Here is a 103,164-nt window from a genome sequence, read left to right as displayed (position 1 = left end):
GTGTGGAAACCCAGGGGTATCCAGGGGTGGATGCTCTCCAGCAGGGGAGAAAGAAAAGTGGAGAGCTGTGAGTTTCGTGCGACTTGCTCAGGTGGGAGACATGCATGATAGGCCCTAAAATACAAATCACAAACTTGGGACCAGCGCCGCGTAGAGTGAAGGGGGCTCCAGCGACCTGAACATCATACTTGGCAGAGACTGTGAAGATTTTGGCTGGACTTACTGACGATTTTCATTCCCAGACTGGGGTTTGGCGGACCATACACACGTACAGATGTGTCTACATCTGTCTCTATGTGGAACTTGTAACACACAGGGACTTTATTTCCTCTTTTCTAGAGCCAAGCTCCAACCAGGTTCGGGTCCTGACTCTTGGCTCCTACCAGTCTGTGTTTGACCGTATGGGAACACTAGTATTCCCTCACCCACCCACCTCCCGTCCATCACCAAGTGACTCCCAAGCACTTCTTAGATCCGTTCACATGTCTCTGACTTCACTGCCAGTTGGTCACCGCAAGCCCTCAGCCTTCCCTGGACACATGGAGGGTCTCTTGGTTCCAGCTCCTCCCCCAGCGGCAGCCCAAGTGATCTCAAAATAGCAATCTTTTTTTCTTTTTTTAAGATTTTATTATTTATTTGACAGAGATCACAAGCAGGCAGAGAGGCAGGCATAGAGAGAGGAGGAAGCAGGCTCCCTGCTGAGCAGAAAGCCCAATGCGGCTCGACTCCAGGCTTGATCCCAGGACCCTGAGATCATGACCCGAGCTGAAGGCAGAGGCTTAACCCACTGAGCCACCCAATAGAAATCAGATTTCTTAACAGAAATCTGATTGTGTTGCCCGCCTGCTTTGCAGCCTTCCATCTTTGAGGACCATTGGGTCTGCGAACCCTGGCAAATCTGGCTTGACCTCCCTCTACCTGGTAGAAGGCACAGTTGTGGCATCCTCCCACCCACCGTCAGCTGTGACACCCGAAGCTTAAGCAATGCTAAATGGCTTGCTTATGACATCGAAGTGGGAGAACATGGACCCAAACCTAGGTTTTCTCACCCCAAAGTCTAAGCTGATAGATGCAAATACAGCCATGGATGTCCAGTGCTTTGCTGTGGGGCTCAGGCTTTTATTCTGCATATGATATTTTAAGTCAATACTTTGGAGTAAGTATAAAGATCATGCTTAAGACATAGGATGGAATCAGAACTCCAAGGAGCCCCATTGAGGGAGCAGGCAAAGTCTAAGGGGGGGCAGTTTTAAGAGAGCTACTTGTAAGATGCATGGAAACAGGGAAGAAATGTAGCAAAGAGACAAAGACCTCACAAGCTTTTCAGGATTTTGCGATTTTACCCTCAGAGTGGCAGGATAAGGCTCAGGACTCTGAGAGTTCTCAAACTGGAAACTTCCCCCAGGTCTGTCTGGACAACCCCCCATCCTAAACCCTACTGTGATCAGCAATAAAAACATTAAAATAAAATAAGGGGGGGATCCGGGAGACAGCATCCCCCTTCCAGTGGCCGGTGGAGTGTGGGGACGGCGAGCCGGGGAGTAGAGGGTGGCCGTCCACAGGTGGTGGAGAAAGAAGCGTGCTCGGTCGGCAGAGACAGAAGACAGCCTGAAGCATCCATCAAATTAATGACTGTTGTCTCTGGAAAGATGAGAGCCACGATGGAAATCCCCAGAGACAGAGTGGTGACAGCTAAGGGACCGCTTCTGCAGGCAGGGGTCCCGGATGTGCGTGTCTTGATTTGACGCAGAAGTTTTAGTATCTGTAGGAAAAAAAAGTCCTGAAGGAGCTTTCAAAAGAAATATTTTTCTTTACTCTCAGAAGGCAAGCACCATTTTACAGAAAGAAATTCGCTTTAAAAACAAAAAAGATCAACAAGCCTAGGGTGCATCTATTATCCGCTGAGCTGAGGACGGTAGGAACATAAATAAGACTAAGACAGCTGCTGCCCCCGAGAGATCTATAAATTGTTACTGTTAGTTTGGGACCTTTTAAGAAACGTTTGAAACACAGCACTTTCTCTCTGATGTATGTCAAACACCAGCACTTTCTTTCCTGATGTACCTCAAGCCATGCTAAGTTACAATTTCTAAATGGCAATTCTACGCAGATCTGCCCCCCCCCATGTGAGTGTAGAGAATTCAATACATCTCACTGTGGATCTGTGCATCCCGTTCTCTAAACCTGGATAACTCCAGAGTGCAGTCCTATTATGGGGTCCCTGACACCAAAGAGAAGCCACATGCCAGAAGGACGAATTGGTCACTTTGATTTCATTTTAAAAGGAAAGGAACACAAAGTCCACTAACTTGAAAATCACCTATTAAGAGGGCAATGCGACATCACACAATACCAGTTTGTGTAATAATTTTACTACATAAGAAATTAGAGAGATTGCATAAATCATTAGCTCAACAGCATATACAGAAGAATAAAATAAAGCAGACATGGTTATTCTGATCAAATAAGACAAGAGAAATTTCAATTTTGAAAAGTACCACAAATACCCCAAATGCGGCTCCTTTTAAGAGAAAATTTACCTCTTGCATTTTCTGGATATAGTAATGACTGCAGTTCCATTAAGCCAAATGGAAAACTGCTTTACAGCTAAAAACATAAAGAAGCAACTTACATAGATATGTAGCCCTCTTAGTACTGGAGACAACAAAAACAAAGACATCAGGCTGTCTGCTTTTGCCTAAAGCATGGCTTGGATTTCTAGTAATAGTAACAGCTTATATAGAATACGAACACTACATAATTTCCTATGTTATGAAGCTGAAATTGGGAGAATCCAAAAATTATTGCAGGAGTGAGTGTCTTCCGTTGGGGAAAAAAGCATATAAATATACTAGATGTTAAAACTTTCATTCTTCATTCAATTTTTTGCCCTGTTCAAAACATAAAAATACAAATAAATATATTTCCTTACAAGTGAAGTACACTGCTAAAAAAAAAAATTAAAAAACCCAAAATCTTAATTTACTCTTTCTTGTCATTAAATAAAAGTTCTAATATACAGACACATTCAATATTTATATAAATTGTTGGAGTCAGTTTGTCATTCCTTGCTCACGACTGACCTGTAATAGCGCTAGTCTCTATACAACATGGCTCACACCCCCAGTGCAGGTTTCATTCTACTGCAAGTCGCTCCAGGTAATTTTTTTTCCTTTTTTCTTTTTAATTAAAAAAGATTTCATTCTTGGAATTTGAGAATTTACATTTGAGTCGTCTGAAAAAATACAATTTCAATGCAAAAACCACATCGAGCTTTCGAGAGTATATTGCTGGTGCTGTAATCTTTTTGCATGTCTTTGTTTTCATAGAAAAAAAAACAGAATAAAATAAACAACAGGTAAGACTTTTAAATGGTTAAACGTAACCACGTAATATTAACGATAGGCTTCATGCACGCAAACTAACAAAAAATGCAGACGAGAGGCTCAGACGTCTTTCTTTTGCATTTGTTCCAGCTTTCTTCTTAACAGACCGTAATTCTCCTTGGTTCCTGATGCAGTGGGGTCAAGTTGCAGAGAGATTTCGTAGTGCTTTTTGGCCAGGTTGAGATGTCCCCAACGATGATAGAGCACAGCTGAAACAGCAAGAGATGGGTTTCATTGGAAATGCTTCTGAATACCTCGCAGTGTTCCCAACCGCTTGCAGAAAAAAAAAAAAAAAAATTACAGCACCTCTGCAAACAGTTCTCAAAAATCCTTGTTTAAAATAATATTGTTTGTACCGCAAGCTTTATTTATTATAACCACACTCCCTGGTGATTGTCCGTTTAACCACCTCTGGTCACTCCTGGAGTTCTGTGTATCACTAGACATGAGCCTTCTCCCTACAGCAACATTATTACATAAAGAAGTAAAAGGAAGGGGCGCTTGGGTGGCTCAGTGGGTTAAAACCTCTGCCTTCGGCTCGGGTCATGATCCCAGGGTCCTGGGATCGAGCCCCACATCGGGCTCTCTGCTCAGGAGGGAGCCTGCTTCCCTTCCTCTCTACCTACTTGTGATCTCTCTCTGTCAAATAAATAAATAAAATCTTAAAAAAAAAAAAAAAGAAGAAGAAGAAGAAAAGGGAAGAGTACGCTAAAGTTGCCAGGAAATTTCCAGGAAGTCAGGCTGCATCGAGCTGGGCTCCATCGCCGCTCAGAGCCCTGCAGCAGTCCAGCATCTGAATAATGACGCCCCGACCTCTTTTTGGCAAAGTAACAGCTTGTTTGTTCCTCGCTGGAAATAAGGGCGCTAACATTAAGATCTGACCAGAAAAAAAATGGCCTCTAAAATCTAATTATTAGAATGGTAAAGCGTCTGATTATTGTTGTGATTTTCTAAGTAAAAGTAACTTTTTACACGGGCAGGGGAGGAATGGTTGCTGCTTTGTGACTTTCCCAAGAAGAAGCTAGAGTCTGTAGGGAACAGGTTTGGTTAAAAACACATTCACACATGGAGCGTTCTCAACATCCACACTGTTATGCTCTAAAAATCTTAATTATTGAGATGTGAAAATGGGAGAAAGGAATTCTAAGGGATAAATCATTGTAGACGCACGATTAGCCAAGACACGAGAGAAAGTAAGAACACAGAGGAGACTGGGCTATAATGGGGAAGGACCTAAGTGAGACCAGACACTTCCAAAGTACTTCTCAGTTTAACATTCTAGGATCTTTCATACGAAAGAAGAAAATCAAAGCAGATCATAAGAAAGGGATAAACGGAGTGGGGTTATTGGGGTTGGTCTGGTCATATCATTATGATTTGTAAATATGATTATTACATAGCTACCTTTTTAATGTGATAATTCCTTAAAAAAAAAAAAACGTAACACATCTTAGAACCAGATTATAAAGGCCAATACGTGCTAGATTGGAAAAAAACACATTCTCCCAACTTTGATTTTACAGAAAGGCACCCATTTCTTTCAACTTACACAGAATTTCGATAGGATCCATACTAAAATATTTCCTTACCCAAATTGCCATGGTAACTTGCAGCATTTGGATGAGCTTTAATTGCTTTGAGGAATAAAGCTTCAGATTCCTAGAAAATGGTATAAAAAACAAGGTATTGCACGACACAAAAGCCACACACAGTTTTGCTGCTTATGGTTTTCACACTTTTAATGTCCTCGTTTTGTACCACTGGGTCCTTCCCACAGCAAAATCTGCGAAGGCCAGTGGGACCACACCCTGTTAAGAGGTTCTGAAGGGCAGTCAGGGAAGGGTGCCACGGGGCGAGGTGACAGGGCGGCAGTGAGGAAAGATGGGGGTTGGCTGCAGGGAGAGCACGGATACCCTAATGAGCTCTGCCTCCCACAAGGGGATGGAATTTTGCAACTTGAAGGAAGTAGCTCCATTCAGGTTTCAGTGGAGAATGAGCTTTCAAAGTCAAGTGGCCAGAAAGAGGCCGGGTGGTTGAGGATACCCACAAAAGCGTCATTTTCAGTCAGCCTCAATGAACTCACTTCTAATATTCTCAAGGTAGGAGCTGGGGCCAATTTAACCTCCCATAAGAACTCCCGACCCTCTCAGCAATCCATAAGCAGCCCATTGAGCTGGAAAAAATAAGCGGAGAGAATGAGGGAAGGACGGCCATCTGTCATCTAAGCGGTCACAGTACTGTACATGACCATGACCAAAGGCTCCTGAGGCGCATGGACGGATTCTTGTATAGACTTGCACTTCCTCCAGATAGGGCTCGCTTCCAATCGGTTTGCTGTGAGGCACGGCCAAGTGTCTTCTTACCCTGTCTTTATGGGACCATGGCTGCCTGGATGGTCCTGTTCGACCATAATACCAGGAAATAAAGATGCCTGACTGTTCTCTGCGGACACCTGCTGGGGTAGCTCTTCACACCGTCTACATCTGTGTTCCCAAAAGGGACACACAAGTGCTACTGAGTACCAAACACTAAGCTGAAACAACTCAAGTTGTTGGTTCGGGGACGGGTTTGCTCCTTCTAGCTGTATGATCTCAGAGTTTTCCAAGGGGGCTTCCTACATCTAGGATCACAGATTTTAGAAAGTAGAGGAAGGCAGATTTCTTTGTTCTGGGATGGCCTGTGGTACTCCTGAGAAGCAGGCAGGGCATTTGGGCAAACATCTCTGGAACCACAAGCTTTGAGAGAGAGCGGGCAGAGAAAAATTTGTATTTTGGAAATGTCATCCAAAAAGGACTGAATGAAGACATCAGGATAACATACAAGATGTCAGCAAACATCACTTCCAGAACTCAGCATCTACATTCCAAGGTAGAGCAGCTGAAACTCTTTCAAGGTAGTGTAAGGTTCTCCTGTCATGTTAGGTACATTGGAAAAAAAAAAAAAAATCAAATGGATTGTAGAGATTTGTAGCTATGCTCTAAGTAGTTATGCTTTCTGACCACTTTCAAACATTATAATTTAGCCTAAATTCTGAGAAACAGGAAGGCCAGAGACTCTAAATCGACTTGAAAACTTCTCCTCTTTCCTTATCTTAGGCTCAGCGCCCTGGCCTAGACAATTAGGATGCAAAATATCTAGAAAAATAGGAAACCCATTTCTCCGTTCTGCTCTATGGAGTATTTTCTACTCTATCTGGAACGATGTCAGCTGGAAGTCAAATGGACCGTGGGTTCTGTCCCCTTAATAGAATTCTAGTTTATAGGGGCGCCTGGATGGCTTAGTGGGTTAAGCCTCCGCCTTCGGCTCGGGTCATGATCTCAGGGTCCTGGGATCGAGCCCCGCATCGGGCTCTCTGCTCAGCAGGGAGCCTGCTTCCCCCACTCTCTGCCTGCCTCTCTGCCTACTTGTGATCTCTGTCAAATAAATAAATAAAATCTTAAAAAAAAGGAATTCTAGTTTATAGACTATGGGATGATGGAAAAATCAATACAGTGGTTACAGAGACTGCCTTTTGAAAATGAGTGGCCATTGCTGGTGGTCGCTGGATGTCCTGGCTGACGGAGAAGGCTGGAGAGGTCCTAGATGGGAAAACCACAAACCTTACCTTCCTCCCCCAGCTCTACATAGGTAAACCCACAAAACATAAAAATTCACCCCCTTAAAAAGCATGTCTGGAGCAAAATCTAGAAATGTTGAAATGTGTGCTGAAGCTATTAAACTCCCTGATATTTTAAAATGAGACATGCATGAAATAGCTTACTGTTATCATGGAAAACTATGCAGGTGATGATATCCTGGTGAACAGAAGAGAAGTAAAGAACGTGGAACAAACAGAAACTGATCACCTCCTTTGGCCTCGTGTGATCAAAATCAACATAGCTCTGGATCCCAAAAGAAAATCCTTCTATCATGAAGGATTAAGGCGCTGTTTCTGAAGTGTGTTTTCTGTAACATCTGTGTTAGAAACCCAGTGCCCCGTGCTACAAGTGCCCCGTGCCTGACTTTACAACGATGGAGACAGACCTCTTATGCGGAGGGATCTGGGCCGACTGCATCTCACACACTCCCCCCTTGGTTCTGATCCACCAATTTAAAGTTTGAGGTCACGGGTGTTAGGCACACTGAGTCCCCTCAGGGACATCGGGCGTCGTGCCGTGCCCCTTTTGATTCGTGGTCCACTCCTGGCCAGTCCTGGGAGCTGGGTCGGAGAGAGCGTGGATCTCGTATCTTGTGGTTCCGTTGGTCAGCGGCTGCCAGGGCCTTGCGGACAGCCTACGACAACCCTACATGTGGCTGGAGGCAGCAGGCGCCTCTCCTGTATTCCCCACGGGCTGTCACTCCTTTAGGGCGGAAGGCGGCCCCAGCAAACAACCCAGAGCTCCCGTCCGATGGCAGGGGACAGCACTGGACAGCTTTGTGCCACAGTGAGGGCTGGGGCATTGGCGAGGATGAGCTGTCACTGCCTCCTCCTTGGGCTTCTCCTCCCCTCCCCACCTTTGAACAAGGTAATGAACTCTGATGAGAAAGGACATGAAGTCTGACCCTGCAAACCCATCTTTCGGGCGACTTCTCCAGGATAAACTGACCGAGCCGGTCTGAGTTTAACTGGGCAGAAGTAACACTTATGGCTTCTGTCAGATGCTGGCATTAACCGCCAGAAATCACGGCCTGCGGTTTACACACCTTGTATTTCTGGGACTTGCCCAGCACGTTTGCCAACGAGAACATCAGAGAATGATCATTAGGTATTAATTCCAGGGCCTCTCTTCCAACTGCTTCGGCTTGGGCTAGATTACCTACGAGGAGAACACAGCAACATTTAGAAAAACATGTTAACATCGTACTGGTGTTTTATTCCGTTTAACAGTGCATTGTACACAATGGTGATGAATGAAGAATGAATGAAGAAAATGAAGAAAGCATAACACACACGCACACACACAATAGATACACAACAGACATGTGCACACACAACACACAACACACACACAGATGCACAATACACTTATACAAGCTCAACACACACAGATATACACACACACACACGATACAATCTGTTGCAAAACCAATGCAGTCCAGCACAATTCTGACATAATATATAAACAGCCTTTGATTAAATTCTGTAAAAGCACATAAAACCTGATTTTCATTTCTCCCCAGATACCAGTTACACCTAAACTGGAGAAAGGCAGTCTGGAGAATAACAGTATCCATAGTAACACTTTAATAACTGGATATTTATCAGATCGAAGTACAAATTTTATACCTTCATTAGAGGCAAGTGTGTATCTCTTCTCCACCCTGCTTAGGCAGCTTCACTGGCTTGAAATTCTGCCAAATTAAAACTATCATTTCTTACGGGACGCTTCGATTTTTCAAAAGTAGGGGAGTGGAGTAACTCCAGCTGCTGGAGCTAAGATCCCGGCTCAGAAACCACATCAAGTCTGTTAGCGTTACATCTAGACTAAGAATCCACGGCTCTGAGTGTAGATTTGAGGACATCTCTTCTAAGAAGAGTCCATGAACTTGAGAGCACAGACCTCGCATTTATTAACCCCAAAGCCATCATTGTTCACTTTTGGGTACCTCCAGCATCCGAGATGATGGGCAATGCTAGATCACAGTCTCCAGAAATGAGACTGTGCCCATCTTCCCCCATGGCTCAGCACTAATTCTAAGTGTCATTTTCCCCACACATACATATTTCAATATGTCAAAGGAAACCGTTTTCTAGAAGAATAATTTTTGGCATGTTAACTATTAGCCTCTGTTAATTTTTTTCAACTCATCTACACTAGAGAAAAAAAGCACATAGAATCTGTTCGGATGACTTCTCTGGGAAGCAAACTGACCAAGCCAATGGCGCGGCACTGGGGCGTAGTGTCCCCCGATCTACGCGAGGCGCCTTCCTGTACCTGTGTTGTCGAGCAGTATGATCATGTTGTTCCAAGCCAAACTGTGCTCCGGCTTCAGCACAGTCGCGTTCCTCCACGCGTTCAGGGCATCCACGTGGCGGTTGAGATCCGCATACTGAAAATAAAGCCCGGCCCCGAGAAATCAATATTGCAACGTCGCTGCTTCCTCTCTCTGAGATACACCCAAAACCAAACCCCAAACTCAGCAAAGCCTAGCTTGTGCTTACTGAGCTCCTAAGTTTTCACAGTAACTCAACTGACCCTCAAAAGAGCTCACTGAAGTAGATAACCATCCCCATTGTACAGATGCAACAACAGAGGCACAGAGAAACTGAAGTTAATTTCTCCAAGTTGCACGCTGCTCACAGTTACAGGTCTAGAAGTGGTAAAGCAGGAACAAGCACCGATAGTCGAGTTTCCGAGCCTACAACCGCTTGACTGTAATTCGTAATGTAGCAATTCCAGGTGTCAAATAATATTTGAGACTCCCGGAGAGACATAAATGAAAAACCTAATCATTAGTCTTCTAGAAACGCTTCACATAGTCTATCTTTGGTAAGGTATTATTTAAAGTGGTAAATAAAATAGTTAATGTGATTAACAGCTATGTATGTTAAATTCACTTTGTGGAGGACCCTCTAGCAGGGTCTTCCTGTCTACATACAAAATGATGAGTGCGTCAGACATACTTAGTAAACTCCTTGGAAAAGTCTCAAGCGGCAATGTGAAAACCCTTGGCGATTTTTTAAAAAGATTATATTTTTAAGTAATCTCTACACCTAACATGGGGCTCAAACTCACAATCCTGAGATCAAGGGTCACCTGCTCTACGGATCAAGCCAGCCAGGCACCCTGCTTTGGCAATATGAAGCCTGTTTGCCTCCTGTAGGAAGGACAGAATTTTCTGTGGCTTTCTCTTGAGAGGGCATGTTGTTTAACACTGATGACAACACACAATGGGTAGCTTTCAACGTGCACGGTTAGGAAGAGTATTCCCAGGGAGAAAGTGATGGATGTATTCTGGCCAGTGAACCTCTTGCCCTCTTCCGCTCAGTTCAAATGCCCATCTCATCTGAATGAACGTCGTTCCTTTACCTCTGCAAAAACTACGAATGATAACAATTTATCCAAGTTTAAGGCAATTTGCTTCCTCACTGGCAAGTCTGTCTTTTTATTAGACAACAGAAACATTCTCACTTTCTCTATGACCCACATAGCACACAGGTGGCATATTAAGTAAGGGAAAGAAAGGTTTAATTAGGGAGACCCTATGACTATCTATTTGCTGATGATGCTGTCAGATTTCCCATGAGACTCAGAAACTCAAGTCACAGTATCTCACCCTGTAAGCAAGGAAATGATGTGAAAAGTTCAAAAAGTAAAATAATTAAGGGTGTTAATTATGCCAGCATTTAATTGCTTGTATTGGAGTTTCCATTGGTTTCTTGGTCCATTCTCTCTAACAAGTGACACGCATTTGAGTCAGCTGGACAACCTCTGTGGTGATATTCTTAATACACAGGCAAACCAACAAAACTTCAATTACACAAAAACAAAATTCTTCATGTATTTTATTATTTCTTCTTATTATTACTATTTCCTCAATAATAACAACAGACGGAATTAGGTAAAATTAACTATCCTTTTAGTTTGTCTCAACTTTCCCTTTCTTTTAGCATCTTGCATGAAGTGAACAAACACTTGAAGGGAAGCAGAGAAAAATGGGGATTTGGCCAGAACTACCGACCCAAAAGGGAGACAGGTAATGCACACATTATTTACCTACGAGCCCTATGCCCATCCTTCTGTACTCCATAAAACACATTTCTCAGGGTCCTTTGTCACTTGGTTCCTTGCTAGGTTTCTGCCAGGAGTCACAGGTGACATCAGATGGCAGGGAGAGGGGCCCTTTCCCCCACTCTCACACTGTCCCTCCTTTTTCTTGGTCATGCATCTGAAGGGGTTTCTCTCTCCCTCCACCATGCCAGGCTAGAAGTAGCAGTTCCCCCTTCATGATTTCAGCTCTTGAGATTATGGTGGCCTCTGAGATGGTAGCCCCTTCTCTGAGCCCTTATATTCTGGTCATGCCATTTCCTCCTGCTGGTCCCCCCAACCCTACAGGCGGTTTCCTTATTCTCTCAAAGTTAACGTCATCTTTCCATCCTGTCATCCAGTCTTCCAATAGTTATCTCACCAAGTCTCAACACTGAATCTTCTCTATTTAAAATACAGGGGCATCTGGACGGCTCAGTCCAAAGAGCATGTGACCCCTGATCTTGGGGTTGTAAGTTTGAACCCCATGTTGGGTATAGAGATTACTAAAAAAAATAAACTAAATATGATACAATATAATAATTAGCATTGTTTCTGTTTTCCTGACTGGCTCCTGACTGATACGATCAGGCTTGCATAATGAATCGTCTCTAGTTAATATCTCCGGTCACTATTACTGAAATTCTCTAATAGTAACATGTTGCAAACAATCCAGCTTTTGCCAATTTTCTACTTCACAAGGAAACTGCATTATATTCCCTTCTTATGGGCACAGAAATCAAAGCACATTTCCGTCTCTCATTACTAAAGACTGGCTAAGGAGGATTTTTAAAAAGAAAAATTTTAAGTTATTAGCTTCGTCTTATTCACCAATATATAAAAGTGTTGGTTGAGCTGCTAAAGATTAAGGTCTTAATGCTTTTAAGCTGTCAAGCAGGCAAAAGCTGGATAATTAAACAACAATGGAGAGCAAAATCTTTAAATAAGCAAGAACAGTTGGCAGAAGGGAACACAGGAAGATCATTTCACGGTAGCATAATTAGTAAACAATATACATAGAGAGTACTACAAAGTCTAATATACTTAATACTACAGATGAGCCTCTACACGGAAGTGGGAATGAATTCCAAGGACTGGAGCACATGGATAAAATCCTGACTTTCATAATCTGTTTTCTTTTCTTTGGACCTCTTACAGAGGGCTTATTAGCGTAAATTCTCTATTTCTCAAACCCCAAGGAACTGCAGCGACAGGCGGTTACTAGGGGAAGGAAAAAGCCTGCTAAGTGGTATAGCCTTAAGTGTAACCTGGAAGGCTGTAGGCAGATACACTCTGAAATAGGAACTTAAAAAGCTACCTCCGGAACAGAAGAAAAAAATTGGGAGAATTCATATGGACGTCATATATAATGTGCAAGTCCTAGTGCAGTAGACATGGTAAACAAAAACAGTCATCCCTGCAAGTGTTCAGCTAACACCCAATTTACTCCCATCCTCCATTCTTACTTCACTGACCTTGCAAGGATCCACATGCCTTATGTGATTGAAGTTTTTAGTCTCTACTTGTATCATTATGGCGAGGTTTTCCTGTCTTCCCACCCTCCTCCCCAGAGAGGACAATATAGAGGATAAAAATACACTATCCCAAATATATCACCTGGATGTAAGGATTACTGTACTCAAGACACTTGAGATTCAACAGATGCATAAAGAAGCATTCTTGGAGCTTCCCTTATGTAACTAAAAGCAGAAACAAGAGACATAAGGACTGCCGTAAATCCCCTCTCCTGGGGATGTCGTATGACCTTGAAGAAGGACCTACACAAACCTTCATTAGTTTCCACCTATATTTACCTTCTGACAGTTTGCCACCCTCAGAAGCCTAAAACCCCTTTCTTTCCCTTGTCACTTCTCTATAAATTTACTGTTCTTTGTTCAGGTGCTATATGAGCCCAAGTTCTAACCACCCCTTTGAGTTTTTCCCCAGGTGTATCCACAATGCATATGTGGATAAATTGTTTTTCTTTCTTGTTAATCTGTCTGTAGTCAGTCTAATTGCAGGGCCCCAAAGGCAGAACCTAAGAGGGCAGAGGAAAGTTTTTTTTTTTTTTTTTTAATCTGCCTTCAACAGCTTCTCACTAGAATAATTTCAGCTCTCCTTAAACCTTCAGGTTTCATAGAGAAAGCTATATCTACATCTGTGTTTGTAACTAGATCTAGTTTATAACTAGCACAGAATTTTAAAATGTAAAAGGAAACAAAAATGTGGGAAAAGGCCAAGTGGCTCTAGAGAAAGTTATGTGGGATGACAGGAATTGCCTGCTATCAATTTTCCTTATTTAAACATCTTGCTGTTACACGGACTCAGTCATACTACTGCCAACTTCTTCCAAGCCCAGGAAGAAACAACTCCTCTTTTCCACACTAGAGTACGTAAAAAAAGATGGTATCTTCCCCAGATACATCATAACTGAAACATGTTTTCTATTCTTTGAATAATAAATACGCAAGCCACTTCACTTGAAAATTTATAATACATGCAGTACCTGCTCATTTAAATGGGTGTATGCATAGTGGAAGAAGTGAAACTTTACCATCATTAGCCACACGTTCTTGTCACTTAGTTTCCTCCATTCATAAAATTCTATCTCCACAACATGCAAAATCATTGCTAACCAATCCAGAAACAAAGCAGTTTAGACCAAGACACATTCCCATCAGGCTAAGAATGGAAGCCAGGATTTGTGATAATCCTTAAAGCGACTCATGTTTCCTAGGCTGCGCTCCCCAAACAGTCTCTTCTGCTCTGAGCTGGTCAGTCTGTCTTCTCAGTCCTCGGATAGATGTGCTTCCTAAATGCAGGGTATTGGGATGACCGGAGAATTTCGTTGGTTTGTTTTGTAAATACAAACCTATGTTTGTATCATCTGTGGAGCCTCTGATCCCATAAATCTGGGATGCGGTGGGAGGACGTGGATATACAACCAGTTTTGGGAACCACTGGTTTTGGTAACGTAAGGATCCCATAAAACCAAGAAGTTTCTAGACCCTTCAAGTGAGGACAAACAGGCATCTCTTTAAAAACCAACTTTGATGTCCTCCTACCTGTGAGGCTAGGCTGGATGGAATCTGGGAGATTATATCTAAACTTAAAAAAAAAAATCACATCACTATTCGTGTATTCCAGTTTGGCTAAAATGAATAAAACCCCTTTCTCTTAACAATCTCATTTAACCAAACTGAATATATTAGGAACATATGCATGAGTTTCTTGAAGCCCAATTGAAGGGAGAATATAATCATTCTTATTTAAAGACTTACACTGTCTGTGGGTATGTCTTATTCCCCCCAGTCTTACAGAGGTATAATTGGCATAGTACCTATAGAAGTTTAAAGTGTACAACGTGACGATGTGACGCCCGTGTATATATGACCCCAAAAAGGTTAGTTACACCACCTCCATCATTTCACATCATTGTGTGTCCAGCTCTCTTCTTCATTAAGAAAATCCAGAGCTTTAAGGACTGAGCTGTGCATCCCAATGGAGGTTTCTCAGAAGCAATGACAGAATCCACGTCACCATCATTTTCGATACATGCTTTCAGATTTTAACATTACTGAACTTATTGTATTAGCTACTGTTGCAATATTTACTTGAATAAAGAAATAAAGTATGGGGGCGCCTGGGTGGCTCAGTCCTTAAGCGGCTGCCTTCGGCTCAGGTCATGATCCCAGGGTCCTGGGATCGAGCCTCACATCAGGCTCCCTGCTCAGCAGGAAGCCTGCTTCTCTCCCACTCCCCTTGCTTGTGTTCCCTTTCTCACTTTGTCTCTCTCTATTAAATAAATAAATAAATAAATAAAATATTAAAAAAAAAAAAAAGAAATAAAGTATGGGGAAAGAAAATCACGAGCAATCAGATCTTGAGTCAGTACCTAAGAAGAGAAAGTCACTCTGGAACACACTCTTTCCTATTTCTATTGGACAGTCTCGAAGCGGTTTCAAATAAATCCCCCCGGGCTTTATGTTACAGGAAAAACAGCTAGTGCGGGCGCCCAGGACCTCGGGGGCTGTCCCTGGAGGAAGAAGATGGAAACTCAGCAGCCGTGTTACGGGTTTGCTTTGTTAATCTCAGCTTTTATTCATGTTTTTGAAACAGAGAAACTGATGTTTATCAGGAAGTGACCTTTGGAGTACTGTTTTACAGGGCACGAGGGACTTAAAAAACTTCTAATTTATTCCTTGGTTTAACCTGTGGGCTTGGAGATAATTTAACACTTGCCTAATTCACGTTGAACTGCTCTTTACTCCAGCTCAAAGAGTCACAGACAAGGACCTCAAACAGCTACCTTCACGGGACGAGCACGCGAAAGAACTTTACAGGGTGTAGCGTTGCTGGCACGAGTGGCGCTTCTGCCATTTTATTATATAAAGGGAAAAACCAAGCTTTTCTTCTGCAGCCCTGGGACACCTTACACTTACCAGCCGCCCGAGGTTGTAGTAACAATCTGGGTACTTCCTTCTGTGTTTGATCGCCGTCCGGTAACTCTGCTCGGCGGCTTCGAAGCGTTTCAGGCTGTTCTGAACGATGCCTAAATTCATCCACGCGGCCGCGAAGTCCGGCCTGGAAGAGCATTTTTTCAAAAGAGAAACAAGGAAAAGAAAGGCCCCGACCTCGGAACGCAGGTGCGCCTCTCTCTGCCGCTGGGATCCCACAAGCCCACGCTTACTGTATCCGCACGGCCAAGGAGAGCAGCTCTTCTGCTTCCTGTAGCTCGTTCCTCTCTTTTAAGATGTTTCCAAGATTATTCATGGCATGAACGTACTTGGGATTTAGTCTAGAAGCGGAGAGAGAAACCGAGCTGTTAATGCTCAGTGGTCTTCACTGAACTGTCAGGAACTGGCAAGGATTATCTTAAAGTCGGGGTCTTTTCTGAATCCCCGACAGTTAAAACCAGACACGGATGTGAAAGAGACAAGAAGCTTGCTGTACCTCACGGCTTCCCGGTAGTATCTGATGGCGGCTGTCTGATTGCCTCTGTCGGCCAGGTTCTTGCCAACGTTGTAGTGAACCTGGAAATACAGATATAAACTTGGCCGTCAGTGGACAGGCTTCTTGGTTCAGAGCTGGGATACCTATAGCAGCTTCTCACCAAAAACCAAAGCCAAAGGGAAGACAGACAAACAAAACAAAAACCCCACACCACCAGAACTTTGGCTAAAACCCTACGGAGGGCAGGTCAGGGTCACACTTTAATCCCCATCCTGGAAGAAAAGGTGGGAAGGACAGGGTGCCACAAGCAGATGATGTCACGCAGGGATGACAGAGGGATATTTAAGTAAAGAAACCTCGAAAATTATAAAGCAGGGGTTTTTTATTTTTATTATTTTTTTAAGATTTGATTTATTTGGCAGACAGAGATCACAAGCAAGCAGAGAGAGAGAGGAGGAAGCAGGCTCCCCGCTGAGCAGAGAGTCAGATATAGAGCTCGATCCCAGGACCCTGAGATCATGACCCGAGCCGAAGGCAGAGGCTTAACCCACTGAGACACCCAGGTGCCCCACAAAGCAGGGTTATTGCTAAAACCTCAACCCACCCCCTCCACCAATACACCCATCATCCCCCTTTGGGGCTGAGGCATAAAATCCACCCACACGTGGTTGTGAGAGGGAGAAACAAGGATTCTGCATTTTAACAACTACAGCCCTTTCTTGTAGGACAGCTTTCTGCTGTAGCACTGCATTCTAGTTTACGCTGATGGCATTCTCCCTCTCTCATTCTTTCAGCCCAGGCAGCGCTGGCAGTTAGACGCTGGGCCAGCAAACCCGTCGGACCCCCGGCTCCTGGAGGCCCAGCTGTGAGTCCATCCTGTTGTAAAGTGTGTCACTAGAAGGCAACTGGGGCTGTGGAGGACGGTGGGTCCCCAGGGCGGCACCTGGTCTGGGCCGGGGGAGGGCCTCCCTGAGGAAGGGCCCTCCGTCCTCTGGAGATCTGCAGGGGGTCACTAGGTGAAGGGGCTGGAGTAAGCCTGCCGGCCAGAGCAGACAACAAGCAGGCTCCAGGATGCCCAGTGTTGCTGGAGTGCAGAGGGCGGGGGGGCCAGGCCAGAGGGCGTGGGGTGCAGGCTGCTCAGGGAGCCCCAAGCCGTGACAGGTCTGATTTAGTCTTCGTCCAGAAGCATTAAGGACCGCCACAAAGTCTGTAAGTGTGTGTGTTTCCCAGGGCCGCCATAACAAAATAGCACAGGGTGTTGGGGCGGGGGGAGGTAGGGGCTGGGTTGGGAAGTACGGGGGAGTTGAGAGGTGGCTAAAACAACAGAAATATATTCCCTCATAGTTCTGGAGGCAAAGATTAAGGGGCAGCAAGGCTGGTTTCTACCGGAGGTTCTGAGGGAGAAAGCGTCTCTCCTGTCCTCTGACGGTCGCTGTAAGCCTTGGCTTGAAGCTGTGTGGCTCCAGCTTCTCCCTGTCTCTACACGGCCTCCTCCCTGTGTGTCTGTGTCTCTCTTTACAAGGATACCAGTCGTATTGGATTAAGGGCCCACCCTGTACCACTGTGAACTCATTTTAACTTGTATCTTGATGACATCCGCAAGGCCTCCACTCGTAGGTACCAGAGTGAGGATTTGAACGTGTCCTTTTTGGGGGCACAAACCAACCTACAACAAAAGCCAGGCATAGGAGGGTGGCAGAAGGTCCTATCAGAGTTATACAAGTTAGTGACACTGCGGGAAATGTGAGCGGGGAGAAGCGGATGCCAGGGTCCGGGGACAGCCTGAGGCACAGGGGAAGGGAGGACACCAGATTGAACGAGGGTGGTGGGGAACGAGCAGAGGACCTGGAAGGACACCGTGGAAGCGACGAGCACAGAAACGGCTGGTGGACTGATAAGAGTGGGGAAGCACGTCAAGAATGAACTCAGGTTTCTAACTTTCAGATGATGGCTTTGCGGGGAGATACAACAGGTTGGCTGGGCTTGCATGGGGGGCTAGGCCATCAGGCTGATTTTGAAATCCTTGGAGAACCCAAGTAGAGAGACCAAGGTGGACCCCTGAGCTCTGGAGAGGAGCAGGCTGGGGACGCCAGCGTGTCGGGAGGCTGAGACGGTGCAGCCACGGGTCCTGGGACCACACAGAGCAAGCCAGCCGGGGGAGGAAAAGATCCCATAAGACCTTCCTGTTTCAACCTCTCTAATCCAACCACCAGCTGGGGAAACCGCCTGGGGATAATGTAGCCAAAGAAAGAGAAGCAGGTGATGAAATGTACCAGAACTGGAGAGAAGTGAGGGTCTGGCCACACTGTGAATGCTCTACATGTCACTGATTACTGTCCGCAAAATAGTTAATTTAAAAAGGTATTTAATAATGATCCTTTGATTCTGAAAATCATTCTTTAGTTGTGGTAAAACAAACTTAGAAGCTACCATCTTAACCATTAAAAACATTGTTTTTATCTGAGTACTGTTGGCACACGATGTCTCATTAGTTTTGGGTGATTAACCATTTTTAAGCATATGGTTCAGCAGGGTTGAGTGCACTCACACTGCTGTGCAACCTACCTCCAGAACTCTCCTCTTCTTGCACGTCTGAAAGTCTGTACCCGTGACACAGTAACTCTTCCTTTGCCCCTCTCCCCAGCACCTGGCAGCCGTCGTTCTACTTTGTTTCGATGAATTTGATGACGCTAGGTACCTTACAGGAGCGTGAGCATGCAGTATTTGTCTTTTTGTGACTGGCTTGTTTTACCTAGTGCAATGTCCTCCAGGTTCATCCCCATTGCAGCAGTTGTCAGAATCCCCTTCCTTTTCAAGGCTGAGTAATATTCCACGACAGGCATACACCACCTTTCCTTCATCCGTTCATCTGTCGAGGGACAGACGCTTGGGCTGCTTCCACAGTTTTGCTACTGTGACCATGAGTGTTCACACATCTCTTTGAAGTCCTGCTTTCAATTCTTGTGGGTATGTCTCCAGAAGTGGAGTTGCTACATCATACGGTAACTATATGTTTAATTTTTTGAAGACCTAAAATGGTTAACTTCCTGTTATGAGAATTTTGCCTCCATGTCAAGAGGGAAGAGAGAACGAGGAGAGAATTTTTAGCGATTGAAGAGGGTATGGTAAAGTTGGCCGGAAAAAATAGGACTCCCAGTTGCAAAGCCACCAAAAGTTCTCAGGTCAGCTTCACATGAGGGCACCTGGGCATTTTCTCAACTGTACATGGGCTTAAGAAGAAGTTACAAGGAAAGGGGCAGAGACCCAGAATGACCCCGGGACAGCAGAACTGTAGACTCACAAGGGCTATTATTAGAAGTATTTATGGACAGGGGCGCCTGGGTGGCTCAGTGGGTTAAAGCCTCTGCCTTCGGCTCAGGTCATGATCCCAGTGTCCTGGGATGGAGCCCCACATCAGGCTCTCTGCTCAGCGGGGAGCCTTCTTCCTCCTCTCTCTCTGCCTGCCTCTCTGCCTGCTTGTGATCTGTCAAATAAATAAATAAAATCTTAAAAAAAAAAAAGAAGTATTTATGGACATGCCTTTTAGAGGCTTTACACACAGGCTAATCGCAATCTCAGAGAAGATGATTCCCCGGAAATGTATTCAAATCAGGTGTGTTCAGCCTAGTACGGATCTTGGCAGCCTACGTGTGCTGAGGGTCGCCAGGAGCCCAGTGTGGGGCTGGCACATATGCCTATGTAGCTTCTCTACATGGCAGCCCCGTCACGTGGCCACTATCGTCACCCTCCCGAGTTCAGGGAATTGCGGCATTTGAAGCCCGGCTCCAAAACCTGTGTTTTTCTCACTGTATCACAGCCATCTCTGAGGCTGCTGAGTGAGAATGGGGCCAGCTGCTTGAGGTGATTTCTAGACACACTCACTCATGCCGTCTGCTATTTTTCTTTAAGTAAATAACGTTCCTTGTTGCATGTCAACGGTTGGAGTGTACCCACCACCCCCAAAATTCATTTGCTGATGTCCTGACCTCCAGCACCTCAGAACGTGACTGTATGTGGAGACAGGACCCTTGAAGAGGAGATCAAGTTGACCTGAGGCCATCGAGGTGGGTCCTAATCCAATCTGGCTGGTGTCCTCCTAAGAAGAGGAGGTTTGGACACTGAGAGAGACACCAAGGTTGCACGTGCCCAGAGGACAGACCAGGTGAGGAGGCCACCGCTGGCAGGCCTCAGGAGAAGCCAACCCTGCCGGCATCTTGATGGTGGACTTCCGGCCTCCAGAACTGTGAGAAAACAAACGTCTTCCTTTAAGCCCCCAGTTAATACATAATGAACTATGGTAATGGTTTGAGCACATTTCAAGCAGCGCTCCATCGAGTACTTCAAAAAACCTCCTGCCTTATCAAACTTAACTGACAGTTACAGCTTGTCTTCAAAACACTAGTATTTCTGGAAGGGTATGGAACAGGGCGACATTCTTTTAAGCACGTAGGTACCAGATGTTTGTTTTTTAACTGCCAATTTTAAAGTCTATACATTTATTTTTATCTAATTGGACAAAAGGAGTCACAGACAGGGAAATCACGGGTGATAGAAATGTATAGGACTGTGCAGCCCACCGTATAATTTAAACTCCCAGAACCATATTATTGTCCGTTTGTAGGTAGTTGCCTCTTCAAATGAGAGCTAATGCTATGGCTATAGGGCGTGCTTTGCAAAGTGTGCTCTAAATGGTTTCATTTCGTGCCTCCCCAGCCCCAGCCTGGGTGTGCTGCCTCACCTCCCGTCCCACGCACAAAAGAATCAAATCTGGGGCGCCTGGGTGGCTCAGTGGGTTAAGCTGCTGCCTTTGGCTCAGGTCATGATCTCAGGGTCCTGGGATCGAGTCCCACATCGGGCTCTCTGCTCAGCAGGGAGCCTGCTTCCCTCTTTCTCTCTGCCTGCCTCTCTGCCTACTTGTGATCTCTCTCTCTGTCAAATAAACTCTTTAAAAAAAAAAATACAAACTTCTAAAAAAAAAAAAAAAGAACCAAATCTGGAGAATCCAACTGGTGAGCAAGGCCCTTGTGGTCCCCAGCATACAAATTCAGCTTCTACTCAGACTTCCACACACGACTCCCACCTTTTTGCCCCTGAGCTCCTGCTGCTTTCCTTTGTTATGGGCAAACTCTGTTTTCTCAATAAAATGCTCAAAGAGTTCAAATGCCCTCTGCAGTAGACACAGTGTTCTGTTAGACACCCCGAATGCCAGCCACCAGATTAGGAGAAAAGGACAGTAAACTCCAGAAATTCAGACCGTACTTATTTCCATGGCACTCGTTACAAACCGGACACAGCCCCAGAAGGCAAGCCGTCCATAATTAAGAACTGACATAAACAGGCCTACCCAGAGGCCAGCCTCATCCTATGGGCTACAGTGAGGGAAGTATGTGAATGGAAAACAGCTGTCTGGGTAACCCACTATAAACAAACCAACCAATCCCCAAACCCTCATAAACAGTTTCCTTATAACAGCATTTAAAGAATGAGTGATTTTTGCTTCCATATTCTGGAAAAGACTGAAAAACCCTGTTTATTCTTGAACTTTCCCTCTAGCCTTTGTGATTCATATGCTAGACATCAAACCAGCACAGAAACTGCAGATTAAAAAAAAAACACCACTGCAGGCCCATGACATGGAAATCAACAATGGAAGGTGTGTTGACACCAGAGCTAAAGCCAGTTTGCTTCAAATTTTCTGTTCCCATTTGATGTTAAAATGTTTTAAGCAAAAAAAAAAAAACAAAAAACTTATAAACCATGCTGACTCATCCTTAAGGAACTACCTCCATCAGGGTATATGATCCTTTTCCTTGTTAAAAGAATTTAGAATTGTACCTCAGAGTTGATACAAAGTGGCACATACTTTTAAGCCTTAAAAACAAAAAGTGACTGTAGATATCATTCAATGCTTGGTGTCTCATCCATTGTAGGCTAAAGAACTTTAATTCCCATGCTGCTCAATTCCATAACTAATACTGAGTGCCCACCATCTGCAAGGCAGTGTGGGTAATCCGACTGCTGACCAGGCACTGGCACTATGATCTTCTGGAAAAGATGAGTCTCAGTGGTAAATCTGAGCCTAATCTACAGCCAGGTGCCAAGTACTTACTTAGTATTCAATGAATATAAAGTGGAAACCAATACAGAGAATGTATTTCCTACAACAGAGCTGAATGAAACCAGTGTTTCCTAAATGAGATTTCTTCCCTGAAATGAGTCTCGCATTTTTCCAAAAAGAAAAAAAAAAAAGAAAAAAAAAAAGAAAAAATAAAGGAGGTACAGATAATTATACCACAATTTATATTGGAAAGGAAAACAAACAAAAACCAAAAAAAACCCAAAACCCCAAGACTCTTATCTTGCTCATACTGAATGGTAACACTGAAAAACTTTCTTAGAAAGGAGTGTCTCCAATGGGTCCATTCGAAGATGAGGTCTTGTATGTATGTTTTATTTTATTCATTTATTTGAGAGAGAGAGTGAGTGGGAGGGAGAGGGAGAGAGAATCTGCAGCAGACTCCCCACCGCACACAGAGCCCGACGTGGGGCTCCATTCCAGGACCACGAGATCATGACCTGAATCAAAACCAAGAGTTGGACGCTTAACCAACGGAGCCACCCAGGAGTTCCACGTATGCCTTAAATTTACAAAAGAAAACTACACATGCAGACATATGATTGTGTGTGTGTCCATGTGTACACCCCTTGTGTTTTCTATCCTATAACATAAGAAATCACTTCCTAGGAAGACCCATGAGATCAAACATCACATATGTCACCCTCCATCCCACTTACTGGCATAACCCGGGTAGCACATGGGACCAGGTCTCTAACTACCATCTAAACTACTCATCTACATAATATCACTTTCATCCTTCTATGCCTCAGTTTCTCCTGTTTGGAAAAATAAAGAAAAGAAAACCCTCTCTCTCTCAAAATCTTAGAGGGAGGATAATGGAGATTAATTATAGAGCCTCTACAAAGAAATCGGAGTTCCTTGTGGAAAAGAATTATATAAATAGAAGGGATAATTACTGCTATTCAAACAGTAAAGCAAAAATAAAGCACATCTATTAGCATTTATGAAATTAAATCACAGGCGATTTATTTTTAGTAGCATAAAAATAAATGGATAGGCAGCAAATCAAATTAAGGATCAAAGCTTGAAGAAATTCACTCTTTTATCAGGGTCTCTTAACTATAAAACATGAGGAAGATCTTTTTTGTTCTGGAATCCGAGAAAAAGGCAAATAAGGAGTTAGCACCTTTTATACGATTCTTTATTTCAGGATCACAATAAGATGCCAACCATTCATTAGATTTATTCATATAATTTTGCCTGAAATCACTGCTTTCTCTTAAATATAGAATATGGAAATGAGAGAGAACTCCAGAGAGCTCTTTCTCTCCCACTAGAGGAATACATTGAAGCATCCTAGGAACTCCTATTCTGAAGAGCTGAGAGAGAACATACCATAATTTAATAACAATCTATACCAATAGATAACTCTTCTAACCAAACACCCTGGCCTCCTATCTTGAGCGAGTAGCATTCTCCTCTTGCCATTTAACAAGACAACCAAAACTAAAATGAGCCCCAGAAAGCGAACATTTCTTGAGCACCTACTATGTTCTAACTACCACGTTAGGGCTCTTTGGACGCCATCTTTCTTTAAGGCCTCACAAGAAACCCAAGAGACAGACATTACTTCCCCTCTTACAGATAAGGACATTGAAAGTTCTAAGCAGTTTAATTTTGCCCAAAAGGGCACAGCTGGTTAAATGAAAAGGCTGGATTCATCAAGAATACAAGTGAAACAAATTCCTACCAGACGGCTTCAATGAAAACACTGCCAATTCTGAAGTCTACACATTTATTTTTACCTAATCTGACGAAAGGAATCGCAAGCAGAGAGACCACAGGCGACAGAAATGTGTACTATGATACACCAGACAGCGTAATTTAAACTTCCTGAAACAAAGTGCTGCCCATTCACTGGGGCTTCACGTTCAAGTTACAGATTGGAGGAGGACTCAATGCTGTGGGCCGAGGCGTGCTCTGAAGGGACTGACTCTGCCCCTCCCCCAGGTGCCGTCTGGATGTGTGCGGTTACCTCCCTGCCATCATTTCAGGGGGCGGTTGTGCAGACCAACTGGAAGACAAGCAAAACTTCATCCAAGTAATCTGTGGTTTCACTGCCATTATCTGGTTGTAATGGTTTCTTTGGAATTATTTTGGCCCCGTGGGATTGTAGTAAGTTTTACCAAGATCATTAACAAAACCCAAGAAAAGAACCAAGTGTTTGGTCTTGGCCTTATGCTAGATTCTGTGCGAAGGTAAACGTTTCTCTTACTCAGCTGTTGCACTGAAGTCTTTCAAAAAGAAACATGGCGGCCAACGTACCTTGGCATTGAGCGGACACACGGACAGGGCACTTCTGAAGAGCTGTTCTTCATTCCGCCACTCGCCACTGCGAATCACGCACCTCAGCACATTTATGAATAAAATTCCCAAGACGACAGCAGCAATCAATTTCTTAGGAAGAGAGAGAGAACAGTAAATGTCGCGAGCAGGAGCCACCCAAATGTCTTGGTTACGAACGGCACCACTCTGGGCCAATACCTTTTTCTTAGTGTGTTTGCTGAGAGCTCCGAATCCGAAAGTCAGCAGCATGCAGTACCCGGCGCTGGGGAGGTAGAGGACTCGCTCTGCAACCACAAAGCCCACTCGGAAGAACAAGTTACTTGCAGGAAGAAATGGAATAATGAGAAATCCCAGGCCCAGTGTAAGGATCCTGGAAAATGAGAAGTCACTGAAATGGCTATTTTCAGACCTGCTAAAAAAAAATTCCTACTCAACATTAAAATAGTGATAAGGGCTCCCTTTTTTTCGTGTCATCAGCTGAGGAAACGTTATCAGCAGTAGCAAAGAAATGTCATTAGTAGGGCCTAGGGTTTAGCCTGGCAGTATTAGGATAAGTCATAAAATCTCACTAATGCGCTGCACCAAACGCAGGGATAAGACTTGTAAGTTGTCCAATCCATATGAGTAAAATTAGAATGATTACATTTTATAAGGCCTTATTAATTCACCTACTTTTATTTTATTTTATTATTTTACAGAGAGAGATAGCGAGGAGAGGGAACACAAGCAGGGGGAGTGGGAGAGGGAGAAGCAGGCTTCCCACTGAGCAGGGAGCCTGAAGCAGGCTCTATCCCAGGACCCCAGGATCACGACCTGAGCTGAAGGCAGATGCTTAATGACTGAGCCACCCAGGCGCCCCTGATTCACCTCCTCTTAACCCCACCTCAAACCATGTAGCGTTGAATATACCAGTAGGTATATTGGTCCCAATGAGTCCAATATAGTTTTCATGGGAAATAAGTCTGCCCCCGCAACAAATCTTACCAGGAATAATAATACTTGACTAGTTTCAAATTCATAAAACCTGAAATTAACAAAATCACTTTTGCGTATTACATCACCATAATTATCAGTCAAGCAAAAAGGAAGCTGAGCAACAAAGCACGTCTGAAAAGAGGCGACATGTCCAGTGTTCCACGTGACACAAGAACAATTAAGAAGCCAGGTCAAATTTGGTGGTTCCCTGTCGGCGAAGCGTCTGCCTTCGTCCCAGGTCATGATCCCGGGGTGCTGGGATTGAGCCCCGTGTCGGGCTCCCTGCTAGTACGCTCTCTCTCTCTCTTGCATGTGCTCTCTCTCTCTCAAACAAATAAATAAAATCTTTAAAAAAATACTATTGCATGTGTATAAGTGAACTGGGACTAAAGGTAGTTGCCCTTTAGAATTATGAACCAATTTAATAGATAAAACTTTATTTTGAGAATACTAAAAAGGGACTCAACCACCTTAAATAGTTTTCTTTCTCATGAAACACATTTTTCCCCCAATTATTTCCTTAAGAACCTTTCCTTCTCTCCCTCACCCACCTCCCCAGCAAAAAGGAATAGTGTCTTTGGGGCAGTAGTTTATTTTCTACGAAACCACACCAGAAGGCCTGGCTAGAACCCACCAGGGCTTTCTGAAGGAGAACTGTGAACTAACGGCTCGGCCCGCGTCAATTACACTGTCTGTTCTGACCATAAATTACTCTACCACTTGCAGTGGGAAGGATCTCAAGACGCTACTTCGAGGGCACCACGGGAGGTGGGGAGGGAGCCGTCATCCATCCCTCTCCTCCAAGGCCACGCCCCACCGGCTGAAGCTGGCAATGGACTCCAAAGGGACGGAGGTATGTCTGGGAAATAACTGTCCTTGGACATGACCTCCATAAAACTGTTAAAACGGACAGTGCTGGATGGAGCAAAAGGCTCTGACTCAACCCTGTGTGCAAGTTAAAATTCAGCCTCTTACCTTCTTCTGTGCCTGTCTGCAGAGCACAGGGCTCGGCATATGAGGCCAATTAGGCACAACCAGAGAGCTGCTGGCGCGGTTACCCGCCAGTCGCCGGCTGACTTAATGAGGGGGATGCAGCCCATCGACCAATCAAAACAGAGCCACCACGGGCACAGCAGCAGCCAGGCGTTCAGTGAATAGTAGTAGTTATAGTTTATGGCCTGTCAGTCAAAAGGAAAACAAACATTTACTTGATACAGAACTTCTAGATGTACACACACACACACACACACACACACACACACACATATGAAACTTTGTTTTTGAGGCATTCATAGGCTTCTATTCAAGGAGAGCAGTTGCAGAAAATAAAATATTGCCAATTTCTATATTGGACACGAGGCCATAGTTTGCAATTTATGAAATGCGTTCCGATTGTAATAGACAAAAATACAGCAAAGCCAGCAGACTCTGCTGTACATGTTATATTTCTGGTCAAAGTATGTCCCCTTTATTGAGGGATGCCCAAAGTCTGTGACCCAGGAAATCTGAGGCCCAGGGGTCACCTATGTGTCTGACAATATAAGAACAGGGTTTTTCCTTCTTTTGATTTCTATCTCTATGAAATGCACAGCTAAGAATTTGTGGCTTGACACGCTTGCCTTCAGAACAAGCAAACCTTTACAATAAAGAGAGTCCTCATACTGCTGGACATTTAAAGATACATAACCGATGTGGTCATATTTTGTCTTAATCCCGCTGTATCAATTTTCTTTACAACAAAAGCAATGGGGTCAGGGGACACTTTACTGAGGCTGGCAGGGAACCTGATATTTGAAAGAACCGTTGCTCTTTTAATTTTGTTTCGAATGGAAATACAAAGGGCTTATGCCCTCCCCATCCCCTAATAAAACTTGGGTTTCATCCTAGAATATCCTTCGTGAGAGCAAACCGATGTGGAGGTGTTGGACTGAGGAGCGATTCTGTGGGCGTGTTGGGGAGCGAGAAGAGGAGGACAAAGGTGCAGGGACCTGGTGGGCAGAGAAGACACCCAGCGGGGGAGAGGCCCAGCACTCACCCTGACCAACACGCTGTCCTCGAAGGAGGCGGGGTTGTCCACCTCGGTGAAGGCGGGCGGGCCAGTGCCCATGATTTTCCAGCGCACGTAGAGCACCCCTGCGCCCCCCGAGGCCAGAAGGGTCATTCTGAAGAGGAGGCCCCCGTTCCTGAGCACGCGAATGTTCTGAAAGGACAACGCCAGGCCCCTGATGGCACAGATTTTCAAAGAGAAGTGCAGCGAAGCTAGGTATGAACGTGCAACAATGCCTGAGCTACGCTGACACCGCAGCCCACGAAAGGGCCAGCTATTTTAAGATTCAAAACTGCAAGAAATATTTTGAAAATGGCATTTTAAATCAGCTGGTACTTGATATTTTCCACGTCTGGGCTGGAGACAAAAAGGACGTACTCACCTCTAATGATTTGTCTTTATGTAGTACCTTCTGGACCATTTCCAGAACATTTAATTTGCCTATCACCAAGAGGTCAAAGATGGCATTCAAACCCTGAGGAAGCAAGGCAAGGCAATCAGTGATGGGAGAGCCTCTCTCTGATTAGGCGGCAATTACACCACGATTTTATTACTGAGTCTCGACATGAATCGTAGTGGATAAGACCATCACGGAAGGAGTCTTCAGCTCTAAAGCAGACGCCCCACTATCGTTCCTATAAAATCAGCTCCTGGTAATAGATCAAATTTTTTATCTAGTAAGTTCCCCTTAGTCATAATTTCATAGTCTGCCCATAAGAGTATTTTAAGATTCAGGATAGCAGGACATTTGGGGTTCCCAGGAGAAGTTCTGCAGATGTCCCTCTTCCCTTGTTTTCCTTGACTATAAAACATGTCTCTTAGTTGATGCAACCGAGCGGTTACCTGCACAGTAATCATGCCTCAGAAGATAAGTAATCATGCCTCAGCCATCAACCTCGACAACCCAGCCACAGAAGCAATTAATCGCACCTCCAGAAGGCCAAGGGCTCTGTGATCTCAGCCAGTGCAGTAATAGCAGGGGCACAACACCCGAAATCATCTCGGGGGGCTTCGGAGGTGGCTTGGGTTCAGCCTCCTTGCCGTCTGCTGGTTGTCAGTCCTTGCGGGCACAGAGCCGCACCGCGCCTCCCAGCAGGCCCTGCGGTCACGCGCTCATGTGACTGAGCGCCCGCCTCCGGAAGGCGGAGCGAGCGATAATGCGCCATTTTGGAGGTCAGGTTCTAACTGGGCGCTGTCTGCCCCTTGATGTGGCCTTCCAGCTGGCTGGGGTGGACGTCATCGGGTCAGCTATGGAAACTACACTCCCAAGATGGCAGCACCTGTGCCAGCGTGGGTCCGCTGTGTGGACGACAGCCACCTCTGCCCACGGCCACCGGACGAATGATAAGTAACCTCTAGTGTGTGAAGCCACTGGATTTGGGGAGGTGATGTAGCAGCTCCGCCTCTGCTGACAGCTTCCAGGAGCACCAAAATAGCCTCTTTCTCCTGGGTGAGCTGCTTTTACAACTGCTGTCCCCAGACATGGACCGGACGCTAGATGATCCTGGAGTCCCGTCTCGCCGTGGGCACTGTCATCTCACGGAACTCCCTGCCCAGTCTGGATGAGGTGGTCACAGTACATATGGCCTATATGGTTAAAGATCCCTCCATGACTCTGGCCTTTTTAATATGAGGCTTTGTGGTGAAAAAGATGATAAATCATCAGAAGCCAGTGGTAATTTGTGGCTTCCAGAGCAAGGATGACATCCCTACTCAGCCCTTTCCCATAAATGCTGGAAGCCATTAATTATCCAATACACAGGCCAGTGCTGGGTTAATCATGGCAGAGAATTCTGATTTCATCCACTCATGCGATACAGGATTTTAGTGGGTCACAGCGGACCACTTCCGCCTGGCTGTAAAACCACTTTCTAGAAGGCAGAAGCTCCCTGTTGAGCAGCCGCTGTCTTACACCATTTGTTTTTCTCCCTAGGAGCTATAAGACAGTCACCAAGGGGCGAGGGAATCTTGTCATCCCTTGTGGTTGGCACTCTCCAACTTCCCATTTAAATGCATCATCAAAATGTCCACATTCTAATCACACTTCTGGAAATTGCTAAATTTTACCATATCTTTAGTTACATAAATTCAACCTAATTCTTTAGTGCTTTTCAAATATTAATGGGAGTCACCTTGGGCCTTGTTAAATGGAGATTTTGACCCAGCAGGACTTGGGGGGGGCAGTTGGAGATCCTAAATTTCTAGTAAGCTCCCAGATGGTGTTGATGCTGCTGGTCTTTGAGAGGCAAGGGTTTAGAGCAGTGGGTGGTTTTGCCACTGGGGGATGCCTGACGATATCTAGAGACATTTTAAGTGGTCACAACCAAGGGAGTCCTTCTGGCATTTAGGGGGTAGAGGCCATGGATGTTGCCTAACATGCTATGATGCACGGGAGAGCCCTCCCATGAGAAAGAATGATCCAGCCCAAAATGTCAATAATGTCAAGGTTGAAAAACAGGGGCTTTGAACAAACTTCAAGTATCTTTGCAGAGTAATTCTTTCTATGCCATTTTTAGCTATCTAACCTTAATCTTATAGGCTGAGCCTGATAAAACCATGGATCTTTGCTTTGACTTACATCAAATCTCATATAACTTCATCTGCTTTCTTTTCCAAGCTATTCCTACGTGGCCCATTCAAATCCCATATCTTTGGGGGCGCCTGGGTGGCTCAGTGGGTTAAAGCCTCTGCCTTTGGCTCAGGTCATGATCTCAGGGTCCTGGGATCGAACCCCGCATCGGGCTCTCTGCTCAGCGAGGAGCCTGCTTCCTCCTCTCTCTCTGCCTGCCTCTCTGCCTCCTTATGATCGCTGTCTGTCAAATAAATAAAATCTTTAAAAAAAAAAAAATCCCATATCTTTGTTTCTCCATTTCTCCACCCTGATCATATCCTTAATTTCTAAATTTTCCTAATGTCCAGCATAAAATTAGCTAGAATAGTGAAAAAGGAAAGTGGATTTCAATGCCTCTCCCTCCCTGGGGCTTCAGTTCCGATCAGACATAGGAGGAGAACATCTATATTCTTCAGAGACGACTCCTTTCCTCTTCGACATTTCCAGTCCAAGCTGAGCACAACACACACTCGGTGCTTCTCTATCCAGGACCAGAAGCACGGATGGGGTCGGCCCACTGGTGGATTTGGACCTGCCGAAACAGGAGAGCACTCCAGAAAACCTAAACTGTTCTTTCCTCTTTTCCTACGGCACCTTTCCATGAGAGCTAATTGCTCTTTTTTTTTTTTTTAATTTACTTATCCCAGAGAGAGAGAGAGAGCGTGCAAGAGAGCAGGAGGAGCAGAGGGAGAGGGGGAGAGAGAGAGAGAGAGAGAGAGAGCACGCGCTCAGAGCCTGACGTAAGGCTCACAAGCCTGGGAGCTTAACTGACTGTGCTACCCAGGTGCCCCAGGAGTTAATCACTATCTTTTTTTTTTCTTATTCAATTAGCCAACATATAATACATCATTAGTTTTAGATGTACTGTTTAATAATTATCAGTTGTGTACAACACCCAGTGCTCGTCATATCACGTGCCCTCCTTAATGCCCATCACCCAGTTGCCCCATCCCCCCACCCACCTCCCTTCCACAACCCTCAGTTTGTTTCTCAGAGTCAAGAATCTCTCATACTTTGTCTTCCTCTTTAATTTCTTCCCATTTGGTTCTCCCTTCCTTCCCCATGATCCTCTGCACAATTTCTTATATCCCACATAGGAATTTCCCAATTTGCATTTCCCATGGTTGCTAATGATCATCAACTGAGACAGCCTGTTTCCAGGCAATATCAGATGTACTGAAACCATGAGTAACTGGCAGAAAGGTCTATGACGGGCTGCTAGTGGGGCTGAGAAATAAGAGGCCAGGCCAGCCCAAGACGTCTCTGCTGCAGGGGAAGAAAGGGCAGGCATGACCGCATTTGGGGACTTACTAGCACGGTGATCCCTTGCTCTTTGCACAGCATGGCTACCGCTCCCAGAAGGATACTCAGCAGTACCCAGAATGTAGAATGTGTTCCCTCTTTGTTACCTGCTGATTCAGAGAAACGACAAACATAAGTCACACAAGCTCAGCCTTCCTAGCACCAGAGCTACGACTCTAAGCATGCACCTGAAAATAGTCACAGTTGAGAGTTGGGTCTCCTGATAGCACTTTTCCGTGGGCAAGTGTACTACGTTCCGCATTTCTGGTTAGACAGTACCCTCTAAATGATCTACACACCCGGTCTCAAGGTGGACCCTAGCAGGCACCCACCGCCTTTGGGAAGCATTTCAGTAAAGCCCTGGGTACAGAGATATCTCATCGCTGGATCCCAATGGGGCAAGTTCCTTTGTCCTAACCTGCCGGCACCTAACAGGCCGCTCTGACAAGTTGTGTTAAGAAATCCCCCTCGAGATTAAGCACTGCATCTGGTCACAGGCTGACCCCAACAGTGACCGCTGCTCCTAGCACAGGGGTGATGGCAGTATCTGAGTGGCCCCGAGAAGCCCTATAGCCACCCACAGAGGAGTCCAGAGAAAGGCACAGGCCAGGCTGGGCTGCCAACCTGCATGCGGACTCAAGCCAAAACATCCCTACGAATGTCAACTCTGTTGTATGAAGCCTGGGGTAAGACTAAGCTCGAGCCATCACTAAAAGTCCCTGAACTGCCTTCTGGAAAGAGAGGGTCTGGCTCCAAAGTGTTTGGTGGGAGATGTCTGCAATTTGGGGGCCAGAGCTGAACTGCTTGAAAGGAAAGGGAAGGCCACATGTGGTGCCCATCTCTGTTCTTCCTTTGTAAGGCTCTCACCTCCTTAAACATTTACAAAAGACATAGGTCTGAAGTAGGGCAAAGTGAACCTGCTTGGAGAGCCAAACTGTTCGCTTGCCTAGGCTGCCTCTGCATCTTGGGTCAGTTCTAATGAAAACTGAATTCCAAATTCCAGCTCTGCTGCTTACTATGTGACCTTGAGGAAATTACTTACATTCACAGTCTCAATAACCTCATCTATAAAATGCGAGCAACGTTACCTACCTACCGGTATATCTGAGATGGGAAAGTTACCTAGAACTATGTGGCCATTTGTGTTAAAAATTACATAAACATTCTTGCCAATGTAAATCATATCTGGAAAGCATACAAGAACCAATCACAGTAGTTTCTGAACAGTTCTAAGAAGAAAATTTGGGGCAGCAGAGGGGAAAAGTCTTACTTTGCACTGTAAATCCCTTTTGTAGTCTTTATATATTTTTTTTCAACTATGTGCATGTGTGGTAGCATCTCTAGCTTCTAGCCCTGATACTAGCAGCACTCCCGTGCTAGTGGTGACAACCAAAAATGTCACAGGCTTTGCAACATTCCTGGGAGGAGGGGAAATCGCTTGTAGTGGGGACCACTGCCCTGAACCGCTGGTACTGATGGGTGGGTCTGTGCACCTGCCCTTGGATCCTGGTTGTCATGCAGGGTCTCAGGCCCCACCCACACCTGCGCCGTCAGAAACACGAGGGTGGGGCCCAGCGTCTGGCCTTTTAACCAGGTTTCCAGGGGCTCCTGATGCCCGTGAAAGGTTGGAGAGCATCACCATAGAGAGGAAGCTTGCTCATAGCCACATCCCTGATGCCATGCGTGGCTCATGGGAGCAACTCAGACTTCTGCTCTCGGAATCCACGGCACCTGACTGACTCTGGAAAGGCAACACGCATTTGGTGGATGAAATTGCTGTCCGCAGTCCACCAGAAACAAATGCTAGAGCCACCACGGGGGGACAGGAGCAGTTCCTCTACAGGCTGTGCAGATCAGCTCCCCTGCACAAGCGGCGGGACTGTTGAAGTGCCGGGACCCTTTCCAAGACGCTTCCAGCAGGGGCCACGCGGTCTTGACTTCAGGACCTTCTAGGATGTGGATTAACTTTCTGCAAGTGCCTATTTCGATTGTAAACTGTGGGTCACTGGAATATTCTTTGTTAGGGTGAGCCCACACCTGTCTCCCTTGACATCAGGTCTTGGCTCTGCTCTGCTCTATCGCCTTTCCAATTGTTCAGGAGGCACAATTGTTCACAAGTTTCCAGTTGTTTATAAGTTGCCTGGAAGCCAACTTCTCCTTACCAACAACCATTCTAGATCAGCGTAGAGAGACCCTTCAAGCCAGCTGAGGGTCACCTCACCTGTAGAAATCAATGACGGATGTGAAACATCCACGGATGTGAAACCGAACGACCACAGTTATGAGTCAGAAGAACAAACCCCATTAAATAAATGACTATATTTGAGTGTTTACATTTTTATGGAACTTACTATTTTGGGGAGGGATTTGCTAGTGATCATCAGCAGACAACATCAAAGCACCTGCCATCCTAGACACCAAAGCCTTTACATAAAATCAAGGTCAAAATAACCGTAAAGCTAACCCTGGCTGGTTCCTTTTGAATGATGATTTTAGGAAAGGCCTCACAAGTTCCGGCAACACAGCCCCGGGGTCCCGCTGGCACAATGGAGGTGATCACAGCTCACTACGCTCCACGCCTTCCGATATGACGGAGAAGGATGGCAGATGCCAACCTTAAGGCTTGTCCTCTCCAAGCCAATGGACACATGGTCCACTGAGCGTTTCTCCCATCGCACATCTCCCTGAGTCTATATCAAACCACACTCGGGATTTTCTCATTTTAGCAGCTGGTAGGTAAATAGGCACCTTTAATTATAAATGAACTCATGTATTACTGGGAGGGGGGGTCTCTTCCACAGATAACAGGAGTAAATGACTCCCCAGTCCAGCTCCCATGCCCCTCAGGAAAGCCCCTCACAACAGGACCTGCTCTAGGCCAGCGTGGAGATGACCCGTGGGCCCCCAGCCTCTGCCTGCTGCTTCCACATCCACGAAGCTTTAGGAACCAAATGAACCTCTCCCCCACTGCCTGGATTAGGGTTTTCTAAGCTTTCTCATTCTCACAATCTGTGTTTGGAACTCTTCATGAAACATAACAGGACTTCCCAATATAAGGCTCCCTGTTTTTAACATTTAAAGACGGTCCATTGGGGGCACGTGGCTGGCTTAGTCGGAGAGCATGAAACTCTTGCTCTTGAGGTTGTGAGTTCAAGCTCCATGTTGAGTGTAGAGATTACTTAAAAAAAAAAAAATTAAGAAAGAAGATCCCTTGACCATTTTACCTTCCATCCTAGAAAAACTGAATTGGCTTGTATTTTACATGACTGTAACCTGGATGAATTCCTCCCCTCTCCCGACCATGGACCAGTGGCTTTGAATAGGAAAAAAATTCCCAGTTCTTCCATTAAAACACCCAAAGGACAGCTCTTGAAGCACTCCATTAACACAAGTTAAATTAGTATAGAGATGTGGAAGTAATGGGCTCTTGTTCCACTTGTCTGGAATTTAAAATGGTTTTCTCCTTAGATGGCTAAATCAGATTTCACCAAATACAGAAAAAAAAACCTTCTACAGAAAACAGATAACCTTCTCCCGAATCTCATCCCATAATTTCACCATGCTTCTCAAACCCCAAGTTTCTGAAAGGGATGTGGACACCCCACACCACTTGAATCCTCTATGGTAATTCTTTTGGAAGAGTCCTACCCTGTAATTCCCTCTTATACTTTTGGTTTGGTTCAGACATGTCCAGTAAAAGACGTGTGAGGGACAATGTTTCTTTGCTAAAGAAATTTCTTTAGTTACAGTGATGATTAAATATATTGCCACTTCTCAACAGTGGTAATTTCTCATCAAAGGCAAAATTTCAGTAGTTAGTTACAAACCCAGTGAGGGATTCAAATTCGGAAAACCGAACTCGAGACCTCCGTTGTCCAGAGAAGGCATCATAGCCAATGAGCACCTGAAACTTACCAGTCCCTAGCAAGATGTGTCGCAAGTATAAATCACACACCTGATTTGGAAGACTCGGTATGAAAAAAAAAAGGACTATAAAATATTTCATAATTTTTATATTGATTATTATATAGTGAAATTGTCATATTTTTATATATTTGGCTAAAAGTGTAGTTAAAATTCATCTAATGGGGGTCTTTTTATAATGTGGTTACTAGCCATTTGGAAATTACATGCATGGCTCACCCTGTATTTCTTGCTGTCTGTCCCATGTGCTCAGAGACCCGGTTTACAGATGAAACGATCTGCACGTGGCCTTGTTTGCATTCCAAGTCTGCCTTTGAAAACTCGGAGAACATGAAGTGAGTCTGCCTCTTTAAATCTCTTTCTCCTGAAACTCTTACGGGATTGGCCACTTGACATTTTCAGGAGTCATAAGGCTAACCATGCATCAACACTTCAGTTTTTCCAGAATTCAAATAGGAAAGCTTAATTTAACTAATGTTTCTCCATGATTTCCTATAAATCAAAGTCTTTACAAATGTGTGGTAGGCAAATGCATGATACGCCAAGGCCAAGTACAAAAGCACTGACAGTGTTTCCAGTATGGGGGTGGTTGAGAAAGAGCTTATAAAGATTAAGTACTCAACTGGGAAACTGGTTTTGAGCCCAGCCTAGTGGACTTCTGGTAACACGACCCATGTTAGCAAAGTTTTGACCCATGTAATTCCCAAGATTTAAAAAAAATTTTTTTAAAGATTTTATTTATTCATGAGAGAGAGAGAGGGACACAGAAGGAGAAGCAGGCAGGCTTCCCACTGAGCAGGGAGCCCAATGTGGGACTCGATCCCAGGACCTTGGAATCATGACCTGAGCCGAAGGCAGATGCTTAACCGACTGAGCCACCCAGGCGCCCTAAAATTTTTTTGAGTCTTGATTTGTCAAGGTGACCAATGCTAATAGTTGTCAAGATACAGCATATCTGGATGAATCTGGACTTTGCATTTATGTAAGCATGCTCTTGTTTAGTAACTAATGCAAGCCGTTCGTCCGTTTCTAAGTTTGAGCATTTTAACAGGACAGCTGAAACAGAGATGACACCTCCAATACAGCTGGCCCTCAACCAAGATTTGGGGAATCAACGGTTTCATTTCTATGTCTACCAGAAGTCTTATTATATTACCACATTTCTTTTGCAATTATGATACGTAATTTAATATCAAAAAGTTAATCATGTGCTCCCTGTAAGGAAGCAGAGCCAGAAGTCACATCTCTTCATTTGACATTAATTTAATGTCTTTAAATCGCCTCACAATGGAAAAATCTGCACCATGAGATGAGAAAAATCTATTTAAAAATTTTTTTTGAAAAAATTACATAACCCTAATATAACACTGTATGTCAACTATATTGGAATTAAATTTTTAAAAAATTACATAAGGAATAATAAAAAGGCAAAGCAAAAACTGATCGTATTAATTTTAAATTTAGAGCTGTTAAAAACAGTAACAATAAATCCTGAGAGCCAGATGTCACTGCCAGTGCAGTTGCATTTATGAATATTTTTATTCAAAAAAATCATCCCCGACTAGGGAATTGTAACTAGTACATAACTAGATGCCAGCATCTCAGGATGTTGCATGCACCCAGAGTTCTCTGTCTCATCTCCATCCAGTCCACTGACTTGTAATCACCAGTGACCCAGGGGAAGAAGAAAAGAACCATTCCTACACCACGTGACATCTCTCAGCACGTAAGAAGACCACCTGCTCCAGGATAATTATGCTGCGTTAGCAGACATCAACAGTTTGTGATCCAGAACTTAATAAACTGGCCTAGAAAATGTTTTCCTTGTTTCTGGATATGCCTGCCGTAGCTAAGAGAATACAACCACTTAGATAAATGGAGACAAAGCCTAATGGAGTGGAGGGAGCCGAGGGGGAATAAAAAACTCACCCCAAAATGAAGAACAGAAACACACTTGTCACTGCTAACACCCACAAGTGCCAACAGATGTGATCAATTTAATGAAGCATGTGCCTTGGATTTGGCACTACTTTCTGGGGGGAGATCCTCTTTCAGAAAAAGCACCGCATTGTATGAGCTACCCTCTTCACCGCTCAATGCCTGGCATCTCCACTGCCTTGAACCTGGCACGCCGTGCTGTGTGTGGGAACCACGCCACCCCGACAGGTGGCCCTGACTCCCTCTGCCAGAGCGACACAATGAGCATCACACTCCCATTCCAAAAGTCGGCGCCAACCAGGCAGTGCCTCCACCCGCCGAATGAAAGAAGTCAGCAGCGGCCGTTCTGAAGTACCAGCCCGTCTGGGGGGAAATCAGGCAACATAGGAACCAATGAAACATGAAGGCAGAGAACAGAAAATACACAGGAACACCACCGTCAGAGTTCAGTTGGCAATGACCCCAAATCTAGAAGCAAGAGTCTTGTGCTACATGATTACACAGTCACCTATTTTTTTTTTTTAGAGCTGCGTGATTCTAAGTCAAAAAAACAAAACAAAACAAACAAAAAACCCGAAGTCTTAAATCAGAATGAAAATGTGAGGACATGATACCCCAAGATTAAGAGTTCTCTTACTTCAGCTGCCTGAACTACGTAAAGACAGCAATACAGCAGACAGAGTTTAAGGGCTTGCAACAACCAATCTTTGGGATCTTGTCTTTCGTAATAGTTTAGAATTTAAAATGGTTGTTTTGGATATGTAACAAATCCATTCCTCTCTTAAAAAGGTTCTCTCCTGCCCAGCATAAATGAACAAATTAAATTTCTCTTGTTCATTTTAGCTTCCCTGAAACAAGTATTTTAAGTTATTTGTTTAAAAGAGAAATCGTGGGGCACCCGGGTGGCTCAGTCGGTCAAGTGTCTGCTTTTGGCTCAGGTCATGATCCCGGGGTCTTGGGATCCGGGTCCTGTGATGGAGCCTTGCATCAGGCTCCCTGCTCGGCGGGGAGCCTGATTCTCCCTCTCCTTCCTGCTCGTGCTCCCTGTTGCTCTGTCTCAATCTCTCAAATAAGTAAATAAATAAAATCTTGAAAAAAAAAATGGTTTTGACTGGTCTACCATGTTTTACTGTGCAGAGAAATGATCTGTTTCCAATCCAAAATACTAGGCTTTAAATGAGATGTCAGTGTTGACAAGATGTCTCATCATAGGAATAACACTTTTTGTTTGGGGCATTCAGAAATGATGACCAGTGCACCATCCACTTTATCTGACTTTGTGTTCTTCTTTTTTGAGGAAAATGTATGGTTTTCCGGGGTGCTTGGATGGCTCAGTCCGTTAAGGGCCTGCCTTCTGCTCAGGTCATGATCCCACATTGGACTCCCTGCTCAACACGGGAGCCTGCTTCTCCCTCTCCCTCTGCCACTGCACACGTGCTCTCTCTCTTTCTCTCTGACTCTCAAGTGGATAAATAAAATCTTAAAAAAAAAAAAAGTTATGGTTTCCCTTATAAGGACATTTACTTTTTAAAAAAAGGATTCTGTTGCAAAAGATCTTGCATGAAGATATTCTAAGCACCATATCACCAAAAACAAACAAACAAACAAACAAACAAAACAGACAGAAATGTTACGTGAGTAGGTTTTTTTTCCATTTTCTGAAAAGGCAGGGATTCTAGAGGTTAGCACAGAATTGCCTGTTAATAAACTAGCAGTTAAAATTGTCCTGAGCTTTATAATACAGACACTGAATCTATAAAGAAAGCTAATGTATCCCTTCAAAGAACTTTTTAACAAGTTAAAACCACAAATTTCAGAGTACTCAATGTTTTGTTCCCTTATAAAAAATATTAAAAACCTTTCTTGAACTATAAGTTTCTGTGTAGCTGATGCTAGACCTTTCTTTGAATTTATGTTCAGATCCAAAAAGAACAAAGACCAGGTCACTTCAAAGTTTAAACTTTAAGTTTAAACAACAAACAAACAAATAAAAATGTTTAAGTTAAACAATAAAGTTTAAACCTTAAGTTTAAACAATAAATAGCATTATTATTTGTGTCCAATAAATACTGGACTGAACTTCTACCACAGAGGAGCTCTGGTTCTCAGTGGAACACTTACAGACATGTGGATTACATGAGCTACTGGCACTAGGAACCATCATGGCCGTGACAATGTGTTTGGCACATGTTTACCAGTCGGCTTTTTGTAAAAATCACACTGACTAGACAGGGGAAAACAAAAAATGAGTGACTATTTCTTAATATAGCTCAAAGTCCAAATGAAAAAATATACACCTGAATGTCCATTAGTATCAAGCTCTCTTGATACTGAAGGAAATTTAACAGAGATGAAAGAAATTAGTAGCATAAACAAAACTACCATATGATCCAGCAATTCCAGTTCTGGGTATTTATCCAATGGAAATGTACTCCCTGTCTCGAAAAGATATGGCACCCTCATGTTCACTACATTATTTAAAATAGACAACATGTGAGATAAACTCTGTCCATTGGCGAATGAATGGAATAAAGAAAAATTGTTTTATATACATATATATATACACACAGGCACACATTCTCTCTCTATAAAATACTATATGCTATATATATATGCTATAAAATATGCAGCATATATACCATCTAATAGTGTGGCATATTACTATATACTATATATGTATATACACATGATATACTATATAACATGGTATATTACTATATACCATGTAATACCATCATATAGCATATTACACTACAGTATATAATACCACAGTATAGTATTATACTATAAGATGTAGAGTATAAATCACTGTACTATGAAATATATAGTACATATAAAATATATACTGTGTGTACATATAGGTATATATGCACAGTATAAACAGAATGGAATATTATTCAGATATAAAAAAGAAGGAAATCCTTCCATTTGCAACATGTTTGGACCCTGAGGGCATTGTGCTAAGTTAAGTCAGATAGAGAAAAACAAATACCGCGTGATCTCACTTAGACGTAGAATTAAAAACCAAACTCAGAGATAGAATAGACTGGTGTTTGCCAGAGGAGGGCGAAGGTGGGCAGCTAAAAGGTCAAAATTCCAAAAAGTTACAAATCCTGGGGATGAAATGCACAGCATGGTGCCCAGAGGTAACAACACTGTTGCATATTTGAAAGTTGCTAAGAGAGTTGATCTTAAAAGTTCTCATCACAAGAAATGTGTTAACTATATATGGTGATGGATGCCAACTACATTTATTGTGCTCGTTTCACAATATATGCAAACACTGAATCACTATTTTGTATACATAAAACCAATAAAATGTGCGATGTCAATTATATCTCAATTAAAGAAAAGAAAAAAATGCACATTCCAAGAGAAACAGAAAAAAAAAATTAACAGTATAAAGGCCACAGCCATGAATTCTGCATAAATGCGCTATGACAAAGAGGGAGTACTTACTGAGTGCCCACTGTGAGGTGTGTACAGGAAGGAAAAAGTTAACAAGGAAGTATGGAAAACCAGAACATTCTGCTTCTTGAGCATTGTGAATACTGACAGCTTTATTTTAATCAACATATACTAGACTGTAAGTAAGCTCTTTGAGGCCCAGATTGTTCTAGTTTTTATATCCCCAACTCAGGACACAGGAGCTGGTACAAAGGACACCCTCAATGTTTGGTTAATTACTGGTGAAAGAATGAATGACCAAAACTGATGTTAGCTTAAAACAGAATCAGAAAAAGTGTCATCATGGATGCCCTACCAGAAATACTTTTGCATCTAGGGCTCTGCCTGTTTCTTCTCTGCGATGTTATTATTAGCGTATGAAAATACACTCTTCTTTAAAAAGACTCTTAGCCACCGTAGGCATGAAGTTGAACCTTAACATGATGTGTAAGGATTATTCCAGAGAGTTGTTCTCCACAAACAAAGAAGTACTTTCTAGTCTATTATGTTTAATGATCAGTATGGAAAATCTGAAATGCAGAAAAGTGGCTGAAACCATAGTGTCTCGGTCAACAGAGACTAGGAAAGGCTCTAGCAGACCTCATGGGCACCAGTCCTGGAGTGGGGGGTGTGGATAATGAAGCAAATGGGCATTTGGGAGACAGGAGGGAAGGGGGGACTGGCAGAGCAAAGGGGACTGTCTGATATGAGCAGAACATGGGGTGGGGTGAGGGTGAAGGGGGGCGCCATCCAGTCACTGTGTCCCATCCTGCTCTGCCTGCTCCCCAGTCCAGCAGGTGGGCTCAGGGCGCAGAGCCACATGGGGAGAGGGACTCACAGAACTGCAGTCTGTTTCAGATGCGGGCTTCCCCCAAGCAAGCTAATACCTCAGTGTAAGCTTCTTTTTCAAATCTGTGCCTCCAGACCTGCAAGGAACTTGGGAGGCAGAATTTAATCCTGCCCTCCATACTCTGTGGTGTGAAAACAATACGTGGGAGCTGAAAAGAGTAATGCAAACCAACTCAGAATGATGGAGAGTGCTGATTGAGGGGTGCTTGTTTTCAACCACCTACTTTAAACTCACAAGGAATAAAAATGATCATGCTCTGTAACTCAAAGCCTACCTGGGCAGGTGATACAGAGAACAGAGCGGACACAATAGACCAATAATAACTTTCAGGGTGGAGACCCGAGGCTGGATGCGTGGAGGCGGGCAACCTCCTAGCTTTACATTTTCCAATGACTAAGGAAGCTGACAGGGACTATAAAACACCATTCCAGTCTGGAATCAGGGCCACAGGCTTCATTTTCATCGATTCCTTCCTTTTCCTGAAGGGGGGTTCAAGTGAAGAGGGAAACAGATCCCGGAAAGGTGTGTGTGTTGGGGGGTGCTGTAGGCAAGAGGTCAGCACTTCTTTGAAGACCTCCTAATTGGTCCATTTGTCTTCTGTTCTAAGTAACTTCAACCTAATGAAAATCTATTTATATTCTTAAAAGGCTCTCCGCGGAAGCTATGTCTGCTACTGCTAGCTGTGTGCAAACATTAAATATTTCCCGGTTAACTTTCTTGAAAACATTTACACACATCACATTAAAGGCCCAACAATCTCCTTCCGGTTTTAAAGCAAACATATAAATGTCAAAAGAATGCTACCAGACCGAAGAAGAAAGGTCACCTTGCTACTACAGTTAACATAGTTCCATTAGGACGGGAATATACCACACCAGTTTCTCAAGCATCAATGTATTCATTGAAAAGCCATCACATATTAGAGCACTTTTTTTTTTTTTAAAGATTTTATTTATTTATTTGTCAGAGAGAGAGAGGGAGAGAGAGCGAGCACAGGCAGGCCGAGTGGCAGCAGAGGCAGAGGGAGAAGCAGGCTCCCTGACGAGCAAGGAGCCCGAAGTGGGACTCGATCCCAGCACGCCGGGATCATGACCTGAGCCGAAGGCAGCTGCTTAACCAACTGAGCCACCCAGGTGTCCCTAGAGCACTTTTATCTTCGGTATTAGCTCCCAAAGGCTTTATTTTAAAAATGTATCTTCTGTGAAGATGGCTCTTGGAAATGATTTTGTAATTTACAAATGAATTCAAAAGCATATCAAAATATGCTCAGTTGGTTAAGCATCTGTCTTCAGCTCAGGTCAAGATCCTGGGGTTCTGGGTTTGAGACCGACATGGAGCTCTCTGCTCAGTGGGGAGCCTGCTTCTTCCTCTCCCTGTATCCCTCCCCAGGAGCGCTTGTGCTCATGCTCTCTCTCTCTCAAACATACAGCTTAAAAAAAAAAAGAAGGTCAATGCTAAAGGAACCAAGAAAAGACTATACGACGTCTTTCGTTTTACTCCATTCTGCAGGAATACTCCACATTAACCGAGGCTAATAAATGTATCCATTCATTGGACAGAAGAACTTTTAGTCTCCTGATAGTTTTTCATTATTTCACCAAATTAATCTTTAGAAGTAGTGAGAAGTTTTATTCTGTCTCCTAAATTATATGTCCCACATGTTAAATCTATCAACATTGAGGATTTTCTTCAGAAAACACTTCTGATGTCTTTGACATGCATTCAGAACAAGGAATAGATTCTTTAAGGGAGGGATGTGTTAAAATTAATAAAATGATTCTTCATGAAACTTCAGAGTTGTTTTGGGGAAAGGCCAACAGATCTGATTTCTAATTTTCTTTCAGAAAAATAGAACTGATAAATTACTGTCCTCTGTAATTGCAAATTCAGATCTGCCCATTGAAGAACATGAGGTAGCACCATCTGTAATGAGCAAAAGAGTGATTAGTAGGGGCGCCTGGGTGGCTCAGTGGGTTCATCACCTGCCTTTGGCTCAGGCCAGGATCCCAGGGTCCTGGGATTGTGTTCCACGTCGGCGGGGCTGGGGGTTGTCCCTGCTTAGCGGGGAACCTGATTTTCTCTCTCCCCCTCCCTGCTGCTCTTTCTCTTTCTCTCTCAAATAAATAAAATTTAAAACCCCCCCAAAACAACAGTGAGTAGTAATGGACCCCCAACCCCTACTCCCACTCCCACTCAGATCCAGTCTCATGGAAGAGCCACTTGATGGTGCCCAATGTGCTGAGGCTAGGGCAGGTGCACTCCTCCATCCCCCCTCCTCCCCCACCAGATCCCTAGGGCCATGTGTCCTCAGGAATTTAATGATCATGACAGGTAGGGAGGTCTCAACCCAGGAAGAGGTGGACATGCCTTCTTGCTAAGTTAGCTTTCAGTCTCCAGGAAGAAAAGTCACCACCAATATTCTCTATCCTGTTCTATTGCGCCGTCCCCAACCTCTCTGCTGTATCAGAAACACAGGGAGTCAGAAGGAAATTGATGGTTTCATCTCAGTATGAAAAAATAATGGTAACAAAAGGGGGTGCAGAGTGTGGCTGGGTGTAACCAACTTCTGAGGGGGTCTGGTACAGTCTGGGGCCACTGGGGTCACCCTTGGTATGTGTCTTAGCAGAGCCGTTGGTTTGAGAGCACAGGTGCTCCAAGAAAATCTGCCCCATGTCCAGCCTGTGCAGGATGGGAGGGAGGGGGCACCGTGAATGAAAAACCTCATAGGCCCTCCCCAGTCCACCCCCGGAAACTATGGACAGTTTCTAGATGGAAGTTCAAGGTAGATAACTATGAATACCTAGAACATCCAAACAACACAGCCTGTGCTAGAAGAGTTTACAACCCTGCCTGGATCTTTTCATAGGAAAAAACCAAGGGTTAAAAGGAAGCCTATTGGGTACACCAATGTTCAAAGCAGCATTAGTCACGGTAGCCAAAAGATGGAAATAACCCACAAGCCCACCGACAGATAAACAGAAAAATGAGATGCGACAGTGGAATTATTCAGCCTTGACAGAAATTCTGACACATGCTACAGCATAGAGAACCTCGAGGCTGTTATGCTGGGTGAAATAAACCAGACACGAAAGGACAACTACCGTATGATTCCACTTACATGAGGTACCTAGAACAGTTACATTCTGGACAGAAAGCAGACTGGTTGTCGCCAGGGGCTGGGGAGGGGAGATGGGGAGTCACTGTTTCATGGGTACAGAGTTTCAGTTTTTCAAGATGAACAAGTTTTGGGCGTGGACAGTGGCAACGGTGACAGAACAAGGGGACTGTATTTAGTGCGCTCAACTGGTACACTGAAAAACGGTTAAAATGGGCACTTTTATGTTCACTATATTTTACCACAATAAAAATAAGGGGGAAATGCTGCTATAGTGACTTTGATGTCCCCTAACTTAGCTTAAATAATTACTGACTTCTGGCAAGTCTGGCAACATGCTTCCTGCCTCCTCTCAGATTACTCGGAAGCAAATCCCAGACATTATTCCATTTCATCTATAAATACTTCAGCCTGTGTCTCTAAGAGAAAAGGACTGTTTTTAAAATACACCTGTGATGACATTATCATGCCTAATATTTTAACAATTTGTTAACAGAATTGAATGTGTCTCCTGGTTTGTTTATTTATTTATTTAAGAGAGAGAGAGAGAGAGAGAGAGAGGGAGGGAGAGTGCGCGAGCGCGTGCTGGGGGAGGTGGAGGGAGGAGAGGGAGAGACTCCCAAGCAGACTCCTGCTGAGCATGGAGCCCGACACGAGGCTCCATCTCACGACCTTGAGATCATGACCCGAGATGAAATCAAGAGTCGGATGCCCAACCGACGAGCCACACAGGTGCCCCCCTCCTGGTTATTTGTAACGGTGGTTTTGAAAAGCTTTGCCTCATCGGTCCAGTGAGTACAGACTGATGAACAGGAGAACAGCACAAGGCAGTTGGCCTTGGCTTTGAAATGAGTTAGAATCCAGTGAGTTAGACTCCAGTGTGAACCCAGTTCTGCTATAAACAACTACGTGAGCCCCCAAAAGTTACTGCAACTGTGAGTCCTACATCTGGAAAATGGGAAAGTAACTCCACCTACTTTAGAGATTGTTCCATAATTAAATGAGAAAAAAGAGAGACACCTGCATACCCATGTGCCAGTAGATGGTCAAGAAATGGCAGCTGTTACATTAACAGCAAAGTCTTCTACGTTCCTAAGTAAAAACTGCTGGAAACCCCTAATAGTCAATCCAGAAAAAAGTTCTGGAACCCCTCAGATGGTGACAACTACGCTGGGAATCACCTGTCTCAGAGCCTGGCAAACCCTGCCAAGGACATGGCAGGAAGCATCTCAGGCTTTGAAGCCAGCGGGCCCATGTGGACGCTGCGAAACTCCGCCGTGGCAGGGCGAAGCGGCCCAGACAACGTGGCAAGAAATGAGTGTGCCTGTTTCACAACACTTTATGGACAGACACTGGAATCTGAACTTCATGTAAGTTTTTGTATGTCACAAAATGTTATCATTGTTTTTTATTTCCCAACCATTTAAAAGTGTGGAAAATCAGAGAGCTGAGGACGAGTCAAGTGCAGGCCGGGGAAACAGTGGAATGTGCGGAATCCCCATGCCCGGTGGCCGGGGCCCAGTCCCGGGGGCTCCCATCCCGCCCACCCGTGCCTCTTTGCAACTCCCCCAGTGGCTCCCGTTCTGGTGCCACAACTAGGGTATCCAGGATGCCAACCCCGCGGTCCTCACCCCCCACCTGCTCCCGGACTGCCTCCTGTGAATCCCTTGGCACACGGCATAGGAGGACCAGGAATGGTGACAGACAAGAAGATGGGGAAGAAAATGAAGAAAGCTCACAAAAAGACACAGAAGTGCCATGAGAATGGCAAGCGTTCCCCCCCTGTCCTTCCAGCACCGACTCTGACCGAATCCAGAGCCCGGACCCTTCCCTCAAGGCTCTCCAGGTCCAGTCTCCCATCAGACTTCAGGTGTCATCTTGTGCTGGGGAAAAGAGACCCTGTGTCCCTCCTCTGTCCAGTCTGAGCCTTCCACTGGAGGCCGTTCAGCCCTAACTGGCTCGGAAAAGCGAGAAAAGAATGACCATGGGCTAGCGAAGACTGTCTTCTCACCCCTGGGATAGAACTTTTAGCGGATGAGTTTAGTAGGAGAACCATTTCCTGAGGATGGTGAAACCTTTGAGCTAAATGCTGAAGATGAATTTAAGATCTATAAAATGTGATTTTTTTTTCTTACTTTCTTTTGTAATACTCAGGGTTGTGAGGTATTGTGGAAATTGAATTATGGGAGAAAAAGAAACTGCCCCATTTTTATAATAGTAAAAAACATGTAAAAATCATTATTAAAATTTGCTGTAGTGGTCATTAAATTAGGTAGTAATGGCTCAATGCGTATTTGGAAAAAACAACTCATTCTTAGCTTGCAGGCCACATGCGAAGGGGTAGCGGGTCGGACTTGGCCCCTGGGTCCCTCTGTTTACTAACCCTGAGATTTCCGCTTCATCGACCCCAGCACAGAATTCGGAATGAGCGGTCTGCTCTTTAGTATCAATAAGAGATTATTTACGGAAAAAACCGAAGTACATATATGACAATATACATATATGACAATCCTACGAAAGGCCTGGCAGCTAGAGCACACCTGAGCTTTGAGAAACTCTGGAAAAGCCTCAAGCAGGCCAAGGTCCACGCACTCCTGTTTAAAAGGCTCCGCTCCAACATTCCAGAAGAAGTCACCCCCCCTGCCTCTCCCCCAAACAGAAATCACTGACTGCGAGGTACAAGGAGAGCTCTGCAGTCCATACGCTTCTGACTTCCTCAGATAACAGAAACTGAATGTAGAACTTCTGCTGGAGCTTGCAGGCATGACAGCTACATACGCTGAATTCCTCGCATCCAGTGTCTACGATAAGGCGACTGGGAAGGTCTGACTTGAGTTGGGGCTGACTGGAATCCACGCACTGAGCAGAGGCATACGGGGATCCTGCTGCCTCTCAGTCAATGCACCTGCTGGGCCGCTCCAGGCCACTCCTCCAAAGCCCCTGCCCCGACACACACACTCAATGAGCCGTTGCAATGCCAGCAACGAGGACTTTCTTTGTACGTATTAATACCGCGCCAATGACAAAACCAAGAATTTCATAATCCAGGTCCATACCCATCACTGTTCGTTCATTTTAGACTTTTTTCTATTTCCCTCACGGAGAGGTTTTAATAAGGAATAGTAAACAAAAGTGTTTGTCCCCCTGCAATTTTGCTGCAAATATAATGACAAAAATTGATCACAGCTGCTTTAGGAAACCGCAAAAACTCCTGGTCTCACCACCCTAAAAGGCTCCCGTGTGAATGCTAATGTACGAACTTTGTATTATCAAAAACGCAACGGAGTAAACACGTATCTGAAGAGAGACCTTTTGGCCAACATTCTCTTAAAATGATAAAATTATATACATAGATAATTTCTCATCTCAAAATTAAGAAGGTAAACATCATGCTTACTTTCTCTAAATGCTTTACAGTAGCCCAGGAAAGATAACAGAAAGAACAGGGCCCCCAGGAGGTCTGCACGGCCGACAACACCAGCAACCTTGAAAGAAAGAGAAGAAAAAAAGATTTACATGAAAAAAATTTTTTTTAAAAATCCTAAACTTAGGAAACATGATAAATTTCTTAGAAACAAAAGGCAAAAACCATACTAGATTCTGCCATCTATTAAAATAACTGCAACAGTCCTGTGGTCTTATCTTCCAATTGGTTTTTCTTTTCCCTCTTGGACTAAGACTTGGGTTAGCTGCTTCCAAGAGAGTGGGATGGACACGACTGTTCTGCTGCCTGTTCTGGGAGCAGGAGCCCCACCACAGCACCCTGCACCCTAGAGCCCAGACACTGATGCTGATGTCCCCCAAGTGGATTTTCAACAGAAAATGCTAGAAGCTCGAAGGGCAGAATATTGAGCAAAGAAAATTTGACCAAAAACATGCAGGAAAGGTGGGAAAGAGATGTGAAAAGTCACCAGGCAAAGAGAAAAAGGTACAGGGACAACCATGCAGAGCCACCCCTGCCACTGTTGCTCCTTTCAAGACCAAAACCGATTCGTGGGGGGCTTAACCTGGAAAGCAGAACGCTTCACACATGACTGAGAAGGAAGACGAACACAGAATAGGGTCTCCCATTTCTTTCTGCCACGACTGCCCTTTCCTTCTTTACCTTAGTAATAACAAAGCAATGTAAAATCTGTGTCTCACGTCACATCTGGTAACTGTTCTCTAAACATCTCCTGGCAGAGAAAGACTGAGAATCCCATTCAGGAGTGTGGGTCTGGCTTACGTGGCACACTTTGCTAACCAGCACTTGGATGCGACACGTGCCACGTCCCGTGTTCCTGGGATTCTGTAGGTATTACTCCAATGGCTGGTAAGTTTATTTATTTTTTTTTTTTAAGATTTTTTATTTATTTAACAGAGAGAGAAATCAAAGTAGGCAGAGAGGCAGGCAGAGGTGGGGTGGGAAGTCGGCTCCCTGCTGAGCAGAGAGCCCGATGCGGGGATCAATCCCAGGACCCTGAGATCATGACCTGAGCTGAAAGCAGAGGCTTAACCCTCTGAGCCACCAAGGCGCCCCAAGTTGATCTTTTCTTAAAGGACATGAAATGTGGGACAGAATAAAGACTAAGCTATAATGGAGGTAACAGAATAATACAGTTCACATGAAAATTACTATATTTATATTCGATTCCCAACTGTTGTGGACAAGCAGTGGCTAAAGAGAATGCCTTTGAGCGACGATTTCCCACTACCCTGGCTAGCTGTAAAATGCTGGAGGTGATTATCCATTCTGATCGCTCATTTCTGATAGCAGCGTGTGTGACCATGCAAGGTGTCCCACAATCGTTAAGATTGAAGGAGCTGATGAATCCAGCCTGTGAGTGCCACCCACGGGAAAAAACCTCTGAAGGAGGAAGCTAGGGACAGACAAAGGGTCCACAGATCCGGACTAAGCATGCCAATATGCCGGAGGGGTAAATGTACCATGACTCCGTGAGTGCAGTGAACACGTAACGAGAGTCCCTGAACACTGCGGCCTGCGGCTCACTCAGTCAGGCACTCGGGAGAACGGGGCTGCAGGTAAAGTGAGCAGCGCCTGGCACCCAGGAGGGGCACCTGGCACGCAGCAGGCACGGGCTCACTGTGAGTTCCCTGCGGGAATCCTGACCGCGCTTCCTCGAGCACCGGGAGCAGAAAGGAACAGACAAACAGCACAGGAGCTCAGGGCCAGACGCGGGTATGGGCTCCAGAGCACTGCAGTGAGTGACACAGGGAACGGCTGGTCCCCTGGGCTCCCCCGCTAGGACATCTTGCATCTGAGCCTAGCTACAGGGCCCAAGGATGACCTTGAATCTCAAACCCTCGCAGAACACAGAGTAATCCGAACCCAGGCAGAGAAGCTAATCCAAAGGGGTCCCTCAAGCCAGGGGCTCAGGAGAAGCAGAGGTGGGGTGGTGAGGGGTCAGAGAAGAAGGTTTACTGAGATGAGTGAAGGGAGGAAAGCGTTTGGGTAAATACCCGGGATGGGGCCAAAACCACCAGCCTAAACCACCTGTTACCTCGGCAGCTAGAATACACTTAAAGACCAGCACTAAAATGAATGTCAAACATGATAAACTTATTTCTTTTTAAAGATTTATATTTAGTTATTCTAGAGGGAGAGAGAGCATGCACCTGTGTGCATGTGTGTGGCGGGGGTGTGGATCAGAGGGGGAGGGAGAGAGAATCTCATGCAGACTCCTCGCTGAGCGCAGAGCCCGATGTGGGGCTCGATCGCAGGGACCCTGAGATCACAACCGGAGCCGAAACCAAGGGTCAGATACTCGGCTGAGTCACCCAGGTGCCGCCAGAATAAGCTTATTTCTAAACAAACGTTCTTTGGCTAATGGGTGAAAATACTTCCAAGTCCTTATGCGATGTATGCGACATTATCGGACATAAAGAGAAACAAATTTTTAGAAGTATGGCAAATGTTTTAAAGCAAAAAGAGTTTTTAGCCCTTACAAAGAATTTTCGACATCATGATTAAAAAGTGACTTCACAGAAAAAAAAAAAACCGAAAAACATTTTTAAGGGCTGTCCAAGGAAGTACTGAGTCCACTTGTTTGGGGAATGGGCAAGACTACACAGAGACTTTATTTTCTTTTCTAATATTTGCATAGTATGTATTTCCAGGCAGAGGTCTTTATAATAGCCTTTGTAGGCTATTTTTTTTTCTTACAAATGAAAGAGAGCAGACTCTGCCATCCTCAGATATGCCACTTTGCATATTGATTATTTTGAATTAAAGGGACTTGAGAAAACAGTCAGTTTCTCAGAAGGATGATCTGACCATCCTTTGTCTCCCTGAAAGCAGGAAACAAATCTCTCCCATGACAAGCACCCTCCCTCCCATCAGAAGGGTAGAAGGTGGCCTCATCCCCAGAAGCAGGGAGTTTAGGGCCTGAGAAAGCTGTATAAACAACCCTTGTTACTTCACTAATTCACTACTCCAAGCCCAAACCCTTGTCCTGACAATTCTTCGCACATTTAGAAAAGGTGCCTGCTTTGGACACTTCTTTGAATCTCAATTTTTATGAGGCTCCAGAAATTAATTTTTTCTCCCGTTAACCTGTCTTATGTCAATTTAATAACGAGGCCAGCCAAAGAACCTAGGAGGGAAGAAGGAAAAATGTTTCCACCCCTACAGAGGTAACCGTTAATGCTCATATTCAGGTATTCTAGAGAAATCGCTGCAATTCCCTCAAAGCCATAGAGCAGGTAGTGGTGTTCCTGCTAGGAACAAACTGCATCGGGGGTGTCAAGAAGGAATGAGAGGAAGGGAAAGGGGGATGCTTCCCCAGCTGATGCCTTCAGTATTGAACTCTGGGTTTGTGCACAGACGGAACCCCTAAGGAGGCCTGCATTTCTCTCTTTGATACCAAATCCAGGCAACCTGAAATCCCTACCAATACTCTGAGGAAAAGGAAAACGTACAGTGGCATTGGTGTCCTTGGGGGTCTCCATCCTGATGGCCGCAGACAAAGGGCCAGGCGACCCTCTCCCTTACCTCTCCTCCCTCCCCTAATGCCTAGGCTTATAGGCCTACCAATACCCCAGAGTGATTTGGGGTGGTATACTTGAAAATGAGAGACATTCATGTCAGTTGAAAAGCAAAAAAACACTAATTATAATTATTTCATCACCCACTGGGGACCGGGAGTTGGGAAGACTGACCAACGCACAGTGATTTGCCTGGGACTGTCCGTTTTAAAGTGGCAAGTCCCATATCCCGGGACCCCCTTAATAATGGGCAGAATGGGGGGCTAGACACCCTAGAAGACTGGGAAATTCAGGTTCTTATATGCAGTGGACAAAAACATTCTCAATGCTAATATCAAGAAGGTATAAAGACACAAGACACATGAATTTAATACAAAGAAATTTATATCACTAAAACCTGGACGGGCCCCTGCCGCCACTGCTCTCCCTTAATAAACGTAAAGAGAAGCACAATAACCATCCAACCCCAGTCCCCATCCTCCATCACCATTCAGTGTGGGGGCAGCATGGAGGGCCCTGGTCCAAAGTCCACAGCCCAGGGCTACTTCCCCAGCACGGGTCTGGGGCCTTCAAAGGGCTCTCCTTCCACCTAACTCTTTGGGTCCTGCTTTTTGCTTATTTCTAAAGCTGGGTTACATGTAGAATGGGGCCTTACAGGGGGGTGAGATAGGAGGAAACTGAACACTCCCTATTTGCCAGAACAATGAATGATGAACATGCAAATTATTTGTCTTAAGAATGCTAACTTGGGGGTACTTGGGTGGTTCAATCAGTTAAGCTCTGACCTTGCTCAGGTCATGATTTCAGGGTCCTAGGACTGAGCCCTGCGTTGGGCTCCCCACTCAGAGGGAAGTCTGCTTCTCCCTCTCCCCGTGCTCCTGCGCTCGCTCTCTCTCAAATAAATAATTAAAATCTCAAAAAAAAGAATGCTAATTTTTAATCACCCATAATTTTTTCTTACAATTTGAGTTTCAATGACTGATGGAATGGAAGGGTACATGAGATGAAGAGATTTTTCTCAAGTATTCCCTTCTCTCCTATAGCTAGAATTTCCTCGGCTGCTTTTTAAATATTTCAAATGTAGAATTTTAGGGTTCATATGTTCCCAGATTGCATTAACTGGGGCATGGGTGTGTGTGCACACACCTAGTTATACTTCCTGGCATTTCAAACTTTTCTAGAAACTAACTTCTCAACATTTTAATCCATCAGAAAGGATGAATACCCAATTTTTGTATCAACATGGACGGGGCTGGAGGAGATTATGCTGAGTGAAATAAGTCAAGCAGAGAGAGTCAATTATCATATGGTTTCGCTTACTTGTGGAGCATAAGGAATAACACAGAGGACATGGGGAGATGGAGAGGAGAAGTGAGTTGGGGGAAATTGGAGAGGGAGATGAACCATGAGAGACTGTGGACTCTGAGAAACAAGCTGAGCCGTTTGGAGGGGAGGAGGGATGGGGGGTTGGGTGACCCTGATGGTGGGTATTATGGAGGGTAGGTATTGCATGGAGCACTGGGTGTGGAGCATAAACAATGAATTTTGGAACACTAAAAAAAAAAAAAAAGAAAAAGAAAAGAAGAGAAAAGAAAAGAAAATTAAAAAAAATCCAAAACAACAAAACCGACTTAGAAAAATAAAATAAAATAAAATCAGAATTTTAGAGACATTTCTTTGGTTAATAATTCAACTATTTCATTTTGCTTTAAGATCACACTAAATTAGATGAGGACCAAAACTGTAAATCAGTGCTTTTGCCAGAAATTCCTTTATTTCTGATCGTGTGCACTATTTCTGGGTCCCAAAAAATACTTAAGCCATAAGGAGGACTCACGTGGAAACAAATTCTAATTTGGTCACAGTCATATATAAATAGTCTACAATCAATCTTTTACAGCAGTTTCCAGATTGTCAGTCCTCTGAATTTGCTAAAGTAAAACATGAGAATTTTTTTTTTAAAGGTTTTAAGTGAGAAGATGCTAGGAGAAGGCTGTGATAACAACTCTGTACAATCCCCTTAATACCGAAGAACAGCGCTTAATAAAAGCAGACGCTAAAGGCAGGAATTCTGTTCAATATTTTGAAATTCACATCAAGATGCTCAATACATTTGGTTAAATGGGGGGGATTTAAATACACATGAAATCCAGAAATCTGTTGCAGAGAAGTAATAAGAAATATGTAGTATTTTATACTGGGTACCTCATGCTCACAGAATGAATGGCTAAAATCGAATCTTTTACTTAGCAAACATGCAGACTTTCATTTTCAAAGGGTTCCATGGTAGCAGGCCTCGGGTGGTTCTTGAAATGCTCACAGATCTAGTGCAACCCCAGTACAATGTGCACCAAATACATTCAACGGCAGCTCCGTGGAATAAAGACGTGGCCCGCAGGACAGCAGGTTAGGACCCTATGCCCCATCACCTGGGCAACCTGGGCCTCCTGGGCCAAATCTTCCAAGGGGAAGAGAGGAATGCAGGCGGCAGAGAAGAGAGGAAGGAAGGTGGAAGAGCTCTTGACCCAGCACAGGGTGGGACCCACACCTTCCCAGCGCAACTCAAAGTGTGCGGGCCTCTCCTCGGTGTGAGATTGTCAGTTCTATCCCTAGACGGCTCATGCGAAGGTAGGGAAATTAAGTCCGACCCTTGGCCGAAGACCTTGCTTTGGCCTTTAGACCCCCAAACCGGGAAATAGTCACCATTTACGCTTTCCAGTGTGGTCATACAGGGGAGATGGGAAGCATCACCAGAGTTCACCGCATATGGTGATGACGAAGTCCTCAACGCCCCCCCACCCGCTAGGGACCCGGCATTTTTCATGAGAGAGACCTGTTAGGGCCGCAAATAATTGTTTCAAGTGTGGGGCAGGGTGTAGCCCTGTATCCTTTCTACTGCGATGAGACTCTTCAAAGGAAGCCTGTTTGAGGGAATAAGCCAACATATGACAGGCTCCTTGTCCTCACCCAAGGACAGATGCCCCAGGCGGATGGACGGACGGACACTACTTACACACTCCGTGTGCACCGGATGCGTGGCGAAGAGCAGAGCGGCCAGCAGGGACGACCTGGGGGCCAGGTTTAACCGCCGGCCTCTACTGGTGTACTGCAGGCCGCCGAGCAGCACGGAGAACACGTCCAGCATGAGGACGGAGATGCCTCCGTGCAGGAGGATGTTGGTCATGTGGAAACTCATGGGGTGGAAGCCTCCAGACAGATAGTAGTTGATCCTGTAAGTGAAGGGGGTTCACACCAGATGCGCGGAAGCGTGCCAGAGAAAACACAAACCACCCGAAGAAGAAAGCTGGTGAGTAGCAGTATTCCAGGGAGAAGAGGAAGTTTGTCAAAAGCAAGATAAAAAATGCCTATCAAGTGAGGAAGGTTGAAGAAAAGGTGAGAGCATAATTAACTGCAGGGGGAAAAGTGGAGGCCGAGAGCATCTTGGAGGAGCAGGAGATAACATGGAGAGGAAAAGGAAAAGGAAAGCTGAACGGATTTTTTAAGCGCTAAAAGGCAAGACTGCAGGCCAAGACGATGTAACATAGCACCCATTCGTCCTGGCTCCCCCCAGGGACCCAGGTTTAAGACAGTCCCCAAATCTGCTTATCCAAAGACACACAGGCACTCCTTGATCTTTCCTCCGTCAGCCTTCCACCCAACCAAACACATTCCCATGGTCTGGAATTCTTACTCCTGCCTGCTGCCCACCGGCCAGCAGCTCCATTCATCATTTCTCTGCTTCTGAGAGGCCCGTTCCCACATGCCTCGTGCGCCCGAGAAACAGCTCAGAATGGGAGGTTTGGTGAGCTGAATACATCTACCCCCCCGCAAATGGGGAGTGGGGTGAGAGTGTTTTTAGCTTGATTTTGTTTCTGCACACTGACTTGGTAACAGTAGGAAGGTTTTTACCTTATTATTTTCGTAGTGGAAAACCCCCCACAATGGCATTAGACGCCACGAGCTGCCTTGACTCACATTGTTTCTCCCGTGTTGACCAGAAAAGGCCCCACCTCCAAGGAATGTGCAAATATGGAACGTTGCCCGAGTTGGCACGTCATCCTTGCACAGGGGCCAATGAGCATCTCCTCCGTATCCTTCCACCCTCAGGATCCGCACTGGCAAAGCCAGCCCTGGAGTCCGGTGTCCTCAGGCGCGTTCTCTCCACCTTCCCGGGACCCATTCCTACCAGCTGGGATTAGCACGCACTTCTTGGAGCCCCCATGAGTGAGACCACGTTGTCCCCCAGGATCCACTGGCGCTCCTCCCGCGCACCCGGAGGCTCAGCCCACCGAGCCTGGCACAGCAGCCCGCCCCGCCCGCGCAGTCACACCTCACCTGAAAGTCAGGACGGTCAGTGGACGGTAGGACTTGTGGCTGGTGTTGCTGCTCAGCCTGCTGCCCCAGAAGTCATGACGCCACAGGTCCCCGAGGGGCGTCTCCGCTCGGAGGTCCTGCGGGACGCAGCAGAGGGCATCCTGAACAAAGGCGTCCCGGCCCCTCCCCCGCCCCGTGAGCTCTTCCCTGGAGCTCCGCGTTCGCTCTGGTCCATCTCTCCCACCCGAACTGGCCCAAACCGCCTTGATCTCTCACCTACCACGCCGCCAGGCCTCCCAGCGGGTCCACTTCCCAGGCTGCTCTCTCCGAGACGCAAACTGGGTCACCTGCCCTATCCTGCTTGAAGCACTACGGTAGCGGCCGGCCTCCACGACAGAGCCTAGCCCGGATGTGGATGCCCCAGCCCAGGGTGCTCTGGCTCCTGCCGAGCTCTGCCCGCTCATCTCCCTCAGGCTCTGACCTTTGTCCCAACCCCACTCAGCACCTGCTGCCGCCCATCCCGAAGGCTGGGCACGCGCAGGTGTCCGCCAGCTACCCCTCAGCTCCTCACAGCCCAGTTCCTCCCACCTCAACCTTCACGTCTTAACCTTAATCCTTCATATCTTAACCAGCTGTGACCTTCCTCAGCGGACGCCGTTCCCCTTCCAGAGGTCTCTGGGCATCTCGGCCCTGGCCTTACAGCGCCTGGCACACTGCCCCACCGGACTGAGAGTCAAGGAGGCCCGGGCCACATTGCGTAGGTGGGGAGTATACAGAAGGTGCTTAATCTATGTTGAACGTGCATAGTCCTTTCATATTCATATGATTTCTCTAAATTAGCCCAGGGAAAACATGAGTGGAAGAGCACGCATTATTTTTGATCACGAGCTAAACAGAAAAGTTAAAGATAAAACAACTTCCATGTAATTGTTCAAGATAAAAATCACTAAATATTAAAAAATGATACCTACCTTACTATTAAGGTAATTTAATTTGGTCCTATACTACAGATGTTTAAAAATGCATCTTTTAAAGAAGCATTTAAATGTAAAACTGGGGTGCCTGGGTGGCTCAGTCAGCTGTGTCTGACTCTTGGATTTCGGCTCAGGTCCTGATCTCAGGGTTGTGAGATCGAGCCCCGCATCTGGCTCCGGGCTCAGCGTGGAGTCTGCTGTTCTTCTCCCTCTGCTCTTCCCCCGACTCATGCTCTCTCCCTTTCTCTCAAATAAATAAATAAATAAATAAAATCTCCAAAAAAATAGATGTAAAACTAAATTGCTTAAACTGTGTCTAACAAGAAGGGGCAGATATAGCACTATAGAGTAAGCAACAAAAGTGAAGGTTAATATTCTCTTTAAAGCATAGTTAAACAGGAATATTTTAGGGACTAGCAATTATGACATGCTAAGCACAGCGTATCAGTCAACGCTCTCCGTTGCATGAACTAGAATCAACTCTGATTAACATAAGCAAAAAAAAAAAAAAAAAAAAGGGAATGCTTTAAAGAAGAGGGCAAGGCTCACGGACTCCCAGGGCGGCTCCCGGGTTTGGGGCGCTGTAGCCAGAAGCACACCCACACATCACACCGCTGGATGCCCTGCGGAACCTGCCCACTCCTTTTTGTGGGACTAGCTCCCGATGCCAACAGGGGCAGTCTGCATCCAACCCAGACAGTCTCTGCAGCTTCTGACACCCAAGGTGGGGAAAGCATCAGGCAGAAATACATCCAACCTTGGGGCACCTGGGTGGCTCATTGGGTTAAAGCCTCTGCGGGGCACCTGGGTGGCTCAGTGAGTTAAAGCCTCTGCCTTCGGCTCAGGTCATGATCCGAGGGTCCTGAGATCGAGCCCCACATCGGGCTCTCTGCTCAGCAGGGAGCCTGCTTTCCCCTCTCTCTCTGCCTGCCTCTCTGCCTACTTGTGATCTCTGTCTGTCAAATAAATAAATACAATCTTAAAAAAAAAAAAGCCTCTGCCTTCAGCTCAGGTCATGATCTCAGGGTCCTGGGATTGAGCCCTGAATCGGGCTCTCTGCTCAGCAGGGAGCCTGCTTCCCTTCCTCTCTCTCTGCCTGCTTGTGATCTCTGTCTGTCAAATAAATAAATAAAATCTTAAATAAAAAAAAAAAAAGAAATACATCCAACCTGGCCGGCCCGGAAGAGCAACTGGTGTCTACAGCATGTAGGGGAGCTCGGGAATGATTCACGACCTCAGCGGCTACTGACTCAAAGGGCCAGGCTTGCGGTTGGGTAACAGAGGCAAAGCTGGTCACCTGATATCTACTCTGAGGGTGAATTTTCCTTCCCTTGTGTGTCAGCTTCAGAGCCCTTGAGCGTACTGTCCCCTCTTCTGAGGGTTGGTTGGGTATTTCACGAAGGTCTCGGAACCGCCCGCTAATCTGGTGGGCTCAGTTTCGAAGCTGGAAGTCCACCTTCTTTTGCATGGTCCAGAAGAACCCGTTCCCTTGAAGGAGCTGGGCGGAGGCTCTTTCCCTCCATTCGAGCAGAAAACGAACACCAGCTAAGGTCTAAATATTTGATTAGGTGGAGCCTCCACACAGCAGGCACTTAGGGAAAGAAAGGTCAGTTTTTCCTCCAATGATTTACAGAAAAGACGTGTGCCTGAAATTCCTGCTCGTGCCGCTGTCTCAAAGAAAACCCTCATCTCGAAGAAAACGAGGCGACGCAACACTACAAGGAAGCATCTGGAAAGCGGTCTTTAACACCACAACAACCCCGGAGCAGCCTGTTTCCCATGACTGCGGGCACCGTGCCAATGAGCAGAGCAGAGCCTTTCATTAGAGAGGAGAGGGAGAAAGGAGGGCTAGCGAGCTAACAAAGGGGCACAGTGTGATGCTGTAGAGAACACGGCCAAGACAATGTGCCGCGGAGCCATGGAACGGCTTCGTCTGCCTTAGCCCAGGCAGGAGAAAGAATGATGATCTCAGACCCGGGCATCCCTGCACAACCGAGCCCGCGCCTTCCCCCTCCTTGTCCATCAGGGCTCTTTAACATACGGCCTAAGGGAACACTAGACAGCCCCCACTTTGTCAAAGTAGAAGTCAAGAAACTCTCAATGAAATGAAGAATGGGCGTTAAAATTAAGTCATATTCTCACATTCTTGTTAGAAATGACAAGGACCGAGGAAGCCACCGATGTGACAGGGTTGCTGGGAACTACAGATGTTGCTACTCTTGCCTTTAAGCACGGTTTCAAAAAGAAGGGAAAGCTGCGGTGACTTCGGGGTGAGCTGGAAGAAAATGACCAGGGAAGATCCTGGATTAAAAACAAACATCAAGGACGCTGTAGTCCGTGTCATCAAAAGAGAGAAAATCAAGTAGAGACAAAACCTGCATGAGTCGCCCTCAGTCCCATCCCACCCTCGCCCCACAGAACACGTGTTGGCCACAGAGAATTTTTTTCAACATTTTCAATACGAAAATGACTTTCTTTTTCTCATTTGGAAGAATCCATGCCTTGATGGATTTTTTAAAAAAATCTTTATTTATTTGACAGAGAGACACAGCTGAGAGAGGAACACAAGCAGTGGGAGCAGGAGAAGAGCAGTAGGCAGAGCAGGCAGAGGGAGAAGCAGGCTCCCCGCTGAACAAGGAGCCCGATGCGGGACTCGATCCCAGGAGGCTGGGATCATGACCTGAGCCAGAGGCAGCCATCTAACTGACTGGGCTTCCCAGGCATCCCTGGATTCTTTTTTAAGAGCATTTTTAAGAGCAATTTTAAGAGCATTCAACCACAGTGTTGCGAAGAGTTGGGACAGTTGCATCTACCTGAGAGAAAGAGATCAGTATATCCCTCCAGGTTCTCTTCCCTGCTTAAAGCACACACATAAAGCATCTGTTGAGTGACTGCGTTGTCAGAGAGACTCTAATCAGTGCCATGTCTGCATTCTTTCTCCTCTGGGCTCTCCCTACATCCAAGTTTCTCAGTCTGATTTTCTTTGAGTTCCCTTGAATCTTTTTCTTCTTTTCCCCCCAACCTACTTCATCTTCCCTATCTCTAGCTAGTGAAAGACCGGATCATTTTCCCTGCACTGATACAGCACCCACTGGTGAGCAAAACTAGCTGGGATTTTGCAAACTCAGCAAATCTGAGTCTCCCAATGAGAAATGAGCAGGAACCGCAGCTTCCGAGGACAGCACACTCATCCTCCAGCGGCTGCCTGCAAAGGACAAAGAAGGCGCCAACTCGTTGCCTGCTGCTAAGGACACGCCTCTTTGCAGGTGAGCAGCCTTGCCCATCACGGCAGCCAATGCATATTGGGGCTGGGGGGCTGGGGAGAACAGCTGTGGCCTAGAATTCTGCAAATCTGTCATAAAACCTGAAATATTTAGTCTGCAATGCCTTGCCCTTCCTTGCTTTGCAATCTGAGAAATGGTCTCTCTGATACATGTGTAGACCGGGGCCCTGGACAGGGCACGTGGGGAGGGTACAGCTTGAGGTCAGACGGAGGTTGGAGACCCTGCTTCCAACAATAAAAGAGACCCTAAATTGGGGAGATGTGACCAGACAGGTGAGAAATCTAGAACTCTACTGGGGCCCAGGCAAACGCGGAAGTAAAGTTTAACACGGAATTATTCAACTCAAACTTTGATTATTAATGAGAAACAGGCAAATGATTAATTAACATAAGTTTCCCAAAAAGGAGTTATGATACAAACCTTATTGTTAACAATAGCTTCTGAGTCATCAAAGACAAAATCTCCATCGTAGCTACGTGCGAAACACACGAGGGAAACAAATCCCACCACTAACTTAGCCCAGAAAGGCGGAAGAACCGAAGATGGAAGGATGTGGTCCAAATCCGCGTCCAGCTCGGCCATTTTGCAAACTGCCGGCTGCCAGCCTCTCGCTCCAGCATTATGCTGGTTAGAAATCTACAAGAAAAATGACAAGACACAAATATTCATAAACACGCTGTTAGGAATGTTTGCACAGTGGACACATGCACCTTAAGTGAGTAAGAACTACACGGCCATCTATGCTGCGAGTTTATAGGATGCAATCATTGCAAACCTCAAGTTGTGGTTTTCTATGGGCAGTAGAGTCACCTGGGACACATGTAAACTCTCCTGGGCCCACCTGCAACTTACGAGACCAGAAGCCCTTGGGTTTCTGATATTGGATTATCTTAGAAAAAACACTGATTTGGGGGAATCCTGTATATATCAACCCCATAAGGCAAATTGTTTTTATAGTCCTTGAACCAGTTTATACCAGTTAAAAAAAAAAACAAACAAAACTTGCCATGTTGCGTCTTCCAATCAAGAGAAATCAATAAATACTCCTTGTGGGGTCTTAGCACATTGTGTGTTTTTGTGTGTATGTGTGTGTGTGTGTGTGTGTGCGTGCATGCGTTAGGGTATAAACATGCTCCTATTCTTTTTTTTTTTTTAAGATTTTTATTTATTTATTTGACAGAGAGAGAGACATCACAAGTAGGCAGAGAGATGGGCAGAGAGAGAGGGGAAGCAGGCTCCCCACTGAGCAGAGAGCCTGATGTGGGACTCGATCCCAGGACCCTGAAATCATGACCTGAGCCGAAGGCAGAGGCTTAACCCACTGAGCCACCCAGGAGTCCCAAACATGGTCCTATTCTGAAAGAGCTTATAGTCTCTCAAGCTACAGACACTCATGTCAGGTGAAAATTCAGAGAGATGAGTTTTAACACAGATGACGAGGCGGGGCCCAGGATCGAAGGCCAGGTGAGAGGTTCACATGCAGACAGGAAGGAGAGAACACTTAAGGACAGTACCTTAGTCCAGAAAGTGCTGAACTGAGTCTTAAAGGAGAAGGGGGGAAGCTAGTCCGGGTAAGGCTATGACCTTCAATGTTGATGAAAGAATCAAGTTAAGAACACACTCTTATGTTTTAACTTTTTCCCCAAACAGACAAAATGTTTAAGTCAGAAAGGGCTGTCTCTCCATCTTGCCATTTATTAGTTCTATGGTCTTGTGCTTGTCACCTGTCCTTTAGGAGTCCACTTCCTGTGCCACTCAGCAAAGCATAAGAACTTCCCAGTGGTGAGAGCTGCCTGAGAGCTTCCTGCCTTGGAACTTGCCTGAATTTCAAACTACCCTGCAAATCACATTTGATCTGTCCCTATCCCCACTACACCCTCAGCAGGTGCTTTGTTTGTATTTACCAGTATTCTGTTTGGCTCAGACTGCTCAGGTTCCAATCCTGTGTTACTTTGGAAAAATTACTTAACCTCTCTGGCCTCAGTTTCCTAACCTCTACAATGGGGAAAACTGTTCTCCCTTACGTGGTTGCCATTAAACAAAATACCCATCTAAAGTGCTTAGAACTGCTGCCTGGCTTTAATGAATGCTCAGGGGAGGTAACTATGATTATAAGCACTTTCTTTAAAAAGGGAAAAAGCACTGTCACAGAACCATTTCTTAAAATCCCCTTTAGTATTTTGGCTTATTGTCTGCACTAGGAAGGGACCTGGCCCCCCAGTCCTTTCATGCTAAGATGGCAGAGAATCCCAGCGCCCTTGGCTGGGAAGGCAGATTAGATGTATTTGTTTCCAGGCCTCCAAGGGAATACCCAGACGATGGAATCAATAAGAAGTCAGCCAAACAGGCCACCCGAGGTCTCAGGTATCTTTTTTATAGGCTTTCGTCTGAGCGAATGTGGAGAAAGATCCAACAGTCGACGGGACACATCATCCTCTGACAACATTGCCCTTTCCCGGTGCCAGAGAGAGGTCTGGGTTACAACCCGGAAAGGCTCTGCATCTCTCTCACTGCGGGTCTCTCAAGCGTCTCCCACCTAATGTAACTCACACTCTCAGCAAATGCTGGGGGGAAACAGTCCAGCGACTATCTGCTGCCTTTCTCTCTTCCACTGGAAGGACAGACCACTGGTGATACCCAAGTGACTGGCAAATTCAACACAGGTCACCATGCAGGCCACTACCACAGTGTCTACATTTCAGCTAAAGGAACTGCTATTAAAAAAGCAAAGCAAAACAAACAAAAATGTGAAAAAAGAAAAATCACAAAGACCATGCCGTTAGAAAGATACCATGACTTAACACAGAGGGAATAAAAGTATGCTTAGATTTGGAAAATTAATGTAGAGGAAAATACATCAGTTCTTGTTGTTTTAAGTAAGGGTCTATCGAGCTCCTATAGCAGGGCTTGAACTCATGACCCTGAAATCAGGACCTAGAGCTGAGCTCATGAGTTGGATGCTTAACTGCCTGAGCCACCCAGGGGCCCTAAAACACATCAGTTTTAAATGCACAAGAGCTGTGAGCCGATGAAAGGTCACAGAGCTGGTCTTGATGTTACCGGTCTTAGGCCCACATAGTTGAATATTATTCACAAAAGAATACCAAAACAAGAGATAACCTGTGCTCTTAAATGCACTGTCCTAGCCCACTTTTCATTTCGGAGTATTTGTAATACAGGTGAATCATTTTGGTACTCAGGTGACAGCCAAGATGTACAGAAAGCAGACTGTGGACCCGAACATCGGCAGTGCCCTGGTGCGCCGGGCCTGGACTCCTGGAGCATCACCAGGATGGTTGAGTCAATCGCAGAATGATCTCCCCTTTTATTGCAGGGACATCAGGGAACCTTGAGTCTGCCCCATTCCTCGCCCTCTATCTTAATCTTTTCTCCTGGACTCCTGTCTCCTCATTGTAGCTTCTCTCCCAAGTCACCAAGGTTCTCCCCACTTTGCTGTACTGTAAAATACTCAAAAATGCCCTTTTCATTGAAGCCATGATGACTAATGTATACACTGGGATAGTTCAGAAAATACTGTGGATTAGCAAGTGCAATAAAAGCTCCAAAGTGCTAGGAACCTATGCAAAGCTCTCAGGGGTTAAGAGCATGGGCTCTGAAGGCAGGCAGACTTGGACTTGCTACCTTTGAGAACTCGAAGATCAGTTCCTCATCGGCACAACAGAGTACCACTGCATACTTCAGGAGGTTGTCATAAGGATTAGAAGAGAGAATGTATGGAAACATTTAGTTCCCATTATTGTTACTATTTTGGAGAAACTGGTTCCCAGTGCCTGGTCCTGATCTCTCATCTAGGGAGAGCCGATGGGGCCATCAATTCTTTATTCCTGTGGATTGGGTTCCCAACCCCGGCCAGCAGTAGCCCATCCGGTGTCCTGGTATCACTGAGAAAAGGGTGCCCTTCTTTGGTTGGGCCCAGGGAACTGTGTACTTGGCTGGTGTACATCCAGTGTAAAACAGGGACCGTGCTCCCAACCTCACTTCCTCCAATGTGAACTGGCCTCGTTCTGGGATGCTCCCAGCCGGGCCTGGTGCTCAAGAGAAGTTCTGCTAAAATGAGGTAGTGGAGACAGGTGGACCACCCCTCCACCTCTTCTGGTACGCAGGCCATGAAAGAGGAAGGCGCACATTCTCTTTTTCTCTTAACGGGTCCTGGACTGCACTGCCCCCTTCCTGTCCTCCAGGTGTCCTGCCAGGGAGCCCTGGCTCTGGGGCGTGGCTTGATTGTAAATTCACCATAGGAAGTGAAAAGAAGGGAGCTTCATTTAGACCTCAGGCTCCGTCCACAGTGGATCTGACCAGGCATAGAGCCATCGCTCTGACCCCTGACTCCTGTGCTCATTTTGGACCGTTCAGTAATCGAATTTGGAACAAAGCAAAAGGCTCTTTATTCTCAGTTTTGCAAAACTTCTAATATGAAGCTTCTACTGGCAGGGTTAAAACACATCAAACCATCATCGATGGTTAAAAAGACCTCAAACAAGGACCCTACTCCCAAAACAAAAGTCACAGAGATACGAACCCTGGGGACCCAGTGACAGGTGACAGAGCTGCCTTGGATTGCAGGCAAGAAGAATGGTACGGCTAAAGCTAAAAGGTTCACCCAGAAACATGAGCACCAGTGACCTCCTACAGAATATTCCTCCACACGCGTGGAAGTGCCTGCGGGCCTCTGGCCCACCTTTCTACCTCATCAGTAACACTCCCTCCAAATGCAAGCTGCCCTGTGCCAGGCTGAGATGAGACCGTGCTTCTGGAAATCTGAGTAAAGTACACCCATCATTTCTGACCCAGCATCTTGGGTGCTTGAACTGGCCCCTTCTCTCTTGGGGCCCTCAAGGTATGGGAGCCTGTCATCTCCACCTCCCTCCTCTGCCAGGCAGAGCTGGGGAAAAAAATGCTACTCAAAGTATCTTCCTGTTGCCATAGCCTCTCCTCTTTTTAATTCACTACCAGGAGAGAGCCATGCCGGTTTACAGCAAGAATGACTACGTGTGGTTCGACATTCACAGTTACACTGTCCCAGAAAGTTTCCAGCTTGCTAGCATGTAGCCATTTCCCATCGAAGTCAGCCAGCATCGCTTCACCCCACGTCCATCTGGGGGTGTGCCAGGCATGGTCAGGACTGCCGGGAGAGGGGACAGGGAGGGGATCCAGTCAGTCGTTACTGTAATCGTTCCTCAAGGAATTCTCCCCATCCATTCTCTTCCAGAGATAACAGTGTGGGATGATTCACAGCGCGCTGGCTTGATTTTTTTTTTCCCCCTAACTCCTCCCTTCTTTTGTGTGTGGTTTAAAAAAAGGAAAGAAAAAAGAAAAAGAAACACACACACACACACACACACACACACACACAGAGCCCACAGTCAAAACATCAACAAGACCAGAAGCCCCGCGGAGTTCGCAGGAGGTGAGGCGGCGGCTGCGCCACCTGCTCGGCTTCCCTAAACTCCAAACCCGCGCGGGGAAGTGACAGCTCGGCGGCCCCGGGCACCCCGGCCGGTGGCACGCGGCTCTCCCGCCGCCGCGCTCGGCAGGCAGCACCGAGGAGCTGGCGCTGGCGGCGCTGCAGGGGACCCGCCTTTAACCCAGGGCAGGCGGCCAAGAGGCCCGGCTGTGCCCAGCCATCGCCGGCGCCGCGGCCAGCTGGCGGCCAGGCGCGGGGCCCCGCGGCCAGGTGGCCGCTCCGGGGAAGCGCCGCAGGCGCCTGGTGCGCCCCGGGGCGACCAAGCGCCCGCGCAGTGGGGGCAGACAGGGGTGGCGGCGGTGACCACCGCCCGGGGCGGAAGGGGCGCAGGGGTCCGGGGTACGGGAGGGCGGAGCGCGCACCCTCCACGCCGCGCCCATTGTCCCGCATGCAGCTTACACCCGGGCTCACGGCGCTCGAGGCTCGTGTCCCCCGTGACCCCGGCCCCAGCCGCAGCCCAGGTCCTGGAGCCAACTCCCCGCAGCACTGCCGCCGGGCCCGAGCCGGCCCGCGGGGCTCGGGGCGCGGCAAGAGCGGGGACCCCGCGACCGCTCCGCGCTCAACTCCGGTCGCCTGGCCGCACGCTCCGCCGCTCGGCCCTGCAGGGGCCGCCCCGCGCGTTACCTGCAAGGAGCCCGAGCGGCGGCCGCATCTCCCTCCCGGGCGCGGAAACTCCCGCCGCTCTCGGCGCCCGCCCGGAGCTGGGCAGGGGGAGGGGCCGCCCGCGCCGCGCCCCCGCCCCCCCCGCCGCGCCCCCTCCCTCCTGCGCCGCGCGCCGCCCGCACCGCTCCCCACGCGCGCGGGCGCCCCCTCTCAGTCTCCCGCCTCCGCCCGCCCTCTCCTCGCGGCCATTGGCTGCTCCTGCGGTCACTTTCGCGCCGCAGCCCGTTCCTCTTCAGCTCATTGGCGGACGCGCCGGTGACGTCGGGCCGGAGGGCGCTAGTCGGCGGCGAGAGAGGCGCAGGGACAGACGGCGTCGGCGGGAGTGCAGGAAGCGACTTCTGGGCGCGGAGGCCGGGCGAGGCCCGGCGGGAAGGGGCGGCCCCAGCTTGGCCCCCGGGGCGGAGGGCGGGCGGAGGGCGGGGCAGCCGGTCTCCCGCGGTCGGCGGGCGCAGGACCCTGCCCCGGGCTCTGTCTTGCGCTCCTCGCGCTGTCGGCTGCGCGTCCCCGCAGGAACGGGAGCTGGAGGAGAACCTTCCCGACTCTTCCGCCCAAGGAGGAGTTGGGCTAAATCTGTGTCTCCAGTTCTGCCTGCCTGCCTTCTTCCTGTCTGGGAGGAGTTGTCTCCAATCTGTGGGTCTCCCTCGGTGCCTCTCAGAACAGAGCGGAAGCCACGACCTTCCATCCGCGGCCCTGCCGCCTGTTACCGATCCTCTTCCTCGGGCTCAGGTCTTCATTCTCCTGCGGACGCACGAACCCCGCCGGGGCCCTTCACCGGGCCAGGCGACATTCAGGCGGCCCTCACAGCGGTAGTCACTTTGTCCGAAACTTTCACTCCCCATCGGATCGCCTCTCCACCCGCCAGTAACGCCCATGTCCGGAGATGACTTTGCTGCCTCTACAAAAAGAGAGAAATCCTTTTCCACTTTCCGCCTCCAAAACACTCAAACTTCCCTAAAGCCCTGATTCCACCCTCCATTCCCCGCTTCCCCCCCAGTATCACAGAGTCCAGTCTGAGATCAGTCCCTCCCTCTTGACGGGACTCCAATCATCTCACTTTAATCAGTCCCAAGAGTTCCTCTGCCCCTCACCCCACCCTTCCAGCGGCCACTGGATCCCTTCTCTTCTCCCCATAACTGAAGTTAAAAGAGCCGGTGGTCCCCACGGCCCCCTCCCTTCTCTGGTACTTCAATTTCCAGTCACTTCTTGCTTTCCACAATTGCGCTGGAATTGCCATTCCTATGGTCACCCGTAATCACTAAATCCAAAGGATGCTCTCCTTTTTCATTTTACTCGATCTCTCAGCAAAATTCTTCCTCAGACACTCTTCTTTTGGTGGTAGTCATGTGCTGCTCTCCTGTTTTACCCCAGTTGCCTTACTGCTCTCATCTGCTGCTGGATGACTTCCAAAGGACATATTTTTAAGGTCTCAGCCCTTTCATGCTACAATTTTCCCTTTATGATTTAATCCACTGCCAGCGTTTCAATCAATATATCTCAGGTTTACAACGCCAGTCCTTATTTATTTGAGCTTCAAATCCTTTTCTGCGGCTTCTGCCTGGTTGTGGCACTGGCACCCGGGATGGAAGACATCCCAAATAGAATACAGGCTTCCACTGCTTTTGCCTCCTCAGGGCTCCTTGCAATAGTGATGCTACTGCCACCTGCCCAGTATTTTCCAAACCCTCGGCATCTAACAAATCACCAAGATTGTACTTGCTCAATGTCGATCAGTTCTGCCCACTTCTTTCCATTTCCACTGCCACATATAAAAATGTCATGCTGCTGCGCTTTTGTCTTCCCAACCCACATGCAGTGATGTCACATTGGCAGATCGCAATTGGCCATTGCTAGGGTATTTACACCATAGAAATTGGCCAGGGCTATGAATCAGGGCTCAATTTGTTGTCTCGCTGATTGTCTCTAGACTTTCTTAATTAATTAACTAATACAGATTAAACTTTAAAATGTGTTGTGCTTAGTGCTGAAGCTAGGAGATTTTAATTTAATGGGTTTATTTATAGAGGGTAAAAATAGTTTAACAGATCGCAGATTGGATTTAGTGACAATCAGTTTATTGGGAAAAGAGCAGATTGGGACATAATCCTTTTGTGAAATCATGGTTGAGTTACAAGTTTTGGTTGGGTACAGATAGAATCCTTCAGCGGAAATCAACAGAGACATTGTGTGAGAATATCCGAATGATGCTGTATGACCGGCCCCTTGTCTACTGCTCCTGAATGGTCTCATGTGCCTGTCACCTGTGTTTCCTGAGCTCAGCCCCCTTGGTCTTTTATAGTCCTCGAGTGTGCTATGCTCCTTTCCATCTTGGGCTGTTCACATACCCAGCAGCCCTTTCCCATGCTCTCCTCGTGACCCTTGGCTAACATTAATTCATCTTTCAGGTCACTGCTCAAGTGTCAATTTCTCAGAAGAGCCTTCCCTGAATTATCTCCCCAAATACCCTTGGGTCCTTTTGTACATGCTCTCATTGTTCTTATCAGAAGTGTAACTAACTAACCATGTGATCATTATATGAAGTCTATCTCCAACATTAGACTGTGAATTCCGTGGAGGTAAGGGCTATGGGCGTTTTAAGTACTGTACCCTTATAGCTGCTGTGCCTCCCACAGAACAGGTGGTCAACAATGTCTCTCCAAAAAGAAGTACATTTCTGGGGTGCCTGGGTGCCTCAGTCAGTTAGGCAGCTGCCTTCGGCTCCGGTCCTGATCCCAGGGTCCTTGGATAGAGCCCCATATCCGGCTCCCTGCTCAGTGGGAAGCCTGCTTCTCTCTCTCCCACTCCTCCTGCTTGTGTTCTCTCTCTCACTGTGTCTTTCTCTGCCAAATAAATAAATAAAATCTTAAAAAAACAAACAGAAGATTTTTGAAAGTCATACTTGATATTGGTGATGCTGGAATTAGAATTGGAATCTCCTGGCTTAATCCAGCGGAATTCTATTCCGTAAATTGCTGAGCCAGCCGCAATCAAAATATCATCTTACTACATGCCAGGGAAGGGCAGGCTCTGTGAATATTAAGGTGAACATGGTGCTGATTCCACCTTTCACAGTCTTATGGTTTATTATTTTTTTTGAAGATTTTATTTATTTATATACTTGACAGAACAAGAGAGCACAAATAGGGGGAGCAGCAGAGGGGGGAGGGAGAAACAGGTTCCCCGCTGAGCAAGGAGCCTGATATGGGGCTCGATCCCGGGCCCCTGGGATCATGACCCGAGCCGAAGGCAGATGTTTAACTGACTGAGCCACCCAGGCACCCCAGTCTTACAGTTTATTAAGAAGTATGAGGTGCAGGCATGTCTGGGTGGCTCAGTCAGTCAAGCCGCCAACCAGCCAACTCTTGATTTCATCTCAGATCAAGATCTCAGGGTCCTGGGATCACGCTCCTCACTGGCCTCCACACTCACTGGGGAGTCTGCTCGAGGATTCTCTCTCTCCCTCTTCCTCTGACCCTCCCCTCACTCACAGTCTCTCTCACTCTCTCTAAAATAAATCTTTAAAAAAAAGTACGAGATGCAGAGAATACCTCGCTGCTGTGTGTTCATACACTGACCCCCATCCCTTGGACAGGGGGTCAGGGTCACCATCACATGCAGAAAACAGGTTGGTTGAGTGCTTAGTGTGTGCCAGGCACTGTGCTAAACAGTTATTTTTAAAAATTCTCACAAAAGCTCTAACGAGTGATTATCATTATCCTAATCCTATGAGGATTTCCTATGAGGAAAAAGGGGCACAAGAGGTACTGAGTCAAACAGCCAGTGCATTGCTTTTTTTCTTTTCTTTTTTAAAAGCCAGTGCCTGCCTGCCTTTCTTTCTTGCTTGCTTGCTTTCTTTCTATTAGTTTCAGAGGAAAAATTTAGTGATTCATCAGTTGTATATAACACCCAGTGCTCATCACATCACATGCCTTTCTTAATGCCCATCACCAGTTACCTTTCTCCCCACGGCCCCTCCCCCAGCGACCCTCGGTTTGGTTCCTAGAGTTCAGTGTCTCTTATGGTTTGCCTCCCTCTCAATTTTCATCTTATTTTATTTTTCCTTCCCTTCCCCTATGTTCATCTGTTTTGTTTCTTAAATTCCACATATGAGTGAAATCATTTGGTACTTGTCTTTCTTTGACTTGCTTCACTCAGCATAATACCTTCTAGTTCCATCCATATCATTGTAAATTTAGCCAGAGCATTTCTTAGTGGAGCCAAGACTGGGTGCACAACTGAGGGATGTAGCTGGGGATTTAAAGAACCCTGGAAACCCCTAACAAGGTTGGTATTTGGGGCTGGAAAGAACTAAAACTGAGAAGATGGTAAGCATTGTCTTCCCATTCCCCCCCATATGTTTTCTCTTTCTCTCTTTTTAGTAGCAGGTGTCAAAAGTTGGAGGGAGGGGTGCCTGGGTGGCTCAGTTGGTTAAGCATCTGCCTGCAGCTCAGGTCATGATCTTGGGGTCCTGGGATCAAGGTTCAAGTCAGGCTCCCTGCTCAGCGGGGAGTCAGCTTCTGCCTCTTCCTCTCCCCTCCCCCACCGCTTGTATTCTCTCTCTCTCTCCCTCTCTCTGTCTCAAATAAATAAAATCTTTTTGAAAAAAAAGTTGTTCAAAGGAGATGAACCATTTGAGCCTTTTGGAGGGAAACTACATAATTGTTTGAAGACAGGTGGTGTGGAGCCCCTGCCCAGTGCCACACTTTTGCTTCTGATGGGGACACCTTGAGGGCTGGCACTACTATTGAGTGTATCTGGGTTCCTTGGTGGCACTTCTAAGTGAGGTGGGTGGCAAGCAAGCAGGGAACCAGAGTCCCTGTACACTTACACTCTTGCCACAGTCAAGGTAGACAGAGGTTGTTTGCTCCAGGGTTGGCTCACACATCAAGGAACCAGGTTCTTTCCATCTCCTTGCTCTGCCATCCTTGTTGGGGAGTCATTTCAGTTCCCCTCATGGTATAAAATGGTTCTCTCAGTTCCTGGAATCTTATTTGGAATGGAAAGATCTACAAGCAGGAAGGAACCTTCTCCTTTGATGTCTGACTCCTAGGAGGGTGGAAATCTTTCCTAGAAACTCCCAACCTGAGATCTTGGCCACATGGACATCCTTAGGTCATCTACCATCCTGGGAAGAGAACCAGCATAGTTTGATCAGTCTTAACTGTAATGCAGTCTTCTTTCGCTAAATCACAGGGTGTGGGGGGCATTTGGTGGGTTGGCAATTTGGAGTTTCTGTTGGGAGCAATGGATGTTGGAGAGGTAGCCATGAGAACGTTTTACCAGATGGCATCCGGAAGGGGATAGAGTGTCAAGGGAGAATTTTACTATTAATACATGAAAGATTTTAATTGGTTTTTATGTTGAGAAGAACCAGAAGAGAGGGAGAGGTTGACGATAAAGGAAGAAAAAAATTATATGGACCATGGTCTCTGAGGAGCTAAGAAGAAAATTGAATGCAGGGTATAGGTTGGAATAGATACCTTTTTCCTCTTAAGCTAAAGAATATTTAATGAGGCTAAATAATACAAATCTCCCACTCATATGTTGTCTAACTTGGGGAAAACATATTTTCACCTGTTTAACCCAAGTTCAACAAGTTAGCTGTCTGCCCTATTCTTAAATTAACTACTTGCTCTCTTTCATTATTTCTAAATTTTCCTCTTTTCAAGAGGCCCATGATCATCTGTTTTTAGAATTCCCAAACTCTTTGAGAGTTGGTTAAGAACTTTTGTAGGCCAATCAATATTTGCCAAGTGTAGATATTTTTTGGTATAAACACTAAGAATGCTTAGGAGAGAAGTGCTAAATGGTTTTATTTGCTTAATCTCAAAGCATTATATTTCACATAGTATTTCCATACATTTTCATTTTTAATGTGGATTTTCAACACTAGGCGTATAATAATACATTAAGCAAACAAGCTTATCTAGCCAATGTAGTTATATTTGAATCTCCATTTTAAGCCCTAAAGTAACTGGAGAAAACAGTTTGATGTCAGAGCAGGGAATAAAAAAGGGTTTACTCTGTGCAGGACCGTCTTAGGCATGTTACGTGTATTAATTCATTTGGTCCAGGCAGCACCTTAAAAAGTAGACCTATTATTGTCCTGTTTTATAGACATGGACACTGAGGCACAGAGAAGCTAAGTAACAGCTGTAAGGGTAGAGGCAGGACTCAGGGCCAGGTGGCCTGGCCAGGAAAGAGTCATGATTTAACCTGTTTTCTCTTTCACCCCTACATGGCCTGGGGTGCACATCAAGAATTATACAAACTCCTTCTCAAAACCTGCATTTTTCTCTCTTTGGCCTCTCTTCCTCCTCTCCCCCTCCTCCTCCTTCTCCACCTTCTTCTTCTTTAAGATTTTTTTAATTTCTTCATTTGAGAGAGAGAGAGAATACGAGCAGGGAGGATGTTCAGAGGGAGAGGGAGAAGCAGACTCCTGCTGAGCGGGAAGCCCCATGTGGGGCTCCATCCCAGGACCCTGGGATTATGACCTGAGCTGAAGGCAGGTGCTTAACCAACTGAGGCATCCGGTGCCCATCCTTTCTTCTTTTCAATCTTCCTTTGCCTGATCTTTAATATTCCTTTGCTCAGCAACCTATTCTCTTTTCCTTCTCCCTGTCTTCTTCTGTCCAGCTGTCTTACGTTAAATCTCTATTTAAAATAAATATTACAGTCATGAAATAATTAACAACAATAATGGTTAATCTTTACTGATAGTTTAGTATGTGTCAGACACATACATATGATACATGTGTTAACGGATGATTTTCTATGAACCTGATAACTCTTGGAGTGTGCTCATTTCCCCCATTTTATAGATACGGGACTCGATCTTAGAGATGTTAGGTAGCTTGTTCAAGGTCATGCAGAAAGCCAGGGGCAGAGCTGGGATTTGCATTGGGCAACATGGTGCCAGATCCCATTTTTTTAAATCAGTACACAAGATTGCTTCCTGAAGAAACACTGATTACTGTTTCTTCAAATTTTTGCTTTTCCCTTCCAAAATACTAGAAGCTTTCCCCTATGCTCCCCTTTCTTTGGATTGAATAAATCTTGCTCTTAAAACCAATGGGTAAGATTTGGAAAGAGAATGTATCTCAGTTTGAGAAATCACTTTCAAAGAATAAATATCCAACCATGAACAGATTACCTGAACAACAATCACGAGTTCCCTGTGAAGTAACATCTCCAAGCATAGGCTGAACAGACGTATGGCAAATGTACAGAGGAAGGAATTCTTTCCAGCATTTAAAGGGACACTGAATCAGATGACCTCAAAAGTATATTTCGAGTTGATGATTCTGGTGCTGTTAAGGTATAATTTTCAAAAAATAGTTGAAAACGTGACTCTCGCATACATGCATAGAATGAAAAAAAATGTTAAGGATGTCACTCAGCTTTCTAATGAGAGAACTAGAGAAGCGGTAAAACCAGACCATCAGGATAAGAATTACAGGATAGGAATTACCTTCACCAGGAAAGACATTCTGATACAAGTTTGCTAAGTGTAAGATAAAAATGGCTAATGTCTACAGGGCAGTAACATCATAACCTTTAGGATTATCCTTTTTACTAGGTGGAAGTTATTTGACTCTCTACTGGACAAGGTTTACAAGTTCACAATAAATACACAGAGATGGCGATTTATCTAATAAGAAGTTGAAAAAGCAAATAAAGCGACAATCTTCTAAGAATTTAATAATACTTGAATGAATCTGTTAAACACTGTCCCAGTGTATTAACTTCCCAGAGCTGCTGTAACAAATGAACACAAACTGGGGTGCTCAAGACACCAGAAATGTATCCTGTCACTGTTCAAGAGGCCAGACATCTGAGATCAGGGTTATCTCCAGTGCTCGTTCCTTCTGGTGGCTGTGAGGGAGGATCTGTCCTATTCTTCTCTCTTAGTTTCTTCTGGTTGCTGGCAATCCTCGGGGTTCCTTAGCCTGTAGACACGTCACTCCAATCTCTGCCTCTACCTTCATAGGGCATTTCTTCCCTGTGTGTCTGTTTCTCCCTTTCTTCTCTTCGAAGGACACCAGCCATACTGGATTTAGGGTGCACCCTACTCTGGTATGACCTTATCTTAACTCATTATATCTGCACAGTCCCTATTTCCAAATAAGGTCACATTCTGAGGTTCTGGGAAGGACACGAATTCGCTGTGTGTGTGTGTGTGTGTGTGTGTGTTGTGTATTCAACCTAATATATCCAGGAAGAGAGTAAAGGGACATGACATCTACTTTTTTTTCCTTTCCACCCCCCTTTTTTTTTTGTCCTTATTTCCAAGTTTTAAACACTTTTTCTTAACAGCAGCAGTCACTTTCCTCGTCTCTCCACTGTTGTCTCATGCGTTTCAGCCAGAGTCATCCTGCTGAGGCTGGCTCTATGTGTACTGATATGATACAAAGGAAAGATACTAAGTGCATGTCTAATAAAAAAGTAAGGTCTAGACCACATAGGGATGCTTGAATATAATCATACAAAAGGCTTTAATAATAATAACAGTGCAGGTCTCCGGTCACTCGGTTACCATTTTGGGAGAAGTCATTGCTATGAGATGTTTGGGTATCTAACGTGCCCCTGGAATTATTACGGGTGACTCAGGAAAGTAGGTCTTGACACACATTAAGAAAAGAGGAGGAAATTTTAAGTGTATAGGCAGCTTCCCTGCCCTTTTTTTGGTTTTGTTTGTTTAAATGAAAGCTTTTTAATAGGGTATCTTTAGGAAGGATTTAGGATTTTGTAACAGAGGAGCTACCAGCACGTATCTGGGTTAGCCTCTGTAACAAGTGTCTTTAGAGTAGATTTTTGGGAGGCTGGAGAAAGGAGTCACTTCAAGGGGCCCTCAGTCATACAAATGTAATTTGAGTAGGAATCCATTCCTCTGGTCATTTACCAGGAGACTTTTTGGCTAGACCTTGTACTGGAGAACCCTGGCTGCTGGAGACAGTTACTGAATTAGCAGGTGGGTAGATTTAGGAGTAAAGGGAGTGAGGCTCGTCTGCTAACCTTTCACTCCTGAAATTCCATGTTCTTGAGGCTTTTTCTGATGAATCAAGATGACTCTGACCCAGCTGAAGTCAGTTGATGGGAAAAATCACCTAAGACTCAAATGGGAACTCATTTATCTATCCATTCACCTACCTACCTACCTACTACTTACGTAATCTATCTGTTTGGGTGGGGATGTATCTGGGTTGGTGAACTAGGCTCAACACAAGGCTTAAGTAATTGTGGTCTTCCTAAATCTGTTCTAGCAGAGTGTCATGCTGGGAAAAGATGGCCAAGCATGTGGTTGAACTAAAAGTGATATTACCTACCTCAAGGTCCAGATATAGAACACAACTATGTTGGAAATTGAGAAGCCATTGGATACCAACTGGGCATCTATTAGGCATGGGGGCAGCCCCAGAGAGATGGTGCTGAGCTTGATCTGTGAAACTCAGATTTTCCTCTGCCTGGGCCTAGGGGGTGGGCAACTGAACTTTGAATTCTTGGCACTGAGATGGAAGGTATAAGGAAGATTTCTGGAAGGTAAAAGTCAATATTTGTTTGGATTTTCCAAAACACCCAAAATCCACTTACACAGAGCTTTTATAAACAATACACGTTCTCCACAGAGATTGGAGAGAAGTTTATACTGAAGCAAAGCAAACAATTTTAATGGGCACAGAAGATACTCCCATTTTTAAAAGCTCTATTAGCGGTCTATAGTTCATTAAAGATGGCAGCCAGTTCTTGGTCATTCTCCCTCTAGAAGATGGAGTTTATTTCCCGTCCCTTTGAATCTGGGCCATCCTGGTGACCACTTAACCAAAAGAATGCTGTGGAAGTTAACCAGGGTCACTTTGAGGACTGGTAGCCTCTGCTTCCTCTCTCTTCAAAAGCTTGTCCCCCAAACCTGGCTGCCATGTTGTGAGAAGCTCTATACAACATGCTCACCCGAGCTGCCAGCCAACTGCCAGCACCCACTGCCAGCCCTGTGAGTGAGCTGTCTTGGACATTCCAGTCTGGTTGAGTGTCCAGATCTTTGCAGCTCCAGCTGCCTGTGATACTATGGAAATGGAAACTATATCCTAATGAACTTACGGATTTGGCTTAGCAGATGTCATTTGAGCTCCCAGATGACATTCAAACTCAGCTCACATCCTGTGGGGCGAAAGAAGCCTACAGGTGAGTCCAGATTTAGGGTAGACTGTGTAAGAGAGAGGCATCGCTGAGGCAGCTGCCCATCCCTGGGCTCTATCCCTCATCTCACTCCAACACTGCCCTTTTGGGCAGGCTCCTCCCCATCTCTAGTCTTCCTGCCAGTCCCACCATCACTTCTCTTCCATTCTGCTTCTGGTCTCATTGAAATTATTTCCCCCCATCCTGGATCCTTTAAGCCTGCTGGTCCAGGAGCTTCAGTGAGCCAGAACTTACAGAGGCAGGCACTTATATTCTTTCATGTAATGTCAGTTCTCTCCCAAAGGAGGATTGAGGGAGTGAAATTTTCTCTGCAGATGAATTAGGGATTAGTGAAACTCACTGCTTCCCACACATTCAAAGCTGAGCAACTTCTCTTCCTTCCCTTTTTCATCCCCTCCTCTTCTCTTTCCTTTTCTTCTTTTTCCTCTTGTCAAGCCCCCTCGTCCTCCTCACCCTCGTTCCTCTGCACACCAAGAGGAGGTAAAACTGCAAATGATGGGACGCCCAGTTGCTTTTTCAGAACAATCACTGTTCCAATTCCAAAAAACAAATGACCTCACCACAGAATTGCATACTCAGAGTCCATCAACAAGTGTTAGATGATGATGGAAATGAATTAGTTAATCAACATATTCATTAAGCACCTGTTCTCTGGAAAGTACTGAGCTAACCAATAAGGAAGAAATCAAAGATTATATGACATTGGTTCACACATTCTTTCTTCTCCCATTTTTCGTTCTGTGCATCTCATGTACATGGCAGTGACTCTCATTCTGGTCTAATTTAAACATGTTTATTGAGCACTCCCTATGTCTCAGGAACTATAGAGGTATGAGCTTTAAGGATGGTTCCTTTAGCTCCTTACACGGTCTCCTTGTACCAGTTTCCTAGGGCTTCTGTAACAGAGTACCACAAACAATAGTGATGGAGACCAGAATTCTGAAATCAACGTGTTGGCAAGATCATTTTCCCTCTGAAGGCTCTAGGGGAGGATGCCTCCCCTCCTTGCCTCTTCCAGCTTCCGAGGGCTCCAGGTGTTCCTTGGCTTGTGGCAGCATCCCTCCAATCTCTGCCTCTGTCCTCAGATGGCCATCTTCCCCCTGTGTCTGTATCCAAATGTTCCTCTTCTTATGGGGACATAAGTCATGTTGGAGTCATATGGCCTCTTAACTTGGCTAATTCTTCAAAGACCTTACGTCCAAAAAAGGTCATATTCACAGGTATGGGAGTATAATAACTTTGACCTGTTTTCTGGCAGAGGACACAATTCAAAAACTCTTGTCCCCTTTCTCCATCTGTACCCTCCATTCTCATGCACCTCAACGCAGACCAACCTCCTCTTCATTTCCAGCTGTGAACTAAACCCTATGTCTCCCAGCAGTGATGCTCCCTCCCCTGGAGGTGGATCCTAGAGGCCTAGAGGTGAATAAAGGAGGGAATGTCTTTCGAGAGACAAAGGTCTCAGCAATTCCGTTCTCTCTCCCACTCTCTCATTGTCCTGCCATCTTGAACATACCACCCACTGGTAAACACCGTGGGAGGAAAGAGCTGAGGAAAAAGTAAGGAGATAAGGATGTAGAAGTTCTCCAGATAATTATAGCAGGCAATTAATCTAATTAAGCAAGTATTATTCAACCACTTTCATAATACCTGCCAGAATGGTGTCAGATTTTGATGAAGTACAGCAGTAGACTTCTAAATAAGTAGGAAAGGATTACAGCTCTTAACTTCAGCAATAAAACTTTTAATAAACCCATCAACTCCATCTCACCCTTTTTCTCTTTTCTCCAGTGGGTCCTGCCTTTGCTGACAAGTGGGCTTTGCAATTGGACAGCCCGTCATTGGTGCCTAAGACTTGAGTGATTTCCATCAGATCAACCAAAACACTGGTTCATGGAAATGCTGAGGAACACATTTTATCAAGCTGAGCCAGCTTCTGGTATCGAGAAGTCGATGCCTCTGGAGTCCGCTTTCTTCACTCAATCACACGAGAGTGAGGGCTTGTGGTCAGACCTTAAGGGACACAAGTGTATTACTCAATTGTTGGTGAGTAATTTTCCAATGTCTTCTTCCCACATACAGGGACATTAATGGCCTTCACTGCCCTGATTTCTGGCATCCCAGGTGGGAAAATGAAGAGAACCATATTGTGGTGACACATTTCAAACCAACTCCTACAGGCGGTGAGCCGTCTCTGAGACAGGTAAGAAGGGCTGGTTTATTAGTTTGCTCGGGCTGTCGTAACAAAATATCACAAACCATGTGGCCTGGACAACAGATATGTATTTTCTCACAATTCTGGAAACTTAAAGTCTGAGACTGATGTGTCAGTTAATTTGGTTTCTTCTGAGACCTCTCTCACTGGCTTGCAGATGGCCACCTTCTCGCTGCTTCCTCCTGTGATCTTCTCTCTGTGTGCACCCCTGGCGTCTCCTTTTGTGTCCAGATTTCTTTGTCTTATAAGGACACCAGCATGATTGGATTAAAGCCCACCCTGAGGGCTTCATTTTAGCTTTATCGCCTCTTTCAAGACCCTATTTAAAGAATGAAAAATAGTCGCATTCTGAGGTACCGGGGGTTAGAGCTTCAACTGATGAGTTTGGGAGAGACATAATTCAGTCCATAATAGCTGAGCTTGCCAAGACCGGTTGGTTCTGGAAGCGGTATACGACCCTTAACGTGGCTCTATTTCCTTCTTCCTGTCTTTACCCTCACCGTCCAGAGTATTGTAAATATGAACGGCTAAGGGGTGGTACCTAGGAAGACTGCCCAGGTCATTCTAAGGAGCACTGAACTCTGCGGTGCCTGTGTCACGGCCAGTTGGTGATAACTGACTTTACAAAACCAACAATTGTTCGCTAATTTTTTTTTTTTAATATACCGACATGCTATTCGATTGGAGGTCGCAGAGAGAGAGAGAGACAGCAAGCTGATGTGGGTAAACTGTGCATAGCCCATGCTATTGTACTGATGTTGTGACCAATATGGATGGACCATTACTGAAGCATTTAACAAAGAGTTGTGATTATAAATTATTGTAGCTAATGTGAAAGTGCCACAAGTGTGTGTTCAGCATGAGAATTTTATGTTATCATGTGGTTCTTCATAGTAAAATCAGAGCATAATTGTTCTAGACATCCTTTCTATAAAACCAGTGAGATTTTATACATTTATCTACATATACAGCATTATAAATGTATGTACCCATGTATGAATAGTTATATCCTGGTGTGTGTATTTTTGTGCACACGAACATCTAAAAACATATGCACATATGTATTTATGTGTGTGTATGTGTGTGCACACTTTTCATGTATAATACAGTATGAAGCATGCTACCTACAGGCTTCAAGGAGATCCTTGGAGTTTCTGGTCCTGCGCTCATCCCTAGTTCCATTTCCCAGTGTTAATTATCTCCATCTTGAAGTTCTTTGCCTAAACTCAGCACAGAGAATAGCTCACTTGCCAACTTTTTCATGAAGGTTGGCTTTCCTCCATGTTGCTTGGCCGCCTCTCTCGCTCTGTCTCTCTCCTTTAAATTACTTCCCATGCTTCTCCTCTGTTCTAACATCCACTCCAAATTTTTTCCTCCAACTCCCTGGGGCAAGACTAAAAAATTTATGTGACTGAATTACATACAGCAATCTAGCTCTCTATCCCGATCCCAGACTGGGTTCTGGGCCTTCCTTCGAATTGAGAAAAGTCATTCCACACATATTCATTGAACTCTAACCAGGGCGCACTGTTGGAGGAGCCTGAGGGACTCCTGACGGGGTTCTGGTATGCGAGAGCATCCACCTTCAGAACGAAGAATGGGTTGAAACTTGGATTTTTTTGAGATGTCATATTTGGATGAGGTAAAATTCTTAGAACCCTCACCTATATTTATTGGGAGCATTTTTTAAAAGTTCCTGTTGCACTTAAAAAAAAATATTGTGATCTTCAGAACCTTTTCATCATCCCTGTCTGAAACTCTACCCACTAAACAACAACCTGTCCTCCACCTCAGCCCCTGGCAACCGCGATTTTACCTTCTGCTTCTACGAATTTCCTGTTCTATCTACCTCATATAAGCGGAATTGTATGTTTTCCCTTCTGTGTCTGACTTCTAGCACCTTAGCATGACATTCTAAAGTTTCATCCATGTGGAAGCATGTACCGGAATTTTGTTCCTTTTCTTTTTTTTAAGAATGTATTTATTTGTTTGTCAGAGAGAGAGCGAGAGAGCGAGCACGAGGGCAGAGCTAGAACCAGACTCCCTGCTGAGCAGGGAGCCTGATGTGGGGCTGGATCCCAGGACTTCGGGGTCATGACCTGAGCTAAAAGCAGACACTTAACCGACTGAGCCACCCAGGCATCCCAATTTTGTTTCTTAAGGTCGAATAATATCCTACTGTATGGCTATATCACATTTTGTTTATTCATTCATCTGTTCATAGACATTTGGGGTGTGCGTGTGTGTGTGTGTGTGTGTGTGTGTGTGTGTGTGTGTGTGTGTATTGGTTAGGGAGGATGTGTTGACATTCTGGAGCTAGGCCGTGAAACTGGCCAGGCTTTGGGGAAGTGGGCATGAAAAGCTCCCTCCTAGCTATAGGAGTAGGACCCCGTAGGTGTGGTAGACGCTGTTACTACTCCATCCAAATCTGCCAGGTTCCTTTACCTTCCTTCATCTTCCAACTCCACCCACCTGTGCCCCTGGGTCAAAGAGTCTGCATCCTTTTGACCCTTTGAGGGCTTCCCTGGGCCACCTGGATCAATTTTGCCTCCTTGTACAGAGATCCAGAAACATGTAGAGTTTATACCTCACCTTCCCTGCCCTGGCCCACCTAGTCCCTAGTCAAGGACTTGCTGGTGCAGGAGTAGGAAGGTCAGTAAACTTTGCTCCTGGGGCTTACTAGAAAGCTGCAGACTTCCTCTGCTAGATCAGGCTTACGCTCCCATAGCTCCCCTCCGTGGGAAATTACACCCCATCTTTTTGAGGGAGGCATCGTCCCCTCCTGTGTCTCACTTCCTCCGTAAGTCAGCTGTACACTAATCCTCGTGTCGGGGACTCTGGGGAACCCCACCGAAGAGAGTGAGAATGTGTGCGGGGATTGGAAATAGCTCATTTGAACTGCAGTGAGGAAAGGTAAGTCACGGCCAAGTTTCGGAGGTTTGGGACGCCCAGCCAGCCATCGGAGGGAGTGGGCTGTCCTTAACACTTTCTCAATATGAATTAGCCTCCGTGTGAGGGGGATTAATCAGTAAGTCAGAGTGCAGGGAATCTGGACGCTGGAAGGCTATTTCAATAACCCAGTTACTGTGGGCTTACCATGTTTGTAGGATGCGGCAGCAGGCAGGGGAGGCTGGGACACACACGTGAGGGGGACTCTGGGGGCTGTGTGGAAGCTAACACTGAGGACGAGAAGAGAAGGCCCCAAGCTGATGCCCGAGTCTCCACGGTGGGGCGAGGGGAGCACAGACACAGAAAGAAGGGAGGGTTTAGAAGGAAACGGTGAACTTGGTCTCCGCATAGGGCCTGCCACCCTGCAACCACCCATTTTAGCCCAGAATGAGTATTTCTTCTCCTTTCATGCCTCACGATTCATCTCTCAGGAGCAGACCGTCCTTGCCTACTCGTCATCTTGCATAACTTCGACCGCGGTGGCTTAATTGCTGCTGGATTGTTCTCAGCCTCAGCGTTTCCACATCCAAGCAGCGTTTACAGCGGGGAGAAGGAGACCTCCTCGTTGCAGTGACGGGGAGTTTCTCAGAGCTCCTGTCGTCCTCTTGCACAGGTTCCTGAACGGCGTCGTTGCATTTAGATAACACGTCACGCCACCAAGCAGCTGGCTGGGAGAACCGAGCTGCGAAACTGTTCCATTTCACCGTACGGCTGAGTTTACTGCGCACTTAAAAAATGAACTGGTCCTGCTTCGTGATGCTCCGATCTACTCGTTATCCTGCAGAAGCAGATTGGGCGAACTCGCAGTCCAAACCTTCCAAATGACACAAACATAACCAGTGTATCACTGACATCATTTTTCTCGCAGACACAACACTGAGCTGTACTGTCAATGTTATTGAAGATTGTATTTTGCATAAGAAAATGAGCCCACGGACTAAGAACTGAGGAATACTTAAAGGCACTTCACTTTTAATTTAAACACGAGTTCAATGTACCGTCCTGGAGCAGGGATGTCGTCCTTGTTACTGCTGTATCTGGGGTTTATTGCTTTCCAAATTTACATGCCCTTCATGTTGAATGATGGTGCCATGTCCTCTCAGCAGCTCTCTGTGGGGGATCCTGAGGAGAAATGTTGTATTAGCAAACAAGGACCGAAACACTGAACGATGCTGCCTGAATTAATTTAATCGTTCATGAGTTGATTTAGACTCAGCAACATTTTTGAACGCCTACAATGTGCGAGGCACACATTAACACAACGAAACACAACACCGACTCCTGCTGTACGAAGACTTGCAGGCTGGTCAGGATTACTGACATTGGGAATGGATAACTTCAGTGCAGTGTGGTGTGGTACATGGAGGTCTTAGCGTGCAGCAGAGAGGAGGGGACACTGCGGGAGGTTACAGAAGGCCCATTCCAGGTCTCCATCCCCACCTGCATGTTTTAAATGGAGTGAACGCTCCTTGTAGCTGGCACTTTAGAGAGCGAGAGGACTCCTCGAAAAGTTAAATATAGAATTTTGACCCAGCAGTTCCATTCCTAGGTAGACAAGAGAAATGAAAAGGTGTCTGCATGGACACGTGTTGCCGCGTCATTCACAATAGCCACGGGATGGGCACAACTCAGATGTCTATCACTTGATGAATGAATAGACACAACGTGGTCTATCCATACGAGATAATATTATTCAACTGTAAAAAATAATGAATTTCTGACACATGCTACATAGATAAGTGGATGAATCTTGAAAACATTATGCCAAGTGAAAGAAGCCAGACATGGGAGCATGTATTGCATGGTTCCATTTATAAGAAATATCCAGAAGGGATAAATCTAGAGACAGGACACAGATCTGTGGTTGCCTGGGATGAGGGGGAGCAGGAAAGGGGATAGGCATGGAGTTTCCTTTTGCGTAATGCAAATGTCTTGGAACTAGATAAAGGTGATATCGCACAATATTGTATATATCCTCATGTGACTGAATTGTACATTTCACAGGGGCGGATTTTATGTATGTGAATTTTCTCTCAATTAGAGACAGAGAGAGAAGAGAGTCAGAGAGGAGAGACCTAGTTATTTGTGTTCAGACCAAAGCTACAGGGACAGCAATTAGGCAGTCTGAATTCTCTCACCTGGGAAAGCTATTAACAGGGGAGAAAAGGACCTCTTTAAAGTTACCTTTGGTTCAACACGTTTTACATCAAAATATACTCAGTCTTTGAAATAGAAACAAAGAGATTCTGATTCTTACTGTTCCTTTTGCAAGGAGAGAAATGTGTAACAGGCTGACCTCTTGTTCTCCATTCTTTACCCTCCCTTCAATTCTAGAAGAATCTCTGGGCCAATGGGATTTCAGAGGAAGCGTTCCAGAGGAGAAAGTTCCTGTCTGCTCGGATCATTGAAGGGTGAACCGGAGCCATTTAGATGAAGACTTTGGGAAGGAGAAGTGGGAAGAAGGAACCGCAGTCAGAAGAAACAGCATGAACAAAAGAGCATAGCATGAAAAACGTGGTGTATTTGGAGGAATACAAATGGGTCATTCTTACTGTAAGGGAAGGTAAGGCAGGGACTGGAAGATGGGGCTCTCAAGGTAAAAAGGGAAGGCCTTCTGTGTGATGCTGAGTACTCTGGGTACTGACTGGAGGCAGTGGTATCCTGCAAATGGCTTGCCTGTGCACTAGCTAATGGTGCAAATCTCCCAACTTGGAGTTCACTGGCCAAAGCAAGTGCTCCTTAGGTGTGTGAAGTCTTTGTCTTTGCACAAGAACTCATGTTTGGTTTAATGCTTTCTTATGGCTGTCTTGACATTCTGAATAATTTTTTTTAAAATATTTAATTTATTTATTTGACAGACAGAGATCACAAGTAGGCAGAGAAGCAGGCAGAGAGAAAGAGAGAGAGAGAGAGGGAGGAGGAAGCAGGCTCACTGCTGAGCAGAGAGCCCGATGTGGGGCTCGATCCCAGGACCCTGAGATAATGACCTGAGCTGAAGGCAGAGGCTTTAACCCACTGAGCCACCCAGGCACCCACATTCTGAATAATTTTTAATAATCAACCCTACATGTTGTGCAGCGGGCCCCATAAATATGTAGCTGGTCCCGCGTGGGAGAGTTTACACTGCAGAAATTGGCAAATGCAACAAATCAGGGCTTTGCCCTGTGGGAGAACCAGTTACCAAACAAAGATCCCCACACCATTGCCTGGAGGGAAACCCCTGACAGCTGCACTTTCCGAGGTGTGACTGGGTGGGAAGCAGGATGTTAGGAGGCTTAGAGGGAAGCTGTGCAATGAGTTCCTGGTTTAAGAGATGACATGAGTGTGACGTGAATTGTGCATCTGTTTATGTTATCAAAGAAGTAGGTGGTGACTCCCTGTTCTGCCTTCGGGTACTTTGCTAAGCACTAGGAACAAAAACCAAATAGAACTCAGTCTTGGGGAAGGAAGGTCTAGCCACTAATCTGAATCATGAAGTAGAATGAAGTTATGTGCAAAAGTGAGTGAGCAAGAGGGGCGCCTGGGTGGCTCAGTGGGTTAAAGCCTCTGCCTTCAGCTCAGGTCATGGTCCCAGGGTCCTGGGATCGAGCCCCGCATTGGGCTCTCTGCTCTGCGGGGAGCCTGCTTCCTCCTCTCTCTCTGCCTGCCTCTCTGCCTACTTGTAATCTCTGTGTGTCAACTAAACAAATAAAATCTTTAAAAAAAAAAAAAAAAGTGAGTGAGCAAGAGAATCTGCGTCCTGTTGGAGCCTGGCCCCTAGTCCCATGTGGCTGAAGCTTGGTGCTTCTAGAGGGGCAGAGTGGAGACCGAGAAGTGGTTAGAAGGCTGTTAGACCACTGAAACCATGGTCACAATTTTGGCTTATTTGCCAGGTAGTGAGGAACCCCGAGAGGATATAAGTAGAGTAGTGATGGGCCTAGATGTTCAGCATGGAAAAGTCCTCTTGGCCAGTGTAGGGGGTTGACTGGAGCCAGGACACCAGGCAAGATGCCCTCGTAGCTGTCCAGGATGGGAGTGAGGGGTGCCCACTGCACCAAAGTGGTGGCAGTGGGAAGAAAGAGGAGAGAGGTGTTTGAAATATTTAGGTAATAGTGGCATTACGATGCCTGGATGTGGGCAATGGCTGAGGGGCGAGAGGTTAGGATTACATCCAGGTTTGGGGCATGAATATTTATGTGGAAAAAAGAAAAAAAGAACCATTTTTTAAAATCATGAAACCATCTCTTAGATCCCTGAAACTACCTATCTTGTTTTACTTAGAGAGGGTTATGTTAGTCCCACACAGGCCATCAAAATAAAGCTGTGAAAATGTATAGTTCGACGAAAACATGCTCTGGAAAGAAACTATACAAAGAAACCTTGGTTCAATACAAATGCATCTTGTGTTTGAACCAACCTGGGAAAGATAGGTGCAGTTCTGTTTCATAACAATAAGACACTGATTCATGAACCCAGTCAAATGATATTCTGCATTTCATTGGTGACCTGTCACCTTAATTTCCACAGAATCTAGGCAAGGGGAGATATACAAAGCTGGGGAGAGGGCAGTTGTGTAACTGAGATCAAATCGGCCACAAGTAGAGTCTGGAGAGTTGTTAGCAGAGGGAGCTTGCTTCAAATGTCTTGCTTCAAATGGAGGATGGTACAGTACTGCGCATTTAGAATTTTGTGTGAAAGGGAAAGAAAATTAAACCCCATGACTGTAATAGGGAAAATGAAATATAGTCAATTTGCTTCCAAAAACATATATGTGAAATTGATTCAATTTAATTTTCAAAATAATTGTCTTAGACTCTGGCCCTTGGAAACACAAACACAAAGATTTGATCTCTGTTCTCCAAGAACTTAAGATCATGAACATAAACAGCCAACTGTAATAGATGAGAGACTGGATAGAAAATGGACAATGGTTGGGGCACCTGAGTGGCTCAGTGTGTTAAAGCCTCTACCTTCGGCTCAGGTCATGGTCTCGGGGTCCTGGGATCGAGCCCTGAGTCGGGCTCTCCGCTCAGTGGGGAGCCTGCTTCCCTTCCTCTCTCTCTGCCTGCCTCTCTGCCTACTTGTGATCTCTGTCTGTCAAGTAGATAAATAAAAAATCTTGAAAAAAAAAAAAGAAAAAAAAAAGGAAAAGAAAAGAAAAGAAAATGGACAATGGCCAGATCTACGGTAAAACATTAAGCTGTAAAAATAAAATTCTGACCTCAGATCTGTGGCAACCAGCTCAGGAAATCAACCCACTATCTACAATAACCAGCTCAGAAAGGCAGATTACTGTCTGTAAGTTAGACCTGTAGGCGGTCAGACCACTATTTCTGGCAAACAGTCCAGGAAGCCAAAGAATAACCCTGTAATGATTGGCCCCAAATGGCTAGGATTTACTTAATATCTGACAGTTCCTTTTTTTTTTTTTTTTTTTGTCTCTGCTTCCACCTTAGTAGCAATCAGAATAAGCCAAACAGGCTCCCCTAACCAATTGCTCCCCTAACCGTGCTGACCTAACTCCAGCTTCCCTAGGCCTCCAGCTTCCAATCAGGGCACCCCTAGAGCCTTCCCTTCTTCCATTATAAAGTGCTTCCAGTCTGCTGCCTTCTTGCCGTCTCTGTGAAATGCGAGTGGTGGTGGCTCACTCCCTTGTCACAGCCACTCCCTTGTCACAGCCAGCTCTAAGTAAGTGGCCTTTTCCTAGGGCGCTCTGGTGGCTCAGTTGGATAAGCATCTGCCTTCAGCTCAGGTCATGATCTCAGGGTCTTGGGATCCAGCAATCTGTCGGGCTCCCTGCTTAGAAGGGCAGTCTGCTTCCATTCCTTTTGCCCTTGCTCATGTGCTCTCTCTCTCTCAAATAAATAAAATAAGATCTTAAAAAAAAAAAAAGCAGCCTTTTCCTGTTTTGACTTGGGTGGTCTTCATGTATTGCCACATAGAGAAGGCAGAATAAAGTAAGCGCTAAAAATACCTACAAATCTCACACTGTGTGGGAATAAAAGAAAGAGGAATCGGTTCTGTCAGGGAAGGTTGGGAATGCAAACTTGCAGCTACTAGCTGAAAAACACCCACAGATGTTGCTTTCCTAAATAATTTCTCTTTTAAATTTTTGTACATAGTGCTTTTGACAAAAGGAGAGATGCTGTTTGACCTTCAAGGGGAAAGAGTAGTTTTGGCGGCTATGGCTTAGATCTCCCCTCCTAGCTTAGGACTCGAAGAAAAACTTGAATCACTGAACCTGGCAGGGGCTCCTCTAGACTTTTAGGCATTCTCTGTCAAACATGAACATCAGGGTGCCTGGGTGGCTCAGTGGGTTAATGCTTCTGCCTTCAGCTCAGGTCATGATCCCAGGGTCCTGGGATCAAGTCCTGCATTCGGGCTCTTTGCTTGGCAGGGAGCCTGCTTCCCCCTCTCTCTCTGCCTGCCTCTCTGCCTACTTGTGATCTCTGTCTGTCAAATAAATAAGTATAATCTTTAAAGAAAAAAAAACATGAGCATCAACTGTTTTGAGTGAGAAAGGCTATGTATTTCATTATTATTGGGTAAGTAGCATTTTGAGATATTTGTATTTCAGCCCAATTTTCTCCCATTATTCTCCTTATTCAAACAGAGAGTGGACCCTGATGTTCCTTGTTCAGAGAAGGGTTGGGGCTGACTGATTTGTTTCTAAACCCAAACTATTAAAGAAATAAGACTGTGGGTCCCTGGTAAGGAACCCCCCACTAAGACTGTTCTGCTTGGAGATCTGATGCTGTGGAGAAGAGGAACGAGAGGTATGATGGAGCTTTCCCTTCTCCATCTGAGCCTCTCTCCGCCATGATTGGAAAGAATTTAGATAAAAGTAAGGGAAGTCTGAGGGTCTTGGAGGAATGTGTCTTGGTTATGGCTTCCCAGAAGTACTTGGGCTCATGGGAGAAATGGGAGGGGCAACCCTTAGCTTGTTTAGGCAGATGGGCTCCCACATGCTGGGCCATGCCAAGAGAAGTGAGAACCTGATAACCGTTGTCCAGAGGACCAATCACAGAACTGTGACAAACCTCCATAACCTTGAGGACTCTCCAAGGAACCATCAAGAAACTCTGAAAGTGACTGAAGTTACATTTTCTACCAGACTTGCTTTATTGGAATTGAATCAGAAATCAGATTGATTTATGTAAATAAAGAGATGGGAAGGTTCTTGCACCTGAGTTTCTGGACTGTGAGTTATGGATACTTACATGAAATTAACACCAATACAAGGACCACAGAATAAATGCTTACAACTTATATCACGTGGTGTGTGTTCAAGGTCACAGGATGGACTGTGTATGTGGAAACACTTAAGATTTGGGGGGATAAAAGACTGAGTAGGAGAGGTAGATCAGTTATCTAGCCACCACTGGCTGCTGTCCAGGAGGACGTTTTCTTACATTTCCATGCAGACCTTTTGCCCTTCCTTTCCCTTAGTACAGATTTTGGGGCTGTTCTTTGTGTCAGGATTTTCTCTGTGAATCGGGTAAGAAGTTAGACCCCCTTAGGGAAATACACTGAGTAGGAGTTGAAAGCAGAGTAGAAATAAGGAAGTTAGGAAATATCAAATCTTTTTTATATCAATTCTTGGTGTGTTTATATTACCTGGGTTTAGAGAAAAGAGAGCTGGAATGTATTTCTTTTAGGGGAGAAATTTTTCAAAACAAGCAAGATTTAGGGGGAATCCATCACCTACATCTGGAGATTATAAAATGTAGTTTCATTAAAAATATTGACTGGCTTTCCAACAGAAGAGTGAACTGGTCCTGATTTATGGTTAACACAGGCAATCCATGACTTTGCAACCTGTTATTGTTCCTGCTCTCCTGACACCAGCTACAGTGAGGAGAATCTTTTTGGTGGCCGTGGTGGGAAGAGAATGCAGGTGGATTCTGGCAATTATCGGGACTGGTCCTGGGGCAGAGCATGTTGGATAAAAGATATTTGGAGGGGCCAGGCAGTTCCTGAAATATTGCACAACTGCAGCACAACACCAGCCTGTGGGCGAGCTCCTGGGGAGGGAGGAGGACCAGTTTCTCAAATGGGTGCTCATGCCGAGGAGACCTGAGTCCCTGGCAGGACAATGGGTCTGATTAAGGAATCAAGGTGGTAGGTCGGTTGCAAGGCTGGTGCAGCACCCAGAGGTTTTCCTGTGTGCTGAGGGCTTGCTCTAAGCACAGCAGATTCTGCATCTGCTTGACAGCAAAGGAAACATGAGGAGGGGTGGTAGACAGAACAGTCCCCCAAAGATGTCCACACCCTAATTCCTGAGGCTGTGAATATGTTTCATGACATGGCAGAAAAGATTTTACAGATTTCTAGTGAGTACCCAGCTGACATGAAGATAGGGGGACTATCCTGGATCAAGTGGGGGAAGGAGAGGGGGACCTACGTGGTCATGAGTCCTTAAAGCAGAACTCTTTTTCTGATTGGAGTCCAAAGAGAAAGGGCAGAAGAAGTCAGAGAGTGCTCCAAGTGCAAGCGGAATTCCATGGGCCATGGCCGGGTTGAAGATAGAGGGAGAATCAGGAGGAATGCAGGCGGCCTTAGGGAGTTCAGACACGTTTCCAGAAACAGACTTTGGTCCTCTAGCTGCAAGGCTGTGAATTCTGCCAACAACCTCAAGGAGCTTGGAAGCAGATTTCCCCCAGGGCCTCCCGATGCGAGAGAGCCCGGGCAGGCCAGCATCTTGATTTTGCCTATGAGACCTCAGCAGAAACAGCTGAGCCCACCCAGAATTCCAAGAGCGAATATGCGTTTTTGTATTGTTTTAAGCTGCTAAGTTTGTAGTAATTGGTTACAGGAGCAATAGAAGATGAATACAGAGTAAGAAGGGATTGGGCGTTTTAGTACATTCTGGCTACTATAACAAAAAATACCACAGGTGGGGTGGGGGATTTAAGCAACAGGAATTTATTTTTCACAGTTGCGGAGTGTGGTAGTTTGAGATCCAGGTGCTGGCACGGTTGGGTTCCGGCGAAAATCTTCTCCCGGTTTGCAGATGGCTCTTGCTGCTGCGTTCTCACCTGGCAGAGAGAGCAAGCTTGGGTCTCTTCCTCTCCTTGTTGGCGTTCACCCCAACTCTGGGCCCATCCTCAAGACCTAATGACCTCCCAAAGGAGCCCCCCCTCCGAATACTGTCAGCAGGGGGTTTAGGCTTCAACGCATGAACTTTGTGGGGAACAACTTCCATCCACAGCACAGAGTGATGGATCCAGTCCAGCTTGATGGTGGAGGTGGCTTGGGTAATTCTGGGGTGTCGGACTGAATCTTTGGGAAGGGACATCCGTGATCCCAGTGCCAGAAGACAGAGATACCAAAAAAGAGCAGGAGAGGACCGTAACCCAGTAAGGCAGAATTCTCTGCAAGTTCAGGGACTTTTTAACTCAGCTGACTTGATCCGGGTGGGTGAAAGGTTAATCAAGTTAGCTCATGGAAATAGCATTTGTACCCAATGGCGCAGGAATCAGTTACATTTAGGTTTTCTTCATTCTCAAGCCTAACTGTCCTGTGTTTAATTCTCTTGCAACCTGTTAACACTTTTCCAGGAAACTGGTTGGTAAAACAAGACATCAGGTTGAGAAGGGAAGGGTTTTTCCAGCCATCTTCTACTTTCCTTGCTATGGCATTGTGAAAGATAAGAGACGTCTCTCCTATATCCCATGTGAAAACTGCTGGAAAAGCTGTTCAGAAAAACAGAAGAATCATGATTTATATTGTTTTTATCTATTAGAAAGTTGCAACAACAACAAAAAGATAAAGCCTAAAACCAACTTCCACTATTTCTTCGAAATGATGTCACTTTGAAATATTTAAGACTCGAAGGTCTCTTTGTAATTACAAGTGGCTGCTTGATGGAAAGCCAGTGAAAGGACATTAAGGACTGCTGGTGGCTACGATGTACCAAATGCCTCCCTTCGAATACAGCACCAACGGAGTCTTTCCCGCTTCCCAGTGACCGCAAGGCAGCTGCGGAGGCCACTTCTTCCATCTCAAAGGTTGAATAAATCACTGTGTTCCCCAAGCAACCGCGTAGCTTTTCATCAGTCACACCTGCACAGAAAGTAGGTCGTGACCCCTCAAGAGCTCATCTATTAATTAGAACAGGAAATCGCTCTGGAGTGCCCAATAGCGGCGGTCCTTAGAACAGCTTCTGAGAATTCTTGCCTTATCCTGGAGGAGTATTTCTTCCTTGGCACGTCTGAGCCATCTGTGGGATGTGAGATGCCATGTTCAAGAGTTTACTGGCATATTGAAGTCTGCATTGTCCATGTGAGTAAGGGACAGGAGAGGCAAGGTAGGGAGAGACAGGAAGGGGCGATGTGACTGGGTTTGCACTGGGGACTACGGATCCAGGCTCGCAGAAATCCCAGATGTGGAGAGATGTTATAGAGGAGCTCTTAGCCAGAGAGAAGGGAGCATAACAAATCCACCTCCTTTGTTCTAAGTATAGATGAGATATTTTCATGATATTTACAAATTCACCTTCTTTTCTTCAATGGTATAGATGAGATATTTACCAAGTTCCCTGGTCAGTTTTCTATAAAAGACTGGCCACAGACGTCCTCAACGGCGACCCATTCTTGGGACCACTCTCACTCTAGAGAACTTTCCTTTTTGTTCTCACCGTTCCTTGATAGACGTTCCCTTCACTTCACCTTATTGTCCATGAGATTCATCATTCGAGTCAGTGAGACAAGAACCCTGCGACCCAGGGATGGCTAGCAATTTCAAATATTACAAGTAATATCGCTGATGGTGTGCTTGTCTGGATGTTTTAACACAGAACTGAGTGTCCCTGGTAATGTGCCAATGTAACCTGATCCCTACCTCTCAGAGATTCTGTCTGCAAATCCTGTCATTTTTTTCTTTAAAATCTCCCCAAGATGTTATCACTGCCATTACTTCCACAAAAACCACCCTCATCTGAGCCCCCATCACATACTGTTTGGACTGACTCAGTAGCCTCCAAGGTGACCAAGTTACATCACTTGCCAGCCTTTTCCTCTGCTTTATTTGGGTCTTAAATATCACCCCTGTGTGAGAGTATGTTCCATACCAATTGGAATGTAAGCTTCTGTTTATTGTTGTCTCCAGTGCCTATAATAATGCCAGTCATGAAGGAAGTGTGTGATGAACATGAGGTTGAACTAAAAGTACCCGAAATTCATAGACATGTTTGGATTTATGCCTGCTGTCTTAATTACGCTTTCAAGTTGCTTTAACTGGCTTAACTGGTATTGTTTGTTTTCTGCTTTTCCCTTCTGTAGGTTTGGAAATGTACACATCTTATATGTAAACTTGGAATGCTTCCCCTGAAATGCTTAATATTGGCTAGAATGCATAATTATCTAGAAATAGCACAGAAATAATAAACTTCGCCTGGAATTAGTTTTATCTTCTCTTCTCCACACTCCCAACAAAAAGGTAAATTTTACTGCCTTTTGAGTTCCCCTACGTACTTACAATCTCACTTGTCTCCTTCAAAGTCCATGCTGCATGGGATGTCATCCTTGAAATTTAAACATTTAATACTTATTTTAATGTAACAATTATTTTTTCCACCATGATTGTAACTTGTTCCTTGATAAATCTCCCCTCTTCATCCTGAAACTCCTGTCTCCCTATCCTCATCATTTTCATTGTGACGTTTCAGGAAGGGTGACTGAATAGTAAACTTTAGAAAAGCTTATGTCTGTAGGTGTCTTTAGGTTAAAGCAGATGTCAGGAAACTTTTTTTTTTAATGTAAGCTCTACGCCTAGCGTGGGACTTGAACTCAGGACCCTGAGAACAAGAGTCACATGTTTTACTGACTGAGCCAGCCAGGTGCCCCCAGGAAAATTTTTTATTTTAATTAATTAATTAATTAATTAATATTTTTTCAGTGTTCCAAGACTCATTGTTTATGCACCACACCCAGTGCTCCATGCAATACGTGCCCTCCGTAATACCCACCACCAGGCTCACCCAACCTCCTACCCCCCTCCCCTCCAGAACCCTCAGTTTGTTTCTCAGAGTCCACAGTCTCTCATGGTTCATCTTCCCCTCTGATTTCCCCCAACTCACTCCTCCTCTCCTTCTCCCAATGTCCCCCATGTTATTCCTTATGCTCCACAAGTAAGTGAAACCATATGACAATTTACTCTGCTTGACTTATTTCACTCAGCATAATCTCTTCCAGTCCCGTCCATGTTGCTACAAAAGTTGGGTATTCATCCTTTCTGATGGAGGCATAATACTCCATTGTATATATGGACCACATCTTCTTTATCCATTTGTCCATTGAAGGGCATCTTGACTCTTTCCACAGTTTGGCAGTTGTGGCCATTGCTGCTATGAACATTGGGGTACAGATGGCCCTTCTTTTCACTCCATCTGTATCTTTGGGTAAATACCCAATAATGCAATTGCAGGGTCATAGGGAAGCTTTAGATTTAATTTCTTAAGGAATCTCCAGACCGTTTTCATTTATTTATTTATTTATTTATTTATTTATTTATTTATTTGACAGACAGAGATCACAAGTAGGCAGAGAGGTAGGTTGAGACAGAGAGGGGGAAGCAGGCTCCCTGCTGAGCAGAGAGCCCGATGTGGGGCTCGATCCCAGGACCCTGAGATCATGACCTGAGCTGAAGGCAGAGGCCTTAACCCACTGAGCCACCCAGGTGCCCCCCAGAACGTTTTCTAAAGTGGCTGCACCAACTTGCATTCCCACCAACAGTGTAAGGGGGCTCCCCTTTCTCCACATCCTCTCCAACACACGTTGTTTACTGTCTTGTTAACTTTAGCCATTCTGACTTGTGTAAGGTGGTATCTCAGTGTGGTTTTGATTTGAATCTCCCTAATGGCTAATGATGATGAACACTTAGGAAAGTTCTTTAAATGTTACAACTAATAAGTGTTTTAGGCTTGCAGGCCATATGGTCTTGATTACAGCCACTCAACTCTGCCATTGCAGTGCAAGCAGCCACAGACTCTGTATATAAAGGCAACAGGTTAAGTGAATGGGCACGCTGTGACCCAAGAAGCTTTCACTTATAAAAACAGGTGGCTGGCCATTGACCATACTTTGCTGACATCTGTTTTAAAGGGTAGTTTGTCTTGGTATAGATTTTTAGGCCCAAAGTTTCTCTCCTTTAGATACTGAAGATAATAGCTTCAGTGTCCTTATGTATTCATGGCTGTAGCCACAAAGCCTGACATCAACCAGATTCTTTTTCCTTTGCAGATTATCAGTTTCTACCTCTCTAGAAGGTTTTAGGGTGTTCTTTTTATTTCAATGAAGTTTCTCCATGGGTTTTCTTTTTTTTTTTTTTTTTAAGATTTTATTCATTTACTTGACAGAGAGAGATCACAAGTAGACAGAGAGGCAGGCAGAGAGAGAGAGGGAAGCAGGCTCCCTGCTGAGCAGAGAGCCCGATGCGGGACTCAATCCCAGAACCCTGGGATCATGACCTGAGCCGAAGGCAGTGGCTTAACCCACTGAGCCACCCAGGCACCCTCTCCATGGGTTTTCAATAGCCCACTCCCCAAAATGTCTATCGAACGTAACTTTTTGATAAAGCCAAGCTGAGTTTATTAAACCTACTGTAGGAAGGGAGACCATCATCGTGAGATGTTCTTAGCAGTGTCTCAGAAAGGGAAAGTCAGGGGGAAGATATTTATAGGGTTCTGGAGCCGGGGCAGGGAACTGATTAGGATTAGGATTGGGCAAAATTCCTAACGAATAGTTTAGGTTTGGTGGACACAGCGAAGCTCAAAGCAAATATTGATGTATAAACTGTTGTTGATAAATGAGCTGTTTGCTCAGGTGTAAACACTATTGTTCCAAGAGGAAAATTGTTTGCCCAGATGCACACACCCTTTGCCCAGACAAATTGGTTTTCAGGAGTTTCCGGAGGTAAACAGCAAGTATTTATTGATTTACAGCCTTATCTTTCTGGGCAAGGATTTCCTGGAACAAATAAGTCATGTTGAAACAGGTGGTCTTGGTTCTTGATCCCAAGAGCCAAGCTACAAGGACACGACTGTTCTCTAGTATCAATAGTGTCTGAATGACTTTTTAAAAAAATGATCTTACTGGGTAATGAGTTCTCCCAGAGGCCTTGTGTTTTACTTCAGTTCTGTAAATTTCTAATCAATTATTTCTTTACATTTTGTTTTCATTTCCTCGAGGCTCTTTTGTAATTCCTTTTTGTAATGGATGCTGGGATTAGATTTAGTCTATGAAGTCTCTTAATTTTGTGTCTTTTGAGCAAATTCTATGGCTTCATTTTCCAACTGATTTGCTCCTCAGCTGTGCCCATTCTGCTTCTCAAGCCATCATATTAAGTTTTCAATTTCAACAAGTATGATTTTAATGCTCAACAGCTTTTATTAATTCTATCTATTCTTTTGATTGTGCTGTTTCTTTAAACCTTTGCTATAGTTACAAGTCTTTTTTTTTTTTTTAAAGATTTTATCCATTTATTTGACAGACAGAGATCACAAGCAGGCAGAGAGGCAGGCAGAGAGAGAGGAGGAAGCAGGCTCCCCACTGAGCAGAGAGCCCGATGCGGGGCTCGATCCCAGGACCCTGAGATCATGACCTGAGCTGAAGGCAGAGGTTTTAACCCACTGAGCCACCCAGGCGCCCCTAGTTACAAGTCTTTAAAAAAAAAAACCTCCTATGATTGCACTAATCAATCTGTTTCTTCAGTCATATGTTTTTCTTTTTCTGTTCATTTTCCCACTCCCCTCTACGTTATGGTGTTGGCTCTCCCCAAATATTTGATTCTTGCTTAGGTATCTTAATGTTAAGATTCCCTGTTACAGATCTGTTGTAACAATTTATGCAGACTGGTTGAGGGGGTGTAGGAACCGCCACTGTTTTCAGTGACCGTGGCAGTAGCTTCTGGCATGTGACAAGACAGGCTCTCTCACAGCTGGTCCTTAAGGCATACCAGGACCCTGCCTTCTGTCTCTTGCTCCCAGAGGTCCTGTGCCCACTGCTTTGTGGAAGGTGAGAATGTGCACCATGGCTGCCTGCTGCCATGCCCGGGGAGGAGGGGGATGCTCGGGGGCCGCCCTCCTGTTCTCGCCTTGGTGGCTCTCAGCTGCTGCCTCCTCCTGGATTCCCTCCTAGTTGGTCTGGTGTACCTCTGAGGTTTTTAGCAAAATCCTCCCACCTTCATCCTGGGCTGCAGTTTTTTTCTCTTTAATCTACTCTTGCCTACTTTGTAATTTTAAGAGATTCTTTAGAGTTCCTGATTGACCCAGAGTTTTCTTTCTTTCCTCCCACCCTCTCACACACACTCATTTTCCGCCTCTCCATCTTTGGGATGTAATCTTCAGAAGAGCGATAGGTTTCCAGAAAAGTCTACTCTTAAGGAAAGGAAGCACAAAAGCTTTCCTGGAATGGGCAAAGAAAAATCCAGCAAATAAAATACATAACTCGTATTCTTACTCATTTCTATTACTATTGTCTCATAACCTGCCACAGATTCAAGAGTATAAAATAACCCTTCCATTATGTTCACAGATTCTGTGAATCAGGAGTTTGGACAGAGAAACGGGGCCGGCTTGTCTTTTCTCCATAATGTCTAGATCCTCAGCTGGGAAAACTGGAAGCTAAAGGGTAACCCAAGGCCAGGGGCTAGAATCATCTATATGTGGCCTTCCACAGCATCTGTCCACATGGGCTAGCCTGGGCTTCCTCACAGCATCCTGGCTGAGTTCTGAGCACCAGCTTCCCAAGGCAGGTGTGTGTGCCATTATTAAGCCTTGGAAGTCACAAAGAGTCAATCCTACTTACTATACTGGCAAAGCAGTCAATGTCCAGACTCACCGGGAGGAGGGAGAGACCCTCCCACCATGGGAGGGATGTCTAGGTCACACTGTGAGAAGAGCACGTGGGTCAGGACCTATTGTGGTGGCAATGTTTGGAAACGCAATCTGGCTGAGGACACCTTTTGGTCCCAACAATTCATGTGCCTTCCACATGTAGAATATATTCCCTACCTTCCTCAAGAACCCTCCTATCAGCTCTTCCTCAGCATAATGAGGGGGTGGTTTGAGTAGCAGAGCGTCTGCCTAGGATGTAAGTCACAAGCTTCCTCCTAAAACCTGCCTCAAACAAACAGGCCACCCAAGTAAAAATGGTAAGCATCTTGCAGATACTAGAAATATTAGAAATGTCTTCAGGACAATGGAAAAAAGACAAAGCTACCAGCAACCCCAGAAAGGCCCCTAAAAAAACATATAATCTGATCGAAACCAGGGTGCTTCTTATATGTCTTTTACCATCATTTAAAAAAAATAAAAAGATATGTGTTCCATTTCAAAATGAAAGCGGGGGGCTTCCCATGGTTATATCATGTGTGGAGAAGGTAGGTATTATGGTTGTTTTGTTTTCAGATTTACAGCACACAAGAGAAGTGTAGAGCAAAACACCCTTTTTCTTCTGTATAAAACCATTTTCTAGAATGACCTCAGCAAGGAGAACACAGTTTCAAATGTAAGCGAAGAAGATAACCTCTAGAGTCTGTTGTAGTTCTAAGTCCCATGATTGTTTTCTGAGTCTGAAAAGAGTAAACCCAGACAGTATTAATTCTGACATTTATTTGCTGCCTTTTCCTGAACTCAGGGATTCTTTCTGACACAGATGTGTCTGGACCATGACAGATGGGAAAGAATCTTCTTCAGTGACCAGAATCTGTGCCGCCAGCCTTGGGAGCCCCAAGGAAGCTGCATTTATTCCCTTGGGCTCCCAGAGTGCTGGATGGAAGGAGGTGCCTCAAAATATTTGAGGGTTGCTTGAATACAGATTTTGAGTGTGAATAATTTCCAGTTGTTCTCTTTGTTAGTAATACTAATGTGGATCAAAATCCAGGAGAATATACTTCTAAAAACTGCTCAAATTCTCTGTAGAGTGTCACTGTATTTGTTGTTATTTTATTTGAATGTTTTATGGGCTAGAGCATTTTTACAAGGGATTTTTTTCTTTGTAGTTATGTTATTATGTCAGAAAACTGATTTGTGATAATCTGATACAGACCTTCTTTATTTTGTTTATTTATTTTTTTTAAAGATTTTATTTATTTATTTGACAGACAGAGAACACAAGTAGGCAGAGAAGCAGGCAGAGAGAGAGAGAGAGAGAAGCAGGCTCTGCACTGAGCAGAGAGCCCGATGCGGGGCTCGATCCCAGGACCCTGGGATCATGACCTGAGCCGAAGGCAGAGGCTTTAACCACTGAGCCACCCAGGCGCCCCAAGACCTTCTTTATTTTTAAATTCTATTTCTTTAATTTTTAAGATTTTATTTATTTATTTGACACAGAGAGAGATGATCACTAGGAGGCAGAGAGGCAGGCGTGGGGGTGGGGGTGGGGGGGTGGGGAGCAGGGTCCCTGCTGAGCAGAGAGCCAGATGCAGGGCTTAATCCCAGGACCCTGAGACCATGACCTGAGCCGAAGGCAGAGGCTTAACCCACTGAGCCACCCAGGTGCCCCACAGACCTTCTTTAGTCAAATTGTACATCAGCAATTATTTCTTCCAGATTTCCTTCAAAAGGTGAATTATAATTTTTTAAAAAGCAAATAAAGTATGTAATGATTCTTCTTGATTCATTACACATTTCCTTTTTAAAGATTATATTTATTTATTTGAGAGAGAATGCAGAGCGAGAGAGAGAGAGAGAGAGAGAGAGAGAGAGAAAGCATAATTGGGAGGAGGGGCAGAGGGAGAACTAGACTCCCCAGTGAGCAGGGAGCACCCCCCCCCGTTGTGGGGCTCGATTCCAGGCCCCTGGGATCCGAAGGCAGACATTTAACCGACGGAGCCACCTAGGTGCCCCTACACATTTTATTTTATTTTTTAAAAAAGATTTTATTTATTTATTTGACAGAGACAGAGAGATCACAAGTAGACAGAGCAGCAGGCAGAGAGAGAGGGGGAAGCCGACTCCCGGTTGAGCAGAGAGCCTGATGCGGGGCTCAATCCCAGGACCCTGAGATCATGACCTGAGCCAAAGGCAGAGGCTTAACCCACTGAGCCACCCAGGTGCCCCTCACATTTTATTTTAAAACAATACTTCAAGGAGCTCAATAGAAATAGAAAATTTCAGAGCAATGATTACATTCAGATGACACGTGAACCAAAATAAATATTTGTACTACTTGATTCCTAGCATTGAATTGGCCTAGTAGGAAACCAAGGAAATTATTTTTCCTTTTCTTCATGTATTTCCCATCACAGGGTCCAAAAAGAGGGCTTCTGCTATCTCAGCCTCCTTGCAACTGATCGTGTTGGACCTGCCTGAGAAAACCGGAAAGCACTGGAGGACATGTCGCTTACAGCATGGTTATCACTGTTTCCTCCTCCTGATGTCATGCCGTGAGGGTCTGAGTTGGGCTGTGGCAGCCACCTTGCCAGCCATAAGGAGAAGGCCAGAACCTCACAGAGTGGTTTATCCAGTGCCCTGGACGGATCAGCTTTGGAAACACCTGCATCGAGACTTCTCACTGTGTGTGTTAACTAAATGCCTCTGTTATTTCAACAAATTCAACTTAGCAAAGTTTACCAAGCGTGTCTAACGTGTTTGGAGCTGTTCAAGGCACTTTAACAGATCTCGATGAACAAAGATCCTTGACCTCCTGGAGCTAAATCTAGCCTTTCTTTCTTTCTTTTTTTTTTTTTTTAAAGATTTTATTTATTTATTTGACAGAGAGAGATCACAAGTAGGCAGAGAGGCAGGCAGAGAGAGAGGAGGAAGCAGGCTCCCCGCTGAGCAGAGAGCCCGATGCGGGGCCCGATCCCAGGACTCTGAGATCATGACCTGAGCCGAAGGCAGCGGCTTAACCCACTGAGCCACCCAGGCGCCCCAAATCTAGCCTTTCTTAACTAGATACTATTACCTGTAGTTAAAGCATTCCTTGCTAATGTTGGCCGTGTAATGTAATCTTTTGTGGGTTGGATGCAGTTGCATGCTAAAGCTGGCTCCTACCAGCCTGTAAGAACTTACAGCTAAATCCAGACATTTTGAGAACCAGTTGTTAAACACAGCTGTTGTTAAAAATTAAATTGCATACATTATAATTAAATCAGTTATAGTAAAAAAACCAAACTCACCACTTCCTGTTTACTGTCTAGCCTTTTGAGGTTTTAGCATCTACTGTATTTGTATGATACGAATAGTATATAATGGTGTACTACTGTGCCTCTCTCCCCAAGTTCACATTCAATGTCACTTTAGTAGCTCGAAGTTTGCAATGGTGGGAGTATTTATAACATGGGAGTTGACAATTGCTACAAGTTCAGGTTTGATTTATTGGTTTAATGACTGTCTAGACATAAGAAGGGATGGAGAAATAGTAATAATGCAGATTAAATTTTAAGATTGTCACATCTGTAGCCATTACATCGTGAACAGCACAAAATTTTGAGGAAATATTCTTCCTGCACTAGAAAATGATCTGATTCAACAAGGAAGTCAATAATGTCAATGATGATCAAGTGAAAGTCTGAATGTCTTCACTGTGTTACCTTCCTTGTTAATGTAAATAGAAACATCAACTAATATTCTTGTCAAAATTACATTTGCTTATTAGTTGCCACCACGGGTTGATGTAGACACGAAAATTTGGCAAAAGATCAAGAGAAGTGTTCTGTAAGAATCAACTGACTAAAATTTACAAGGAAGAATATCGTATACTTTATCACTTGCAAACTGTGTGATATACATCCTTTAAAAAATAAATTTTAAAAATGGCAATAAATTTTTGCACGTATATTTTTATAAGTTTTTTGGATAGACCCTGGTTGAATGGGATCAAGGGGGAAATAGAGTAAGAAAATGAGTAAGAGAAAGAGGAACAGCTTGGCTGCCCAACCCAGACCATTATGTAGGAATCCCTGTTCTTAGAAGCCCACATATGCATCCAGACTTTGAATCTAGTATTGTGAGCAATTGTGCAACCTGATCGGAAAAGTTAATCTCATCCCACTGGTTACGAAACCCACATAGTCCCCTCATCAGGAGAACTACAGAAACTATGGGCCAGATGATTTTGATACAACATGTGGGATTTAGACTATAAAACGGTCCTGAGTATATGACCATCGTCACTGAAAGTTGAGAACATGCTACTAAGAGGTGATGGGGTCTGTTATCAAAGGAGCAAGACTGATACAAAGCAAAGGTCAAGCAAAGCTTTATTTTGCGCCAGTATCAAGAATCAAACCAACTGGTTGGGGCCATCTCTTATGGAGAGAGCGGCGATCCCCAGCCTCACAGACTAACTTTTATAGCGCAATGGTCATGTGGTTGAGCTTGGCCACACACAGGTGGCCAATGAGATTGTAACACACAGAGAAAGTTGCATAGTCATGTTAGGTCACACACGGGTGGTCAATTGAATTACAATTTACCCTATAGTAGCTGTTCGAACTAGCCTATCACTCTGGTCAGAATTGGTGCCCAAGTTTGGCACCCAAAAGGTGGGGTTTACATTCTTTGGTGATTAGGGAGATAGTATGTATGCTTTTTACTGATTGGATGTCTCCACCTGGCCTGACTCGTCCTTGTATTCTGGGCTCTGTTATTAGGAACTGGCCAACCATATTTTACTGGTTTCTCAGACTTGCTTTTAAGTAAGTTCCTCTGGGGTGGGGGGCAGGGTCAGTTTAAGTTTTACTGCACAAACAACAAAATGGCTGTTTAACCAAGATGGAGTCGCTCGGGCTATGTAGGCCCTTACAGAGGTCATTCTGGCACCCAGTTGTAATGTGTCTTCCTAACATACCCCACCCTGTGCTGATGGCCTATGCCTCACTGAGCCATTAGCATGTGGAGAACATAAAGTAAAACAGAGCACAAAAGGGAAACACATACAAACACGAAAAGGCGTTATGGGACTTCCTTGGTGAAATGCTCCTTTACAAACCAAGGACGTCACCCACACATTCTACACATGTGATTACTTTTTCCCCTTGGTGAAAAAAAGCTGGAATGAACAAATTCTAATTCTTACTACTTTTTAAAGATTTGTTTATTTATTGTTTTAGAGAGAGAGAGAGCACGAGCAGGAGGGGCAGAGGGAGTAGGAGAGAGGATCTCAAGCAGGCTCCTGGCTGAGACCGGAGGCCCATGCAGGGCTTGGTCTCAAGACTCTGAGATTAAACCTGAGGTGAAACCAAGAGTTGACGGCTCAATGGACCACACCACCCAGGCGCCCCCCAAATTCTAATTATTCAACAAGTTACCAGGAGGTTCTGTAGGCCCTTCCTCAAAGGAGAAATACCTCAGCAAGGGAAGAACATGTAATATTTGCAAAATCCCTTAGAAAAATGAATTCTTCTTTACCCAACAAGTTTGGTGACTACTGCTCAATGGTGCCACTGGAGAAAAACTGCCCATTAAACCTTATCAAATGC

At 45.3% G+C, this 103,164-nt stretch overlaps 1 protein-coding gene across 2 annotated transcripts; it reads right to left on the bottom strand.

Moving 5' to 3' along the window:
- Positions 1–2,350: 2,350 nt before the first annotated feature.
- Positions 2,351–66,479, bottom strand: TMTC4 (transmembrane O-mannosyltransferase targeting cadherins 4). Of its 2 annotated transcripts, none has more exons than XM_032881094.1 (18): positions 66,366–66,479; positions 60,677–60,892; positions 56,020–56,135; positions 54,698–54,914; positions 48,098–48,185; positions 31,436–31,536; positions 27,896–27,988; positions 27,502–27,666; positions 26,442–26,644; positions 24,690–24,861; positions 24,471–24,602; positions 16,067–16,146; positions 15,804–15,911; positions 15,556–15,697; positions 9,302–9,416; positions 8,070–8,182; positions 4,976–5,045; positions 2,351–3,595 (listed from the first exon to the last, which is right to left on the bottom strand). In XM_032881094.1, exons 2-18 carry the CDS (start codon positions 60,836–60,838, stop codon positions 3,447–3,449), a joined length of 2,226 nt encoding a protein of 741 aa, XP_032736985.1. In that variant the 5' UTR covers positions 60,839–60,892; positions 66,366–66,479; the 3' UTR covers positions 2,351–3,446. The 2 variants fall into 2 exon arrangements, with proteins under 2 accessions (XP_032736985.1, XP_032736986.1); XM_032881095.1 differs by having other exon boundaries at positions 31,436–31,533.
- Between the last annotated feature and the right edge of the window lie 36,685 nt (positions 66,480–103,164).

This window comes from Lontra canadensis, unplaced genomic scaffold (assembly GCF_010015895.1).
Source record: "Lontra canadensis isolate GAN:19392208 unplaced genomic scaffold, GSC_riverotter_1.0 scaffold73, whole genome shotgun sequence".
Taxonomy (NCBI): Eukaryota; Metazoa; Chordata; class Mammalia; order Carnivora; family Mustelidae; genus Lontra; species Lontra canadensis.
Note: the sequence above shows the minus strand (reverse complement) of the source record. Positions and strands in the feature narration are given on the sequence as shown.

What these genes read in the sequence shown, in the direction of transcription:
- TMTC4 (XM_032881094.1), bottom strand. Translation starts at nt 60,838, where the DNA reads ATGGCCGAGCTGGACGCGGATTTGGACCACATCCTTCCATCTTCGGTT. An exon ending in TGTGTCCGCTCAATGCCAAG is followed by an intron (nt 16,147 to 24,470) that starts GTACGTTGGCCG and finishes CTGTATTTCCAG; the next exon opens with GTTCACTACAACGTTGGCAA. An exon ending in AAGTTACCATGGCAATTTGG is followed by an intron (nt 3,596 to 4,975) that starts GTAAGGAAATAT and finishes TTGCTGTTTCAG; the next exon opens with CTGTGCTCTATCATCGTTGG.